At 29.3% G+C, this 119,178-nt stretch overlaps 5 protein-coding genes and 1 pseudogene across 17 annotated transcripts; 4 read left to right on the top strand and 2 right to left on the bottom strand.

Moving 5' to 3' along the window:
• Window positions 1-29,651: 29,651 nt before the first annotated feature.
• LOC132949864 (uncharacterized) lies at window positions 29,652-32,251 on the top strand. The gene is made up of 2 exons (XM_061020952.1): window positions 29,652-30,014; window positions 31,469-32,251. Exons 1-2 carry the CDS (start codon window positions 29,652-29,654, stop codon window positions 31,832-31,834), a joined length of 729 nt encoding a protein of 242 aa, XP_060876935.1. The 3' UTR covers window positions 31,835-32,251.
• A 19,419-nt stretch (window positions 32,252-51,670) lies between these two features.
• LOC132951048 (ribosomal L1 domain-containing protein 1-like) lies at window positions 51,671-55,960 on the bottom strand. Its single transcript, XM_061022740.1, has 11 exons — window positions 55,440-55,960; window positions 55,229-55,374; window positions 54,609-54,756; window positions 53,577-53,725; window positions 53,385-53,496; window positions 53,063-53,219; window positions 52,877-53,004; window positions 52,700-52,816; window positions 52,081-52,218; window positions 51,882-52,016; window positions 51,671-51,799 (listed from the first exon to the last, which is right to left on the bottom strand). Exons 1-11 carry the CDS (start codon window positions 55,854-55,856, stop codon window positions 51,755-51,757), a joined length of 1,692 nt encoding a protein of 563 aa, XP_060878723.1. The 5' UTR covers window positions 55,857-55,960; the 3' UTR covers window positions 51,671-51,754.
• A 1,708-nt stretch (window positions 55,961-57,668) lies between these two features.
• On the top strand, window positions 57,669-58,392 carry LOC132951411 (uncharacterized; annotated as a pseudogene).
• Window positions 58,393-61,553: 3,161 nt separating this feature from the next.
• On the bottom strand, window positions 61,554-80,645 carry LOC132951421 (uncharacterized). Of its 3 annotated transcripts, XM_061023227.1 has the most exons (4): window positions 80,059-80,645; window positions 79,858-79,941; window positions 67,561-67,805; window positions 61,554-65,583 (listed from the first exon to the last, which is right to left on the bottom strand). In XM_061023227.1, exons 2-4 carry the CDS (start codon window positions 79,934-79,936, stop codon window positions 65,335-65,337), a joined length of 573 nt encoding a protein of 190 aa, XP_060879210.1. In that variant the 5' UTR covers window positions 79,937-79,941; window positions 80,059-80,645; the 3' UTR covers window positions 61,554-65,334. The 3 variants fall into 3 exon arrangements, with proteins under 3 accessions (XP_060879210.1, XP_060879209.1, XP_060879208.1); XM_061023226.1 differs by lacking the exons at window positions 61,554-65,583; window positions 67,561-67,805 and adding an exon at window positions 67,827-72,367; XM_061023225.1 differs by lacking the exons at window positions 61,554-65,583; window positions 67,561-67,805; window positions 79,858-79,941; window positions 80,059-80,645 and adding exons at window positions 69,844-72,367; window positions 72,460-74,034.
• Window positions 80,646-80,872: 227 nt separating this feature from the next.
• On the top strand, window positions 80,873-89,794 carry LOC132951420 (cytohesin-1). Its single transcript, XM_061023224.1, has 11 exons — window positions 80,873-81,234; window positions 83,358-83,431; window positions 84,576-84,640; window positions 84,710-84,976; window positions 85,769-85,881; window positions 85,937-86,085; window positions 86,160-86,271; window positions 86,335-86,568; window positions 87,700-87,769; window positions 88,201-88,321; window positions 89,338-89,794. The coding sequence occupies exons 1-10, from the start codon at window positions 81,195-81,197 to the stop codon at window positions 88,286-88,288; spliced, it is 1,212 nt and encodes a 403-aa protein (XP_060879207.1). The 5' UTR covers window positions 80,873-81,194; the 3' UTR covers window positions 88,289-88,321; window positions 89,338-89,794.
• A 13,106-nt stretch (window positions 89,795-102,900) lies between these two features.
• On the top strand, window positions 102,901-117,546 carry LOC132951172 (zinc finger protein OZF-like). Of its 11 annotated transcripts, none has more exons than XM_061022921.1 (6): window positions 102,901-103,685; window positions 107,458-107,659; window positions 107,763-108,176; window positions 110,158-110,217; window positions 110,891-111,142; window positions 114,052-117,546. In XM_061022921.1, exons 2-6 carry the CDS (start codon window positions 107,464-107,466, stop codon window positions 114,978-114,980), a joined length of 1,851 nt encoding a protein of 616 aa, XP_060878904.1. In that variant the 5' UTR covers window positions 102,901-103,685; window positions 107,458-107,463; the 3' UTR covers window positions 114,981-117,546. The 11 variants fall into 11 exon arrangements, with proteins under 11 accessions (XP_060878904.1, XP_060878902.1, XP_060878905.1 ...); XM_061022919.1 differs by having other exon boundaries at window positions 102,902-103,685; window positions 107,428-107,659; XM_061022922.1 differs by lacking the exon at window positions 102,901-103,685 and having other exon boundaries at window positions 107,409-107,659; window positions 114,052-114,303; window positions 114,388-117,546.
• Window positions 117,547-119,178: the final 1,632 nt, after the last annotated feature.

The raw sequence follows: 119,178 nt of genomic DNA, 5'->3' as shown, positions 1-119,178 counted from the left end.
AATTCCGAAGCATTCGTGTTATGATAATAATATTATGTATTGTACGTATGCGTAATTCGCGTCTTATCAGATTGTATGACCATCCGATTATGTACACATGTACAGGTGTGTGTAATGTGCACTACACGCGTGTCACATTGTTCCATAGTATATAATATTATGGGATTATCGCTGCACAACTATAAAAGTTAGGTTTCCGTTTTCAAGCGACGGTCATCGTTTCATCAGACGTTCTTATGACTTATAATAATATATTATACATTATGAGTACGCATTGCATCATCACTTTGTCAACAACCGTTGACGCGCAACCATCCAATCTTAGACCGTGCGTACCTCTATGGTCCTATATATTTATATTATAGTCCTGTATATTTTATATACGAGTTAGTTTTTTAAGCATGCTCGCCCCCTCATTTTCTCGTTTGTTAGTAAATGTATTCGAATTATGACTTAGAACTTCTAAGTTTACCTAAAGACTATAATTTCAAAGGCCTATTATTTTTTATGCTACTTAAGGGGTGTCCTGTGTTGATATACCTAAACTTCCATTTTTAAAATGATAAGCCCATTTTCTACTGCAAATTATTTAATGGATAATTTTCATGAAATTTTTTATGTATCTGAATCACATGTACAGGTGTGTGTAATGTGCACTACACGCGGGTCACATTGTTCCATAGTATATAATATTATGGGATTATCGCTGCACAACTATAAAAGTTAGGTTTCCGTTTTAAAGCGACGGTCATCGTTTCATCAGACGTTCTTATGACTTATAATAATATATACATTATGAGTACGCATTGCATCATCACTTTGTCAACAACCGTTGACGCGCAACCATCCAATCTTAGACCGTGCGTACCTCTATGGTCCTATATATTTATATTATAGTCCTGTATGTTTTATATACGAGTTAGTTTTTTAAGCATGCTCGCCCCTCATTTTTCCGTTTGTTAGTAAATGTATTCGAATTCTGACTTAGAACTTTTAAGTTTACCTAAAGACTATAATTTCAAAGTCCTATTATTTTTTATACTACTTAAGGGGTGTCCTGTGTTGATATACCTAAACTTCCATTTTTCAAATGATAAGCCCATTTTTTACTGCAAATTATTTAATGGATAATTTTCATGAAATTTTTTATGTATCTGAATCGAAATTCTGATGAGTAGTTTCTGAGTTATTCAAATATTTATATACTGAGGATAATAATCCTTAAAAATATAAACTTCATGTATAGGTACTATTGGATCATTTTTACAAATTATCTATATTGATAGATCAATTATAATTACTTACATTTTAAAATCATCTAAGTCCCATATATACTTAACCCTTTTTCATATTATAATACATTATCCTTACCGAGTATACAAAGTTATATAACTCAAAACTACTAGTTCGAATTTTGATTAAGATACATTCTCAAAAAAAAAACATCTGCTGAATCAAAAATAAAAAAGGGTGTCCTTATTTGAAAATCAAAGTTTGTGTTGTCACAAAATCATCCTTAAGCGTGGTACGAAAAATCTTAAGTATTTGAAAATATGGTTTTCAAGTGTATTTAAAAATTCCAAAAATCAGAATTTGAATGTATGCATTATTTAAGCATAAAAATAAGACGAGCATGCTTGAAAATCACCCTGTATATATTATATTGTGTTTTGGCTCTGTCTGTTTTATATTTTATTCGGTTAAGAATTTTTATCTCAAACTCTACAATGAGTGTATGTAATTAATAAGAAACGCAGCCATGATAATTATATTTTTCTATTGATTTTCGGTATTATTAATGTAATGATGTTATAGTTCGTGAACTGTGCGACTGTATTCCAAGTTCTAACACACTAAGAAACTGAAACGAATACAACGTCATGTATAATATTATTTAATTTAATAAGTACTCGGACCGATGCTATTCTATTAATCAAGTACGGTTCTAAGTAGTTTTCGATAAAATAATATTATTTGGAATAAGTACACACAAATTATATATTATGTGTGCATATAATATGACGTTTTTATGTTCAAAGAAAACGATAAATATAATAATTAATAAATGTAAAAAATACAAATTAAATGCATAATTATTAACGACATTCAATTAGAGATATTATAATATAGTGTTACAGTAAAAATAATGTGAAACCACGACGATAACATTTGACCACATTTGATAATAGTATGAACTGGTTACAACTAACAACCATAATTATTATTGCAACAAATACTTTGCCTATGATGCTATTTTTCATTAACTATTATTTATGGCCATGTGCTATACTCACCAGAGCAATTGTGTGAATTTAGATTTCGTTGTTTCGACGAAAACATTGTAAACTGAAATTGTTATTAGAATATTATGATAAAACAATAAATTAATACAAAAGGTATCGGGGGGGCACATTATATTAATATATTATATACAAGGTAAGTATATGTAAATAATGATAATATAAATTAATGCATACAATGATACATAATATATAAAATAAGGCTTGGCGAGAAAACAAAATATGTGAACAATCCCATGTCGCACGTCTCACAATAAGAACACGAAATAATGTTTTGTTGCGCCCAAAATGGATGGTCTCAATTTTTTTTTTCTTATGCGATGCTTTTTGTTTTATTTATTACCATTATTATTATACGTTACAGAATTAGCACTTTCATTAATTTTTAATGCCGTTTTCGCCTGACAACGGCTTATTAAATCCAAAACTATAGTCGTTGAGGAAGGAAACGTGTGTAGGTTGCGATAAAACAATATTTTTCTAACGGCCATATCCGTTAATTAGAACAAATAGCGCTTTACACACACACACACACACACACACACACAAACACACACACACAAATACTCAGGCGTGCACCGATGTTGAGCGAGTTTTGTCGTAAAACTACGATAATCGGTTGCTATGTCGCACAATAGATGTCGTATACTCGTATGACGTATATATAATATTATATTATTATTACATGTATAGTACGCGAGTTTTTTTTCTCGCGTCTATCGATTTTCGTGTATCTTTGTCTTAGCTCTTGCAGGCCACACATTCTCTGAGGCCCAAATCATTTAGAGACTATATAATATACTTGAAGCTAAATGACGTAGGAGAATATGATGTTTGAAACGTCTGAGTGAATATTATATACATGCAACTGTCAAATATCAAGATTGGAAAAAATTGCATAATGATAAAAAGCGTGAGCAATGAGTATGTCTGGTGAACCACTCTGTATACACTATAACATGTCATATGTACCCATTTCCCGAGTGGCGTTCAAATTCGACTATATTGTCCTCCCTTGCAGCCAGTAGGTATACCTATATATAATATATATATGTGTGTGTGTATACATAATATTATAATAAATGTATGTACATAAACCTGATGTATCCATGTACATACCTAGCTATAAGTCATAACGTGCAGGAGTGTAGCGGTTACGTATTAATATTATTTTTTTTTTTTAAACATGAGCTTTTTTTGTTTATCATTTTGCACAGAAATGTAATTTCGACGATTTCACTAAAACGTTTCCGTTCGAAAACGCACTTTAATATTCCTAATGTACGAACGTTTCATGTATTATGACGTGTATACATACACCTACATCGAGTACGGCGGTTCAACCTCTGCGATTTGTGTGTGTGCAGTATTATAATAATATATAGGTACACCGATACTACCATACTTGCGTATATTATCATAGTAACTTTGTGTACAGCCAGTGTATATAGGTAGAGTTGGAGAACGATAAAAAAAATAATATACACACGCTTAAATGCGTAATATATTCATCTAATTATTAAGTCGAAAATTATACAGCGTGTTATTACTTTTTATGACACACTTGGGTATTTCTTTTTTAAATGTTCAATAATTTTTTTTCATAATTGTGTGCGTTTAATACTTAATAATAATAATAATGATAATAATATGCAGTGCATATTATTATTTATATCATGCAGGCACGGTTTTTACGAATACAATATTAATTTAATATATTTCTTTAAATGTATATACAGTAACGACTGTGTACAATGATTATACGTTTGTATGTAGGTACCTACATATGAATATATGATTCGTAACGGTGATATTTATTATTTAGATGTTAATAATAAAAAAAAATGGATATCATTTCTTATTAACATTTATTCTTGTCTTAAACGTCGACCACTATATATTTCGATTTCACCCTATTCTCTGTGGAATAGAATATTTTTTGAAAAATATCGATGTGTACGTATAATATATTAATATCTTACGATAAAAGTACGGGTACCGTTAAAACCAAGGTATTACCTAATATACTGTCGGTATAAATGTCTTACTTATTTTTTCTATTTTCTTTTATTTGTTGATCGGGTTGTGTTACATTTATTTTCTACACACAAGCTTGGATTATTCTTTATTTTGAAAAAGTTATTGTTTGTTTCTTTAGTATAAACTATTTATGATTTAGTTTTTTTTTTTTTTATGTAAATTTATGAATAATATTTTTAAAATACGTCATTTAACTTGGTGTGCCTACCTATTAAGGATATAACAACGATAATACGTTAATAATAATATAATATTTTGAAGATAATATATATTGGGTCCATCGTCTATCAGCTATCAGCTACCTATGATGACTTGAAAATTTAAGCGATTAATATTAATCCATCAACATTATACATTTTTTTTAAATTATACAAGTATAATAAGTACCTACTAGATTAAATAGAAAAATCTACATCTTTCTGTAGTTTTCTAAAAAGATTTTTAAGGGATATTATCCTTATATTAGTATATTATACATTTTATTAATTCAGAAACCACTTGCTAGAATTTTGATTTAGATACGTCAACGTTTTCCAAAATTCATCTGCACAATAATGTTGAGTTAGAAAGGTTGGTACCCATTCGAATAGAGAAGTTTGTATCACCACGGAAAACTCTTTATAATTAATGGTGTAGAAATAATAAGCGTTCTGAAGTATATGTCTGTTAGGTGTAAACTTAAAAATTTCAAAAATCAAAATTTGATTAAATGGGTTACCAAGGGGAAAATTGAGATGGATATGCTTATTGGTGGTGAATCACTCTGTATACAGTATTTTCAGATTCCGTTTCGGTTGTTTCAAACGCAATGCGCAAAGCGCAATCGCCTACCCCCCCCCCCCCCCCCCCCCCCCCCCGGTTATAATAAGTGATAACTATATTATAATACGCGTGTGTAATGTGTAATATTACACTATGTATAAATTAAGTTTGGATTTCGCGGCGGCAGACCTAAAAACAATGGTTCTAAAGCGTCACACTCACTTCGGTGCACGATGATGATAATTCGTCCGTTAATGCGTCGTTGAGGTATATATATATATATATACAGTTTTTACACGTAGTACGCAATTATCGTACAGAAACGTTAACGGTAAACGCTGTGCAGTACCTACCTATATACATCATATTATATATATATATATATATATATATATTATGTATATACTTTGCCGCAGCGATCATGTAATATTATCGTCCATTATAAATAATATGCGGAAAACCGTCGCCGCTCGGCTCTTTTCCCGTTTGGCGTGTAATGATTCATCATTCATATTTGAACGAGGGGAACTCGACGTATTATAATGTAATGTAAAAAGTGTCGAAAAAATGCATTTATATGAAGTTTCCGATAACGCCCTACAGAAATGTATTTATATTACGTTACGGTTTCTTCGCGCGGTTTTCGTCTACAAAAATATTTGTATACATTTCAATTTCGAAGCTTGTACCCATATAGTAAGTTGTATGATAAATGTACCTCTATGTATTATTATTATCACGATAAATTAACCAATGTAAAAACCATATCATCACATCTCAATAATGAAATGTATATATCTATTAGGTTAGGTTATACCTATACTGAACACTGAAAAACAAATAATAATTATAGAACAATACAGTTTTCGCCTTTTTATTCAATTGTCGTTGTTATATGCACAATCGGGCATTATATACCACGGTTAAATTATTTTTATAATACCTATACATAATGTCCCGCTCGAATCACGGCGGACCGATTGTTCGAAATTACGTGTGAAAAAAAAAATCCCTGTTATCAGAATAAATGCAATATAAATGCGATGAAGTCTGAATCGGACGTCGTCGTATATAACATTGGAAAGCTATAATATACGCCCCGGAGGATGTGGAAAAACAAATCCTATACAATCCTAGCCCCCTAATATTATTATATATGTTACGGTTTTCGAACAGCACGGGCGTGCGCACGCATAACCTATTTTATGGATTTCGATAAACGTTTATTACCTTACGTGTATACGTTATTCCGGCTACACTTATATTATATACGAGTATAGAGTATACGGTTAAAGTCACACACTCACACACACACACACACAATACATAAACAAAATCTGCGGACATTTTTTTTTTTTGGGGGGGGGCTTGATAGGACTTAGTTTACCACTCGCCTCCTCCCCAAAAGTTAGTGAGTTAAAGAGTGGGCTTAGGTGCTTAGCAGTTGGCTCTCTATAAATGTTATGGATATAGTAAGTTATCATTCTATATAATTTTACTTATCGTTGCATAAATAATAATCACAACGTTTTGGACAATATTGTTCTGAAAATATCCTTCAAATGATATGCAAAAAAAATTTCGTATTCTGAACTGTACCTACTTTAAAACGTATATTCGAATATACTATTATATGCTCTACGTTTTACCAAATTTCCGACTACGACACAATGACACATAAAAACAAGGTGATCTTTGTTATCACAGTACGGTCATTAGTTTTGTAAGTGTATGTGCTTATGAAAATATTTTTCTTCGTTCAATTTAAGTCATTAGATAGGTATACAACATTTAAATGCTTATAACTTATAAGTATTGTAACTAATTAACTACTACAGATTCGATGTTCGGTTTTTGTACATCGAATTTCTTAGAAAAATATTCCTAACCGGAATATTAAATAAAAAATGTATGTTCAACGTTGTAATTTAAAAAGGGTACACATCTTATAATTTGAAACTATAAGAAAAAAATAGCAAAAATATTGTGTTCAATTTTTTTTTTTTTTAACCCATAAATTAACCGTGAAAATGACTATTAGGTAATAAAAAAAAAAAACACACTGTAAGTGTATTATAATATACGCATATTATTAGATATTAAGTATATTATCCTGCACGAAGGAGTTTTCTCGACATAAAACATGATTTCGTCCACGCGGAATAATAAATAAAACCTTGTGCGTTTGGATACAGCTGCAGCAGACGAGTAATACAAAATGACGGCAGTTTTCTGCGTACGCAAAACAATATTACGACGTATACCGGCAATAATTTAATAATAGTAAAAGAGGTCCGTTTTTTATCCCGCGTAAATCGCCCATCGGTAATATTTTCTTTTCGTCCTATCTATTATAGGAGGTAGCCGGTATAATAATAATAATAATAGGTACCATCACCCTCTCATATTTTATGTGTTTGTGTTCGGCATGGTTAGTACCTATAGGTGCCTACGTGATTTGAGTTTCTATTATCTATTCGGTGTTTTGCACCTTTCGTCGCGTTCGGTAACGAACATTATTAAAAACCATTATTATATTATTATCATCACCGTCGAACGTTTTTGGGTTGACCTTCCGAAAAGACAACGCGAAACTCTATTGAATATTAATATATAGAAATTATAGGTATACGATGTATTTCGTAGGTACTACTTAATACTTATGTGTGTATGACCGTTCGGACAAGCTATATTATATTACTGTGTTATCCTTGTAATTATTATTCATAATTCGCACATCAAACATTTTCTGACTGATGGCTTTATTATTAAATAAATAATACACCTTATATTTATACATTATTATATTGCTTATATTGTATAAATGTATAATACATATATAATCATATTGCTAATACACTATTGTAGAGGATTTATTCAAATATATCCTCTACGCAGGCATTTGACAGTTATCACAGTTTTAAATAAATTAAATTAAAATAAATAATTAACTAAAAAATCGAAAATTATAATCAGATTATTATTTTATTTTTCATCGATGACTTTAATTTTTCATTTTGTGTCTGAAAATAACTTTTTCTAGTGGGAAAAATGCTCTGATCATTTTACTTAGAGAGAGCTTTCTAGTAACAAATTGGATCTATAGTTGCTACTTTTGGGAGGTCAACATTTAAAATTCCCAGTATATATTTAAAATAATCAGGAAAAACAAAAACAATATGAACATTTGTTAAAATTGTAATATTATTATTAAATAAACTATATAAATCCATCAAGTAGGTAACCTCTCTGCTGTATACATTAGATGTCAAGTGTATCTCCTCATAACCTTAGTTACCAAAAAGTTACACCGTCTTCGCTCATAACCATTTTTCATGGTAATCAATGATTTATTGAGTTTAAATTTAATAGTTAATACATTCATTACAGTGTACTCAATGACCAGGTACAGCAGAGCGGTTACCTATTTGACGGCGTTTTTTTTTGTACAACAGTCAACAGTTGTAATCGTCCAGTCTGTATTTAGTGTTTAGCGTCGTATCGTACCTACACATTTATCTCACTCACACGTTCACGTTATCGTAACAGTCGTGGCGTCAAGTGATATTTCAGACGAAATAATAATGCTATACAGGTGGGTAATGTAGTATTTAAAATCGGATCATGTCTCGTAATAGAATATCAGAACGAAATTTATCGATATCTTCGTCACCTAAGTCATCTCCTCAACCGGGCAAAAAGTTAAGTAAATTGTTTGTTTCTCCAAATATATATTATTTTTCCTCTGAGGTCATAGCGGTAGTCTCTTTAGTCTTTACCGGAAGTGTTCATCCGTCACAGAACCACGCGTTTAAAACTCAATGCGCGGTCACTGGTCACGAACGACACGAACATGCCACCAATTGAGAACAGTTATCTGGTTAGTAAGTCACCAAGACTATCTTATTGAAGAGTGAAGACTGTTATATGTTGTATACTCGCGTACTCACCAATATTAATACTCAATGTTTTGATGCTTATTTTGCTAACTATAAAGGCTACCCGTCATATAAAAAGCTGAAATGTTCTCGCGACAATAAATGCTCTATTCCATCAAGTTTGACGCAAAATATAATGTCTACAAATGTTCAGCTTACCAATAAGGTTCCAAATGTTCATACTCAAGCTAAAAAGAAATCATATGCAGAAGCAACTATCCAAAATCCACCATCAAAAACCACCCATAGTATTTTATCAAATTTCATTTAAAGTTTAAACTCAAAAATCCACTAATTATAGTAATTAGTAATTACCCTTCTATCATCAGTCTTAAACACAACTGTCGCTAAAGCCAATATATTTTCTTAATATCTTTTCTAATTTAATATTTCCACAATATTAATATCTTCATTGTCAGCTCTTAAAATTCCTTCATATACAATTATATACCTAATACGATATTAATTCACTTGTACATTTTAATTGTTCTCCGGCTTATTTTATTCTGTTGTATAACTATAACTATGGACATCATTATTATACTATGATTTATTACTATTATTACGTATATTATATTACCTTTACGCTGTAAGCTTTAATTGTTGAGCTATAATAACTATTTGTAAAAAGCTAATAAATAATAATAAAAAAAAAACATTAATCCTCATTTTAAGCAGAATATAATATTAATGCATTCCTTTCCTGCTTTTTATAGGTGGGCAATATTAATGGGGTGCAGACAAAAACTGCACTTAAAATTAACTGTACCATTAAGAAATATTTTAATATGTGGATCGCTAGATAACACGTGGAGAAAAAAAGGACAACAGCAGTAAAAAAAAATATATTAGTAGATAATGTTTATTAAATATATCTTATAGAGGTATAAATGTATACTATAATTGTGTTGCGTCAGGGCTATGAATATATAAAAATGTATACAACTTTGGACCATAATACAAGGTAGATACTTAAATAGAGTTTTGTGTTTTCACAAGATGATGCTTATAGACTATAATATAGGTAGGTACCACAAAGACCTACATAAACTGTTTATACATCGTGAATTAATTTTGAATGGATGTGGTATTGTGGTATTTAACATAATAAAAGTAAGTATATAATATGGGCTTATACTCATGGGAGGGGGGTCATGGGATTTAAATCCCTCCCCCCACATTGACGGTCTTTATACGCGCCTGTTGTTTTATGCACCGAGGGATCTCCTACATATGTTCCTAGAAATTATCCACGACCCCCCTCCCACCTATTGAAAATTCCTGAGAACTCCACTGACTTATTATATTGTAATATACGTAAAACAGTAGGTAAAATTTACCATCAAATTTCTCATCAGTTTCTAATCATAATTTCATTACCAATGAGCAATGATTTTGACTGCAATAAATAAGGTAGGTAGTTTTTATTAATTTCAGAATATCTAATACTTTACTTTAGTCATATAGCTTACATGTTTACATGTTCGTAAAGAACGATCATTTTGTATTAGATCGTAATAAATATCTGCGTTGTTCTATGAAAAAAAATTACCTAAATTATTTCGAATTTGTTGATTTTAAATTTTTATGTAATTTTTAGTATTTTTTAAACGTAAGCCTGCCATAAAAATCCTCCCCTTAAAATGTCATCTTTATGAAAGAAGCCCAAAAAAACAATTATTTGTAGGTACCTATATTTTTTATATTTATTTAAATTTATTTTATACATTACATTCAATATTTAAATGGAATAATCATAAAATCAATTAATCCCTTGACCCTTAAAGTTAAGCCTGTGGTGGGATACATAAGTTATTCAAATTTCTTAAAATTAAAATTTACAGTTGCAATTCTTAAACTTTTACAAACATAAATTTTACAAATTATAATAAGGCATTAATTGGGCGTATTAAGGCGTATCCATAATTGTACATTATTTCTTTTTTAAATTAAGAAGAAGGAAATTTCATTCACATACACACTACGGGATGATATGCGTGAGTTTTTTACTATTTCCAGTGTCTATTTAATAAAAACAATTATTTATTATATTTTAATAGATTATTTAAAAATGCTCTTATACCAAATTAGATATCAAATATCGATTATTTTTAGATATTATATCGTTGAACTAGGTATAAACAATAGTATTGAATTAATATATATTAAATTATTATTATTATTATAGCTACTGTATTGTATTAGTATATAAATTGTATGCATGTTACCTATACATTAATTCAGATTTTTTATAAAATAATGTGTAATTAAAATGTCTTAACAAAATTTTTGTATCGATGAAACTTTGCAGCATGTTCGTGTTTTTAAAAAAAATTATCCATTTAATATTATTCCAAGTATGTAAATAATTTAACTTGAGTGCTACGAGTATTTAGATGATTTTTATATTCTTATTTTATTATACAAACGACTTTTTTATTGCTTACATTATATTCAAAACGACGAAACATGATATAATATTAGCATATTGGGTTAACAAATGTAAAATGTAAAAGAGAAATACTTAGATTTGTTCGTCACAGTTTTCACGAGTTACAAACTCAATATTGAAATTATTGTCTTTTTTAAATCTGAGCAGCTATTATAGTAGTTATTATAATGGTATTTTATGCAATATAATATTGGCATATTATTGTCAATATAGCCCATCCTTAACTGTATCATTACAAATCAACTAAACCATTGGAGTAGGTACTAGATAATTGTTTACTATACTCAGTACATAATATGCGTCTTATACACAATGTCTATTAATAATCATTTATAATCTATTATAATCATAATATACCTCTATATTATGTAAGTCAGTCGTCATAATAACTAATAATTATTGTCTGATAATATTGCAAGCGAACAGTTAAAATATTTATAGGTACGTAATAATATATAGCTGCGCATTATATAGGTACAGCTCGCGTTAGTACTGTCTATAAACTGTAGTAAAGATTATGAACACGGCTTGTTGTGTCACTTTTTTTTTTGTGAATAATTAATTCGTTGCAATGGAATAATTATTATAACCATCTACGTGACAATTACTATAAATTATAGACAAATGGTCAACGAACGTGCTTGTATTATAGTATGTTAATACAATTGTAATATTATTTTTGGTCGAATAATAATGTTGGTAGTGTACACAAAGAGTGGCGTAGACCTATAACCATGGATCGTGGTGACGCAGTGTTACTAAACAATCATAGCAAGACTATAACGTTATTGAATAGGTACCATAATATTAAATCTAATAAACAGTATTATATAAAGACTAAAATATAAACTTACTGAAAGAATGCTATTAAAGTATTTATTTTTTAAGCACATGCTATTATTTTTATTGCTGAAATGTTTGAATGCATACCTAATTTAATACAATTAAAAATGACACTACTCATAGCGCTCTTGTGTTGTTAATTGCACCGTGCATTTTTAATTCCAATATAAATAATCGCTCGTGATTCATTAATATTCAACGACTGTAATTCGATAAATATAAATACAATAGAGTTCTAGTAACTAATAAAAAAAAAGTTAATGTACAGTGACCAGTTCTTAATAATTAATATTAATGATTTTTATGAATTTATTCTTCTCAATGATTTTTTTTTTTTTAACTTAAATATAAGTAGGCACAAACAAATTTGACGTCTTATACGACGTGTCCGTCAATATTAACGTAAACATATTTTAAAGTATACGTGTGAAAATGGAAGAAAATAAATATGATAAGAAAATATCTCCATTGACCATTATACATAATTAATATGTACGGCAATTATTTATTCATAGTTAAAATGTTGGATTATTATTTAGATACTTTGATCAAAATGTCTTATATTATAATATATTAATTATTATGACGTTGGATCCAAACATGTATTATATATTTACATTCATGTCTTCCTAAAATAATATGTAGGTACAACGCTTATGAGATACGATTACAATTATTTTAGATTCGGACTTAATTAATTAATAAATCTACTCTACAACAGACCATTTTGTTAGTGACCATTATTATTATTAATATCTCTCTCGTGCTATTGTGAATAAATCAAAGTTATATAATAGATCAATATAGATGGCTTCTTTTGATTGGCCGGGACTATATGTGTGTATTCCTATTAGTTAATTAAATTAAATCATTAATGTAGGTACTCTTTTTGGTAAGTATTAAATTGCAAATTTTGCGAATTTTGCAATTTGAGGTATTAACAGAAATAGTAATGAATATTATGAGCAGTACTATACACTTAAGGTGAATCATGCATTTGAATTAGAATTATTTTTAATTATAAATGCACACAATTCTGGGAATATACTAAAAGTTAACGATTGGCATTAGCACAACTGGCTTTCGAAAACTTTTGGCTAGAATATATTTGTCTTCAGTGCTATATACACAGAACGTCAGTGCACATAAATATATATTTATATACGTAAGTAGGTCGTTAATTAATTTAAACTCGTCTAAATGTAGTGTAGAATTTATTACACAACTTTATACCTTGGGTTTATCACATATTATACAAAATACTAACGAGCAACAACATGTATTTATTCGAAATAAATTATCTTGTACAAAATCTTTGAAAAAATTAAAATTAAAAACGCACATACGCTCAATAATGAGTTTAGTATTTTTTCGTGTCAAGAGTATTGCGAAATGTTAAACGTCAAAAAAAGATACAACTCGATAATAATCGCGTACGGCCAAAATGTGAATACATTTAAATTTCAAATAGGTTTTTTACTGTTTCATTTATTTATTACTTTAGGGATTTTATTTTTTGCTTTTGCAAAGGGTTGTAAGCGGTTGTAAAATGAATTGCCGTTGTTTTTACTTGTCCATATAATATTATTATATACACTTCGTCGATGGATTTATTAATATTTTTGACAAATAGTTAATATTTTTTTTTTTTTCAACTCGTGGGGGAAACGTTGTAATGCAGCATACAGTTATAATGTTATACCTATTACACGAAAAACTATACGCCGGGGCAGGAGTGTAATGTTTACATAGCTATAATAAAGTAGGCCGCAGATTTGTATCATCAAACAAGCCTCGCGAACTAAAAAATATCCAATCCACCGCAATAAATATAATGTGAGCTATAAATAATAAATTGTGGTTCACACTTGCGGGCGTTACAACGCGTGTATAATATTATCATTTTATTCATATAATTTAGGTATGTATTATATTATAATAGTCCATCATGAATTGCCGTTTTCTCGTAAAACTAACACTGAAACCGGGAAACGTGATGGACCTGCACTCTGTATACGGTATAGTAAGTAGCATGCACCGTAGGAACGGTTACATTATCAGCCAACTAACTTACTATATTGTTATTAATTGATTAATATTACTATAGACAAAACTGTATAGGTACAACTCCTTATAATATGTTAATTTCCTATGATGCCTATGATGTCCTATGATGAGTTACTATAAAAAATAAATACACACACCAGGGGTTTTACATAGATGATAGATCGACGGAGAATAAAGTTATCCTTAGAGATCGACTATTCTTTATATACATCAGTGAAAAATGTAATATTAGTATATCTTTAGTAATAACTAAAAATAAAATTGTACTAAAGTACCTATAATAACATTTGAATTCATACATGCAACGCCTTAGAAATGATTGATTATAAATAAATGTCTAAATAATTTTAGAAGAAATTGACATGACGCATCACATGTCATGATGGTAAGTTTAAGTTGAAACGTGATATTGCAATATTGCAAATCATAATATATGTGAGTAGATTGAAATTTGGAGAGTTAAGTTGCTCACTACTAATCAAATAACTGACGTACATCATCCCGGCCCCACTCATTTGGAATTTTTGAACATTTTCTTTACCAATATTTAGTACCATTTTCAAAATTTGTACAGTCTGGATTATTTTAATTTTTGTAAACTGTTCTAAATGTTTATCAATTATCTGTATGACGGTCCATAAGTGCGAATAACTCTGTATAACATTGTAAATTGTGATGTTATAAAAAAATATACAACTCCTATAGTATTTGCAGTGGTATATTTCAGTGGGGCATGCGCATAGTGCCGCTCTAACCACCAATAACGCCCTAGGGCCTAGGGCAACAATATTTGACGCCCCTCTCCCTCCCACAAAAAAAATATTGACTTCACATTTTTAGCTTATAATTAACCACGTACCTTAACATGTTTAATACTTATTAACTAAAGGTTCCTACTTATTTTTTTATTATTATTATTGGAATCATACCTATTTATTTAATTAATATATTTATTTTGTATCTATGATTTTTTCGAAGTTTACACCGATTTCATTATTCTGGGTACATTACAGAAAGAAATATACAACTATTTTCACAAGTTAGTAGTTTTTATCATAAATCATACGTTCTGCGTGTGGCGTGTACAACAGTCAACATTCTAAAATGGTTTAATTGTACAAGTGAATATAAGTGAATATAATTTACAGAATTCGGTAAAACTACTCTAATTCGATTTATTTTAAGAAGTGGGTAAAATTGATAGTGAATTGGTTAAAAGTTATAGACCTTATACTTATGGTTTATGGTTATAACATAATATACATATATCTTTGGGTATAATAATTACAGTAGCACAACTCCCCGGGGGTGGGGGTTGTTGATCACTGAGGCCCACAGACTGAAGGGTTCCCAGGCCCCAGCCCAACTAATAATAATTTCCTATTTTCGTATTTGATAACAAATATCAAAATCACATCATTTTAATGTAGGTATTTATGCATGAATCAAATTTCACTGTCAGTATAGATATTTGATGTGTTGAAATATTATTCTATAAATATAACATAATGATGACATTTCTCCATATTTTACCAGGCAAAAATAAAGATTATTAAACACAACAATTAAGATTGTTTATAGTTAAAAATAGTTTCTATAATCCATACTGCGATGTTATAACTGCATGTATAATTTATATTCCATGGGACAGTAGCGACGGTCATTCTCAAAATTGAAATTAGTCAATCACTATTTGAGGAATAGTATGGGTCAGGAATCAGAATCGCCTTTCTAATATTGCTATTTCAAAAAGGAATAGAAAAAGATGTACCTAGCTAATAAACTAGACTTGGAAAATAAGAGTCCTTTATTAAATTTTCTGATTCCAAAACTAGAAAAAAAAACTTTCTCAAGTGAAGAAAATATTTAATACTACCAAAGATATGAACTAGTTTAGTTTATGAGTATATTACTTAATTATTTTAATAGTATGTAGGTATACATATTTAAAATATATTGCATGTAAATAAATATAAATGACTATTGTAGTCTTATAACTCATAAGTATTAGGTAATATTTTTATTTGTTTTTATGAATATTGAATTTATTATGAATTTATATATTTATATATTATTGAAGATATGTCGCATTAAGATTTAACACATTATTTACATAATTTTATATTTAATAGTATAGAATTTGATAGCATTGATTAAATTTACTTAATATTTAATAACTGTATTGATAACTGTGATAACTGTAATCAATGTTGATATTGTACTCATCTTTGATATTGCAGTATAAAAAGCAAAATAATACCTGAAATAAAACACCAAATTTTTCTTTTTATCATTCATTTTTATGACGTCCCCTAAATTCATAATACTTTAGACGCCCTAGGGCACTTTCCCCATTTACCCCCCCCCTCTCCCTCCTTGGGATGGCTATGGGTGGCATGCGGGTGGATTGCCCAGGGAGTTGGACCTTTGTTTTTGTACAAGTTTATTAATTTTAATTATGGCAATAATAATACAACTGTCAAATTAAAAAAATAAGAAATGAATATTTCAAGGAGTTGATTAATGTGGATCGTGTACATGGAGGGAGTGCCCATTAACGAGAACTAATAGAGTTGTATCAAACAAATTTAATCGCTGTCCACTGGTTGAGCTTCAGATATGCGCCAGGCTGCCAGGGTCCGGTATACAACAATACATCGTACCTATACTACCTAATATAGTGGTAGCAGGCACATTATTTTGATGACTACATCTCGCATCGGCAATATTATTGTGCAATAATCATTTGTGATGGCCCGCCACTCCCGCTGTATTCGCCAACTGTGCATAATATGTATTGTGTACGATTTCTGCACGTGCTCCGGTCACGGGTCGCGCTCGTTTTGTATTTGGATATTATCGAACAAATAACACGTGCATACCCTATTAGAACACTGCAGCAGCAGCTACAATATTGCGGTTAAGTCCGTCGCCGGATAGGTGATTAACCTACAGCAACATGGCAACAATAACATAATAATATAATGATATAATTTTAGTAGAGACATTGAGACGAGCGAGAGAGATAGACTGAGATAGATTATGGTGAATGTGAGGGGCGGGAAAGAGGAGGGCCGCCTGGTTTGTATCCGCTACCCATCTACCTATATAATATACTAGCTACGTATTATTGTGTGTGTACAAGCCACACGGAGATGATGGCGCGTGAGTTGATTAAATGGATGAAGGGGAAAGCGGGGTATCCCGTATGATAAGGTTTTATCAACATTGAGTCGATATTAAAAAAAAAAAAATTGACGAATTTTTTCTATGATCATAACAATATTATGTTGATTGTTATCGATAACCGTTGACCTTGTTCAAGTTTATCGTAATAAATTTCCGCTCAAATACCCACTAGGTAGCACAGGAATGCATACAGCAGCTGCAATAACTCATTTTATTTGTTAATACTTTGAAGTTAAATAATATAAGCATATTTTAATTCTTTTGATATGAAAATATGAAATCTGAATGTAAACTGTTTTAATTACCAAAAATAAAGTACTTATAGATTTTTGGACTTAATCATTTGAAGAAATATTCTATTTTTCTCTTTTAAATTACTGTTAATCTAAAACCAAAAACTGTGGGGTACAATTGTTGAGGCAACATAACATATTACATTGTTTAATAAATTATAATATTTATTTTAAAAAGTATTTATATTATATTATTATTATATTTGTATGTAATTAATTTTTTTTAAGCATATTATAACATATAATAATGTCACTAACAATATTTCAAATACAGTTTTACATTTAAATAATAAAGTTATTTTTATTTTTCTTATTTTACTTGAAAGCTAGTAGTATGGTTGTGCCCCACCTTCCCCCTCGTACAGATGTATTTTTCGGCGTAAAAATTGCATTTTGCCGTCGGAGGTGCTGTAACGATTTTCGAGAGTAACATTATTTTTACCACCTATTCTGTGGGCGTAAAATATGAGTGAAACTAGAAAATAACTTTTAAAACAAAAGTTACAATAGGTCTATACATATACGTAGTTGAACATTATATTACATTTTTATTGTGTGTGCGTTAGTGTGCAATAGCGTAGTATTGTTTGGTTGGTTACTTTTTGAGATTATAGGGATGTATCATTGTGGTATATTATTTGTATTATTATTGAACGAATGTTATCCAGGAAAATAACGATCGTCGATCGGGTGGGCTTTTGGTGAAATAGTATTACCTACACTATTACTGTTACGTGTATATACACAAATGCTTCGACCACCGTTTCGTGTTTATATTATAATATATACAATATGTAATATATATAGTTCACGTATATATAGGTAAGTATATATATTATATAAATACTCCGCGAAGGACATTTTACCGCGTAGAACGCGCGCTTGCAGTAGGTACACATATTATATATATATTATTTACAATATATACTTACTTTATACACACATGTATAGGTAGTGCCTATGCATCTGAAGAGCTTGAGGGAGCCCAAGTGAGATTTGGTGGACGTGATACTACATGAAGATAAATAAGTTTTAGTTCGTTATATAGGTACGTTTTATACGTGTATGTTGTCGAGAATAAACCACTCGAAACGTATCCGATCACTATATTTACCATGTATGGGTTAACACCTAAAGATTATTAAACAATATAATATGTATATATCATAAAAGACGTTTCCTCCGATATATAAGTATAAACTGAAACACGCGCGTGTTCAATCAATGGTTTTATGGTCTAATGATCGGCGTGAAGTTGCCCCCAGATCCGACTTTGACCGATCGATTCGAAAAATGAATCGATACTTTGCAAGTCAATTGCAAATAATTGAAAATTGGTACCTAAATTATTTTCAATTGATTTGCAAATGTATTATTGGCACAGGTTTTTAATCGGTCGGACATAGTCCATGACTGCGTGAAGTTGGCCCGCCAAATGTTTTTCGGTTTACAGTAATTTTAATAACATATTATTTGGAAAAATTCTAAAAACGTATTTGAAAATGAACATATTATCATCAATCATCGAGGATCGATTAAAAATAATATAAGTATGTACTATATTATATTCTGTATAAGCACATATATTATGTATTATTATTATATAAATGTTTTTATTATTAGTGTAAATAAAATAAACTGTCATATCGACAAATCTGTTAAGTCCGGCTTTGATTTGAAATCCGAAATCGGATATCCATATGATATTTTATATACTTGCGTCACCCATATTATATACAGGTACTCGCGGCTTCCATAATGCCATCCCTAATTCGCCCTACGTGTTTTTAATACTTAAACGAATATAGTTATAAGGGAGAAAATAACATGATTATTTAATATTGATCAGGTATACTTAACGTACTTCATGTTTACCTGCAGCAGCGCTGTTGCAGGGTAGATTGTGTAGGTACTCATTACTCAACGACCCCGGGCCCCGACTTTGACATTACGACGTGTTGTACAACCACCCCCCCCCCTAGGAAATATAATTTTTATCAATCCTCGACGAAACAAATCATATTATTATAATCTGCGATGACAGAAACGAATCACAACAAATTGTCGACCAAGTGTAGGCAAAAAGTTTGGGTACCTATACGCACAGGCCTGCGCACGCGAGTTGAATTAGATATCTATGGAATGCCAACGATTGTACAGGTTCAGAATACGAGAATATCGTATCATTATGTTATGTAACATAGCATGTCGCGATTGTTTATTACTGGAAAAATCGTTTCGTTATATTATTGACAGATCAAGAATTATAACTTTCGAGATTAAAATCTAAATAACACGGATATTAGCTAAAGCCAGCCATATTTCATATTATCGTACTATAATATGTAAAATATACGTGCGGTGTAGTATTATAGTAGTATATTATACACGTTATAATATGTATTTATGTTATTATAATATATATTACAAATTCATACTTAACCATACTGAGAATACAATCTATACGTATAATCGCGTGTTGTGTAATTTATGATGAATTTAAAGAAACGTAAATATGAAAAATATAATATTATACGCCATTATAATATTATTATATCATAGAGTATTAAATAATAACAATTATCGTATCGTGATAATTTACAGTGAATAAAGAAACAACATTGAATAGAATAATATTATAGCGATTGTATTGCCTGTAGGTTAGGTTAGGGTTAGGTAGCGTATATCTGCGTGCATAGGTACCTACGTAAACAGTTACAATCTCAGATTGGTCTGATTGAAATTAGGCAATGTTTGCATTAAAGTGGGTACTGTTGACCGTATTTGAGTCTCCAATACGCGTTTTTCAATAGATTGATCAAATATAGTTACACGCGTATATTATAATATACACATTGCATCATAACGCAACGCATTATGTACAATTTCGTTAAAACTATAATTATGTTTTTAATTATTTCCGTTGAAGTAATTTAATGCACAGGCGCCGTCATTATCCTCTCAGCGGGGTCGTGTATATTCAGAGAAAATAGTAAAAACGATGATGAGTTAGTCCAAAGCGTTGTGCGTGTATTGTTGCGTCAAAATCGCTTCTAAACACGTTGAAAAAAATTCGTATATAGACTCATAAATCGTCGGAGACGTAGGTAAATATTTGTATTATATTAGTGTAATTGTACTCGTCCATCATAACGTGTGCATCGAGGGGAGTGTGTTTGGGACAGTTATAGAAGAGGGGGAAAACATTACACAAAGTGCACTTAACCCTCGTCATTTTCTGTCATAATCCGCGTGCCGTCAGGAAACGTGCTTAATAAACAGATTTCAAACACACCGAAAGAAAGTCCATCGCCGACTTCGTCATAAACAATAATAATCACGAACGGAATACAATATAATAATAATAATATTATGTAGATAATGACAATGGAGTGTATTGTACTACATAACAGATGTGTCTTATCTATATATTTTTGCGTGCTGCGGGTGTTGTACTTTAATTATTTATTCAGATTTTAGATTATTTCGAAAACTTCCCAAATATTAGGCGAGGTCTCTACAATATTATTATTATAATTATCATTATTACCTATTGCTATTACATTATTGTTTAACAATAATAAGCGGTATTCGTGTTTCCGGTAACTGTGTCTGCTGCAGGCGACAGTTGACAAACGACTACAATCGTTTCTAAAAAAAATGAACGGTACACGCCGTTTCTACAGGGCATTCATGTCGATTATTATAGCTATAATATACATTGCACAAAATGTTGACTATTTTTGATTAGTTTATCTGACCATCTCTGACGATATCTGATTTACGGTTGTTAAAGTTGGTATGTATACATAGATAGGTACGACTTTGAACAGTAAACGTTAAAATCTCTGTGACATGATGTTTGTCATGTTCAATAACACAATAATTATTAAAGCATAACTGGGATAACGAAATGTTACAATTAATGTATACAATAACGATTTATGTTTAGAAAAAAAATGTATGCAGTGTTTTAAAAGGAATTTGCTTATTAACCGTTGCACAGGTATTTACTGAATCGTATAAAAAAAAAAAAACTTTTAATGACAGAAAATCATTGAAGTTTAATTATTTTCTCGATTTTTGCATTTTAATTGCAACCAGTAAAATTAATGCAATTAACAAAGAATAAACGATAATAATAATAATAAAAAAAAAACAATAAATAAAATAAAAGTAGCGAAAATAATAGCGAATAACTACATAATTGTATATAAATCTTCTGCTAGAATATGTATATATATATATATATATTATTCAAACGACAATTAGGTTTACACAAGGATTTTAAACATTCAAAGTTAATTATGCTGGCTTGATATACATTTTAAATACGTTTTGCGTGCGGCCAAAAAAAATTACCAGTCGCATTTAATTACATATAATAAAGTACAGGCAGTACAGCTATATCGATTGGCGTATTGAGACCTAACCTCTGCGCGGATTATCATAAGCCGGCGAATTGAAACTGTATTATAATATATTGCACGCGAGATCGTACATTTTCGCCTCGACGCATGCTTCTGCCTCGTTAAATTCACTCTAAATATTCATGACAATGCATAAAAACACCGAAACTTACTCAGTGTTTGTTGAAAAAATAATGGTTCTTATATTATACCTACTCCAAAAATCCTCTCAAACTCTGTGCGTGCGTGCGTGTGTGTGTGTGTGTGTACTTTAAAGTCACTCCCTGAAAAACTCTATAAAATATACTCTTAAAAAGTGTGTGATTTGGTTATTATACATCTTACTATATTCAGACATCAACAACACCCGACTTGAATTCTGATTTTCTTTTAATTTAATACGCACAGCCTTTATTCCAGATTTTTTTCAAAAAAAAGTCAATACACCTTCTCTTTTTGAAACCACTTTAAGATTCTTATTACTTTTTTCTCAATCGACTCCATATATTTTTATTATCTTGATGAGTAATCTCGTCTCGGTGTAGGGCGCATTATGTAAACATTATTTGATTTCGTATTTGTGAATAATAATATAATATGAAATGTTTTATATGTTCCGCACGTTAGCGAAAAAACCTCGGTGCAAAAAGACTTTATCTCGTTGATTTGATTATAAAAATATCTATTCGAACCAAATGGTACGGAGATTATGTCTGAAACAAACTTATACTAAGCAACTGTACTTATAAATCAAATTGCTTTTGAGATAAGATGTATTTGAAAAATTATAAATTCTTCAACAATTATAAGCTATAAGTTATAACGATTTATGTTCGTCGTTAAAGGGTTTAATGCAAAATAATATACAATAATTAAATTGTACAACGTTTCCGTGATAAATGTTTATCACGCTCTTCTATTAATAATTCCTATAATATATTTTCCTTTCTAATTGGGTACCTACATTATATACTTTGTTTTTATTATTTTATGTCCAATACATTTTCTCAAGATGAGGACAATTTATTTTGTTTAACTTTTTTTTTTTTAAATTAAAAGCTATATACGCATTTAATAACTTCTTTAAAATTCTCGAGTAGAGAGACAAGGAACTTATTGCTTTTACAATAATGTATTTTATTCCGGAAAAACCCCTTTTAAAACAGTGAAGTACTCCGAAAGTTTCATAAAACATGTCTATCGATTGGAAATTGAACGCAGATGGTACTTCGGGTTAATTAAGATTAAAACGTTCGAGAAAATTAAAAAAAAAAATAAGAAGAAAAACGATGAAAGACAAAATTGTATCATCATTTCGTGGAAGAGTATGGTGAAAAATAAATCCAGATTTACTTAGAATTTTTAACAAATTCGTAATTTACATTGTTTTTATTGTAATTGGATTATCGTAACGGATCATTCAAATCTTTAGGTAGGCAGTTAATAAAATATCATCATTAAAAAATATGTTTACCAAAAACAACTGAACTTTATTGAAAATAGTATATATTTTATAATACTCATTACTCAATGTGACTGTATTATCTCTATATAGGTACGTAGTTGGGTGGTGTATTGGTTGAGCCATTGATAAATTACAAATCGTTTTTAATCAACGGTTGAGTTATATCCACACAAGTCACAACCTATACGGACTATATACATAACATAAATTATGATATATTATTATATCGAACACTTGTCGCATTAAAACGCAGTAAAACACAAAACCACGTTCAAAAAAAAAATCTACTCGTTAATAATAATATTATTCAATCTTTGATCATAAAATAACGGTGCACTATAAATTATGCGCTATAAAGGTATATTATTATTATTATTATTATTATTATTGTGTTACATCGAAGTTCTGAGCATTTATTATATACACGATGATATACCGTTTTTTAATTACAATTTTTATGTTTTTATTTTTTTTTTTACCAAAGATAATAATACTATGTATATACTTAGTACATAGTAGTATAAATCATACGCGATTAAACCCAAATAGTTTATTACCGAAACTGGCTACCATTACTTTCATAACTCATTTGGGAACAATGAAATTCGTATTTTTTTTCCACCTAATTTCCACATTTGGCAAAGATTCAGCGAAATTCACTCCGTTTTAATGGACGAACACACTCCCCTTGTTCTATATATTATTATTATTATTATTATTGTTAAATGTATTGTAAGAAAAAAAAACTAAGTGTAAAAAAATTGTTATTATATCTATCAGTTATATATTATTATGCATCTACCTACGCTGGGCTCTTATTTATTATGTGCGATTGCAGTTCACAAACCGTTTATACTCGCCGTTTTAAGAAATTAGGTACCAACTCGGACAAAAAATATGTATATTAAAATAAAAAAATTAAACGAACGTGTATATGGCTAGCTGTAGACGGGATTTTAGAACGGTCCGTCCGAGACCGGTTTTCTGTTCAAAGCTCTGCAGCTAGGCCACTTATTATTACTACTATTATAATATTCTTTGTCTGATAACCACGAACGTCGTGATCATTAATGGATCGTATTATTATTGTTATTATCACGTGGTATTGTGTTAAGTATAGGTATGCCGTGTCGGCGATAACGAAGTGGTCGAGTTGTATGTGAATACAATTTCTGGGAAACGGTAAATTACAAATCGCCAGTCATCAAAAGGCTTACAGCTCAGCGGCCCAACTTCATGTGCAAATGTGAAATGTACTTGTTAATATAACTACAGCGAGAACACGACTGATTGCCTACCCGCGGCCTTCCAAAATAAAATCAAAAAATATATATTATAATATGACATTATAGTTGAACCAAAGAAAACCATAATGTTAATTTTTGTTGATATAGTATTTTGAAATTGTAGTGTAGGTACTCGTGTGTCGTATCACGATAAATATAAAAACATTGAATATACAGTAATATAATTTAGAACATGGCCTGCACATAGGTAATTCAAAATTATTTGTAAAATGTTTAATAATTGCTTTTGACCCGATTAAGTATCCATGGTAAAATATATTATGGAATAATATGAAGAGTGCAGTACGTAAAAAAATATTCAGCTACTATAACTTTAGCCTCATTGATCAATATTAGATATTATATAGTGTATCAGAACAACGAACGTCAAAGGCATGGTAACCATAATTTAAGTTAATCAATTATTAATTTCATAAACGGATTTTGATAAAATGTAATCAATAAAAACAACTATTTCCTATAGTATGTGGTTTTATAATATTTCATCGTCCACTGTCTAGGTTTTACGTTTTATACTTACGTACTAACTCTTTACAAACGTCTATATAAACGCAAAATTTACTTTAACCTTTCATATTTTTTTGCAAAGGGCAAAATGTAAAATACTTTGTGGAATGTATTTTAATCCAAATTAAAAACTAAAAAAACCATTTTCGAGAAGTTTTTATTTTTATAACACCTAATCCTTTCTGTATAATCTCATTTTAGAAAATACAATGAGGTAAATTTCTAATAAAGGTAAAGTTAAAATACGATTATGACATTTACTTAAGCTTTTTATGAAAGCAGACAAGTTCGTTTAAATGCATAAATTTAAATTATAAAAACAACACCCATATAATATTTGTATACCGATATCGCTTCTTTTTTTTAAAAAAAAAACGATATATGATTACCGTGCCATATGGAACATGGTATAATATATACTTATTTAATGTGACTACCCTAAAAATTAAATTACGTTTTTTGTCAACAATATTTGTTATTGCTTTTCTAGTTTAGGTACCTACAATATAGTATACATAGGTATTCCGGCCACATTATAGTTAGGTACACCTTTTTATAATGCGCATCATATTACTTAAACATTTTTTATGATGGATACAAATAATTAGTTAATGTTTTTACTTTAAACAGTTTGATAGTGAAATTCGACCCTTTGTACGATAAAAAAAAAATAATGTACCTACCTGTGCATATAATATAATATATCGCATATAATTATAATATTTTAAGTACATATCGCATCTGTAGAAGCATCAATATTGAATGGTTTAAATTTTTGACCAGGTGAAATTGCAGGTCTTCGGTGGGGGAATTCCTATGTAGTTGTTACGAAATGAATGTCTTGGGGATTGGAAACCAACTAAATATGTAACGACTCCGCGGGCCGGTGTTCAAGACGACCGTTGAACACAGTTTCGATCCCCTAGGTAAAATTTGTATACGTCGTTATAATATGTTGACCCGAAAGAGCCACATAGTTATTTATTTGATGCTTATACGGTCCACTTTTATAGACTATGTAGTATGTACGTTTAGGTTTAGTCGAGGGTGATCACTGATCACAGATCGGGTACCTCTGACGGTCTGATCTGTATTCCCTCGCTCGTATTTGGTGCAGCCGAATCGCATGCCAAAAATAAAAAGGAAAAAGTGTCCGATTCACATGGCATCTCTAAAAAGGGTCGTCCAAAATGCATGGCGTGGGCCCATTGCCATCATTTGAATTATATAGTACGTTGAATTTGTACCATCATCATTTTATTTACTTCGTGCACCCTGCTATTAAACTCAAAACAAAATATTGAGTTACTATACAGCATACTTTCGGTCTTGAGTCTGCAAATGATAGGAAAGGACATATTACTTTAACTCTATTCTTATATAATTATTTGAAATGCAATAACAGATTTTACATTAAATTCAGTAATTATTATATGGTGTGTTTTAAGTATACTCGTAATTGCCTCTTTTATGCGTAGGTGTATTTTTCTTAATAAACAAATTCTTGTAATAGTTGTTTTGTGGTTCAAACATAAACGAGATAGGTACAAATCGATAAAAAAAATATTAAAAGATATTATAAGAATTTTAAAATTATACAAAATAAATAAAATTATATTAAGAAAAAATGTAGTATATAATATTATGCATATTGTATACTCGGACAGATTCCTTTAAGAGATGACATGCAATATGCAATTCGGACGGTTTTTCTTTATTTGCATATAATTTGGATCTATTCTTCATATTTGGTATTAGAAAATTGTTAATATTTATTATTATTCAATGAGATAATGCTTAAAAAATCGTTTTACTCCGTAACGAAAAAAGAGATAATTTTCATTGGATTTGGTCTTAACTCCAAATTCTGAAATTATATTTCAAAATGAGTATGGGCATTCACGTTTCAAAATTTAAGATATAAGATATAATTTTCATTTATTTCTATCACGATGTGGCAACATTTTAAAACTGTTTTACAGCTATAGTAGCTATACTATTTAGTATTTGATTTATCGGAGGTGCACGTGCCCAGTCCATACCATGCGCGTTTCCTGCATTTTGATTATTATTAAAATTGATACGCTCATTATTTCCATCAAAAACAAGAGATATCATTTGTAGAGACTTTTCTGTAATACATAATTATATAAAGTTTAATGCTTCCATGTTATTATTATTTATAGGCTGAAATATGTACAAATGTGTGTGTCTGTGTAGTTTGTTCACGTCAATTTTGAAGTAATGATTGCGTTAAAATTTTTTTTATTATTATTAATATTATTTCCATTGTTATTATTGGTCGACACAATATTTTCTATCAAACTAATTTTTTTTTTTTCATTAACCTATATTGCTAAAATATATTATTGTTTGATTTTTTAGCATCTGCACCATTATTATTTCCGAATTGATAATCATTTGTGATATTATTATTAGCTACGTTTACCACTTTTATTTGTGCCGTAACATTCCTGTACATCATCTATTGGTATTTATAATAATGCAGGCATATTCAAAATGATTCCTCCGATTTAAAATGTTTATATATTTTTAGTTTTTAGATTTAGAGATTATGGTACATTAAATAAATCAATAATATTTCAAATTAATTTAATGGTACCTTTAAATGTTCTGTGTGGCTTCCCTTGGACACACAAACTACAACGTCTAGTTGGAAATCAAATTCTTTCTAAGTATATCCTGTTGTAATTGATTCCGCTAATTTTTTAGCTCCTATGTGGTTGATGATGGGTGGTAAACACAGTGTCTTTTTAACATCTCCCCAAAAAATGTAGTCACGTGGCATAAGATAAGGTGACCTAGGGGCCTATAGAGGACCTAGGGAGTCAGGTGCAAAGCATCAGATGATTCATTTTTAAGAACCCTGTATTTCTTTATTATATTCTCTTGTTTGGCCAATTTCATTACCATTTACAATCTCTCATGTTATTGAATTTATTGATTTAAATTTTTTTTTAAATAATATAATATATAATTATTAATTATTTAATTAGATAGAAAATAATTTAATATTTCGAGAAAAAGAAAAAGAGTGGTCCAAATTAGCTAGTAAAATGTAATGACGGATGGTTTTTGTTATAATAAGAATGAAACATTGATGACATGGGCCATGTGGAATAGTACAGGACGACGTGTGAAGCGGTGCAGAGAAGGTGATTTAAAATTTTTTTTAGATAATAAAGTAGGCGAATCGATTTTTTCATTAAGTATATTTTTAATAAAAGTCGTATTAGCTTTGTGCCTAAGATATAAGGTAGTTTTCTTTAATAGATAAAGTTCGCATAACCTATTTTCCACACGCACCCTTAAATTGACGTGTAGATGATCGACTCTCTACTGTACTTAAAATCCACATAGGCGGTGTCCTAATTTTATTGCTTTTTAAAAATAAATAATAATACTTAGTACTTACAGTGCTTACCCGAACCCAGCCTGCCGAGTATAATTACTGGGTACACCGTAAACCTCAGCAGCAGTGGATCGGGGTCGTTGCGGTTACTTCTGTTATACCTACAACGAAGGCGCACAGTATTTCGACTTTCGAGTCTTGAAGAAGACCGATAGAGTTATGCATCAGACATACGCTTGACTGCGGTCGTCACCATGGAGCTTTTAGAAAATGAACCTGTTTGGCACAATTATTCTACAAAGTCAGCTGCGTTAAACCAACCCAAACTGCAACAGCGACATAATATCTTAGTGACCATGCTACTTAGGTGGTGCCGTTTGCAGTGTATAGTACGAAATAAACATGTACAACATTAAGATTATTTTCAAATGAACATAATATTTCAAACCACATTTTCCATTGATTATACTATTTAATAAATAAAATATTGTGTTTATTTAGTTGAAATGCAAAATAAAAAAAAAACTTTTAAATTATTAAACTATAATGATTTTTCGTGTACATTTTTACTACTTGGTACCTACTTATAGCAACGGATGTTATTTATTTAATTAATTATTTGAACACAACAACTCATTCAGTTATTAAATAAATAATTGTAATAATTCTTAAAACGAATCTATTGAGCATTTCAATCAACATAAAAATGCATACAGAACACAGTTTTAAAAAATCATACTTTTCCCTTTTGAATAGATGCATGCATTGCAACAAAATAAATGTGCTAAACCCGGTCTTAAAGTGCACCGGTTGTTCCATGGTAAGTCACCAAAGGTGCTTGGAAAGAAATCAGTACACCACTAACGAGCGTCTGATGTTAGAAAAACGTATTGTCAAAAACCAAAAAACACCAGTGAAAATCAAGTACAACGAACTTGGGGAGCTTCTAGAACCCGATTACCTGTATAATATGTTGGTAATAGAAAAACGACACCCAATATCGTTGATGTCAGGGGAATACCTGAAAGCAAGGCATGCAGAACACGAATCCTTGTTTTCTGCCATTCGGGTAGGTTACCTAGATTACCTAGGTTAGAGCTCCAACGATCTTTCTATGAGTAAAATGAATGTATTAATTATTATAATAAGCTAATTGTATAGGACAATTAATAATAAAACCAATAAATAGTATTTTTGAACCCTGTTTTCAAATCGTAAAATATGATAAATTAAATTTCCATTAGTTTCAGAAAACAAAATCAGACGCTAGAGAGCCTTTTACTCTTCAGATAAAACTAATATCACATCTTACATATCATATTTTAAAGTTCCTTAGAAAGATATTTTTCTGAGTGTTTGCCGTCGTATAAAAAAAAATTAATAAGCGTACAATTATAGACAAACAACACGCAGGTTTAGGCCAAATAAATCAATCATAACTATAGAGGTTTTTTTTATTTACAATCCATGTATCTGGTGGTCATGTTGATATTATTTATACCTACTGATTTCAAAAAAGTTTCCTAACTGTCGATCATATATTATTTTTTTCCACAAGCTTCGACCATCACTCTAATATTACAAGGCAAGACTCTCAATGTGTAATTCTAAATGTTTGGTTCTATCAATTGCTTTCGTGTGCTTTATTTGTCTTGGTTCACTCTATCTTAGAATAAGTAGTTGCTGTTTGACACTCTTACCTGTTCAAATTTTCGAAATCCATCAATGAATATTGAACTCACCCAAAACATATTTATCGACTATACGTTTGCCGGTCTTAATACTAAAATTGACCATACTCGTCACGACTATAGGTACTCCTTTTTACGCATAGTGCACTAAAAAGTCTCACTCTTTCCTTTAACCGTTCGGTTAATGACCTCAATTTTTTGTATCTCTACTAAATGGCTCATTATTAGAGACTCCCAACCCTTTCTCCCGTATAAATTAATAATTTCTATGTTTCTTCATTTCTATTTTTCTAAAAACCATTTCCTCTTTAACGCATCTTCCCATACTACCAAGTACCAGATCCTATGCCAACAATCGTTAAGCTTAATACTAATACTAATACTAATAATAATAATATGATATATTTTGTAAACACACGAATACATTTTTTAAATAAAATGTACCTACCATGATAAGTTTGATCACCTCCTATAAGCAAAATCTTGTGTTGCAGATGAGAAGTTCTTAAATTATCCGGATTAGAATAAAATAGTTATATATTATTAATAATAAAATTATTTAGATTAGGTACTTATAATTAATTTACCACTATTTTATATATTTTATTGTATTGCATATTATATTATCTATCTACGTTCATAGTATAGTTCTATATACTATATTCGCGTATTTAATATGAAACAAATTGCTTATTTTGGCTTCAATACACAAATAATAATTATTATTACCGACTGAGTAAAAGCAAAAACCATTTATTATTCATATCATCGTCATAATATTATAGCAAAGTTGTATAATAATTGATCAGTAAATACTAACAATATTGTTTAGGCACGTGATGTTTTGGAATCGTATACCACGGAGCCGATGTCGAGAAGATCCGGTCGGGAACCTAATGCTACAGTTACAGTAACAGTTACAGAACCAGAACAAATTACATTAATGTCTACACAGGAAATGAGTGCAGAAGCGCTAGAACCATTAGTCCCTGCAGCGCCGGACACTAATTTAGAGGAACATGGACGACGTTCTGTGTCACTAGAAGTCTGTGAAGGTGCACCAGAACTAGGTGCAAGTACACCAGAACCTGGGAGTGCTAGATCTCCGGAACCAAATTCGGTGGCATCAGAACCTGGTGCAGTTAAACCGGAACTCAGTGAACCAGTTTCAGAACTGAGTGTAACAAACCGGGTATAGAGGATAGATGATCAGAAATGAATACAGCCTGCACATTTAACTAGGTGCCTAGTCGCCATAATAGTTTGTATTACCTACTGTATTAACAAATTAAAAGTCGTATAACCACTGAACATTTTCGGAAGTTAACGTTTTTAGAATAATTATAAAATTGTTTATACACTACTACGGATTTAGCAAAGCCGCTTTACTTAACGTGAATACTGACAAGTGTGAAGCAATAACACGTGACTACGTGAGAAATTTAATAAAACCTCCGAATAAGATAGGTATTTAAAATGTATTTTATGATTGTCCTTTTAGATATAGGTACGCACATCAATAGATATTGCACAATATGCACTCTGCAGTGTATAATAATTAATAGCTTAATTTGTCTTACGGTATAGTCGCACATTATTTTACCGATCGTTTTCCCTACACATATCAAGAAAATAGTACATTATTTTAGATTTCTAAACATGAGTTTAACACCTTATATTGTGCCCGTCCGTCCGTTATAGTTACCAGTACATTACAGTTACGATTGTTGATATACTAAGATATTTATTTACTATTGTTCGTAGTTACTTCACATAGTTGCGACTTACGATCGTTTGTATTAAGATATTTAATTCCGATTGTCGGATGTTGATATTAAGATAATAACTACTTATTGTATAAGTATTAATATACATAATATTATAATATAATATGTAAATTAATATTTAATACTATTTGTTTCCTACTCATGTCGTAGTACCTCCGCTGGGAGGCCTCTACATACGGGATAATCTGTCATTTATTTTTATTTTATTTTATTTTATTTATTTTCATCAATTGTTCTTATTGTTCATGTATTGAAACAGATTGAATAAAAATACTTTAATAACAAAAAATAAAATAAAAATACTATTTGTATTATAAATTCATACCATCCAAAAAATACTTCCAAAATATTATGGTCATTTATGGATACCAAATTCTTTTAAAATTATAGTTTATTGCTTTGTATTAAAATACGTTTGGAAACCGGGAATTTAGCGCAATCGCGGAGTAAGCTTTTCTAACTTGTTCTATACTATAGTGGCATTTTATAGTCGAGGAAATATCATTATTATTTATTACAAAAGACTTTATTTATTTTATTCAAAATTAAATCGTTATCATATAAGAAAATACATAAATGGAATATAAATCACCAGGATAGTAAAAGCTTATTTACAGTTGGAACACTTGGAACCTATTTTACTTTAGGTAGGTACCTATACATATAAAGTTATAAAGTCTTGTTTTCATACAACAGAATAATAATTTCTGTAGTGAAATGTTTACATTATGTACATAGGTAGGTAGGTACATCGTTTATAATAATGTTGTTATATTGTTTTATATATTTTAGTTATGTGTGTTTGTGTGAACTATACGAGTTTACACGTCATCCCGGTAAATAAAAAATAAAAATAAAAATTAATAATCCATTACGACAATCTAATGCGCGAGGGCGCCAGCGTTGTTGTTTTTCGTATAATAATTAAACGATCGGCGACGGTGATAAATGCGTTTCTATTATGTTTTTGACCTTTTTGAAATTTAATTGCTTCGAATTATAATTATCGCGGAGGAGTAGCCTGGAAGGTTTACCTAACATTAACAGCAGCACCACCTATAATACGCCTGCACCTGTATATATTATGTCTATATGCACATAATAATAATATAGTGTCATTAAAAACTCGACGTTTTCCGTCGCGAACATTTCTCAATCCGATGATTAAATGATTTATACGACGTGCATTTATCATCTCAGAATATCTCATCCGTACGTATATATTATAATATTATACTATGCGCATTACATAGTGTATACCTATAGCATAATATATACGAGTATTTATATTACAAATATCTGTATTTTGTGGTTCGGTGCAAGAAGGGCTGCTGTCAAACTAGATTACTTATGTATTTTTGAACCAAAATACCAAATAAAATATCTCGTAAATGTTTGTAGACTACAATTTAAACGGCGAATGTTATAGGTATCTACACATAGTACAACCTATGACTGGAAAAATATTTTTAAAATGATAAAACTTCGAATAACTTTGTACGAACAACATTGACTATGCAGAATTGTTTCGAGAAACACAGTGTTCGTAAATATATTTATTATTTTGTAATAATATTAAATTGTAATATTCTATTTGGTATTTTTCATATTTTTTCTTTGTTATCTGTTCAACTATATTTTTTATTTGAAGATCAAAATATGTTTTAATAATGATTTAACTCACTACAGAATATTATAAACAACGATTTTCAAGAAAAAAATAATGAACTGCCATTGGAGTTTTGGACGTCGCGTGATGTGTAAATAATTACACGATGATGGTTCAGTAACTAAATGTGTGGTGCTGGTGCACTATGTAATATAATATAATATTAAGTTCATATACAACTATATAGGTACAAGTCACAAGTATTCCGGGCATTTACCGAAACGCTCGAAACCGACAAAATCTATAATATAGATAAATTTTTTCTGATAATAACGATTTCGTTGTGTAAATAATAATATTTACGTTGTTAGGAATTGTGGATATGATGAGCACTTTTTTTCCACACCGATTCTCGGCCCGTCAAACCGCGCGTGCCAGTCCCGGAACTCTTCTGCTCTGCGACCAACCCGCGGGTTAGATTTAGTTGCGTTTTTTCCATGTCAAATAGATATGAAATACCCATAAATCATCAATGCAGATGATTCGGTATGATCACAGCGTGCACGTATCCCCATCGCCTGACCTATGCGGTAGTTGTATACTTTTGATCGGTCGATGTTTTCCCTTTGTCATTTAATAATAATAATATGTTTTATAATAACAATATACAATACAGTAATGTAAGCTGGTAAGAAGTGGAGAACTATGGTATAGGCAAAAACCGTTATGACACATTATTAGATTAATCTATCGATTATTGTTCTATTCGTATATTATTATTATGTTATTAGTAGTAGTAGTAGTACAGTGAAACCTCGATAACAACTCGTACGTCTATAAGTAGTCGAATTTTCGATAACTCGAAGGAATATTTTAGCCCCCCCCCCCCCCCCCCCCCCCGACCGATTCGAGTTATTGAGGTTTCGCTACATTATTATTATTATTATTATTATACTCTACGTCCGAACGTTTTGCATGTATAATATATACATATATATCGGGTAAACGTTTTACGGATTAACGAGCAATGAATAATTTAGCGCGCGTTATTATGACGTGTGGTGAATACAGTATGTTATGTATATTTTATATTACACAGGCTGCATCACATGGCACACATATGTGTCCCCCCCATGCCGAGGGTCTATATACCTATACACCTGCCGGCTGCGAGACCCATCTGTGGCGGTGGTGCTAAAAGCGCTTCGGCGGCGTTTGCGGTGTTTACACTGCACATCGTGCGCGGTTTGCAATCCACTTCGCTCGCCTCAGTGGCCCACGACGTCATCATACAGAGTGATACAGGGTTTTACGTGCACATTTTATTTAAGACAACGGTCTCGCGTTAAGCGAGTGAAATCTGTAATATGAGGTGCGTGTGCTAATGCAGAAATGTGCCGAGGGACACAGTTATTTTTTATGATCCGGCCATCGCTACTACCTATTTGTTTTCCCAAGTCGAGCACTAAATATAAAGACATATACCTACTTACGGGATAGGTATCTATCTCGTCTGTTCATCATTTAATTATCGTCTCCGTATTATGCAATCCTGATAGTGTATCATAGTTATTATAAAGACAATTATTCAAGAGATTTAATCTATCTTCTGTTAAAATAAAATTACTTATAAAATAACTTATATACATGTATTAATTGTGTAAGTCATATAATAATTATATTCTTGCCCTCAAATCGTTTCGCGGGTAATCCACGAAACGATTTTATTTAGCCTGTGCATCATATATTTTTTGTATGAGTGATATGTGTGCAGTCTTAGTAATGTTGCAAAAATAAAATGTTGATTTATAGAGTAGTTCTAGCTATCAATTTGCATTTGCAAAATTGATTTTATTAAAACAGCGAATCAACATAATTATTTATATTATTATTTATACGTTTATACGTTATAACGAACTCAGTTATGTACATTTTTGTATTTTACCTAAATGTGCAGGTGAACCTAAAAAACCTGTAAAATATTACATAATATAATAAGTAGATGTATATTTCAATGATGGTGGAAATATGATGTGTGGAGACTGGAGAGGGTGAACAGTTGCAAAGAACAAATAACAACCCTTCCCCACTCTTTTCCAAAAATTCTCGTAATGAAGACCATTACATTTTTAGGGGGATTTTGATACATATACCTACATTATAGTACCTATGCGTTTAAAACGAAAAGGGATAAGACTACATACACGGAAAAAATAATGGTGACGATTATATTATATGCCTATATAACCTACCTAAAGTAATATAGTATCCCATATAATTTAATTGTCATCGCCTTACTGGAAAAAAATAACGCCGACCCCCAATGGCGAAATATACACGCCGCTGCGGGCGATCGCACACTTCCTATATATTATACTTTTGAAAGACGCTTTCCCGCCACCGACAGTGCAGCAGACGTGCTTTCTTGTCAATTGACAAACTCACTTAAGGCTGAACGGAGATTTTTACGGATAGTAAGAGGGGTCGATGCCAAGCCACCCGGTTGAAAGAAAAGCGACTTTTACTCAGTTTAGGTGAGGAGAGCTGCTCGTTTTCGATTGGCATAACACGTATATCATAAATTATAAACACGAGCGCAACATATACAAGCGGTCGCGGTCGTTTTTTTATTCCCATTGAATTGTCTTGGACCTAAGCCATCGGCAACAATCTTCTGAACAAAAAAAAAATAGATAAATAAACCACTTGCCACCCTCCTGTGTTAAACATAAAACGGTGCAACAGGATAAAGATGATAATATAATATATACTGACTGAAATCCAATGACGTGAAAAATTCGTCGTGACTTTCCCTCTGACTTGAGGTAGTGTGTGGGAGGAGACCGCGGACGGATTTCATTGCGGTATAGAGGGTATAGTACGGTCGTATACGGAAGGTAAAACCGGAACCAAGGTCACGGCTGAAGTCTAATGCGGTACACAAATATATGTTTTACATAGATTCTATATACATCCAGCAGTGTACATAATATTATATATTATTAGAGAGAAAGTAAGAGAGAGGGTGAGGGAGAGAAAGAGAGTGGTGCGAGTGAGACTGTTCATAAATGTACCTTGTCATGTCCGCGGTGCGTCAAATCCCGTTGCAAGTTACGATATTTATTACACTTCGACGACATTGAATATTATAAATTAATGACCTAAAAACCAATACGAATGACATCCATTCGACGACACGCAACGTGAGATGGTGAAACGTTCACAAAAAATATCTAAAATTATAAACTTAACATTCATTACTGAGAAATTAATATTATATATACCTACATAGGTACCTACTAATGTTCTATAACAGTATAGGAACCTATATATTACTATAAAATATAAAGACAATAAATTGTATTAACAACCACCTTTAATATTCAGAAAACAGATAGGTAGAACATAATTTATTATATTATATTCAAAAAACATACCTGCAGTTGCAAAATGATCAGTACAACTGATTATACTTACTACTAATTTAGGTATAGGTTCCTCTATAAATAATATAGTACAGAGTTGTGTCTCAATATATCTCGCACTGTTTTTCATCGTCAATATGACTCTTTTCCAATTAAAATTATTTTTTATTATTACTGTATGATGTATAAAATAAGCCCTTTTATTTTTTATTATAAAGTATGTTTTGGTTTACCTAAATTTAATAATAATTTAATTTGTTTTTGGATTACTTTAATATTATTGGAATACAAGCTAAAACTAATTTATTCGTAATCATGTCAATATTTGCATCCTTGACTTCAGACTTACAAGGGGTATTGAAATCGCCGGTATAAATGTCAAGCTTAAAAAGTCGTTATTATTCGTGAAAATAATTTATACATTTCGTCCACATACATATAAATTAAAAAATATAAGTAGGTATACTAGCCATCAACAAATTTATAGAAGATTTAAAATGTATTTTAAACCCTCTTTTATTGGCTCTTACTTCCCTAATTAACAAAATTTCACTTCCCATTTGTCCACTCCATGACATCCTTTCACCCCAAGTTAAAGGGTATCCACACTGGTGGGCCTCCCTCCTCACGTTATTCATATTTTATTTATCATAGCCCATACTCTTATTGTGCCTTCTTGTGTACAGATTGTGTATTTTATTAAAAAAATAAAAAAAAAAAAATAGCAATTATGATTTTTATAATTTATATTATACACATATATAAATATAGTTTTATAGAAGTTAGATTAATGTACACGATAATGACTAAAGAGCTACCTAGTGTACATTTGAATTTATTTAAGTACCAAAATTCTTATTAAACTTTAAAATTCTATATTCAGCCTACAATAGTTTCTGCCTTAGGACTGGAACGCGGATAACATCAAACATGGATTAAACATATCGGGGTAATGATGATTTGAAAACTATACTATATTTATTAATGATAATATTGTATTAGCATTTTATAATTTATAAAAAAAATTGAGGTACTAATACCATAAGTAGGTACATAAAGCTTAACTTATAAAGTACTCGTTCGGATTACATTTTTTAAAATCGACTGTTTAATAATTTGTAGTAAGTTGAGGTTTTTATTTGGAAAAAAGTCTATATCGCTACAGAAACCCCTTAATTTATGGTATAGAAATCTAAGTACCTATCTGAAAATATGGTCTTTACTCTTTAAGAATACTAGAAAAATTCAAAAATCTAAATTTGAAGAACTACATTATTAAAAGATAAAAGAGTGTGAGTATGCATGGTAAATCACCATTTTATAACTACTACGGAATAAAATTATTACCTATTGCATGTCTTGGGGACATTTAGCCAACTGTCAGGTATATATTTTTTTAGGGATGACACGCAAAAAACAATAATATCTATCATTATAAGTATCGATGCAGTTAAAAAAAACTATGGGATTTTAATCGGTGCACATGTAAAGGAAATAGCTAGGACACCTGTATTTATTATTATTTATCATAATATATTAATTTATGTTGTTTAATTTTACTTCTTATAATCTATCTTGTGAGTGTGGATTCCCCGTGCAAATTCCTATATTATTAGATAACACACGCATGTTTCATTATCACCTGGATGAGTATGGACATAAGTTTTTACATATTATACATTATACTGTACATCTAGATACATTTGAATTTTTGATCATATTTTACTTAATATTATTACTCACCGGGTATACCAATTAGTAATTACCAACGAAAGTTCGCTTTGGAAAAAGTTAGGTATGCGGTATATATATAGTGTAGGCTGTATACCCAGTACAATTCGTATCATGCAATTGTTTCGACTTAAAAACTCGACAGTGATTTATTAAACGATTGGCCGCTTCAACGATGTCCAGTAAAATGGACTTGTAACTCCATAAATCATAATAGTTAATAAATATTCACGTTTTTAAAGCAAACGCATCATTTTTCGAGTTTAGACGGTTGCTAATTGTTTGTATTCACATTTGATACGATCAAATTTAACGAAAAAATACTACGTAATTTAATTGCGTGACATCGTATTTGACATAATAATAATATTGTTATAGTCATGAATCATGATCCACCTCAATACCTCATTGCGTACAGTACAGCGGTACAAAACCAACGGGTCTATAAAATATAGCTCGATGAAAATAAAAATCCATGGGGTATAATAGGTGGGTATAGGTATTATGCTCTGTTTAAAATACATCAATCGGAATTAAATCCCGAATTGTAATATTATTACTATGTGTGTGCAGGCTGCAAAGTAAATTATACATTTATATGTTCAATGCTACCAAACCCATATTATACAATATACGTAATATATTACCTTTCCAACATGACACATAATAATATGTAGTATTCTGTATTTACCGTGGTTGATGACAATATTATTATGATTAACCCAATCTGCAAACAATGAAATAACCACCTTCCAATGAATATATTATTATATAATTTATTTGTTTTAATTCGTAAATTAAATTTAAAAAATATAGGTTACATATCCATAGTAACTTAATAATTAAGGTAAATAGTGATTATTTTTCAAAATATTTTTTTAAACTTATCTTTAAATATCTATGTTGTCCATTAGACTGTCACTTCGTGTCATCGTGTGCAACTAGTCAACTAAGTTCCCCTATCATCGATTTTGAATAAGTATACTGCAGATAGTACCTATACTACAACAATAATTATTGTACCTATATCAAAGTAGGTATCATTAACTTTTTTCTACTTCATATTATTCAATGCACACAATACACCGAACAACCAAATTACCTATAAATGCGAAAAGATCGAACAAACATAAAAGTTATAACATAATAAATTGTTCGTCTTTTAAGACAACCTCCCTAAAACAACAATTTTTCCTTTTTTAACGTCAAAGACACATATTGGTATTAAATTATTTGTTTGAATTCCATATACTCACTTTTATGATAACCGAAAATAACTTTTCAATATCATTGTTAAAATCATTTCTCAAGTTATCACTTATAGTATATAAGTAATAGGTAGTGATTATAGTACCTATGTGTAGTCGCAGACGACTATATAGTATATTGTAAACATGGTGGTGTCCGATACTCATCGACATGAAGGTCAAACAAAACATCATATAATATTATTGAGTGGGTTTGTTGAATATTGGTACTTAAAAATGTTCATGTCTCAAACAAATATATGGCAATACACATAGTATACATAACAATCGTAAATAGTCATGTGAATATTACACCGGATTCAGCTGTTTACTTTTATATTGTTTCTGCACACCGCAATAACAAAAAAACTTAAGGAATATTGGGAAAGAAAAATCTTCAATAATATTAACAAAGTCTTAAAAACTCTTTAAAATTAAAAATAAAATCATAAAAAGTCGGTTTAACAGCAAATAAAATGTATAAACAACTGAGGTAACTCAATTTCAAAGTTCATTATATAATAAAGTTAACCTCCAGACCTTCTTAAACATACATTTTAATATTTTTTAAAAAACCGAACAGAATCTTCAGATGCCAAATAATCTTGTTACCATAAGGTATTAGAAGTGGAATAATTATTATAATATTATACTCATTTGTTGTTATAAACTATATAAGTCATTAATAAATCATATAGCATTCGAAAAACAATTAACAGCTGAGCTCGTTTTACTATAGTAGTATGTTAACAATTATAGGTATTTACAGAAATGTAGTAATAGTCATAAAAAATAACTAATGATTAACAACTTCTAATAAAATAGCGAGTACCTATATATATGTTACGATCACCATTGCTGCGTTGTATTAAAATGTCAAGTCTTAATACCTATATGTTCCTACACAGTATATTAGTATTTATGTATGGCTATGCTGCTGTAGAGAGTATAAACTAATAATAGATTCCTACGAATTCAGTTTTAAAAAAAAATGCTGAAAAAACATCGGTATAAAATTTTTGAAAAATAACCGTTATTCAAACTTTAAATCACTACATTGTATTAAATATTTTTAATACCTGTCATAGATATCAATGGCATATGACTATGATTAATTTTGTATTGAAAATGCAGATCTTAGAATTTGGAAGGAAAATCTACATTATATTGTATACACACGCATCACAATAGATACGAAACAATACTAAGGGAAACCAAAATATTTCAAAAACTGATGATTTATGTTTCGTTTAGGAACTATGATGATGATATATCGAATCGCCAATATCATATTAATATACCTCGTGGATTTGGAATGCCTACCTTGCCACCGCAATCGACGCCTTTACAATATACATGTCCAGATCGCTTTTTACACAGGCTGGTTAGTGGGCGGGCGGGGCGGGCTCCGTCGGGACGTTTTGACCGCCGAAAGGTTTTGACGCGATTACATCGATAGAGGTAAAACGCGAAAACTCGCACGCGCAGTATTATTATTGGGCCCAGACCGGCGGCAGCGGACCCTCGCCAATTTCGAAACGGCGCACACCTCAGGCTGGAAATATATATGTGCCCAGGACACGCGCGACTGCCCCGCCGCACTGACGGTCGTCTCCGCGGGAAAAGCGAATTTATATAAAAAAAATAAATAACGATATAGAAACGAGTAGGAAACTTTCGCGCAAGACATTTTAACAACCACCTGCGTGGCATATAATATAACGGATTAAAGTATAATATTATTGTATAAAAGTATACGAGAACACACGCGTTTGGCTTATTTGCAATGCGACTTCCGCATCAATGAGTTCGACGACCCCGACCGTTTTTCCTCTTTTGGTCCGTCAAAAACATTTTTTAAACCAAAGGCATCGTCCGATTTTAAAAATGCGTATAGGTATGTATAATTTACTGACGGTCGTCTCCGCGGGAAAAGCGAATTTATATAAAAAAAATAAATAACGATATTGAGACGATAGTGGGAAACTCGAGCAAGACATTTTAACAACCACCTGCGTGGCATATAATATAACGGATTAAAGTATAATATTATTGTATAAAAGTATACGAGAACACACGCGTTTGGCTTATTCGCGGCGCGACTTCCGCATCAATGAGTTCGACGACCCCTACCGTTTTTCCTCATTTGGTCCGTCAAAAACATTTTTTAAACCAAAGGCATCGTCCGATTTAAAAATGCGTATAGGTATATATAATTTACTATGTTATTAGTATACAAGTCCTATACAATATAATCCTTCGCCAAAATAATCCTTAGACATTCGCCAATTTCGAAACGGCGCACACCTCAGGCTGGAAATATATATGTGGCCAGGGCCCAGGACACGCGCGACTGCCACGCCGCACTGACGGTCGTCTCCGCGGGAAAAGCGGAAATTTATATAAAAATAAATAACGATATTGAGAAACTCGAGCAAGACATTTTAACAACCACCTGCGTGGCATATAATATAACGGATTAAAGTATAATATTATTGTATAAAAGTATACAAGAACACACGCGTTTGGCTTATTCGCGGCGCGACTTCCGCATCAATGAGTTCGACGACCCCGACCGTTTTTCCTCCTTTGGTCCGTCAAAAACATTTTTTAAACCAAAGGCGTCGTCCGATTATAAAAATGCGTATAGATATATATAATTTACTATGTTATTAGTATAATATATACGTCCTATATAATAATATAATTCTCGCCCCAATCGAGCCTATAGAGTAGGTATATAGGGTTATGGCCATTCGCGCCGCCCAAGTTATACAATGTATAATGTATATAACTACCGAAATGTTGTTGAAATTTATTACCGTCTATTTAAGTTTAAATTTAAATTTTAAATTTATTATACCCTCTACACCTACAATAAACACAGCGCTGTGCTATATGCTATAAGCTATTCACGTATAATAAGTGTTATCAGATTCTCTTTTAATCACACTTTTAACATTTTTCTTTTTAATCGATAGTTATATAGGTACTATATAATATTATGTATAGTACACGTTCGCGTTCATTTCGTAATTATAACCACATCAATGCCGTCCACATCGACAATATTATAATACCTAGACGGCTATACACAACGACAATGCACTAATGGAAAACATACAATATAATTAGGCATTCAAATTTAAAGCATAAAGGTAAGCACTAAAGTACTACCTACCGCGGGGTTACTTAATGTACCTATATTTTACTCTTTTGTTTTATTGTGCGGAGAGGGTTCTTTTGAACTTCGATGATATATATTTTTTATGCTACGGTAAAGATAAACAAAAAAAAATCACAACCCACTGTTATTATAGCGGAACGCGTTTTAAAAGTTAATTACTGTTTTTAAAAAATATAAGTTTAAATTGATATTTATGTAGGTACCTATAACGATAGTAACTGTATGTTCCGCCATTCATTATCTGCAGGTACGCAAAAGAAAAAAAAAATCAAAACAAAACGAATAAATAAATTAAATTAAATCACCGGCGTTTCTTTTCACTTCTAATTACAATATATTATATCCATGTAGGTAGCCCAGGTAGGCGTATACTTGCCTTCTACAATAATTAAGATGTTACGAGTTATACTATAAACGGTGCGGCCGGTCGACTACTACAATAATATATCAGCTACGTAAGCGCTGACGAGAATGAAAAGATAAAAAAAAAATACCCATATAGAATATGCAGTGACGAATTCACGCAATTTTTCCAAAACCGAGATATTAAACCCTGGGGGTTCAGTCAAAATGTTTCGGTGCAATAATATTATACTATGGTTTGCGGTTGATGTTTCTGAACCGGGTGACTTGACAACTCGATACGAAGTTCCTCGTAAGTTGTTCTTCTTACAGTTATCTAAAAATATATGTACACGTTTTATGTGCACACGCGTATAAAAAATTCAAATTTTGACATAATTCTATACCCGCCTACTTTAACAATAAATAAATAGTATAGTTATTTTATTGGAGCTTAAAAAATATTATTCGTAGGCAATATTTCCCTAATACCTATAGCAGTTATTGCGGGCTTATAGTCCAGCTCCCATAATTATTGTATAGTCTATGATTATTTTTTATTTTTTTCATATAGGTAATATTATACTCGTGTCGATTAATTTTTATACTATTTTCGGGTTAACCCGGCCGAGTCGCATTCGAATAATCATTCATCGTTTAAACTTCATTGTCATTAGTCTTTTTGTGATAAAAATGCACATAGATTGGAGTCTCCAATCAGCATTACAATATAATTTAATATACTGCGGGACAGAGGTACATGTTCGCTGCAGTTAAGGCGAATTTCTGAGAGCCACAATATTCCGCCTATTCGTGAACATTATTGGCAGCCGAATAAACATATCGATAAAATGCGGCGAGTATATATATAGTGGAACTGCGCAATATATTATATGGTATACACGATATATATATATATATAAACAGAACTATTATAAAGTACAACACACACACACACACACACACACACACATATATATAAATTAATACACATACCTGCGCGTATTTATGTCCACTCAAAAGCCACTCGGTACACGTTTTATTCGCCGAACAATAGCCCCGACGTATCTGGACGGATTCCAAGCCCGAGTGGGCATTTTCCCGTGACCGTGTAATACAACTCTACGGAATGGGAAGAAATCAAAAACACGACAATGTGATGGGGCCGCGAAATCCTAATGCGATCGACAAAGGCCGTGCCGGAACTAAGTCTCGCGTGGCTGGTGTACGATTGTATAATAATATTATACTAGCCACATGGCTGCTAATATAATGAACAAAATATAATATTCACTTATGTGGACTGTTGTTTTTATTCTATCCGTATAATATTATAACTATTTATATTATGATATTATGTAGGTACACCTGTCTACTGAGAACCCATTGGGTAGATATAAAAAAAACATTAAATTGCGTAAAAAATATTCACTCGTGTGGACTGTGGTTTTATAGGTTTTATTCCATCCCGACAAAAACACTCCACCGTGTAAGAAAACGGTTCTAAAAGTTGGATATCATTTAATAGCTACAGCTAGCCAAGTCTTTAAACTATAGATCAAATTTATGTTCAAATAATCCGTTAAACAATTGATAGTGAAATCAAGCCAAGTTTAATTTTTCAGCAGTTTATTTTAATATAAATGATATCTATAGTTCAAAGACTTAGCTACCTATACAATGATATCAAAACTTTTAGAGCAAGTTTGGCGGGCGGAGTGTTTTTGTTAGGATATCGCTCATTATTTGTCGATTCCTTATTATTTCAGGAACATATTGGTTTTACAGTGATACTTTACTTTCTTGATTTTTAATCAAGTAATTGTGGTAGTTGAAATGAAAAAAGTCTGAATTTTGAAAACTTCCAGAATTTGTGTTAAATAGGAAAATAATAAAAATGTAATTCACTAATGATGAGTAGGTGGGTAATTTAGCTAGCTTTAATATAAAATATTAATGAGAGTGATTTGATATCACACCCAAGCGGTATAACCACTTGAATCCATAAAAACATCGGCGTGAACAGTCCCAAAATTTCTATTTTTTAACTTTTCTCCTAAACTATAATAGCTAAAAAGTTGGTTGATAATTAAATTAAAAAGGGGTAATCAATTAGATACTAAATGCTGAATTAAAATTTTTTTTAAATAATTATTTAATTTTTTATAGATAAAAAAAAAGCGTTATTTTTCGCTATATTTTCATTTAGCGAGGTAGATTTCCAAAACTGGAGAACGGATTTTGTTGTTTGAGGTCTTGTTAGATTCACATTAGCTAGGAGAAGTGCAGTGAAGATTTCAGAACTTTATCTCCAATCGTTGATTCACTACAAAGCTGTAAAGCTGAAAAACATCAAAAAACGCCCAATAAAATTTGTTTTAATTTTTTTTTAATGTTTTGCATTGAATTGACTATTAAATAAAAAGTTCTGAAAATCTTCACTGTACTTCTTCAAACCAATGTGAATCTCCAACAAGACCCCAAACAACAAAATCCGCTCTCCGGTTTCAGAGATCTATGAAAATAAATATTATATTTTTTTTGTGGGGCTGTTCACACCGACATTTTTTTTGATTGTTTTACCGTTTGGGTGTGATATCAGTTAATAAATTTCTAAAAATTAAAAATCAAGAAAGTTTACATGCCGCGATCCCTGACTTGGCAAGCGTTTTTTTTTATTATGGTTGTCGCAAAATGTGTCGGATAGTGCATTACTAGCTGCGTTCTAATGTTGGCCACGGGGACTATTATCAAATAAAATGTTGAAAATACACTACAATAATTTCTAGTTAAATTGGCTATAGCTTATGACTCTGTTGATATTGTTCTAAATGATTTGAAAACTGCACCATGCACTTCTACGTACAATTTCCAATTTAGATTATTGTATTTTCAGACTTTATTATTTAACTACAAATTTGATATGCTTTCTCAAGGCATTTTTTTCGTAAATCGCATAGCTTCTTGTAATTGTGGTCCAGCAGGTTTCGCGTGTATTTTGCCTATATGTGTATTTTAAGGCGTACTTTTCTTTTTATACAGCCGGGTCTTAGTTGGATCAATATAATATTATAACTATATATATATACAGTGTACACCTACCTACCAACTAAGAACCTATTAGGTATATTTCTTCGATAAACGTTGGAGACTTTCATTTTTATTAAACGTTTGTTTCATAATATTATAATAATATATGGATTTGTTTATTTTGTATCATTTTCAACAAGACTTTTGTTACTCACACAAGACAGTTGAAACAAATGTCCATTCGCATATGATAATCTTGGACTAAGCAACAGATGATAAATGTGAGAAATAAAATATTAAATAGGTAGGGGAAAAATCAAACCGTGTGTGGTATGTGGTAGTGAGGTTGACCGGTGGCGGGAGAGAGGGTAATCCGGTTATCCACATTATATAATTCAAACCCCCCCTCCCCAAAAAAAAATTGTAATAGCTTAGGTTACTGAGTCAAATTGTCGCTATTTTTTTTTCGTCTAATTACATAATTTGAATTGGATTAAGTGATTAACTGAACTTTATAGGCCTATCTTGCAAAAAAAAGTCCAAATATGTTTAATGCTTAAAAAATGGACGGACAAAAAATTTGTACCTGCACTCCAAAGTCAATTTATAACATGGAATGTCATACTTAACGCTACGGACAATTTTATAAATTGGCCAAATTCAACTACTGAAAAACGTGGTTTGGATTACAAAGTTTCTCCAACATTTTAAAATTGCAGAGTACCTAAAAAAAAAACTTCAGGGATGGAGATTGGAGATGGATGGATAAATTAGCAATTAGCAGGTCAACCAACCGTAATTACTAATAGATAAATAAATTAATAAAAGCTAGGGTCTAAATTGAGGGAAAGTATTTATCAAAATATTTAACGGCACGTAATTTTCAGGCACAATTTTTCTCTTAGGGTCCAAGCCCGTTAATTATGAGACCCCTTAAAAAAACTGATTCATGGGCCTTTGGTGTGCCAGGCAATATTAGATAACATAAATACTTTTTTTATATCAAGTTTAGGATCGCTATCGTTAGTATTCACTTCCGTTGTTAGTTTGGATTCCAGTAGCTTCGATTATATTGAAAGTTTCGATGCACCTTCAGTTGTACCTTTCTTAGGTTTCATCTGTTTATTTTCCACAACAGTCTTCTTGCATCCTTTTTTCCCAACGTCTACAGTATTTTTAAGTATTTTGACGTCAGCTTTTACTTTATCGATGGCTGCACTTTTTTTTAACTCGTTTGGGTTCTTTTTAACAAGATATCCCTGTAAGATTATTGCCAGACTTTATCTCTTCAAACGCATCAGAGATTTTTACTACGCAGTTGCTCTTTTCACGTCCAACGCGGAAGTCCGTCTATTCCGGAACTCGGCGGGCGAAGCGAAACGAATAGAAAGACCGCTCGGTACTCACTAATCAATAATCACTATTCTATAACCTACCTAACTTGATATTTTGACACTTTGACAGCATTTATAGCATTTCGCATGTATACTATGGAACGCGATAGGCTGAAAAAAAACTCATGGAAATAAAGCCCACGGAAAAAAGCCCAGAAAAAAACCTAACAGAAAAAAAGCCCAGAAATATAAATGTGAACACATGTATACTCTACTCCTAATTATTAATTACCATGTGCATATGACAGAATATATAATAATATATTATAATGAAAATAATAATTAACCGTTAATTGTATAAAATATAGATTGTAAATAAAATAAAAATATAAACATGAACACAATATTATGAATACGTCATGATACATTGTGTTATAAGCAGTGGAAGGACTTTATTTGAGGCACGTGCCTCAGCTTAAAGGGTGGTGGGTGTCAATTAAAAAATGTGGGAAAGTAGACTTGGTGAAAACTTCAAATCTATTTTTAGAATTCTTCACGTTGACAAGAAAAACATCCTGAAAAAAACTTATTTTTAAATTAAATATGATTCCTTTAAACTAAAAAATACTAAAATATTGTTCGTGAAATTGACTTTATTTTTTTAAAATAACATCAAAATGTTTTTAACTAAAAAATTGTTAGGTACTTAAGATTTTAAGGTTTTAAATTTGTTATCAACTGTTTCGTATTCAAATATAATATAGGCCCTATGTGACTGTCATAGAATATTATTAAATAATATCTATAAAATCATCCCTGAAAGAGGGAGATTATGTATTTTGTAATTAATTTATCAAAAAATAAAATAAGTAACACATAATTATTTTTTGAATCCAGTGGTTTTCTTAATTTGTCAATTTTGCACATGATTTATACCCCACAATGAAGAACTTTAAAACATTTAATATGAAGGACAGATAAAATAAACCAAACATAATGTTATATAGTTGTTTTTTTTGAATTTGAATTATAAATTACTAAAAATGTGGATAGAGAGAAATGTTATTTATAGTTGAAAAATAATATTTTGTAGATTATTAATTATGTACATTTTTAATCAGCCTAGGGGTCGACAGTCAAATTTTTACAGCACCTCAGAAGCTAAAAATGTCAGTCCTCTCCTGATATAAATATATTATATTAAGATAAATAAATGTATTACATATATAATATTATATTCTAAACAACGTACTTACCAATTATTATGGTTTTTATTTCAAAATAAAGAATTTTTGGGTAAGTTTTTTAAGGTAAGTTGTTAAATTCTGTATTAAAATATTTTTGTTAGGGTTACAACTTACAGACTACAGTCAATAACAGTCCTTATGTAAATATTGTGAATAATGAAAGTGGTCATTTTATTTTTGTTTAGAGTGTTACTGGGCACCCTTGATATTTTGTAATTGTGTAAGTCCCGGAGCATAGGGTGCCTGTATTTCAACTGATGCTTCTAGAATAGAATGTAAATTTTTCTAAAATATCTGGTAAAAAATAAATCATGTTTTGTAATATAAAAAATAATAAAACGTAAAATATATTGCACTAATTATCTTAGAAATAGATATTATATCCAAGGGAATAGGTATATATAACTTGGTTCTAGTAATTATTTACCACTGGTTAATATGTACATGTCTTGTTAAGAGAGGACCCAAAAATATTGCAGGACCCCACCCCCCGAAATTGAGATCTGCGCATGCCTATGTATATGAACCATAATATTATATACATGTTTTACAAAAAAAAAAAATCAGATACAAATTATTTGAACATTTCTTCTGGATATCTACGTAATGTAACTACATTTGATGATAATTTTGATGTCTGACATGGTGAAGTTTTAAAAATAGAAGGAACTGCTACAAAATTCAGTTCTAGTCTTGAACATAGAGCCCAACGCCCAAGACTATGTATAAATATTAAAAAACTGTGTTAAGCAATGACATACATGTAATCTGTTAATCAGGCCTGGCTCAAGGGGTAGGCGACATAGACCCACACCTAGGGCAGCATTTCCAAAATACTGATAATATTATAGTTAGGGGCGGCAAAATTTGATTTTGCCTAGTTCACTATTTTTGCTTGAGCCGGCCCTGCTGTTAATCAATAACCTATTGGTATGGGTTCAATTAAATTTTTTTTTTTATTTAATTTATTGAACAGTAATACTGAAAGTATCAACCTTTTATGCAACTCGACATCTGCATACGTAATATGTTTATTGTAAATGTCCCTATTTTATTGTATTTTAAAATTAATAAACTTCTTTTTTGTATTATTTATTTTTGGTATCTTAGTTTCTGTAGCTACATTTTTTAAATTAGATCAACTATTAATACATTATTTACTACCATAGACCTATAATGATTCTTTATGTTTGCTACACTGAGCAGTATTGCCCGATAATTTTAAATGGGTGAGAAATTTTAGTACAAGACTAACTTCAGCTGAATATGATATTTAATAAGCATAATAACATAAAAAATAAATATTATAATAAGTAGGCAAGGGGTGGTAGGTAATTCAAAAAATGAATTGCCCGAAAATATATTTTACTTCGACACTAACACTGAATCTATTAACTTTGATTTTAATCATAGACATTTTAATACTAACTAGGTACATTTTTTTTATTTGGCTAGATTTTATTAATTTATTGTGACAAATCATAATAACTGATATGGGAATGTCTAATTTACTGAACTGTCAAAATAGAATAAATTAATTTTTATATTAACTTTCATTGTTTATACGATTATGAGATGACTATTATTATCGTTAAAACATTTAGTATGAATTAGAAATAAAATAAACTTAACATAATAATATAGATGTTTACATTGAATTTGCATTATTAGTAACCAAAAGTTTGGGAAAAGACCAGTGTTTATCATCTATAGGTGAAAAATAAGATTTTTCAATTTATGTAAATATTAAATAGGCCTCCCCTGATATAACAAGATGGATAAATATATAAGTATTACGCATAATAAAATATTATGTACTATGTACTTACTAATAATTATTGTATATTTTATTTCAAAATCAAGATTTTTAAGAGTAGTTGTAAAGTTAAATTCTATATTTTAAGATGTTATAATATTTTTTTTAAGGGTTACAACAATCAGTTACTGTCCCTCAGGTAAATTATTAAAAATGAAAGAGGTAATTTTATTTTGTACCTACGAGTCAAGAGTTTTCGTGATAATTCAACAGATACAATATAATTGATCTTACTAAATATTCAAGGATAACTAATAAGTTAAAAAATGTAAACATCTATTTCATATTTGCAATGCAGAAGATAAAAATGTTTTAATACAGCAAAATAAAAATGTAATTGTACAAAATGAATCTTTATATTAACTATTTCATTAATTTCTTCTTTTTTATTGTTGTAGTCATTTTATTCTGTAATTAACATAAAAAAATAAAAATTATACAAACATACTATGCGGAAAAATATTAAATATTTATGCAAATTCATACTTACATTTTTAGCTTTTGGGGATTTATTTTTATTTTTATTGACTGGAATATTTTTTTCTACATTTGCTTTTTCGTTTTTTTGCTTCTTTTTCTTTTCTACATTTGCTTCTTCGTTTTCTTGCTTCCTTTTCTTTTTTGACTAATAAATTAAATACAATTAATATATGAATAAATTACAAGATATTTTTTATACACAGAGATACCTGCAATTTTTTTGTTTCTACAAATTCCATCAAATATTCTTCTTCAGCGTCATCACCTTTTTCACCTTCAGAATCAGCTTCATCAGATTCTGAACAATTACTTTTAATTTCATCCTTCTCAATTGAAACGTCTGATTTCTAACATTTAAAATAGTTTAGAATTAATGCATAATTTTAAGTATACAATATGATACAAAGAATTATAAAAAATATTATAGTTAATTAATAAAGCAGATATATATTCATATGCATATTTTTTTCGGATTGATACTATTATATACAAAGTACAAAATATGCAACACTTGTTCGTTAATTCAAAGTTTAAAAAAATTAATTAATTTTTTAGATATTTTAAGAAGTAAATCAAAACAAAAAAAACTGCAGCAGTCTATGGGACCAGACCAGACCACTTACGGGTTAAACAATACTGCAACATAAATGGCTATAGAATTTTCTTTAAAAATGCTTCAAAATTCAAATTATGACAAAAGTAACTTGAATTTTATTTACTTTTTAGTGCATATTTTATATTTTTAATGCATATATTTTGCATATTAAAGTTGATTTAGTGCATACAAATCCCTATTCTCATTATTAAAGTATGATTACAACAACTAACTTCATCTTCTTCATTATCTTCCTCAATAGCAGATTCGTCACTGTCATTTTGTTTATTTTTTTTATTATATACATTATCATCATTGTCATCATCAAAATCTGATTCTTCTTCAGATCCCTAAAAAAATAACCAAAATTAACCCTGCACAAATATTTTAACTTAGGTTCATGAGCTCACCGACAATACTGTGACATCTCCATTTGGTTTTACTAATACACGTTTTCCAAACAATTCACCTTCAACTTCTTTATCCTTTGAATACAATTTAGATTTTGTATATGGTCCTTGAACTTCATTCCTGGATACTAAATTAAAATTTTTTAATGAAAATACATTTTTTTTGTCCCTCAAATAGACACTTACCCAATGAATAATATATTGGCAATGATTCAGATGTTGGACTCTTAATCAATAGACACCTGATATTTTTTAGGCCACCTGGATAACTATGTGCTAAATTATTAAAGGTAGCTATGATGTTTTCAGCAACTTGCTGAGCTGTTTGTTGCATATGACCTACCTAGAATAATATTACAACTTCTCATTAATATTTATTATACTTATTAACATCAAATGTTTGTGAGAACCAACATTCATTCAATATTATAAAATATTTTATAAAGTACTGAGGTTACAATTATAATAACAAAAATATAAACAAGGTAAACTTGATTAAACAACATACTTGAACAGCTTTTGTAGTTCCTTTGTAATCAATGAAAAAAGATGTCTTGTGTAACTTTGATTCTATTTCAGCTTTTAAGTGTTTTTTTGCTAATTTAACAGTAATTGGGAGCCTGAAAAAATTTTACCTCTTAATATTATTAGGCTTTGCTTAATTTTAAAGGCCATGTCACAAAATCTATTATCAACTTACTTTCGTTTAATATAAAATTCTTTTCCCAATTTCTTAACCAAAAATCCGCTTATCTTCTGATCAATTAAAAATATGTCATGTGAATGACACAAATTTCTTCTAGCCTCATATTCATTAAACTCCACTCGAATTTGTCTTGCTGGCAAAATCTTAAAATTTTTTTAATTATTAATGATTTTACGTTTTAAATTTTTATTGTATTATCTATACCTAACATCTTAATTATAAGATTAAATAAATGTATATTATACAGTGTCAGCCTGGCCATGGCCGCTGAGCTTTTCGGTTTTTTTTTTATGGTCTCGTAAATATTTTATTTCCATGGCAGGTTCTTATATAGGGAGTAGGCAAAGTATTTATCAAAATATTTAAAGGTACGTAATTTTTAAGTACAATTCTTCTTTACAGGGTCCAAGGCTATTAATTATGGGGTTTAGGGAAAAAAAGCACTTTTTTACTAGTGTGTACATTTTATAATTTTAAATGTATATATAATGTACAATATATCTAATAATAATTATGTAAAACTTTTTTTGACATAGGTATCTATAGAACCATATATAATATTCGTTTAATATAATAATACACCAAATATTTTAATCTATATGTCTTGTATAATATTTTATAATAAGAGTAATACATGTTAAGGAATGTTATTGAACTATTTGTTATATATATTTTGATTTATGGTTTGTTTTATGAATTTTTAACTGTGATATAATTAGTTATTGTTTAATGTAATATACTAAATGTAATTTTGTTTATAGCTACCTTTTAATAAAATAAATGTATTACGTAGTATAATAAATTAGATGAATAATAATATAATAAAATAATTTGATAATTAATGAAAAACAATTGTGGCTGGTACGGGACTTTTTTTCCTAGATTCTAATTATAGGATTCCTTCAAAAAACTGATCCACAGGCCTTTGGTGTGCCAGGCCGATACCAATATTAGATATCAAAATGAATTCAATTTAACTTCATATAGGTTACATATTAACTGATAACAGACATTAAATCAACTTACAGTTTTTATATTTTTAATGCCATTTTTAGCCAATAAATCTTTATAATGATGAGACGTTTTCTCATGGTCCACATTCCGACCACGTACAAGATCTGGTACTATGAGGCATATATCTGTTGTATCAGTAACCAGTGAATTTGGTAATGCTCTACAAAATACAATATTTATTAGTCATAAGAAATACATTTTGGGACACAAAAAAAAATCATTTTAAACATGACTAAATAGATAGGTATGATCACATTTTTACTGATACGCAGATTCTCCTGCAGACCTTATCCATTACTTAGTTCTCGACTTCTCGTTGGTAATTCATATTATCAACAATAGATTATATTTTAAAAATTAATTAAAATAAATTTAAAATTATTATTTTTGAATTATATTTTCTTATAATCTTATGACTTATTATAGTTTTGAGTATATGATTTAACTACTTAGGTGATGGTATCAAGTATCAACACAGTATCATGTAATATCTCCATATTATAAAATGTTGGCGGTAAAATTATTAGACCAATGAAATAATGAGAACTACAGTAGGCATAGTGCGCTAAAATGGATGAGAACACGTATCAATGTGATCATACCTATCTATTTAGTCATGCTTTATAACATACATTCGAACTACTCGTTTTGGACCGACTCCCATTTTAACTGCAGTAACTACCAAGTGTATTGGGGTAGCCTCGTCCCATAATTCATTTTTCGGTAAAGTTGAACCATTTTTTATCAATGTAAAAAGTCCATTGACAGCGGCTTCAACCTATAAATTAGATATTATATTACACAATTTAATATTATTAAAAATTAAAAATTATATTAATATACTTTTTTTATATCAAGTTTAGGATCACTCTCGTTAGTATTCACTTCAGTCGTCAGTTTGGATTCCAGTAGCTTCGATTTCATTGAAAGTTTTGATGCACCTTCCTTAGATTTTTTCTGTTTATTTTCCACAACAGTCTTCTTGTCTCCTTTTTTCTTAATGTGCACAGTATTTTTAGGTTCTTTAACGTCAGCTTTTACTTTATCCTTGGCTGCACTTTTTTTAACTTGTTTAGGCTCTTTTGAACAAGATATCCCTGTAAGATCGTTGCCAGACTTCAGATCTTCAAACGCATCAGAGATTTTTACTATATTTTTCAAAACACCGCCAGTAGGTTTCGAAAACTTTTTCTTTTGTATAGCACCCACCAAGGGTTTTTTTGAAGGCATTTTTTTTGATGGAACAGTTTTCACTTTCATTATAAATTTGAAATTTTGATGATTTTAAACAAATGAAAAAAGAAAGAACATGTGCTATTCACTATCTAGATTCTAGACATTCAGTATTCACGTCATATTCACAAACAAAAGCAAACTGTTGAAAACTCCTTATCAATAAAGCACAACAGTGTGTCCTTTTAACAGAAGCTAAATTACTTTTACGTGGAACACGATTACGTGAGTTAACTTTTTTCTCAGATTCACGATTTATCATAGATAAGGTGAGGTCTAGTGACAGATTGCTGCTGCAGGCTGCCCCCCTCGGAGCAGCTTCTCTTATCACATAACCGATCATTATCACGGTCACAGTTTAATACCATTTATATGGTTAATACGCTATCAGTGAGCGCCAAATTAAATTCAAATCGTTTGAAAAATATACATAATAAATAATTTATTATTGTAAATGTAAAGTATATTGTATTTACACAATAATTTGATTATTAATAATTATGTTAATTCTTTCAATAATATTATTAACACTTGTTTTATATATCAGATTTTATTCCACCAAAAAACAAAGAGTAAAAGCACCAGAAGAACAAAGATTAAATAAACCTACATTAACAATTAGAAATCAAATAATCGCCGATTTAAAAGGAAATGACAAAACTCCCTACATTCATATTGATTCTGACCACAATTATACAAAATAAGACCTAGTTGATACCATGGTTGAAATAATCGTATATTTTTAATTAATTTTCTACTAGTTTTTCTACTATAATAATTTTAATTATAACTTTTTAACTTTTTATTTTAGTTTTTTGAATGACTTAACAATCTTAACAACGTATTACAAATTTATACTGAGTGTAGTACTGTAGTGAAACAATACAATATTATTGAAATTATATAATCTTATAATTATATATTAATTAACTATTTTATATTAACATATTTATTTATTTATTTTATATTAATATAATAACGTAGTAAACGTATTAAACTTTGTGACCGTGATAATGATCGGTTATGTGATAATGGTTTTGTGATAAGAGAAACTGCTCGTTTGTACCACAGAACCACGATTTACGCTACAACCACAGACCACAGTATATCGTACATATATGTTACGGTAAAAGTACGAATAGCGGTAAAACCTAGAATTTACCGGTGAAACCTAGGGTACATAAAAAAATTTGGCCTTTGATTTTGAACGTTGAGTTAAATTCAAAATTGTTGATAATTTGAAGAATTATTTTTAACTATTTCTGTTGCTCCAAACGGTGTCATTTGGAAATATGAATTGAATGTTCGAGTTGACCTCAGGAACAGGTTAGAATCTGGATCCGTACCGATAAGTGAACCGTTCAATGGTTCAGGTGGTATTCACGCAATTGCGCCATACTCACACGAACATACGTATAATAGAATTGGCATTGTTCGTCTGTTCTTGGCGCTCTTCTATTTCTCATGCTTGTAGCTGCATTTGTTCTACGACAAAAATTGGCACTCTGGCGTCTTGCTGGCATTTTTAATGACACAAACTAATATAAAATATTCAAATTATTAATAATAATAAAATAATAAAAATCATAATAATAATCAAATCCTTTGACCCATAGCAACCATTAATAAACAAAAATTTCTATCGTAAATCTCAAAATTCCCGTTTAAGCACCTTCCGGGGGTGATCAATTCCCTTTTTAAATAAGCCTAAAACGCATTCTCAGACCTACCAAATATACACAGAAAATCTGATCAAAATCGGTCGAGCCGTTTTGGAGGAGTTCAAGCAATAACACTGTGACACGAGAATTTTATATACTTTTAAGTTCTACAAAAAAAAAAATGTTCACATACGTCACCGAGCCAACCGTCCTGGATGGTCAAGCATTCGAGGGCGTCGCATCTGGTGACGTCCCGTCGACTGTCCGAGGTGGTTTTGAGTGCACGGAAAACCAGCAGATGTACGTCGACTACAACGGGATAAGGTACTACGGTAAATGTTCGCTGCGCAACAACAACAATTCGCCGATGGACTGTTGGCCTCCGAAGCTCGACGATCCCGGTCAGACGACGAGTCTTTCGCTCGGGTTTCGTGTGGATTTGGCTGGTAAAGCCGTGGACTTGCCTCAACAGACGCCGTACTTGCTGTACCCTGACCCGGTTCACTCTGACTTTGAAGTGTTCGAAGGCACCGTCGTCCGTATAGATGGCATTTTTCCGGAACCGTTGCAGCGTCGCCGATCTAACGGCAGCTACATCCTCGAAGTCACATTCCATGGCGATGAGGCGGACGACGACGAGAGGTTCACCATGATCAACGTAACCGAGAATTACATCGAGTGCCGGTCACCTTTTGACATGTCGGTTGCTTATATTCTAGAGATCACGATCACAATCGACCTAACAAGTCAAACGGACTGTAGTGCAAAGACACAGACTGTATTATGCGATCGTTCGTTTACTGAGTCAGCCATACGTCTTCGGTGGTATTTTGGCCATGTTGATATTATGCGTATTTACACTGATCTCCTGCGTAAAGAGAACAATGAACAGTTCTAAGTAACATATGGATGAACGATATATAGGAGAACTTCGAAACATCATCGACGGAATAGACGACACTACCGCATGTCTGCATAGGCGTAGTGTTTGAATTTTGGGGATTGTAGCTCAAGTCTATACTTGATACTCTTATGATGCTTTTAAGTTATAGTAGTGAAATCATTATCTTTTGGGAGGCTATAGAAACTCTAGGGGGATAAGTCCCCCCAGCCCCCCCCCCCCTTATTTACGCCTATGCCTCTGCGCCTATTTTTTTAATTCAAACACTGGTAAGAGGCATTGAATTACGTCGGAATTAAAAATACATTATTGGGACTAATGTAAAATATCTAATTGTTTACTTGTATAAAATAATGTGCACATTATAGATATTTTAGAGTTGGCCAATATTATTATTTATTATTCACTTTTCAGTAAGACAGTATTTCAGTATAATATCTATTCACTATATATTTATAAATAGTATACAATATATTAAAGCCCTATATACAATTCATAATAATATTTAATGCTGCGGTATGTGCGTCGTTTCTTGTTTAAACACATATAAATACTCGACGGTGTATTATAGGTATTTACTATGTTTTGATATTTTGTATGTATCAGTAATTATAATTTGTTCGCACTGTGACAGTACCTATCTTCTAACTATCATGATATTATAGCCATTAAACTTACAATTATATTAAATTTACCTATATCATTGTGTGGACCTGGCCTAACAATTTATGGTGAGACCAACGATTAGATCTATTGTCTTGTCTATATCTTGTATTCTAAAGGGTAGGTATACTATATCAAATTGGTACATTAGGTTTATTGACACTACGCCGCTACCTATATAGTATTTGGTCATAATTTAGCTTAAGGGTCTATGATTAATAAATGATTAGAACAAACGTTATTTCATTTGTTAGGTGTTTCTGTTACAGTTTGTATAGGTGTTAAGTCCATAAGCACAATTATTGTTAGAGGACAAAAATTGGCCTAAAAATTCCTTTAAAGGCCGCTAATAAACTTGGAATAGTAGGCCGGACCTTACAAGTCCGCCCCTGACATTAACAATCGTAATTCCTAACAAAAAAACCTACGTAATTACAATCAAAATAATAAATAAGAATTAATAACTTGAGACTTACCTACCACTCTCTGTCTTATCGATTTTTCGTTGTGTTCAGATATTCTCGTGTTTGACTGTGTACACAATATCGGATACAATATATTGTATCATACATTCATACCTATACTGCATTCGCGTTTTGGTTTGTGCAATATTGTGCACAACCACATTTTACTTGGCAAAGAGATCAAATGTAATTATTATGGACAATATTGAAAAGTCATTATAAAACACTTCAGCAATGTACCTATTTTGCCTATACTATACGCCGGGCAACACTTTATGTTTGCATTAAGTATTAAAATATATATTAAATGCTATTTTATATAATTATACACACCAAATTGCTATCAGCATTTACACAGATTTTTAGCTAAGTCTATTATACTATAGATTGGGGGGCATCGCCCGATTGCAGCCCAAAGTAACCTTTTAACCTATTCATCTGTCCCGATTTCGGCCAGTACATAGTAGGTAGGAAATACTATTTTCAGTTATAAAAACTAAATAAATACCCCGATTGTGTCCGATACGTATTTTGATATAAATTTAACTTCGTATTCGCGATTCAAACGACCATGTGAAGTCGCGAAAGTTATGATTCAAAATTTAATTTGCTATTTTATACTTCACATCCAAGTATAATTTTTGGAAATTTTTACGAAAGACGTCAAGTAGATAACCGCTCTGCTGAACAGTAGGTGTCAAGATGTACCTCGATTTTGAGGTCATTGAATTCAATGAAAACCGAATCTTAGTAGAAATGGTTCAGAATAATACTTAATACCTATTACTCTGCAGTTATTCTGAGCGGAGCAAAGAATGTATTGATTTTACAATGATATATGATTATTTTTTTGTATGTGTGCGGCGGTTTTATGATCACCTTTTGAAACACTAAAAATTCTTAGATTTTCAACTTCAATTCTTTTTTTGGTAGGAAATTACATATCGATTTTATATTTTATTGTTATTTGACTTTGTATTCTACTTTCAAAATAAACAAAAAAATGTTGTAAATTTAAATTGTTTAAATTGTTTTAAGACAATATTTAGACAAATCGATATGTTATTCCCTCAAAAATATTATTATCTAACTTTTTTGTAATGGGTGATTTTACTTTGAGATTACTTAAAAATATAGAAAAAATGATTCTGCGTAAATGCGTTTTGTCTATGTGGCGCGTGGGCCAGAGAGAGAAAACAAATGGTGTGCCGAGATCTTAACAACAAAATAGTTTGCAAAACAACGAGATTTTAATTTGATGAATTACATAAAATTTTGAACTTTTATCTAGTAATCTTTTAAATTTACAATTTTAAAACCTAATGACTCGTTTTAAAATATCAAAACCAAATGTAAGTTGGGTACTTGGATAGATTATATTATACCCACTTACCCACTTTTAAATTCAATAATATTATATCAATTTACTTCAATATTAAAAATATTAAATAACAGAGTTAAATTGATGGTTCTTGATAATTGATAATTCTGAACATAAAATTTGATGTTATGGACTGTACTACTGTAGGTACCGTCTGGGTCACCTCACATGTGGGTATAAGCTTATGACCTTCTATATTTTAAAGGAATCAGTCTTTATAGAAAATAAATACATATATAAGTTACTGATAATTTCATGACAATTTAAATATTGTAACATTTAAATAATAATAATTTATTATAATTATAGAGTCAACCAAGAGTATAATTTACAAAATGACCAACCCTTGTTTCTTCAAACAATAAACTAATAACAGTTAAAAACGTATATCTGAATAAAATTATTGATGTAACAATCAAACCAAGTCATCAAGGATAGGAAAATGTCAACACCAAATTAAGTTCATTTTTATTTATTAAACACATTTAAGTAAACATTTCATTAATACTTAAGAAAAATTTATCATGAATTTCATCAATAATATAGGTACACGCTAAATATTTTGGATGTAAATATATATATATATATATATATATATATATATATATAGATATATATACATATATATATGACATATATATATATATATATATAGATATATATACATATATTATCACTGAAGTCTCAAATGTTACTTTAAACAAAATTATGTTGCATAATAACAAAAAAACAATAATATCTTTATGCAAGTCTTAAAAATTTAAACGTAATATAATATTATAAATTATTCAAATGTGCATGGCAGGTTGTATAGTACAATAGAAAATACACAAATACAATAATAACAATAATTATAATAACAAAAATACCAATAATGTATTAGGTAATTAATAATATATTTTACCATGCTATTATGTAAACTGAATACTTCTTGTTATTAATGCAGAATCATAGGTAAATAACGAAAAGAATAATTTTTTTATTACAAAAATAGCTTAATATATGAAAATAAGATATAAATAATTTATTTAGATGGTATTTTTTCTGATAAGCATTGCAAAGCATTGATTGATGTATAACTATTATTTATATATTGCTTGCGGTAGCTTTAAAATAACTATATTACCTATAAGATGCTATTGATAATAGGCTATTGATAGTAGGTACTGGGTACTTATTTATTTATTTTTTTTGATTTATTATTAATTATTATTATACACATATTATATATAAATGCACCTTATAAATGGCACATTATTAACAATTTGAATAAACAATGGAACAAAATATACAAAATTAAACGATTAAGAGATTAGATTGGGCGGATTATAAGTGCAATCGCAATAAATACTACTTACATTCATATCAAACATACATTTTAAATTTTGTATTCAAATATGTTTTACTACTAAAAATTACTAACATTATCACAATTTTTCTTCGTAAAAAATTCCTGGAAGGTAACTTATATATATTTTCCTTAATTTGTAATAACGTTAAAAATAAAATATCATAAGAATTAACAGATCAACAGAACAAAAATGTTCAACGTATTTGATTTTAAAAAATGTCAATAAACATAAGTGATTGATCATATAGTTATTACTATTATATTCATGTGTAAAAAATAAGAAAAATATTTTTTAAATATTAGACAAATTATTATAAGAGAACATAATTGATGATACTATTTTTTATAATTATATCTATTATAAAATAAAATAATTCATTGAAATAAAATTAATTTTTAAACAATGAGTGATTATCAAAAAGGTCCAAGGATAAGTTATTTTTTTTTATCCATACAATAAATTAAAAGCTTAAACAAAATAATTATTATTTTTGTGACATTCTTAAGATTTTGTAGAAAATGTAAGATTACAATATAAAAAGTGAAATTTTTTTTTGGCACAAAAACACTTAACAGTCTTATATAAATAAAAAATGGTCACTTTCAAGGTCACAAATTCAGACAAGCCTTATGAGCATTCCATGCACTGTAGTCTGTAATTATAACGGTTCTGTAAATTGTATGTCAAATAAAATAATAACAACATTTACATTTATTATTTTTTTCTATAACATAATAATATAACTAATTTATTTACATTACACATGTTTTGTGCTTATGTAAACCTCATTTGTGAAATTCCCAATTTTGTGAGGTGGAAAAACTCTAGATCTTAGTAAATTTTAAATATATTAAATAATATTAATATTAATAAAATATAAATAATGATGTAATTTTTTATTTTTTATTATTGTAGTTAATTATCATTCATTTTTTTTAATTACAATAATACAATATAAAAATATATATATATTATTTTTAAACTTTTAATATTATGTATGGCAAATGACAAAAATTATATGATGAAAAGGAAATAAATAAAAATTATAAGGTTAAAATGTTAAATACTATTAATTATTAATGTACATGGTCTGGTATAAAAAGAAAAATAACATGTAAAACCATTTATAGAATATTTATATCAATTATCTTTGCAACCTAAAATTAACTTATAAAATTGAAATATAAATAATAATATTATAGTTCTTTAAACTCAACTATGTAAAATCTTAATGTGGGATCTATTAAAATGATTGTTTGTTTCTCAGTTCATGAAATGTGGGGTATTTATCATTGTTCATTACATGGATTGGGCTATTCCACAAATGGGGTAAAACATTTGTATTAAACAATTATTATATAAATTAATGCCCCACTTTTAAATAGTGTATGTGTATACTTACACCCTTTTAATAATCACTCTGTTTGCATTACTCAAAAAATTAGAGATTGCTAATGATTCCATAAGTATATATTATATATATATATATATATAAAAAACGACTTGAACAGTAATAAAATACTAATACATTTTTATAAAATTAAGTATCTAACATTTAAATCCTTTCAATATATTTTTTTGTATTCATATAAAATACCTTTGATATAAGATTCAAGATTATTTTAACTTTGTTTCAAAAGTCAGATTGTGAGAATAGATCATAATTTATGTCAAAATTGTACTAACAAAATTACTGAACATGTTGTTAACTTTAATAATAGTTCAATCTTAAGTTTATTATATGAATTAAGTTGGCCAATAACAAAGAATATATTATTTAATTTAAATTTGAGCGAATCATAAAAGTGCTATATTTCGATTTAGGACATTACGACATTTTGATTGAACGGTTAAATTATACTTTGGTCAGTTTTGTTAAAGGTCAGTCAATTAAAATAATATATGCATAATACATAGGATAACAAATAATAATGGAAGACTTCAAAAGTTACGGCATAAATCCAAAAACTAGCAAAGTCACAATTATTGTTGACATTAACATGGACCAATGAATTGAAATTTGTATATTTTTAACATAAAACTTAAACTGTAGGTATTATAATTATAAATTTAAATTAAATAAAAACCCAGATTTGGAATATTAAAAAAATTAAAACTATAGTGAATACATTGCTTATTTGTGGTAAAAACTATTTAGAGATATGTAGCATGTGAATCGAACTAAAATGATCCAGAAATGTTGGTTTCATGTTTCATATTGTTGGTCCCAAAAATATTTTAAAAATATACATTGTATAATGTATTTGTATAATAGGTATAAACTATATAATATGTCATATGTGCAAAATGTAAAACGTACCTATTAAGCAATTTAAGATCGAGTTACAATCACTGTTTAGGAGATATTAAAATATAAGATAAAAAATCATAAACAGCAGAACAAAAATTAAAAAAGAAATTTCATTTTACAATTTTAAAACACAAGAACAAAACGATTTCTATTTGAATGTCCCTACTAGGTAAATCATCTTAATAAACTCACTACTCAGACCGGTCATCGAGCGATGTCGGTGAGAGTTAAAATCACAGACCCGTGTATTTGTGTGTGTGTGTGTGTGTGTGTGTGTGTGTGTGTGTGTGTGTATGTGTGTGTGTGTGTGTGTGTGTGTGTATGTCGTATGTGTGTGTGTGTATGTCGTATGTGTGCTTTATATTGTATAAATATGTATTAAGTATTATATAATAAAATACAATTATATTATATAATATATTGTGCATAGAGACACCGAAGATTCAACTCGTCTACCACACGTTAGAACCAACCGCAGTTTCACCGATTTACACTATCGATCACACCGTGAAACCTGTATAAACTTTCGGTGTCTCTTTTATTAAATCGGCCATTACATGTTTATGCCTAGTATTTACACCGAATATATAGATCATTTTTGGATAACTTTGTGCCTGCGGCAAAGAGTAAAAATTAAATAACATATTTTTGTCTGTACATAATATTGTATGACTCACGTCACTGACAAACGCGCGCATGTGTGTGTGTGAGTGAAGTGGATAAGCAGAAATCTTGATCATATTGCGGTGGTGGCGCTGCGTCCTCACCATTATTACGCGGTCAACAGCATGCCCGGCGTTGACGGGGTGGACCTTCTCTGCCGACGTTTGGTGACCCAGGGCAGCAGGCAGCACCGGACGATGGCCGCGAGGATGCCGACCAACGTGGTGATGAGACCGGAGAAGATCAACACGAACTTGTACTGAGACGCGTCCGCGCCCGGCTTCAGCTGAACAAGCCCGACGATCAGCAGTATGGCCCCGATCAGTATGGTCACCACGGCTATGTGCAGCACGGACACCTGTGGCAAACATATCCGTACGGCATTTGAGACACACGTTTACGGGTCGGCCACATGAATAAACAATTTCTCATGTGGAATTTGCAAGTATCATGTTAACGAGTACCTTTGTTGTCCCGCTCGGATCGACCGAAATGGCTCTATTTCATGCAGTTTTTTTTAATATACCCTGGTGAACATAAATAGAATATAAAACAAAATAAAAAATGCAAAACCAAATAAATAAAGCAAAAATAATAATAATAATGATAATAATAATAATAATAATAATGACTAATAATATTAAAATATATATATAAAAAAATGATAAAACGAAGACCGAATAATTTTTTTTTTTTAAATTATTCGATTCACGTAATTTGTTTGGAGCAAAATAGCAATAAAAGATAAAAAAAAAATAAAATAAAATGAGAAGATAAAAAATAATATATTTTATTATCTTATATACGTTCATTCGCATGCGTATACGATACATCATAATATATGAATTCATAATATACTTACGTACGTCTAATGATATTTTAAATATTATTTAAATTACAATAATATTTTATAAAAATCTTATAGATGATATTATATCGGAATTTTCGGATTTTGAATTGTGCACAATTAATTCCAATTTTTAGATGTCTGCTGCGATGGTGCAGTTATATAGGTGTAACAGAATGAACTGACAAATGTAATAACTTTTCTTCTAACAAATATTATGAATATTTTTTTTATACAAAATGTTATTATAAACAATTTGTTTTTATTTATATTGAAAAGTTATTACATATTTAGCTAATTACATTTGTATTTGTTTTTTTTTCTATTACATGCTGTATATTATATTTTGGTTTTTACTAAAATAGGGATAGAAGAGATTTCAAAATGTTTCGAAACAAGTAACATCATACCTAATAAAATTATTTTTATAATATAAACTATAAATATATATAATATGTAGTCTTCGCGGATTAGGAAACTTTTGGAATGTTAAGACAACACTGTGTCTGTGTACACGATTTAAAACTATAATACTCGACACGTTGTCTCGAAAGGTACAAAGGCATACGGTGAAATTATTTCAAAGAGAAGGAGTATACGAGTATTATGAAATACAGCGTTAGTTTTCACTCTACGAGTTCAACACGACATTGTTTATTTGTTTATAGAAAGATATTAATACATAAATATAATAAGTATTATAATTCGATTAAACGGATGAATAATATTAATATAATAATCGAGGGGCATATTAATATCACGCGGGGTTTTCAATTGGCCTTTCACCATCTGAAAATGCCCTCGCGTGGTCGTGGTATATATTTATATACTGCACAAACTGGACACCATAGTCCGTATACGTATTTTACAGTAAATAATTATACACATAGTGCAAAGAGAGGATTTTGTTGCGATCAGTTATTGCGGCCTCAGTTGATTTTTGTTTGTCAAAAAAATAAATGTTTTCTACACACACATAAACATAATTTTAAGTAATTATTATATAATGTAACACGAAATTTTTATAATAAACATTTAAGCTTTAAACTTCAAAGACTAGACGAATGGAGTAGTGGATCACATATTTTGCCGGGTACATTAATATTGAGAATATAAATTATAATGCAGATTGCAGGGTCCAAACATTTTACCATCTTATAAGAACTTTATATGGTTATTACTTATTAGAAAAGTTCAGAGTCACTCCAGATTAAGAAATTAAAAACATAGTATGCTATTAAGACGAAAATAGAGTTATAATTACTTGAAAATTTGAAATACAGTGGTGTAGAAACAATTTTTTTTTACCAACTGAAATCGACAGATATTGAGATATATAAATGCCGATTTGCGTTAAAATAATCGCAGACGTGAGCTGGCTGATACACAATATTGACCAAGGGATTGGCTTAATAATAACCAAATACACTACACATATAGTTGGCCCTTTGGGTGGGTGAGGGTATGTGCGAGAGGTGGTCGGCTTACTTTTGAGCAGACATAGATATCTGGCAGCGTGTTTTGGATGTACGGCGGAGAAGTGATCGGTGTGCCGGTCTGAGAATGTGGTGACTGCAGTGTTAAAAGACTCGGTCTCCGGTTTCCAGTGGTGTTTGATGTGCCTTCCCGGTCAGCGGTGTTCAGATTATTCACGCATACCACTTTTTTCTCCTGCCTCCGCCGCTCGTGGCGGACGGCCACAGCAGGCATCGCCCCAATCATGGTTATTTCGTCTGTATTTTGTATAAACCGAGTAAATAAAATTAAAACGAAAAAAAAATACATAATAATGTTGAAAAAAAACCCGCTAGTTCAATAGGTATTCTATGTTATCATTTATTTATTAATATCATATTATATCAATGATCCATATCCTCCTAACGACGTGCAAGCACAGGGCATATAATAATGACTGCGCCCGAAACAAGTTTATACCAGTGTAGTGAAGCAAGGGGGTTCTGATATACGACGGTTAGGTATCGAGTTTAATCCTAATCTTAAAATCAAGAATGGCGAATAAAACGAAATACAGACGGCATTCAGCAATTCCATTTATAATCATTAGAATATAATATAGTTTAATTTTTACTGTAGTACTGTAGTATAGTATAATTATATAGTAATAAGCTTTGTGAATTTAAAACATTATTATTTTTAGTTATTAATGAATAATGATTTTTTTTTTTTTTATTAAGAGTAAGGTTTCAACAGCTGAGGTTATTAGCCTGGTTGGGTTTTTGTACTTTAGTGTTGTCGGTAGGGGGAGGAACACGTGTGTGTTGGGTTTGGCAGATTTTTTGATTGGGCACCCGTAGGTATCTGCCATGCCCGGGTGGGGGACGGCGGCACTTGATTCTCCGGACACCGTGACTTGCCCGAAGAAAAATGCCGTTCGAATAATGATTATGTAAGCTCAGAAGTTGACTCAATAGTAGGTACATGATTTTAAAACTTATTAAAATAATTTACATGTTGCTGTTAAAATAAACAATATAAATAGCCAACCGGCTATAAATTATAATGGCTATACATATATTATTAACAACTACATAGGTACGCATTAAAATATTAATTTTCAATCCTTAATAATAATATGGGTATACAGTATTGCCGTATTATTATATATATATTTTTTAAAGTATTTATCAAGTTTCAACTGTATGGTAAACTAGTAAATAAGAATGTAAATTCATATACGTATTAACGGATTAGCTAAGTCTATATATATAAAAATGGGACAGCGAGAACCTCTCTGTTCTACAGTAGGTGTCGAGTGGATCACTGTAAAGGATGTGTTAAATTTGAATTTAATGATACCTAATGGTTTTTGAAACAGTAAAAACTTTTTTCATATAAATGATTTCAAAAAAAATCTTAAATGTTCAAAAATTAAACATTTTATAATTTTTTAACTACAAATTAATTGTGGTTACGTCAAAATTTGTACTTTAAATGCTAATAAAAATAAATGTTCCTATATGACGTTAATATTTTTAATTAGCTATAATAAAAACGTGTTAGGAACATAGTTTAAAGTTTTTGAGCTTTCTGACTGAACAAATAATTTTTATTGACGTTTTTAGAAAAAAAATATCTGAGACAATCTAAGCAAAAACGGTCCAACCGAGATTACCAAACAATTTTTTTAATAATAATATTAATTTTTTTCTTCTTGATTATTTTAAAAAGTACCTACTGTGAATTTTCATTTCCGACTTCCCAAAAATACCAACTATATTCAATTTTCTACCAAAAACCTTCATTGAAGTTGATGATCAGAACATTTTTTCTACTAGGTAAGTTGAAAAGTTTAAGTTGTACAAACGCTTTGAAATACCTCACCTAAACATCTGAAATGATATACTAGAAAAATTAAAATGTTATTATTAATTTTCAAGCCCCCCTCCCCTCATTTAAAAATCCTGTGTAGGCCACTGTAGGTACCTATACATTAATTAACAGATAGTTGAACATTTGTAAAATACTTTTATCACTAGATTTAAGACCAGATTATTTATAAATTTAAAAAAAAAATCTTATTGCAGAGAAAAGTATAAATTATTACTTCTATTATATGACTGTCATGAGTAATGATATCAATTGATGACATAGCTGACGTAACAATAAGTTATATTGTTTTTTAGTCAAATAAGTGTGTAAAAAAAAATAAAATTTTACAAACTGTCAAAAGTAGTTTTTATATAATATGTATTATAATGTTTTTCGAATTGTGTGAAACAATATTACATTTCAATTTGAGAAAATTTTACAGTAAAATTAACGTTACTTTTGTCTATTTCATATAAATCATGGTTTTTATTATTTCTAAAATAATAAGTATTAGATTTACATAAAAATATATGGATTTCATACCAGTTAGTGTTTTAAAAAGGAGCATAGAAAAAATGTTTACAGCTTTCAATAAATAAAAACAAGTACCAAAAAGGGTAATTTTTTTAATACTTCATAAAATATTATGTATAACTGAAACAGAAAATAATTAATAGGTGAATACAAACATAATAATAGTAAGTACTATAACCGCATTAACACACACATGGGTTTAATCAACCACCAATTAAGACTCTATTTCTCTTTTGCCTCAAGTCATAAGATATAACATAATAATATCTAAGCATATTCAGCCAAGGGCGTCTGCCGAAATATACTCGTAAACCACTAATTTTTGTTACTAAAAGTGATAAGACAATTAATATTAACTAAAATAGCCACCTCCAGCACCCCTCCGCAGACACCCACGTATTCAAAATAAGTAGTCTAAAATAATTGGTTATATAATACTTATCAACAAAAATAAATAAGAAAAATAATACATGTATGATTAAAAAACTTTATTTTATTATTCTGAATATTAAAATGTCAGTAATAGTTGTTTTTATTTAAATATGTTAAGCAATCATAATATATATATTTATATAATAATTATAAATTAATTAATTCTACTGAATAATTAGCTGTGATAGAATGATACAATAAGTTAATTATAAAAATTCAATATTCAATGCATTATTATAATATATGCTTTATAATTATCATTAGTTAGATATATAAACACAAAAATCACAGTGCAAGTTATTTCATTCAAGTCAAGAACATGGTTCAAACCAAATAATAGTTATGAACACAGAGGTAAATTCTCTAAGTATTAACCAAATAAATTTACATGTAAATTAAAAACATAGAAACAATAAGTTTTAATCTTTAAAGTGGTGTTAATTATAATTATATAATAAATAGCAAAACTTAAACCAATAAATACTTCTTTGATCCCGGTGTTATTTTTAATTATTCAAAATCAAGAAAAGTGTTGAGCAAGAATTAAAAGTACAATGATTGCAAAAAATATTTGTTTAAACTAAAGATGGAACGTAAATTAATATTTTCAGTCTTCCAAAAGAAATTCTTCATGAAATATTTAATATACATACTCAAATATAATTATTATACAATTATCTCCATAGTAGTATTATGATACGATTATTGATTCAATGATTTAAATTACATAACAAATTTGTCTAACAACATAACATAAACAAAAACAATAACTAATTATAATATATTAATTGCTTATCATTTTTTCCTAACAAAAATTTAAATCATATAACTTTATAGTTAGTGATTTCACAGTTTAGGGTATTTTTAAGTTGGCAATTCAAATTTAAAACCAAAAATATTATAATACAAGCAAAACAATACGTACAATATTTTTTTTTAATTAATAAAAATTGGATAGTTCACTAAATGTATTGTGCATTTATAGTTTAATTAACAATATTTAAACACAAAGCTACAAAAGTCAACTAAATAGTATAAAAATATCAAATTACAAGTATAAAATATAGGTATAATTAAATATTTAAATATTAGGTAATTAAGGAAGTCAATATTCATTCATAAACAGGCAAATAAAATAAATGTAAATAATTTTTAAATATAAATTAAATTTCTTAAAAGTAATTTATTTTAATAACGGCATTTTTTTTTTTTAAACTTCTTATTGAGTTAATTTGTTAAAACTTACTATGTTTCAGTTGTATCATAACACCGTGTTACCAATAATTCCCTATTGTATGCATTATGTGTCCTGCCTGGATTCTGCCTCTCTGTTTCAAGATTATTATATTGATCAACAGGTCTATACTCTGAACCACATGCTTCTTCTTCAGCTATTTGATCAAGATCTGAACCGGGAGAATTTTGCTGTTGACTCTGACTTTGTTGTCGTGCTTTATGCTGTTGTTTTGTATGCATAGCACCAGTTTCTGCATCTGATACCAGTCTTCTACCTGATCTTGTTCTAGTCAATTGGCGTTCCACGTATGCAGCTAAATCTGATTCAGCTTTGCGATTAATGAAATGATTCAACACAAGCAAAAAGAGACCAATTAAACTTGAAGTTAAACCAGTTATTACAAGTTCATTAACCCAATTTTTTGAAGCCCACGAAACATAATCATCAGGTATAATGCCAGATCCAATTAAAAAAAGGCCCAAAACTAAAAACACCACACCAACGTGAAGCATGCCTATGCTAGAAGCAACTTTAGTATCAAGCATTTTAGGTGGTCTCTTTCTTCTCCTTGGCCCTTGTGATAGGCTACCAACAGATCCATGGTATTCTGTTGGGCTTGTCACTGTAGATTTAGACCCATGAATTCCACTTTCTATCGATTGAGAACTTAAGCGACGTCTTTCCACATGCCGTTTAAGTTCAGCTCGTCTCTTACGTTGACGGCGAATCGCCAAAGCTGACTGCAAACCAAAACTATGCATTCTAAAAAAAAATACATAGAACAAAAATGGATTAATTGATTATTCAAAATTGTTGAGCATTAAATTTAATTTTGGAATTACAAATTTTCTTACCTGATCTATGGATGCGACTTTCGAGCTTAATTAAATTAAAAAAAACTATGTTTTTAAGTTTGTAAATATTACGCGTAACACGATATGTACTAACATCTATTCTTTGATGTTACGATTTATAAATTACGTAACTATATTTAACGCTAATCACACAACTCGCGAAAAAAAAAACAAAACAAAAGGCAATAATACAGTATCGAACTAATATTGTGTTCAACAGACGACGAGATAATGCGTAAATAAAGTAAACATAAGACCTGCATGGAATAATCAAGGGTAGTGGTAGAGTGGAGAATATAGTATTGATCTACAGTAGTGACGGTAAAAACCGTACGTTACCATAGAAACTGTGAGCGTAGGGCTCGCGATTTATTCCATATTATACCAATAGCACATTGTATGTATTTTGCCGTATTCAAATTTCAAATACATTATTGTCTTACGAATTTGGACAAAATAATATATTTATGTCCCTTAACAATTAAGACAACAGTATAATTAATGCATTAGTTACCTTATTCATTTTACAGACAGTAATAAATAATATTGATAGTTAACGTATTGAATATAAGCCCTATACTCTATACTCTCTATAAACCCTAGGGATAGCCCTTATTGGAATTAAAATAACGTATGAAATATTGAAATATGGAAATATAGATTCATTAATTCTTTATTACGCAACAATGGCGTAATACGAATAATTTGGCTGATACGAGAAAGAGAGAGAGAGACAATTTATACACCTAACCTAGCTCGTCGCTTCACTAAAAAAAAGAAGTCCCCACTCCCCAGGCTCCACCAATCGATCAAGTTGTTAATCTGTATATCGAATCACTGATATATACTATCCGTTTACGATCCATTTATAAATATACTTTACTATATAAATAGAAGACCTGGCAAGGTGGCACCTGCCAGGGGCGTAACATATCGAATGAGTGGAGCGCAAAATCAACAAATTTTTTAGGATAAGGGGGCGCAAAATTGTCATTTTGCCAGGAGTAGCGCTCGATATTGCTCGACCCGGCTCTGTATCAACATACATTTATACATTTGTTACATAATATTAAGATTTATATTTTAATTTATTTATTGACTCTTAGTAGTTAATACGTCAATGTTGGAGTTCAACTAATAATAAACGCCACCGAACCCAAAGCGCAAACATTGGATCCCCGAAATGTAACGTTAAAGTTAAAAGTATAAAAGTCGATATTTATTAATGCGTATAGATACAATATTTTCAAAAATGTGCTCGAAAATGCAATTTATTAACACTTGTACGTAAATTAACTTTAAAAAAGTTGATGTCGCTCTGCTGTACAGTAGGTTATAAGTGGGTCACTGTAATGGATGGTGTTAAATTTGAATTCAATGATATAATATCATTGTATAAGAAAAACGATTCTGAGCGAAAACGGTCAGTCAGCCTATAATATTACCAAGTATATTTGATGATATTATTGTAAATAAAGTAATTTATACATAACCTATTTACGTGGAGCCTTGTTTTCAATTTTCAATCCTTAGCTATAAAAGTTGAACATTTTATAAATTTTTAACTAAAAAATAATTATTAAATTATAAATTTTTAATATTTTTCAACTGCTATTAGAACGATATATCAGGAGCCTTATATTAAATTTTCACGCTTTTTTACCCAACAAATAAAATTTTATTGATATTTATAGAAAAAAAAACTAAAAAAATTGAAAACTGACAATGTCCGTAAACAGCTCAAAAAGAGTCAAATTATTTTCAAAATTTTATCGTATATAGAAAATGCTAATACAAACATTCATTGAAATTTTCAAGTATTTACAGTCATAAGTTTTTTAATTACAACAAAATAAGAAAAACGTTACATGAGATATCGAGTGAATATCAAATGTTGTAAAAATATGAATTTAAAACGCTCATAAAAATTTAATTTGACTTTCTTGTAGACAAACTTATGGATAATCTTGTATTACATTTTCAAATCTTATATTTAAAAAGAAAAATTTTTATGAACTCTCAACTCAAAATAATTTGCTAATTTTCGTGATTTTTGTCAATATTTGAACTTTAAATGCTTATAAATAAAAACTGTGACTAAGGAATTTAAATTTTTTTCATCTGCCTTTGAAACAATAACCTAGGAGCCTTCTATAAAATGTTCAAGTTTTTTTACCCAACAGATAAAATTTTATTGATATTTATAGAAAAAAAAACAAAAAAAAATGGAAACTGAAAATATTCGTAAACAGTTCAAAATAAGTCAAAATATTTGGGAAATGTTATGGTGTATAGAAAATTCTAATATAAACATTCAGTCAAAATTGCATGTACAGTCGTTTGTTTTAAAGTTGCACCAAAACAGATTTTGCGTAAAAATTCCCGTTTTTTCTTAATTTTTCTTATGTTTTTCACGTCGCTTTAGAAAACTACTTTTAACCCCCCCCCCCCCTCTTTTTACTGCCCTAAAATATGATGACAGGCACAAAAAAAAACAAACATACATCATTCTAAAATCAATATACATTCATCGCTTCGCTCAGAATCTAAAATGTAACATTATGCAAGTTTATAAATAAATATATTATGTAAGTATAATATAAGATAAACACACTACAATTGATCGAAGTACACGAATCCCGTGGAATTTGTTTGTCATTAACTAGATTGTTAATTATAATTCGTCTTGGAGATGTAATGTTTAATTGAAATAATAAAAATTAAAAACCTTGTGAAAATATAGTCTACAAATAAATCGTCCCGGATACTATTTATTTCAGTAATTAAAAATGTAATTGTAGGTACATATACTTTCAAAATAAGTCACAGTACAGTACTAAATAATCAAATAGACTTACCTATTAAAAAATACTACAACAAATATTTGCTTAGATCTTAGAGGGCTTGATAATCACCAAATCACAGAAGAGTACCTTTTCTATTTTAAAAATATTTTAACATAGGTACCCATTCTAATTATATCCTAATCAATAAGAAACTTAAGTATTCGGGTACAAAACATTTATTTCCCAATTCAAGCGCTGTATATTACCCACATACTGTGTCTGTCTGTTAGTTACCAGTAAATATTTATGAATTACGATTATTAATACTTAATATTTATTTTCTGTCCGTAGCTACCGTATGAATTACAGATATGTGTACGATATTATAATTTATTGCGTTAATTTACATATTATGTTTAGAAACCTGGAATTTAGCACGCTCGCAAGTCGCAAAGTGAACATTCCAAACTTGTTTAAAATTATTTCTATACTTTTTTGTTTTTTTTAATGATTATGTTTTATGCAACATAGTTTTTCATAAATTAATATTTAATACATTTGTATGAATCAAGTGTAAGTGTTTTTTGGAGTATTCATTGGCGTACATGAAGTATCATCACTTAACACTTTACATGTAGATTGCGAAAATTATGGAAGATTGGTTACGACACCGTTACTAATATTTCCATAAACACCCCCTTCCCCGAAAATGTATTCTGAGTACGGCCTTGCCTACTATTACTTCTTATTAGAATATAATAGGTTTATAAATAAAAATATATTTTTATAAAGACGTGTTTACTGTTTATTGAAAAGGATTATAAAATTATACCCTATATACGCACAACCTTAAAACACATTTTTTACATAAGGGGATCGACTTTCAAATTAGCACGTGATCGCAGATCGACTGTTTAGCTGCCCCTACTACAGGGCTGGCCAAGGCTACTAAAAAGTACCTATACAAAAAGATAACTGTATATCATAAACAACCTTAATATTATCCTGGAAAAATGTGTAGATTCAGTTACTATAACTGATGTACACATCCAAAACCACATGAACTTCTAAACTTACTTTTAGATTGGTTCAAGAATTGGAAAATAAAAGTTTATGAGTCAGTCATCTCACATCAATATTGCACATTTTTCTTGAACCTGTCATTCAGTTATTCTAAATGTGTTCGCAAGGTGTAAGCCGAGTCTGTACGTTTATAAATGAAAGGTAAAACTCAACATTTGCCACTTCTTCATTTAAATGTATCATTAAATATTAAACTTCCCATATACAAAACTCTAATAAAACTCGTATGGAACTATGTGGCTATATCCAATGCGATTGTCATATGATAATCAGCAAAGCTTTCTAACATAAAAATCATACAATCATTCCAATCCATATGCTTGGCGCTGTTAAAAGGTAAGGCAGAAATGTATGTAAAAAGAAAACTATTTATTAAGCCATCTTTTATGTACAGATTGTACTTACTAAATAACAATAATAATTAAAAAAAGACTATCACAAAAAAATATGTATTTGCTTATATATTCAATTTAAATTCTAATAATAACAGAAAAAAAAAATTGTATAAAGGTAATTTTTGGCTTTTATCATAATTAGTAATTATCATAGGTTTTACTGTAACACCTTTGACCGTTAGTAATACATTTATGTTTTGTATTATTATATTATAAGATCATAAAATAGATAACATTGATCATGAAAAATGTTAACTATAAATTAACTAATGTTGTATGTTCCATACCTAAATTATATGAATTTTGTAAGTTAAGTAATTAATTCTAGATAAGAACAAAAAAAATACATATTTATAATGTTCGAAACTAATTACTATAACTTTTATATACTTACAGTCAAAACACAGAAAATAATAGAACTGAAAAACTAAGTATGTTTAAATTCTTTCTAGTGGATTCCAAATTATATAATTTATTTCCTATAGAAATTATGAATAGAACTATTTTTAGTAAAAATGATATTGTTACTGTTATTGATACTGTTACTCAAAATGTACCCACATAAAATGTGAAAACTTAGTGTAAAATATTATGTTTAATGCAAACATTCAAAATTTCAATTTCTAATTATAAGTGTATATATATATAAGCTATTTAAACTTGAATGCCGAATAATTATAATGGGTAATATAACATACATAAATTTTAAAAATTAATTATTAGTTTCTGAATATTTTCAATTAATCGTCTAGTTATTTATTTTTTATATCTAAAATAAATTAAAACATTGTGTTCATTTTTTTTCATTAAATATGGTATTTTTGTAATAGATTTAAATTTAATATATTTTTTTATCATGACAAATTTTACATTTGAACAAAATAGTGCACTTTTTAATTTTTCACCAGTTTTTAAAAATTATTTTATTCAAATTCAAAGTACACAGTTTCTAGTTAGTTTAATAACAACTACAATTTATAATAGAAGTTATTCAATTATATTATAAAACACACTTATATATTTGAATGTTTAAGAAAAGAAATAGAAAAATGTAATTAAAACAAATAGTGATGTGGTGAAGATAATTGTTGAGGTCTGTGCCTCAACACAAATGGGTGGGTGGTGGGGTGTACTGATGTGAGGTCATTTGAATAATATGAGATTGACTTGTCATAATAGAGAATTAAATGTTAACAAATAACAAACCGTTGGGAAGATTACCTGTAAATTGTACAGTTTTTACTTATTAAAAGTAGTTATGGTGGTAGTAAAAATAAAAATGCATTGGGCCACACATACAAAAAATGTTCTACATGCCACTACAATTCATATAGTGTAAAAAATAAAGTCACTATATGAAATATAGTAGGTCTCAAAGAGTGGGTATACAATAAACAAGTAAGTATTAAAGTATGTAAATAAATCAATAACATTTACTAACTGAAATCTGAGAGCATGGTCCAAAAATAATAATAGGAAATATTTTTTTATAAAATCAATAATAATATTGTCAATTGTTGAAATAAAAGTAGTAACTGTCTACTTAAATGAATATTAAAACCTAAAACATTGTATAAAAATTAAATAATTTTATGTTATTATAATAATTATGGGTGGTTTTTATGAAGAAAAAGTTATCTCATCCAACAAAAACATTTAATAAATATATTAAGTTACATAAAAATGATAAAAATTAACAGATCAGTTGCATAAACTTTCATCTTGGAGCAATCTATGAGTTAGGTCAAGATTTCTAAAACATAAGGTAATTTAAGCTGTATTTACAACCTGGTACTATAGTAATAGCAACAAGATCCTTATTCCTAGGTAAAACAATTATTCTTAGGGAATGACCCGAATGAGGTGAACATTTTGTTTTCTATGTTATGTAGGATTTAACAATATATTTTGTTCAATCATTTAAGTGATTCCCACCTTGTTACACCAATAATTGTCCTGTACTTAAAATTTAAGTACAAGAATTATTTATAAAGAATTAAAAAAAGCTTTTATTAGTACAATTTGTCAGTATTTAATACTTACATTTTAGTTTGGTATTTTTCTAATTTACCATTTACAAAAATATATAACTAATTTATATTTAAATTTATAACAACTAATACATTATTCAGATGATTCAAGATACAAACAAAAAACATTAATAGATATGGTTTATATTTTTATTTTAAAAGGTACTATTTACAACAGTGGCCCCGAGTCATATTCATAGAAGTGCCGGTCATGCTCTGTACACTTTTAATTTCTATTAGTTAATTAGTATTGGGACAACTAGGGCGGCCAAACTTAACAATCCCAAACATAAGTTTAGTCCCCCTAGTTAACAGAATATTTTTATTTTACAACTTGTTGCTTTTCTTTAAATATAATAATAACTAGGGCTATAATATTAATTATTGTACTAATAACTAAAAATAAAATTATTATAATTTATAAACTAAATCTGGTACTTATATTTTTTAAATTAATTTATAATATGAATAAATATAACTAATAACTGCTATAAATATAAATCATATATATGTTATAGGTACATATACACAGAATACACTATAGTCATTAAAATAATTATTATGAAAAATATTTAGTACAATGTTGCCCTTAACAATAATTAGGTATGCTATTACATTAATCTAGCCATATTGTATGAAAAATTATTAATAATTGGATATCATGGACTGTATACTTATTTAAACACTGTACAACTCTGTTTCATTACTATGTTCATAAAATACCTAGTGCATTTTCTTTAAACTATTATTGATAAATTGACTAGAGCGTACACTACTCACTACCTAGTTAATTTGAACTGTTTCCAAAAGATAAATACTATACTATATACTATACACAGCTGCAAATTGCAATATTGAAATTTAAAATACAAAAACGAAAATTATCTAGGTACCTAATCGAAAATCTAATGTTTGGACTATGGGCCTTATATGAACCCAAAAAATAGTAAATACACTACCTAGTGCAGACGTACCAACGTCATAATATATGGAACTACGTTTCAAAATCTAGACTTCAAAATAAATGCTATTAACAGGATGACAGGAGAATGTCTTAAATTTATTACAGAAGGCAAAGTGGCATTAGATAAATATTTCACTTACGTAGTTTGGTGTTTCGGTATGAGCCTCCTTGCAACAGGTACTGAAGTTGCAATCCCGGCTTGTGTTTAACAGTATTCATACACCCTACACCAGAGAAAGGAATATTATAAGTCAATAGGTATAATTTGTAAGATTATTATTATTATAATTTGACGAGAACGTTTCCTGATGTGGAAAACTGGGCTCGAGAGGAATGCTGACCGTTTCCTTTGATCTGGCGTGGAAGCGATAACGTAACGGCAATGTCCTCCTATTAGCTGGAACGCGATTTGCTGGATACCATAAACCATTTAAATGTTGTCATGCTACTCAAGCAATAATCTCAAGAAACCCCAGACGTGATCGATAATAACAACAATAACAACAATAACAACAATAACAATTACGCTAGGTACCTATAGGGCATAGGCTATAACCTAAGCAAATCCTTGAGAGTCAAAACGGATGCATCGTCGACTCACACTAGCAGTTTACTTACAAGTTACAACTACTCCTCTCTGCTTGTAAGCTTGTTTATATACCTATGCTCTCAAGTCTCAGTTATGAATTAGATAATTTAAGTATTATACTATTATTACAATATTATCCATATATTATTATTTATCACTATCACTACGATAATAATATTGTCTAGTGTGCGGTAATCAAAATAATTAGACCTATATAGTATTCCGATCACGGTAACTACCGTACACAAAAACTACCGTGTAGTTTCCCCGTCGGGTGTGACGTCACACGGAAGTGACTGCTCCTCGCGCTCGCATGTGGGTCGTGGGTGTGCGTGCTCGGGTTTTGGTGACGGGGATTATCTATAATATTCTATTCTGCAGCAGCAGCTGTGGTCGGGTTCCGGAGATACGTCGAGCAGTTCCGTACCTCCCGTACGCCCGTGGCCCATCATCCACGGCCAATGCGCCGTTATCACAGACCAAGGAAATCTTTTGTTTTTAAAATCTCACAAAAGACGCGTTATCATGTTTTGATATTATTATAATAACATTATGTCAATATCTAATGTACATTGAAGTATTGTACGTGAAGTCAAGGAATATTTTTTTTCGTCCGCGAATAGGATCTTTTTCTGAAGCAACTGAGGATCAAGGCTCAATAACGACCATCGGTTTTTCAAACGTCTCTTGCACGAATAACCCAAGTACGGGAATTACTTCGGAAATTCTGGTTCCATCGTGTCATCGCGATCGGTGTCGTACGCAACTGAACGAGACTTGTCAACCAAAAATTTCGTTTTTTCCGTAACAGTGGTGAGGTACAAAACGGCCATGATCGAATTCATGTTACCAATGCTGCGATTATGAAGTACACTGAGAAGATCTAAAATGAACGTTCCATACATCAATGACACTTTTAACATTAATGGTAGGTGCACTTTCTAAGCTTGCAAAAATGCAAAACATAATGGGCAACAACTTTATACCCGTGTGAATGGGTTGGAAAAATATTTACTGATAGTTATTGATCATTATATATTAATATTTATCAGCTCATACCTTATAATCTTAAAATATAACTTGTATTCATGTTGTTTCATACTTATCCAACATTTAACCAGAATTTGCCACTTATAGTCTCTTAGGTCCAGTATATTCATTAGTTATAATCTTCCCTTTAAATATTGTATAATTCCATTTATTACAAATTTATTTTTCCATACATATTTATTAGGGTATTAATTAATGCAGGTATAATGGTTAATATTTAATAAAAAATAATTTATAAGATTATGACAAATCAAACAATTTTGCATAGTAAATTTCCACTTCCAAATTGAATATTTGAATAATTGATACTAAAGGTCAGTTGTACAGTTAAACTTCGACTACGCTTAATCAGCTGATAACAGGTATTTAACCGGGCAAATTCGGCCAATTAAACTCCGGTTAACTTTAATCGGAAACGGTATAACTGGCCCTAAGTCTAAGCTTGAAAGCATTTCAACAGATACATACTCTTTGGCATTTTTAATAACTCATATTCTACACTGATATGACTGATCATACCTATGCCTATTAATTAAATAGTTAATACCTAATTCTATGGTAATATTTTTCTTATATTTTAAAGAACATTTAAATTATATTAAAAACTGTACTAATTAAAATATTTCAATTTAGTATGTATAAAAACATTATAGAAATATTTGTATGCTTATAACTATTTTTGGAATTTAATATAAATTCTTGTAATATTTGTGAAAATATTTGTCGTCAATATTGTGGATAAGCAATTTTCAAAAGTAATTAACCTTACAATACTTGGCAGAAAATTAAATACATCATGAAATACCTAAAAGTAAAAATATTCATATCTTATATGTTTTACTCATAAGTGGAGCTTGATTAACTTATTTGGAGGAGGGCCTAAGTCCCAGCTCTATTTTTTCATAATATGTCTATTGTATAGCATCAAAAATCGGACTAGACATAGTTAGCGCGTGGAGTAACACCATTTTGCTGTTCCACTGTCTGATGCACAATAGAAAATAGAAATAAATGTAACTGAATAAATACATTAATAAAATACAACTTATTCGTAATCAAAAAAAAAATAGAACTAACTGTTTTGAATATATTTCCATGTATATCTAGGTTAGGATAGTTAATATAATATTTTATGAAAAATGATAAATATATTTTAAGCACCTGTAAACATAATAAGTACGGTATGAGTCTTGGAGGGCTAGATTCGCCAATGTGATTTACTATGTTAATACTAATATATTTATTACATATATAAATATATTTTACACAAATTATCTAACAAAATATAAAAATTATAGATACAATCAAATTTTAAATCTACCAAAAATAATGTTTATAGGTAGGTCATATCCCATAGCTTTCTATAATTATACATTTTAATATATTTGAAAACCATGACACTATAATTAAGTCATTGGTAATTAAATCAATGAAACAATAGACATTTGGAATGCAAGTATTTTCTACATCTTCACATACATACAGATATGGTCTAGGATATGGTGCTACTCTATTTTAAATGCGATACCATACCTCCGCACAGTTAAAATTATTCATATCATAACTGAACTTTTAGCATAGTGCTAAATATAAGTTAATTTAAATTTCTCACAAATCATTTTTTCTATAGCTTTAAATACAATTTTTTTTTATTGTTATTCAAAAGTTGTTTTATATTTATTTATACTCAATGGTGTTTTATTATTATATTTTAATACAAAACATCAGGTATAAGATTTATTTTTTACAATTTGTCTAAAAATGGAATATTATATCTGTAACTATTATCTAATTAATATGGATTTAAATAAAACCCAACATACCTATAAGTTTTAAAGGGAAATATTCCAATAATTATTATAAATTAAGAAAGAAAAGTTTAAAAAAAAATGTTTTTTATACATGCATTATTTTAACAATTATAAATTAATATTTTTTTAATACTTGAATAAAAAATAATTATGATTGATTACCTATAATAGTTTATTATTTTTATTTTAGAACTTTCGACGGATCAACAAAAATTGTTAATCGAAATTAGACGTCGTAAGGCAGAATTATTACTTGAAATACAGGTTAGTATAAAATTGTATATTACCTACATGTTTCCCATATGTCGTTTTGATGCATTAATTTAACCTTGAAAAAGATCCATTAAATAAAATTGTATCTGAAAACAGTATTATGTTGGTGTAATTTAGTTGACTTTGAAAATGATACTGAAGAAATTAATTAATATGTTTAAATTATTTAGAATAAAACAAATGCTTAATTGATACGATTAATATTTAATTAGTTTAATACTATTATTGCATTAACTTTCAATAGTTCCTATGGAATTTAATGTTTGTATATTGATCACGTATATTATACACGTTATTTTGTTCCTTACCATAACTAATACAAAAACAATATTTTTACTACTTTCATTTTTTTATTTGACAATTAGGTTTCGAGTATTTTGTTATTGTTTTGTGTTTAATTCTGTTATCTTTGTGTCAAATTCAATAATGAATACCTAGTTAAAAAATATAAAATTTAGTTTTGTATTTTGTATGTATACTATATTTACTTAATATACAGAATAAAAAACCATTTTAGAGTTATTTCAAAATGAAAATATTTTACTTAAGAACACTTTTAAGGGAAAACTCTAACAACTAATAACTACTTAATTTACAAAATTGAAATTAAAATCTAAATACATATGCCTACCTTTATCTTAGATAAATTTAAGGATTTTTAAAATTAAACAAAAATTTTAATTTCAAATAATTATAATTTAGTTAGGTATAAGTACCTAGTAATATTTAATACATACTCGCACTTTAAATTAATGCATGACACATTTTATCACATGTATTTATCTAATTTAATATTAGTACTTGAAACAAACAGATAAACTTGCAAAACATTTTAATTTAGACTGTATTATAAATTTCGTATGTTATCTATACCATATTGATGTATTATTTCTAACTACAATATTGATTGTTAATTTATTAAAAATTCCTAAAAAAATTAATATTTGTATACTTAATTTTGACAGTTTTTAGATGTATCATATGCTATACCTACATTAAAAAGAAACAAGCTCTTTTATTTTATTAATATTGCATTTTATATGTTATTCATTTTTAGCACAAATTTATTAGTGCAGTTATTAATGTTCAGTATAAATTGTTTAACGTATCTTAATATTTTATTTTATTTTTTTAGCAATTGAAAGATGAGTTATCCGAAGTTGTTAGTGAAATGGAAAATATGGATTCCAATGACGATAGGTAATTATTGTTATTTATTTCAATTTTGTTTCATGTAGTAGATTAATATTATTTTTATTTTTATTTTAGTAAAAATCAAACCAAAGCTAAACAAATATCAATTGGTCGTAAAAAATTCAATATGGACCCAAAGAAAGGAATTGAATTTCTTGTTGAACATGGTCTACTAAATCACAATGAAGCTGATGTTGCTGCTTTCCTCTATAAAGGAGAAGGATTAAATAAAACGGCAATTGGCGATTATTTGGGAGAACGAAATGATTTTAACGAAAGAGTTTTAAGAGAGTTTGTTTCCCTGCATGATTTTACTGATCTCATACTGGTTCAAGCTCTTAGGTAATTACAAAATTATATACCTAGGAACCAACTGTAATTAAAGGCCTTATGTTAAGTTTTTATGTGATATTAAAATGTGTTGTACAAACCAATATATTGTACACATCTGTAAGGTTAGGTTAGGTAATTATATGATTAAAAAAGTAGTTAAATTTGTTTATAATAGGATAGTCCTATTTAATGATTTTTGTATTAACCTATGTAATTGTAAATGGTTTTAATAAATATGTGAGATGTAGAGAAAATATACTTAATAAAGGGTAATACCTATTAAATAATATTAAATATATTATAGTAGTGGTTCTTTATTTTATTAGGTTCTGAAACAACAATGTTACTTTTTTCATACTTTTTCTCTATATTTTAATAATATAATTATATCTAAGATAGGTGATTTAATTACTCATCAAAGTATATAAATAATTAACTTAATATCAAATTAATTTTTAGACAAAAACTTCATTAAGGGCCGTTCTTACAATGTCAGGTTAAAGTTAACCAACACTTAACCGGCCAAATTCTGCCGGTAATAAAATCTGTTATCAGTCGGTTAGCGTTAACCGACACTTTACTGGACATTGTAAGAACGGCCCTAAACAATATTTAATTGTTACTAATTATTGTTTAAAATAAAATACATTTGTAATAAATTTTAAATTATAATACTGTAGAGTACAACCAATAATCATTAGTAAATCGTAAATTCCATTGTTAATTTAACTTAATCATAAAAAAATATTAATTTTAATAGACTCAACTGACTAATTTATGAACAATGTGATATATTTTTAGACAATTTTTATGGAGTTTTCGACTTCCTGGCGAAGCACAAAAAATTGATAGAATGATGGAGTGTTTTGCAGAAAGATATTGTCAATTAAACCCAAATATTTTTACCAATACAGGTAATATGATTATAGACTATTCTTGATAATATTATTTAATTGATTATTTTTATAGATACTTGTTATGTTCTGTCATTTGCTATTATAATGTTAAACACAAGTCTTCATAACCCTAGTGTCAAAGATAAACCATCAGTTGAACAATTTATACAAATGAATCGTGGTATCAACAATGGTGGAGATTTACCTAGAGAACTTTTAATTGTGGGTTAAAGAATTTAATGCACATTTTTTCAAAAATATATATTTTTTAATTTTTTAATTTTTTGTTCATAAAGAGTTTATATGATAGCATAAAAACAGAGCCTTTTAAAATTCCTGAAGATGATGGTAATGACTTAATGCATACATTCTTCAACCCAGACAAAGAAGGATGGTTATGGAAACAAGGTATTATACTTAAATTAGATTAATATAATATCTTACACTTTTGTTAAAATGTATAATTTATAGGTGGCCGATATAAAAGTTGGAAGCGTCGTTGGTTCATTTTAAATGATAATTGTCTGTATTATTTTGAATATACAACTGACAAGGAACCTCGAGGAATAATTCCACTAGAAAATATTGAAGTGCGAGAAGTATCTGATCGCCATAAACCGCATTGTTTTGAGTTGTATGCAGCTCCTGGAACTACGGACTTTATTAAAGCTTGTAAAACAGATAGTGAAGGAAAAGTAGTAGAAGGTGAGAATAGAGATAAAATAATAATTTAATGATTATAATTATTGCACTGTTGGTAATTGTTCAGTTTCTAACTAAATATAATCATACTTTGGGTGTTAAAATAGTAGAACAATAAATAAGTATACAGTATAAAAAAAAAATAGAATCCGCTTAAAGCGATCTTCTGGGATCTAGAGCACTAGATTGTTATATCCAAACTTTGTTATATCTGTATGACAAAAACTATATGCACATGAGATATAAAACCGACCAAATAAATGGCTTGGAATCGTTTTAACCGGAATATCGTTATTCATGGCATCATAATAAGCAGATTCTACTGTATAATGAACTAGAATTGAAATGCAATTACTTATTATTGCGAACGACAATTGAAGGAAATGTTTGATATCAACGACATCTAATGAATGATATTTTTGTTAAAAATATTTATCGTTCTAATGTATTCTAATGTATACATAAATGTATTATTTTACAAATTAAATATTTATATAATTTTTTAAATTATTGTTAAGACTGTTAATAATGGGTCGTTTTTTCGTAAAAAAAAAATATACTTCTAGAAGTCCAATTTTAATTTTGAAAATATGTTTGAATTCCTTATTCTCTTTTCTACATTATGTAGGAGATGGATTTTCTTTTCTTTTATATTTATTAATAGTTACAATAAAGTAAATATGAATGATTTAAAAAAAAAAAAGAATATTAATATGGTACTATACTAATTAAACAATACAACAAATCAAAAATCCATTTTCTGCATATCCTAGAAAAGATAATAAGGAATTAAAATATGTTTAAAAATTAGAATCGGGCTTTTGATACTGAGTGCATTTTTCTTCTGCTTTTTGATACTTTCACGTTGAAACTTTATGATCATAAAATATAGTGACGTGTGACTGCGCGTATGATTTTGAAGAATCTTAACTATAGTTTTTGTTTAATTAATAATTACATAAAGCGTTTGGGAACTTACACATACTAATAATCAGTCACTACACACACAGTTACACATCACTCATGATGGATATAGAATATTATCTAAATCCAATCCCCTTAAAAATAGTTTGCTTTCACCAGCCTTAAATATATTAATTTATTACATGTTTTAATTGATTGGTTGTATTGCAGGTAAGCATACTGTATATAGAATGTCAGCAGCTACAGCAGAAGAAAAAGATGAATGGACAAAATGCCTTAAGTAAGTTGTAAGAAAATAATTTACAGTTACAGTTAGGGTAAATCAAGTTAGACTTCCGTCATCTTAAATGTGAAGGCACTTAGTTTTTATTTAAATTGAAATAGTTACTCATTAATTGTTATAGAAATGTATTTAGAAATATATCTGTAAATTATCAATTTATTTTGTCGTACAACTCTTCAACATTTGAATTAATTCTGATGAGTCTACTGCTTCTATTGGTATTTTAATACATCCAACAGATAATATACTAAATACGGTGAATTTATTTAATTGCTTGTTGCATAAAAATTAATTATGGTTTTTATCACCTAACCTACCCAGTAATGATAAAATCATATTTCATCTCAATCAAAATTGATTGCCAAAAAAGTCAATATGTCAACATATGTATGTGATTATTTTTAATAATTCATTATTACAATTTTCAGACAAAGTATTAGTCATAATCCTTTTTATGACATGTTAGCAGCACGTAAAAAGAAAGCACAAAAAAACAGTGTTCATGGTCGAAGCTAGCGTCATTTACTCTACTGTTTAAAACAGTATTTGGTAATTTATAATTATTTAACTATTGAATTTATTCTTTTTTTAAACTATACAATTGTTATTATTAAGAGCATGTAAGTGCACTATTTGTTTTCCCTCTTTGACCAATGCTTAACACGGCAAATTTGTGTTCAGCAGAACCAATCTTGTTTTGTTTGCTTAACAAAAATAAAGTTAGGAACTGTGTCTATATGTTTGCTCAATTTCAAGCTAGTTAAAATTATGTATAATATTAAAATTTAAAAATGCTTATATATTGTAGGTACATTTTAAATCTTATAACAGCCAATGTAAAAAAAAAACAGACATTAACGTGGCAGGACTTTAACTCTAATCAACGGTGGTATCCATTAGTCAATACAATAAAAACACCCGAAATGGTGACAAAAATATTATAATTCCAATAATTAATTTTATTTATAATCTCTACGAGATAAATATGAAAAAATTGACTTAAGTCGATTTAACACTTTCATTATAACCTAAATTTCAATTTTTAACGCCACAAATCTCTATTAGGGTATCAACATTCAAACTAATGTTAAGAATCCAAAAATGGATTAATGGAATGGGTATTTCGAAAGTTGTGTATTTGATCGCTCTTCGCATCATAAACATACTAGTAATGAGGACTGTGCCAACCAGTACTTATTTCATGGTTATTCTTTGTAAATATAAAACTTTTATCTAGCCTAATAAAATTAAAAATAAAGGACCAAAATAAACAAATTACATTTAATTTCATTAAAAGTAGTAGATATTAATCATAAAATAGTAATTTACTATTTATAATAATATGTTATCAACTATCATGGACTATAAATAAATAAAGAACGTAATAAATAATAAACAATTTATATATATTTTTATTATAATTTTTTCTTTAATGTTGAAACTGTTTTTAAAGTAATTTACTGTTAATTATAACTTTAAAAGTAGTTTTTGTATGCTTAATTATTTTAATTAAATATTAAACATAAAACAATTATTTGAGTTTTAAAATGTATTTTTATTTTTAGTGTACACTGATGTATTCATATGGACACTCTAGATACTGGAAATCTAACAAAGAAGATCAATTAAACAAAACTTTCAAGTAAAATAATGATACCCTACCAATTTGTTTTTGTATCATTTGGATCAAAATGAAATTAGTCTGATTGAACAATAATCAATAATTTTTATTGATTTGCACATTATTTTATTATGAATATAATTTTTTAATATACCTCCTGGCGTCACCAAAAAACTTTAATAGCTATCATTTTCATAAATTAGTTCAAATATATTTTATTATTATATATTCTGTTTATTATCACAATTTTATAGTTATTTTTATAATATATAATCTAGTCCCAACATTTTACATAATTATTGTTTTAAAACTTACTTTATGCATTGTTTTGGTGGAATTTTTGTAAATAATTTAAAAATAAGTATATTTGTTCATAAAATTAATTAAAAATAATAATTACATTTTTGTTTATTTTATCTGAAAATGATTTTGATAAAAAAAAAGTGGAAAGTTATAACTATAACAGAGTAACAGAAATATTTTATTTGAACAACAAAGGTATTTTTTATAATTGCATCATGTTGTTGTATCAAGTATACCTTGTCTTTAAATACGTCACTACTCTGGTAGCCTTTATATTTTAAAATTATCATTAGTACTAAGTAACTAGGTACCTAGTTATTAATAATATAAGTATGTAATAGCATTGATTATAAATACTATACTACTAGTATTTATAATCAATTGTAATAGTGAAAAGTATCAAGTAAGGATTCAAGTCCCAAATAATATTTTTTAACTATAAAATACCATATATATACAACAAAACTACTAAAATTGTATGTGTGTAAGCAGGGGTGGATTGGAATTTTGGGCATTTGTGTATTTTTAATTTGTTGGGGGCTTGCAGGAGGCAAGTACTGAAGGTGGTAATTTTTTTTAGTCCTTTAAAGGGTCGGTAAATATTTATTGATATTTTATGGTGATTTCATTGTTCCTATAAAAATGATTAAAAAATTAAAAATGATAATATAAAAGTGAGGTTTGCATAAATAGATATAAGATACATAGTTGTTAATAATAATAATAATAATAATTTATGCAAATGAAAAACACAAGTATACCTTCCTAGTAGAAATAGAAAATATAGATATTACAATGATAAATACTACTATATTAGTATAAAATCAACTTTTAAAATAATCATTTATTATTAGTTATTATTTTTAGTAAATACTTACATAATGTACCATGTATGCTACATATAGTGCTTTTTTTAAAAAAAAATTTGCAAATCATACTTTTTGCATATACTATACGCCGAGTATCACCTTAGGTTTACTCGAAATATTTAAAACAATATAATGTTATCAATCTTTTAATTTTATATACATTAATACATTATACACCTCATGTATTTTATTAGCATACTTACATCTTTTTTTGATATAGTTTATACCCTAGATGGCAAGATATAGGTATTAAATGTTTTGCAAATATTTAGCTTTTGCAGTTGTGACTTGCAAAAGAGGTCTGGATAATATGATGGTATAGTAATTGGTTTTTCAATCCAATCTATATAATTGTACCTCCTAATTCATATTATTAGTTCTTAATGCCTAATGGCAATATTATAATGTATTGGGTTAAGTGTCTAATATATAGTTCAAGTAAGCAGGAGTGACATTTTGATGGATAAATTGGGGATGCTGATACGCCAATTTTTTGGTCAAAAAGTCTGTTTTGATTTTATTTTTTATTTTTTTTTCTGTCATCACCTTTTAGGACAGTAAAAATGATTAGATTTTCTTCAACAGATAGGAAAGTGAATCTAGTTGGTACTTTGGGGGGTAAAAAGTAAACATTTTCCAGTAGTTTTCAAATACGACATGAAAAACAAAAGTAAAAAGGTGAATAAGTGAATGTCGCTCTGCTGTACAGTATAACCTACCCAAGTGGGTCACTGTTATGGATGGTTTTTTAATTTGAATTCAATGATATAATATCATTGTATAAGAAAAACGATTCTGAGCGAAAACGGTCAGTCAGCCTATGATAGGAGACTATGAAATAAGTATATTTGATGATATTATTGTGAATAAATAAATTTATATATAACCTATTTACGTGGAGCCTTGTATTAAATTTTCAATCCTTAGCTATAAAAGTTAAACATTTTGTACATTTACTACAAAATAATTAATAAATTATAAATTTGATAAATGTTGTCAAAATTTGAACTTTAAATGCTTATAAAAAAAAATTGTGCCTATGTATTTTTAATATTTTTCAACTGCTATTAGAACGATATATCAGGAGCCTTATATTAAATGTTCACGCTTTTTTACCCAACAAATAAAAATGTATTAATATTTATAGAAAAAAAAACTAAAAAAATTGAAAACTGATGTCCGTAACCACCTCAAAGAGAGTCAAAATATTTTCAACATTTTATGGTGTATAGAAAATGCTAATATAAACATTCAGTGAAATTTTCAAGTATCTACAGTCATTTGTTTTTTAATTACAATAAAATAAGAAAATTGTTACATGAGAAATCGAGTAAATATCAAATGTTGTAAAAATATAAATTTCAGACGCTCATAAAAATTTAATTTAAGTTTCTTCTAGACATTTTTTTTTTGATAAAGGTAGACAAACTTATGAGTAATCTTATATTACATTTTCAAATCTTAGATTTAAAAAGAAAAATTTTTATGAATTCTCATCAAAATAATTTGCTATTTTTCGTGATTTTTATGTATTTTGTCAAAATTTGAACTTTAAATGCTTATAATTAAAAACTGTGACTAAGGATTTTTAATTTTTTTCATCTGCCTTTGAAACAATAACCTAGGAGCCTTCTATTAAATTTTCAAGCTTTTTTACTCAACAGATAAAATTTTATTGATATTTATAGAAAAAAAAACTAAAAAAATTGAAAACTGACAATGGCCGTAAACAGCTAAAAAAGAGTCAAAATATTTTGTAAATTTTATGGTGTATAGAAAATGCTAATATAAACATTCAGTCAAAATTTCATGTCCCTGCGGTCATTTGTTTTAGAGTTACACCAAAAACCAAAATCGATTTTCTCGAAAACAGATTTTGCGTAAAAATTCCCGTTTTTCCTTAATTTTTCTTTTGTTTTTCACGTCGCTTGCGAAAACTACTGGGAAATTTTTACTTTTGACCCCCCAAAGTACCAACTAGATTCACTTTCCTATTAGAAAAGTTACTATTGAAGAAAATCCAAGCACTTTTACTGTCCTAAAAGGTGATGACAGACACAAAAATAAAAAAAAAAAATTAAAAAATTAAAAAAAAAACACACATCATTGTAGAATCAATACATTCATCGCTTCGCTCAGAATCTAAAAAAAACACACATCATTGTAAAATCAACATTCATCGCTTCGCTCAGAATCTAAAAATTAAGGAAAAACGGGAATTTTTACGCTAAATCTGTTTTTGAGAAAATCGATTTTGGTTTTTGGTGCAACTCTAAACGATCGACAGTAGGTACATGACATTTCGACTGAATGTTGATATTAGCATTTTCTATAACATTTTCCAAATATTTTGACTTATTTTGAGCTGTTTATACGAACATTTTCAGTTTCCAATTTTATTAGTATTTTTTTATATGGATGTCGATAAAACTTTTTTGTTGAGTAAAAAAGCTTGAAAAAATAATACAAGGCTCCTACTATATTGTTACAATGATATTTGAAAAATAATCATTAAAATCCTTAGTCACAGTTTTTATTTATAAGCATTTAAATTCAAATCTTGACAAAATACGGAAAAATCACGAAAATTATCAAATTATTTTGAGTTGAGAATTCATAAAAAATTTTGTTTTTAAATCTAAGATTTGAAAATGTAATACAAGATTATCCGTAAGTTTGTCTACCTTTATCAAAAAAAAATGTCTACAAGAAGTAAATTTTTATGAGCGTTTTAAATTCATATTTTTACAACATTTGATATTCACTCGATATCTCATGTAATGATTTTCTTATTTTGTTGTAATTAAAAAACTTATGACTGTAAATACTTGAAAATTTCACTGAATGTTTATATTAGTATTTTCTATACATAATAAAATTTGTAAAATAATTTGACTCTTTATGAGCTGTTTACGGACATTGTGAGTTTTCAATTTTTTTAGTTTTTTTTTCTATAAATATCAATAAAATTTTATTTGCTGGGTAAAAAAGCGTGAAAATTTAATATAAGGCTCCTGATATATCGTTCTAATAGCAGTTGAAAAATATTAAAAATACATAGGCACAATTTTTTTTTATAAGCATTTAAAGTTCAAATTTTATCAAATTTATAATTTAATAATTATTTTTTAGTTAAAAATTTATAAAATGTTCAACTTTTATAGCTAAGGATTGACAATTGAAAACAAGTCTCCACGTAAATAGGTTATGTATAAATTACTTTATTTACAATAATATCATCAAATATACTTGGTAATATCATAGGCGCCTGACTGACCGTTTTCGCTCAGAATCGTTTTTCTTATACAATGATAAAATATCATTGAATTCAAATTTAACACCATCCATTACAGTAACCCACTTGTAACCTACTGTACAGCAGAGCGACATCCACTTATCCACCTTTTTTTGTTTTGTTTTTCACGTCGCTTTTGAAAACTACTGGAAAATGTTTACTTTTGACCCCCCAAAGTACCAACTAGATTCACTTTCCTATCAGAAAAGATACTGTTGAAGAAAATCTAAGCATTTTTACTGTCCTAAAAGGTGATGACAGACACAAGAAAAAGAAATAAATAAAAAAAAAACTCACATTATTGTAAAATCAATACATTCATTGCTTCGGTCATAATCTAAAATAGATACGCGGTGCCGTCGGGACCCTCTGAGCTAACGATTAGCGGCCCTCTGCAGGGGCATTTCCCCGGCTGCCCCTGCGGTTGTTGCGGCACTGGACTCACACCCGCATGTGTTGTCTCTGTCTTACAAATGTATACAACATAGCAAAAACTGTTTTGCGCGGGACAACTTTTATCTTTCCGTGTTTGTAGTAGTGGCTCCAAAATTTCTGAATATATAGGGTAGAAAATTATCTATGCAACAGCGTGTTTATATTTTAGATAACATAAATATAATAAAAATTATTATAGCCGAAAATTATTTATAGTTGCTCCCCGAACCGAACCCCCTGCAAACATACCTTAATCTGGCCATCTGGGCTGGCCTGTACCTAAATCGGGCTAAACTCCCTACACCTACATGGGTAATATATTATATATATACCAATATACCATCATCTGCATTAAATGATAATATTATGGTTTTTTTTTTGGACGTAGCATGTTATTGTGAGCATGACCTTTTTTACAGGCCGTTTACTATATTTATTGTAATAAAAAAATTGAGGTCCGTTTCGCCAGCACTGCCACTTTCGAATCATAATACCAAACCTTAATATAATTATGTACTTTTTTTTGTACAATTTTGTACAACTCCCCCTAACCCGAGAAAACCCGGTTTTGTTATGCGCGTGCTGGAGAAACGTTTCCCTAGCACTGCCAATGTCGAAAATCTAAAAAGTTAAATTTTAAACTGTACAGTATTATGTACTATTAAGGTTTGGTATTATGATTCGAAAGTGGCAGTGCTGGCGAAACGGACCTAAAAAATTGTGATTATCTAAGTTTGGTAATATAGATTCATTAATCGTCCAATGTTTACATTTACAAAAAAATTACAAAATTATAAATTGTTGTATAAGCAATTATAAAAATAATATACAATCGTCAATTACGTATGAAAATATCTTATTTCGACTATTCACAAAAAAATCAACTTTTTTTGTTTTTTAAATATAAATAATTTTATACCTGAGATAATATAGGTAATACTGTAACATGTATACTATAATTATTAATTATGTTAGTGAATGGTGATAGTCGTGTATCAGTATGGTATCATCTGGGTCTTATGTCACAGTTCAACGATTCTAAATCTAATACTGATGCTATAGACAGGCTTAAATTGTTAAAACACGTGATGGGCCAACGACTGACCAAATTTTTTACCAGAAGAATTATTGATTTCTAAACGTCAAACCCTTTTTTTTGTTACTAATTTAATACTAATTTGAAGGTACCTACTAAGTATGGGTGTATTACTGTATTGTGTATTTACATCTATACAAACGCAAAAGCTAAAAGGACAAGTTAACTTATTTGTTTAACTCGTTAAGTTAAGTTCATATAGGTAGAACACTGAACAATTTAAGTTAAATTTTAAGTTAAAAGTAACATACTTTTTATTTAACTTGTACAAATAATAGGCAAGTAAGTTGATTAGAAAAAAAATAATTTACCTATAAATTATTAATCCGATAATTGCAATGTTCTGTTTAATATCCATTATCTATATAAAATTGGGTATATTCTGTGAATACAAAATATTATTTGTTAGGTACATTTATACCTTAATTATCACTTGTTTCACATATTATATTGTATAGGTACAATGGTACATATTACATTTGTATTTATATAGTCATATAGATTATAATTTATAGGTACGTTAAATATATAGGTACCATTAATACCAATAATACCACGGTATTTACGCCTATGCTGTATTACAAATAGTAAAATATATTACTTTAATAGTTTAATACCTATAGGTACCTACTACCTAATATCATAAAATATACTTTGTAAATATAGGTAACCCAGTTGAGATTAAATGTTTAAATCCTCCCCCCAACAAACATGACCAAATTACGCCACTACTTCTATTATTATATTTATATATGTCTTATAAGTTATAATTAAGCTGCAGGCTGCCAGATGCACTTCGCAGTAGCTGCTATTGGCGCAGTTCGACGATGAGTCGATTGCGTGGCGGTGACAACGTTGTATTTATCATCTTTCGTGTTTTTCAATTTTATGTTTGCCCACTAACACTGCACACACACACACACACACACACACACATTACCCCGACGTGCATCATTATAGGTATTATATTGATGTGTGTGTGTGTGTGTGTGTGTGTGTGGGTGTGTGCGCGCGCGTGTAAGTACGGCCGAATCGACACCGCACGCCCTTTTTGAAATAGAAAAATCAATATAGTCGTCCCCCTCCCGCCGCCCCATAACTATTGGCAGTGATGATAATATTATTATGTCAACATCCTCCCATCTGCGCGTGACGAGTTCCGACTGACGATACGGTTTGTCACCTACCCGATCGGTCTCATATTGATATGTAATAAAATATAATACATATGTATGTTATATTATAAATTATAATAACACTCTTTGTCTCTATAGCTTTATGTACCTATATACAAGGTACGTACTATAGGTATTAAGTATTGACAATACATTATATGTACAATATACACGCTATTGTTAAATGTTATAATAAGAGTGGCGCAGTTGCTTATTACGAATAAACTATAGATAATTTTATAATGTGTTAGGTTAATAATTATTATTCATGTTTTTATTTTTTCGTATATTAATTGGTTATCCTTATCAGTTACCAGTTAGGTACGGGCACACCTACGTCCTATACGTGGACGCGTCAAAGTGTCAAACAATATATAATATTTCTGTTTCTATATAGTTACCAAATACCGAATAGATAAACTACAAATATATTAATATAATAATTATATAAATATGCAAAATACATACACGATACGTATATCAGGGGTAGCCTGTAGGCTGTAATATATGAAAGTAAGTAGCCAGCCGCACAACCATACTCGTCGTAGACATTATAATTTTATAAATTATAATATAATTATTTTATGTCTATGCGCATTGTACCTAATACTTATTCTATAATCTATATGGTATAATGTATATTATAACTGCAAACTACGACCTACCTAATACCATGGTTATCTTATACTATATAGAGTGATGAGTGATGACAGTGAACTGAAGATTGGATATAGAGTAGATAATACATGCAGCGTCCGGCAATTACTGAAGCGACTAAAGCCGTTAAATATAGGCGAGTATTTCGAAAAGGACAATTAATTACAAACCTATATTACTATTTCACAACAAACTAATTATCACGTATATACTATTGCACACAATGTATTAAACATAATTAAAAAATGCATAAATTAAATCAAAATGTCTACCACGTTAATTAATAATTAGATACATATTATGTTACACATAGCTAGTTGGTATAACTTACCAACTTTTATTTATAAATTACAAAGTTAATTTTATCGAAACTATAGTTCTTGTAATGTATTCAGTTATAAATTATAATTGATAATGGTATTCAGTACCTATAATGTAAAATCTTCGACCTTCGTTGCTCGGCGTACATAAATTAATACATTATTGTTAAATTGGTTTTCAATTTTTCATATTATATTTATTCTGCATATAATATAGTTATCCGAATAACAATGGTTTTTACCATATAGGAACCCGAAGAAATTCGTCTAGGGAAGCAGGGTCGGTTTGCTTGGGTAGGTAATCATAACATAATCATACATAAAATATAATATATTATTATGTTAACTTCAAACTTGGCTTAACAGGATTTTTATAATAGAAACCTTTCTTTCCGAAAAGCGAGGTGGGGAAAATGCCCCAGATTTCCCTCTCCGACCTATATAGTATATATACCTAGGTACGCTTCTCTCGTTTTTTCTAGTTATATGCAGGGTGCTAATTCAATTTAACAATTTAATATTGCCAATATTAATTTAATAAGACCACATTTTTGTGATGCGTCATCTTAAGGTATCCACCAACTTTTCTCTTCCATGGACCACTTCAAACTTCAATAATGTTTCACAATAAATAATATCATACTATGATATCCATATCACGCATTAGTGCAAGACGTGTTGAAAAAAGTCCTAAAATATTTCGGTTACCTGACGAAAACGTTATTGCTTTGTGAATTTACTGTATATAACATAATACATTATATATCAGATATCTAATAATGACATTATAATATTGTGTCTAGATTTTATAATTTATTAATATATTATATATTGGTTATTGGTACAATGGTACCTATATAATTATAATCTATATAATCATTTTATTATTAACAAATTAGGTAGGTACCGCTGTGGATTTTGTATAAAAATGTTCCCAATAGTGCAAAGAACACATTTAATATTTTATCCTTGCAGCATTGAGGTTAAATCATCGCTCAGATGAAAATATTTACAAAAATAACATAGAATTAATAAAAAATAAAGAATATAAAATCTATATTAGGTATATGTTTACCTAAGTACCTAAGTTAATTAATTGGACTTAATTAATTGGACTTAATTAATTGGACCTAATTAATTTTTAAACAGATTTTTTTCATGAAAGAATGATTGATAACGGATACGGCATCCTTGTTTTGTTAAGAATAATGCCTGCATAGTTATTGACTATTGTTTGTACCTATACCTATAAATTATAATATTGTGAACTTGTCACTTGTGCGTTATTATATAATATTGTAATAGCCAAAAGGTATGTATAGTTGCGTCTTTGCGTAGCGTATACATAAATTTATATTATACATTATATTAGATGCGTGTAAATTGTTAAGAGTAAAATACGAGTAGTGTAACTGTGTATATATAGGTAGGTATACACACACCCTGCCACACCCTACTATATAAAACCACTGATTCTGACATCTGTATCGTACCTATATTATATTCATATAACTATATACATGGCATGTTTGATGAAAAAAAATCACATGTAACATAATCATTGGTAATATATATATTATATATTGATATACCTAATGATATTTTAGATTCTGAACGGAGCGATGAATGTATTAATTGTACAATGATGTGTGTTTTTTTATTTTTTTTTGTGTCTGTCATCACCTTTTAGGACAGTAAAAATGCTTAGATTTCATCAACAATATCTTTTCTGATAAGAAAATGAATCTAGTTGGTACTTTGGGGGATCAACAGTAAAAATTTTCTGTAGGTTTCACTTTTCAAAAGCGCCGTGGAAAACAAAAGAAAAATTAAGGAAAAAGTGGAATTTTTACACAAAATCGATTTTGGTTTTTGGTGTAACATTAAAATAAATGACCGTAGATACATGACATTTCAACAGAATGTATATATTAGTATTTTCTATACACCATAAGTCTATAACATTTTAAAAATATTTTGGTTTAAGAGGACGCTACAGCCGCATGTGTTGTCTCCGTCTTGCATATGCACAAAATAGCAAAAAACTGTTTTGCGCGAAAAAGAACCGAGAAGGCTTCAGTCATAACTAAGAAACGAGATTTTCACCACATAAAAAAGAGAACTTTGGCTGTGCGGCATTGTTTTTATTTTTCTGATATCACTTATATTAAAAAAGTTCTTGCTGTTTCAAAAACCATTATTGTTTGTGTTTTTCAAACTTTAAAAACTTTTTTTATATAAATTATATCAAAAAAATAAAAACAAAGTTCTCTTTTTTATGTGGTGAAAATCTTGTTTCTTAGTTATGATTGTAGCCTTCTCGGTTCTTTTGGGTAAAAAAGCTTGAAAATTCAATAGAAGGCTGCTAATATATTGTTTCAAAGACAGATGAAAAATATTAAAAATCCATAGTCACAATTTTTTTTTGTAAGCATTTAAAGTTCAAATCTTGACAAAATACGGAAAAATCACAACAATTATTTTGAGTTGGAAATTCATAAAAATATTTCTTTTTAAATCTAAGATTTGAAAATGTAATGCAAGATTCCTCATAAGTCAAATATTGTACTTAATATACTTCATAAACAATTAAACAATTTTATAATAAATATCTGCGGTCTAAGTTCTACATTCTACCTGCGTTCTGCTGTAGATAATTTATAATAAAATATAAACAGATAGAAAATAATATTATAAGAGACTTAGAGACGAGTATTTTAATATATGATTAGTGTATAATATAATAGTGTTATAGAAATATGGTCCATAATATGATATAATGTTAACCTTGTGGCTTGTAAATCTCAGTTAAATAATAAATATATAGGTAGCTACTACCTACCTAGGTACTGTAGTATGATCTTCTAGTTATGATATTATATGACATGCAAATTACATTTTTTTTTAGGCAAATATACATAATATATCACCTGTATTTGTTAATTTAAGGAATCAATTAAGTTTTTATTGTAGACATTATATTAATACATGCCTATTGAAATTACCTAGGTTTTATATTTTTTTAAATAATAAGTAATTATTGTTGCGATCAGTACTTTATTGATTTCTTACTACAAGAAGCAGAATATAAAATATAAAATTATTATTTTAATTAATGCCCCTCATAGACTATGGGTAATGTAACAATTTTCAAAAAAATATGTTATTTAGTCACGTATTTTATTATTCGAATATAACTATCGTTATAACTCACCACAACGGTGATATAGGTAATATCATAAAATATAGTGAATTAGAGTAAATAGTTACTCTATGTAGATAATCTACTGAATTCATGACGGAAAAAAAATGTATTTGTATACCAAGTTACTAAGTTAAAAATGATTATTCATATTATATATATTATTGTTTTTACCCTCGTTTTATTTTTTTCAAAATTCATTCAAACGAAAAATATTAGTATTAGTAAGAAGTAGGTAATAAAAATAGTAGTAAGTTACTGTAAAACAATTGAATTGGCTAATAAATATTTTTTTTATTTTTATTTTTTTTTTTATTTATTTAAGTAATTTACAATCTATACAACATTATGTACAATGAGCAAATAGGATATTTAATTATTTAAAGTAACAGAATTTAACATTTGTGGGCAGGCACTCAGCAGCAGCACCCGACCGAGAACATTTTAGATGTCGTAGTTTTTTTTTTTTTTTTATTTTAGTAGGTCTCTAGGCCACTGTCTTTTGAGTCTTCTAATTACATTGCCAGGAAGTGAGGTGGAAGAAAGTTGCCTTATTAATGGATTACTGTGAGAGTTTAAGTTGGAGTGAAATTTAGAGTAATGGGCTTTTGCTAATTGATTGAGTGTAGGAATTTTTAGGTCTTTGTGAAGATTATTGTTTGTGAAATACCAAGGAGAAGATGTTAATAAATATTTAAATAAAAAAAATTAAGATATTTTTATTTCCATAGAAGGGAAAAAAAGGTTATTGAATATGCTGTCCTGCGTTCGAAAACTCAACTCTAGTTAACTCTATAAAAAAATAGCTACCCAACTTCGTTCGGGAACGCAGAGTTAACTCCGTACTACCGCTCGGTAACGCCGAGTTGTTATACTCCGGGTTAATTCTTTGACCCCGAAAAAATAGGTAGGTTGTTTTAACTCCACTGATAATCTTACGAAGATAACAAAATCAACTCTACTCTACTCAACTCTAACTAAACGTACTCTACTCTAATTATTCATATTCGAACGCACCCAAGGTTAGGTTAGGTTAGGTTTGGTAATTTCAAAATCTGGCAATCCTAAACATAACCCATTGGTGATAGCCAATGTATAAATATATACTAATCACCTGTAGGTACCAGGCACCAGCATTCAATGTAAATAATTGATACTTATTAGTTATTACCTAATACCTACGTACATCAATATCTTATATTCTAATTATAGTTGAATAACTATATAAGTAACCCTATAGGCTATAGGCAAATTATAAATAATACTCTAGATTTTTAGAGGTATAATTGCAGGTTTTAATGTAAATTGAATAACAATAATTAATGTGGTTTGGTGGTATAAAAATCACCTTGGGTCACCCACCATACATACAAGATAAAACCAGTGTACTTAATAGTAATTATGTACCTAGAAAATCAAAAATTAGCGTCACGAAGAACGTAATAATAATAATAATAATAATACAATATTACATTATAATATATATTTATATTATACGCCGCATAAACACCAAAAACTGGAAAACCGAAAGTCGTTTACAATAGACAATAGTCAACAGACGTAACGGCGACGGCCACCCTCGCCCGCCTACTATGGCTACATAATAATATACAAATATACAATATATATGTATTATAATATTATATTATTGACAGACGGGCTGAGGGGGACGCGTCTGTGGCGGAGGACGCGGCCGCAGCGGAGTGTAGAGTGCGCTAGTGCTTATGCAAGGACGTTGCGCGTCGGCCGTCGGTTATCTAACCTCCTCGGCACGCACGGTGCGGTGGCGTTGCGGGCGGACAAAGACGATGGTACCTCCGCGGTAGTGCAAGAGAGACGGACAATCGAACCGACGCCGTGCCCGCAGTGACGTCATTCCCCCTCGCCCGTCAAAATGGCCGCACAATCGATCGTGCCACCACCGACGAACGCGTTTCTCCGTCTCAAACCTCCGCAAATAATGTCCAAAAGCAGTGTCCGCGCCGGCAAAACGGGCGTTTAGAACGCGCTGGACGTCTCCGCACCGGTCACCGGCGTTTCCGAAGGCATACGGTAAGCAAAACCGGCGGTTTCCCGCCGCACACCGATGGGCAGGGTTGTGAAGGGCTTTTTTCCCATCTACCCGCCGTCCGCCTTTTGTCGTGTGGCGGCGGCGTAACGTTTTTCCCGTCTACACACACCCCTGCTCGCACTCTCCGGCGTCGCCGTGCTCTCCGCGTTCCCTGCGCGCCCGTCTCCCGACGGCTCACCCGTTCCACGGCCGATAGCCGTGTCCGTAGACGGCCGTCTCGCCGCCGCCGCGCGACTTTACAAAATGTCGGACGCGCGCGACGACCGGCCCGGGCCTCAACGCCATTTTGGCGGGTCACGGCGTATTCGTGGGCCCGTAGCTGGCCACGGCATTGTATTATTACGTTGTACATTTGGTTGCGGTGGCTCGCCAGGTCTGTCGACGATGTAACAAAAACGGCACACTCGGGGGGGCCTTTTGTGACTCGTTACGCGCGTCAACGCCTGGGCCAAGCCCAAGCATTGTGTCGCGGGTATTGATTTTTTTTAAGTCTCACTTACGGTGCGCCCAATTTTTTCAGTTTAACGCTTTTCCTATTTTGTTGTGCCTGCGCCCTATCCTTTGTCTGTGCGTTTTTCACCATGTATATTATAATACAAGGTAAACCTAATATTGTACATTTGATGTGTTTGTTGTTTTACACTAACACAATATACACATAATAATATATCCATGTTCATGTAAGTGCGATGCGTGTGTGTGTGTGTGTGTGTGTGTGCGCAAGACGCTTATTCACTTGTGGTTGTACCGTCCAGTCGAGCCATTCTGGTAGCTGTCCAGTCGTAGCATTTGCTAACATCGACTGCTGTACTTCGCCTATGCGCTCGATGACGTCGACGTTCATTAGGCATACCGTTTAAACATTATAGGTAATTATTTCTGTGGGATGTGATTTGTAGATTGTTGGTCATATCTTCCAGTGGTACTTATCGGTTATCGTGACTACCTACCGTAAAAATTAAAAAAAAAACTATTATAAAAACTAGGAATAATTTATAATCCATTTAAATTGTATAAAATAACTATTGTAAAAACTAGAAATAATTAATAATTCACTCTAGGAAGAAAATGCTCAGACATGCAATTTAAAATTCCTATAAATGGTTTTTCATGCTTTTACGCCACATGAATTCAACCAAATAACTATCCAAATGTTGACGAGCAGTGCCTCTATGTGTTTTATTGCACCATTTAGAGGATCCTCATAACCTTTCGATATTCTGTGTGTGAGCACCAGTTTGAGGATCGACAAAATTATAAGTGTGGTTAACGGTTAAATCTCGGGTTAAATGCTGAAACCCAGCGTTCTGTAGTTCATCTGTTTTATAACCACGCCAACAATCAGAATAAATAGTTTTACCTTGGTTTATATTATCTTTTATTGCTTGTATAAGTGTAGACGCAGACCGATCTTTGACTTCTATTCCAGATTTGCATTGTATAAATTTAACACGATACACGACAATATGTTATAACACTAACTAAGTTAGAAAATGGCAAGTAAAACGTCATATTACTTATCTAAAAGAAATCCCCACACCAATGCTAATAATAACCACCATTCAATATGTCTCGCTAGGTAGTCGCGATAACTGATAAGTACCCTTCCAGTATTATATACAGTAGGTACCTGTTGTTACTAGAACTTCATAGAATACCTTTGGTCCACGACAGTAAATCGTAATGGCCTTGTACTAGATGATTTACATTTTATTTATTCATATTCGCGTAAAATACTTATATATTATGTTGTGCATTGTTGGTAAAAATGTATGTGTGTATTAATAATTTAATATCAGATATTAAGTCTACTAATGGCTCATTTTTATTTTCTCTACCTTAGTGAGAATAATTATAATAAATAATTTAACTACCAAGTTATAATTTATAACGCCATTTGAATATTTTTATGAATCTAACCATTCATACTATTATACAGCATTATTTTTTAATATTTTCATGGTTATAACTGTTTATTTTAAATTTATTTATATAAGGCTTCAACAACTGAGGTCATTAGCTTGTTACTGTGGGGTAGGGTATGATTGGTTTTGGCACGCGTGTATGTGTGGCAAGGATTTGTCACTTAGAACCCGGGTGGTCACCCATCTGGGAACTATGTGGTACCGGCCAGTGCTTACTCTCAGATTACTTTTCGTGACTAATTGCAATCACCAAGCCACATATAACTGTTTTGTACTAAGCATTTTCTTTACCTTACATTAATCTTACATTTTTTATAGATTTAATTACCTGTAACTAACTAATATAAACCAAAAGATGGTTATTAAAAAAAAAATACCTAACCAATTGTCATTTAGTTGTATGTATATATTGTATATACCCCTCGGTATTCTCTTTTTAATTACCTTAATGTAACTAAAAAGTATTGGTATCTTTTTTTTTCACTTACATTCTATTAGAATTTTTTCCCCAACTTATGAACAATATCTTTTAAAATAGTCGCTTAATTACAACCTATGTTAGTTACTGAAAACCTATTTTCATTTGATCATTTTAATTATAAAAATAATAATTTCCTTTTTTTTTGTGTTAACCTCTTACTATTAATATACACTTATTGTTATTTTTATTTAGGTAACTAAAAACTTGATGAATACATATTAAATTTGCATAACATGTTGCGATTACTAAATAAATAACAATAATTGATATTATAATATTGTGTTCATGCTATGTTATTGTAGAGACTATCCATGTGTAGGAATATTCATATTAAACCCATATATCACAGGTATAAACTAAAATATACAATTCCTAATTACTAGAGTGCGGATCTTTAGGTTTTTACATATTTTTATTGGCTTTATGCAGCTTTTCAATGATGAAAAATGTGGACGATTTATCCATCATAGTTCGCAGGAAAAAATTTATTTTGCATATTTTAGCATATTTTGGACATTATAGATCATTTAGCCTTTAATTTCTCGAGTTGTGATTTTTCTAGGAATAAAAATAATTTGATTTAAGAATGTTAAAAATAAAAACTATCTACTTGGTTGTAATTAAATTGGTAATGTTGGTCATACTGTTACTCTCAGTCCGCGATTGTACCATAGATTATCATATTTGACAACTGATAACGTCGTGAGAATGATTTTATAATAAATAAATATAATAATGTATCTTTTACCAAAAAATGGTGCACACCAGTAGTTTTGGATCCAGGGCTTAATTTTTTTTTTTTGAGGGGGGGGGGGCAAAAGTACAAAAATTGGCTAAACATAGTGCAAAACAAAGAGAAACACGTTGATTAGATAAGGGAGGAAATGCCCCCTTTTTTCCCCTTTGGATCTGATACTGATGCATACAAGTTGTTCATTGTTTTTATTTAACTATTATGTTTTTTATATATAATTTTATTATATTTATATTCCTATGTACCTATAAAAGGTTTTAAATTTTTATATTAAAATAATTAACCTGATACCAAAGGGATGGGTAAGTTATATTTATTATTTTTATTAAACTATTTAAGAAAAAAAAATCTTATTATCTGCACATTTACAAGTTAAAGGAATATTTAGAGTATATTTTGAAGTTTTTTTAGAGCGTATATCTGCATATTTACAAGTTTAAGGAATATTTAGAGATTATTTTAGGGTCTTTTTTAGAGCATATTTTATGCTTTTAAGAACCTAAAAATCCGCGGTCTACTAATTACTATAATTTGTTTAATTATTTATTTTATAGGTACCTATTATTATATGCACATGGTACCATCTTTTACTAAATTATTTAAAATTGATTTTTTTCATATATTTAAGTATTCTGTTTCTATTAAAATTCATGTGTGGGCGAATAGAAACATTCATATACAACTATTTGTTATTCATTTGGTTTGATTGTGAATAAAAATAATTTTTGAAGTTTTAAAACATAAAACCATATTTTTTCATATATTATATTCTATTTTTTTTCGACATAGTTTAACACAAAAAATGTTTTCCTATTTGTTAGGGTAGCCTTTAGTTGTAACTTTATCACAATAACTTAAAATTAAACTTGAATCCTTAATTTTTTTTTTGTCTTACATGAAATAAACACATAATTAGCCAATTAAATTTTGATTAGAATTTTATATATACGGCTCCGAGGTTCTGGAATGTAGTTATTCAGCATGTTTCTATCCACCCTAAAATTAATAAATTTAAGTGCAACATTTAGTTTTAAATCATACAATAATTACAACAACCTTATACTTACATAAAATTCATTTTTACTTACATGTTAATCGTTTTAAAATAGTTTGAGTGACTTTTGAACGTGTTTTAATATTATTTACTCATAATAATTTGCATTAAATTTTTGGAGAGAAAAAATTCAGATTTTCATTTAAATATATAATATATTTTACCTACTTGTTAGAAGGTAAAAAGTAAAACAAATTATACACAAATGAAAATCATTATATTTACCTATAATAAATTATTAAATTATTAGAATTGGAGCATTTGGTTATTTTGATATTTCATATGCTTGAGAATAATATGAACCCCAATATTTTGATTATTAATTTATCAACTCTGTCTACATTCAGAAAGAATATTTTAGTTTATCATAGAATTTTGTTTTTTGTTTGTATTAAAGGGTTTTCAACTTATGATCTGTTTTGCTCAGATTAACATGACTGAAGTGCTGAAAGCTAGTGAATTAAGGGTCCCAATGCCACCAGAAAATATGAGCATAAATAGAGATCGAAGCGGAGAACATCATCAAAATATGGATGGTCCACCACAGCCTGCACATGCTCATTTCACACCTCCAACTTCAGTGTCTGATTTAGAATTGCTTCAGCATAGAGTCAATTGGGGTACATTCAGTAAGTTATTAATTATTATATAAAAAAAGTTTATAATATTATTATCAAATAAGTAACACTTACAAATTAAAGAATCGTTTTCAACAAAGTTAAATTTTTTAAGGTGATCCCACAAAAGTATGCTCTAGTCTTATGCTTCAACTTGGAGGAGCTGCAGCTGCTGTTGGTTCAGGTCAAGGAGGTTCATCTGGTAATAATCAGACAAATGGTAATAATGAACGCCGTACACACATCACAGGCTCTAGTCTCATGTTACAACTGGGAGGAGCAGCGGTAGCGACCGCACCTAGTAGTGCATCAGGTGGTACCCAAATATCGGGTTCAAGTGGTGAACGCAGAACCCATATCACTGATTCGCCATTTCATTGTGACATATGTGGAAAATATTTCTCCAGAAAAGATCATTTCAAAAATCATGTAATGTGGCATACAGGTGAAACACCACATAGATGTGACTATTGCGCCAAAACATTTACACGCAAAGAACATTTGGTTAATCATGTGAGACAACATACTGGTATGTATAATTTAGAAATTCCCATTTTAATTTATTTTGCTTAAACATAAATTTAGACACTAAGACGTCCATTATCTAAATATATATATTTAATTATTTTATTTTTTATACAATTTTATGTAAAGAGTGTAAGAAATATGTAAGAAATATGTTCACTTCAATGTTTTTCTATTTTTGAATTCATTTAATTGGTCAAAAAAAAAAATTATTATACCTACCTACCATCTTATTACTCTTCTATGTTTGTATTAAATCATTGGTTTTAATTATTAATCGGTAATTTGAATAGTTATATTCTTCTAATCAGTTTGTTTTGTTTTTGTTTATAATTTTGTGTGCGTGTGTGTATATACGTGTACATTTACAGAAGTACTAACGTGTATATGTATATGAATTCAGGATAAATTATATTGAAATGTTATTTCATTAATTGTTGGTTCTAATTGAAAATATTTTATTCTATGATGAGTTAGGTAGGTGTATATAGATGTGTTGAATTATTGTGTTCATCTTCAATATTTGATTATGTTATATGGATGTTACTGCTAGGATAATATTTTACTATTCATACTTGCTGCATTTTTATTTAAATCTTTTAACTTTTGTCTTAAAGTGGTCATCGTCGTCTATTCATATTTGGGAAATTCTAGTGTAACGATTTGGAATTGCACAACCCTTGGTACTTATTATAAGGTGTTTTTCTAAATTTTAATTTTTAGGTCCATTTGTTTTAGTTCCCAATATTTATACTTACATTTTTAATATGTTTTGATCAAAGTAATTAATGCTAACAATGTTTATATATTGTGCAAAAGAGCTACATAATGTATTGTAAAGATGCTACATGTTGATCCTGCTCTATTCATTCTATCAAAATAATATTTCCAAAAGTGGTTTATAGTTGGAAAAATATTGCTTAAATAGTTATTATTTACAATACCTATTTATTAATTGATTTATTTTATAGTTAAACTATACTTGTAGTTAATGTATGGTAATTTAATACTTCAAGTTACTATACAATTTATCTTATATTTTCTGTTAACTATATAATATATATCTTTGATACATTTTATGCAATCATTGAAATAATTATAGTTAAACTGATGCATTACATTTTCCTATCTGTTGCTTAAGTGTTCTACATTAACTGAGTTAAACCCAGTTTTGCATTATTAAACAATTTATTCAATTTAATATTAAGTATCATCAGTTATTGTTTTGAATTTTCATTGTTCTGAATAATAATAAATAAGGTATTTTTCTCATCAATAATGAATCTCAATTTTTTTTATATAATTTTGGCAGTCATACTATATTTTTTATTATAAGAAATGGAAGACAAAAAAGAACTTGATGTGTGTTATTTTCATTATTCTTACACTTGATCTGAACAGTAATTGATTAAATATATATAATTAGTTTGTAGTTTTCAATTGCACTAGAGCGCTATATTTTGTTTGTTTTGTTAGTTCTTTAAGGAAATTATGTTTGAATTTATTTCCTATGGTAATTTTAAACATTATTCTGGCCTTTCAGTTCAATCAAATGATTGCACGTTATAAACAACATTAATCATTTATGTGATTTAGGATGATTACTTAAATTCTATGACATAAAACATATTTTTAGGATGAGAAATATGTTTTTTTTGCATGATTTTGTGTTAGTAAATTAGTCTATGTTTATTTTTATTAATTTAATTAAATTATAAATATTAGTCGATGAGATTAAAATCTCATGGCTATAAAACGAATCATATCAGATTTTTAACTTAGTAAAATTGCGGAGTAACTAAATATTTTCAAATTTCTATTTATTTGGTTCGTAGGTTAAAATACCATGTATAAAATAATTAAATTTGCCCATAATAGTTCCAAGGGTTGTGTGTCACCGAGATACAAAATTTGTTTACAATTTTGATGTTTTGATGTACTTACTTCAGTAGTCTAGTTCTTTGAAAAATATGAACGGTTTATAGGTGGTATACAAAACGCTGCCGAATATTCTATGAACATGGAGCCTGGTCCTTCTACTTATCGTAAGTTGTATTGCTCTTTAAGATTACATTCTTCCCGTTTTTTTTTTATTATTGTTTTTTTTTGTTTTTTTTCGTTCCATTGAGTTTTCTTTTCCGTTTTTTTTTTTTTTAAATTTTTATATATATAATATATATATTTTTATTGGTTGATAGTTTTAAATTGTTTCATTTTCGTTCAGGTGCCTGTTTGTTTTAATTTTGTTTATTTTAAGCGTATCCGACAAAAATAATGAACCGAAACATATGATGGTATTTAATTTGAGTTCATTTATTTTGTTTCACAAATGCCTTATTTTATTAGGAAGATATTGGTTAGTAACCTAATCAATAATGTTGTGTGCGTGTCAATAATATTTGTCTATGTCCTGACTTCTGAATTAGAATAAAACAAGCAAAATAGGTTTACACAACACTTTTGGTATTGTATTTAAAAAAAATATATATATAGGAAGTATTATGAAATAAGTATTGATATTATTAGCGCTCTAGTGTAATTGGTATATAGTGGACCAATAAAAATTCATTAGTCTAAGTCTTCTGTTTTTTAATATTACTCTGAAGACTTCTTAAATTTACATGAAAAATAAACATTTTTTTATGAGGTAACTTAAAATAAAAAAGAGTTTTTTGTCTTTTGACATTTAGCTAATATGTTTATTGGTCCACTGTATAGGTGAAACTCCTCACCACTGCAATTACTGCCCAAAATCGTTCACGCGTAAAGATCACATGGTTTACCACGAGCGTCAACACACAGGGGAAACGCCGTTCCCGTGCCAGTACTGTCCAAAGGCTTTCACTCGCAAGGACCATTTGGTGAACCACGTCAGACGTCATACAGGCGAGTCACCACACAAATGCACTTATTGTTTAAAAGTGTTTACGAGAAAGGAGCATCTGACCAATCACATCCGCCAACACACGGGTGAGTCACCACACCGATGTCACTTTTGTCCTAAAACCTTCACGCGTAAAGAACACCTTACTTGTCATATTCGTATTCATACAGGCGAGTCTCCACATGCCTGTGAATTCTGTAATCGTACTTTTACACGTAAAGAACATTTAAAGCGCCACATGCGCCAGCATATTCCCGGTTCTGAGTATAATTGTCTTATATGTGATGAAACTATGCCCACCAAGGAGCAATTGCTTGAACATATGGCATCCCACCCACAAGACTACCCTTATGTATGTACAGATTGTGGGAAATCATTCAGGCTTAAAGGAAATCTTTTGTTTCATTTACGTTCCCACCAAAAAGGTATGCCCATGGATAGACCATTTCAGTGTGATCTATGTCCTAAAGATTTCATGTTTAAAGGCCATCTAGTTTCGCATCGCCGTAGCCATACAAACCCAAAAGTTCAAACTTCATTCCCAGCCACAATTCAAATAATTGGAAATAATTCATTTGTCATTAAGAATGGTAAAGAAGAAGGAGAATTAGTTAATATACATCAGTTAACTAATCAAGCAGAACGACCCATTCAATATGATATGTCTCATAGGCGTAATACAGAAAAAAATTCTCATTTCCCTGCTACTATTCAGATAAGTAATGGTTCATTTGTACTCAAAGGTTTAGTAAAACAAGAAGGTGATGGACCTGAATTAATAACTTTACATCAACAACAGCAAGATGGAACTAGCATTCAGGCTGCTCAGTTAGTTAGTGTGGGAACGCAGGTTACTTTACCATCACCTCAGAATAATGAGCACATGACTCCACATTCTAGAGCTAGTTTATTAGCAGCTGTAACATAGATAAATTATTGAACAATTAGAAGATTTGAATAAGAATAAAATAAATTTCATAATTTTCAATAGGTCAAGTTAGGTGTTCTTGTTCGCTAAGATAACGCGTTTTAAAAAAGAATAGACAGTTTCATATCTTAAACATAAGAATATTAAATAAAAAGTTACGAAATAGATTTATAAATCTAATATAATTATTTGATATAAAAGTTATCAATATATATTATATAAATATATATTTTGTATCTATTTAATGAATATATTATTATCTATTTAATAAAAATATATTATCATAGAATAAGCTAACATTAATATGAAATCTAATGCATTGAGTTAATGTTAGAATTTTTTCTTTATGTATAAGTTACAGAAAATTGTGTATAATTTTTTTTAATAATTTCATGATTATTAACAGTTAAATATCTTATTAGTCTTTAATTTTAATCTGTAAGTCCTTAATGTGTATGTTTATTTATAATATTTTATCTTAGACTATTATTAATTGGTAAAGGTAACAATATTTAACATTGATTTATTTTTATAATTATATTACCTTAATCATTTTCCAGTCTTATGTAAATATTAATAAATTATTAATTTTACTATGTAGAAATCATTATTTCTTTGGTTTTTATTTTTTAATTTTTATATTTTAGGTTTTTATTTAACTAATTATTCCATTTTACACGTTATTATATATAATTAAGCATCAAGATTTATTTATTAGTTTATAAGTTTCTCATTTATTTTGTGATCGCACACAACATATAAACTGATTTTTTTCCCCAATCTTTATGCCAGGCAAAATTTTTATAGCACTTGCACACAAAATGTGTTTTATTTGTGTGTGTATATATATATATATTTTGTGTGTATTTATGTATATGTATATACACGTATATAAACATAATTATAGAAGATAAATTATTTAATAACATGCTATTTATAGTCTAAGTTACAATATATGACTTATTCAACATCTCTTTAAAAAAAAAATGTTCTTATTTTATGTGCCCATTTATGACACGAAACTTTTGTCAGGATTAGACTCTGAACTCAATGGTTAATACCTATCATTTATCCATTTTAACAGGGGGTTTCCAAATTGTCGGTTACGCCTATATGCAACAAATGGTACGCCTAACCAAATAAAAGATTCATACAGTATTTCAGGGTAAAAATAGCATATTATATCATTTTAGAGGGGCCAAAAAGCTGAGATATCTAGAACATCAAAATTCTTATAACTGTCACTATTATTATCGTAACTTGAATGATGGTTTACTTTTTAATCTTGTAAATAACATAATGTTTCTATAAAGCGACTCAATTTGAAGTTTTAATTGTTTTGAATAATATAATAAATAAAATTAATATTATGTGTGTAGTATATTCATTGTATTAATTCTCGTCAACAAGGGGAAATAATTATTTTATGTAAATTTTGTTGTTCTGTGTCTCCAAAACTTAAAGCTTTTGTGTTTGCTACAAATAAAATTTAACAGCCCGATTTGTGAAAAAGTGATTTGCAGGTGTACCATTGTTGTCTAAATAAACTTATTTTTTAAACAATTTCAATTGTTTTGCAAAATTATTATGGCCCTTAAATAGAATTCCTTGCATATTAACTGGTAGATTTCTGCACAATATTGTGCTAAATGTTAGTGTGGACCAAATCAAAACCCATTTAACTTAACAATATTAAAAATATTTATACATATATATATAAATTTATGTATGTATGTATCCATGTATGCAGGTATATATAATATTACACATACATAAGTGTATATGTGTATATATAATTATAATATTAATTATATTTATTACAAGTTTGGTGATAAAAAAAATTTTAAAAAAAATAGAAGAGGATTGAGAGAGCAAGCCTATTAATGTGACCTTTTGCAATTGGGTTTGTGGTGTTAGTACTTAAGTGGGCACTAAAATAAGTTACCTTTTTTTTTATACAAATATATATATATACATATATACTTACTTAAATGTTCAGTGTGTGTTTGCGTGTGTGTGCGTGTGTTCGATTGATTGACATGGGTTTTTGTTTGGTCCACTGTGTAGGTGAAACACCTCACCACTGCAATTACTGCTCGAAATCATTCACGCGTAAAGACCACATGGTTTACCACGAGCGTCAACACACAGGAGAAACGCCGTTCCCGTGCCAGTACTGTCCGAAGGCGTTCACGCGTAAAGATCATCTGGTTAACCACATCAGGCGGCACACCGGCGAATCGCCACACAAGTGCACATTCTGCATGAAGTCGTTCACCAGAAAAGAGAACCTGACCAACCACATCCGTCAGCACACTGGTGAGTCACCACACCGATGTCATTTTTGTCCTAAAACGTTTACGCGCAAAGAACATCTTACTTGTCATATTCGTATTCACACAGGCGAGTCGCCACACGCTTGCGAATTCTGTAATCGAACCTTTGCACGCAAAGAACATCTGAAACGTCACGTGCGCCAGCACGCGCCGGGGGCAGAGTACAATTGTATCATCTGCTCCGAGGTGTTCTCTGCCAAGGACCCGTTGCTCGAACACATGTTGACCCATCCCCGCGATTGTCCGTACGTGTGCACCGACTGCGGCAAGGCGTTCCGCCTCAAGGGCAACCTCCTGTTCCATCAGAGGTCCCATCAGAAGGGCATGCCGGCCGATCGTCCGTTCCGGTGTGATCTGTGCCCCAAGGATTTCATGTGCAAAGGACACTTAGTGTCGCACCGGCGCAGTCACACCAATACTAAACAACAATTTCAGTCTGGACAATTTACAAAAGACCACGGCACCAATGCTTCGTTCATGTTGAAACACTTGATGAAGCAAGAAAACGTGTCGGAAATGATCGGCCTGCATCAGCCCCATCCAATGCCTCAGCACTCTGTCAGTGTGGGCACACAAGTTGGACTGCCTGTTCTTCCTCCGCCTCCAAACCTCCATCTTCCCCCGCCAACCGCCGCTAGCCTATTAGCCGCAGTCACGTAAACTTCTTGCAGTTCGGACATGACGACTTTTTTTTTATTTCCAGTTTCGTTCTGTTTTTTTTCGCTGAAAATTTTTATTTATTATTTTTCTCATTGAAATCGTCATTCATTTTTATTTATTTTGTTTTTTTTATTTCATAGATTAATGATGTTTGGATTTTTTTGTCGGGAAAATATGATTTTCGTTGGCTTTGTTTTATTTAAACATTTTATTTATTACTACATTTACAATTTCGTTTATGTTTGATTTTATTAAAAATATGAACACCTCTGAGCAACGAACCCATCTCGTTTGTGATCATAGATACGTATCTTTAAAGTTATAATGGCTTAACTTGTATTGCGCGCAAAACTATTGATATCACTATCAGCATATTGATGATATGTATGAGAACCGATGATGATCTCATTAAATTTTCAGACTTGTGTTTTGAAATTATTGAATTAATATTATTTGGTGTATTATTACCATGATTTTTTACTTGGGCAGTGATACTATTGTACTTCGGCTTCTTGGACTGTGCCTTTGAAGCATAATGACACAATATATAATTAATTAAAAAAAAAAAAAAAATGATTACACATTCTATTTTGTATTTTTGGTAGTACAATTAAATTAATAATAATTTTAGACTTTATAAGTATAAATTAACAATTATAATAAACTGTTAAGTATTCAATTTTTTTTTTTACTGAAAAATACATAATATTATATCTTATAAGTTAAATAATATTAATAAGTTATTTTAAATTGAAAATCCTTAAACAAAATTTCAATACTTCAAATTTTAATTTGAAGATAAATTTGTCTCGTAAATAATATGCAAGTATTAGACATTTTTTAAACAGTATCAAGTATACAACATAAAATTGAATATATTTCTAGCTTCATCAAATTAAATATTATTATTAATTGATTTCTTCAATTTCATATGTATTTCATAAAAATTGATTTACATTTAATAAAACTATAGATAATAATATACCATTATATTAACCTATATCCACAATTTTTTATTCAGTTCAGTAAACTAAAGAAGAATATTGAGATACTGTTTAAATATAATAACCGTTAAATATGATTTATATATAGCTAAATGTATGCTGAAATTTTAAGTAATCTACTAAAAGTACTAAGTACATAAGGAAATAAAAATGAATGTGTCTTTAAAATAATATGCTTCTTAGGCTCAGGTAAGTATGAATGATGGGAGTATGTCTGGTATTCGTTGTAATTAATATTCTTGTGTAATTAAGGTCAACTCAATTTTTAAATCTTGAAACACTAAAAATTAAATGAATATCCATTGAAGGTTGATTGATTTTACATTAAATATTTATTTAATTTTACACTTTTGTTGTAAATGTAGTAATGCTCTGACGACATTTAAGAATTTTTTTTTTGTTTGTTTTGAATATATGATTTGTCATGATTTTTCGCGTGTATTGGAAATTATACTTATTAATTTATTATCTTTTACTAAATGTTGTCATAATTTTTTTAGCCATTTGAAATATAAAATTATATAAAACTACAATGTTTATAAATGCTTAAGTGTGTGAGCGTGCCCTATGTATAGAGAATACTATTATTTTAAATCAACTCTAGAATTAGATTTAGGTTATTAATTTAAACGTGTATTAAACAAGTAATTTTAGTATATTTTTTTATGCTGAAACATTGTTACCAGCGTAGTTGTATTTCATTACCTACGCTGGAAAAATATGTTATAATAATGTAAATAACATAAAGCGTAAAAATATTGCCATTATATTATATTGTATATATTTACATTACCTAATAAAATATTAACTTAAGTTAGCTATATTATATTATATATTTTAGATTTTTAAATAATCACATCATAAAATGGTGCAATATTAACCAACAATTCTTTAGTAGTTTTAATTTTAATATTAATTTTCATATTTATTTTGCTTTGTAAAATAATTGCTTAAATCATCTTTTTCCTTACTTTTTTTTTATTTCAATGAATTCAGTAATTTTGAGAACCAACTTGCCATATAAAAATGTTGTGGTCTTCCTCATTGTCAAAACAGCCCAAATATAACTTTTAGAATTAATTCAAAATAGAAGATAGACTGATTACATTTTTCTTAGTTTGAATAGAATATTTACCCATGAAAAAAAATAATGAACTGTGTGCGTTTGTAAGTATTTTAAATTATTTTATCATGTTCATAAATTAAATTATAGCATAAACTTATAGTACATATTATGTACTATGTCATATGTACATAATATATAACTATTTTAATGTTATTGTTAATCATAATGAAGAATTAGTTTTTAAGTACATAATTCATGTAGTTTTAGGGCATGTGGCTATCGAGTAATCTAGGCTATGATTTATAATTTTAATGCAAAAATTAAAGTAACTACCAGCTAATTTAGAAAGATAACTTGGTTTACCAAATTTTTACCCCAAGTTTTGTGGCCACTTGCACTATAAGTAGGTTTTAGTTATGAATTAATTATTTTTACAATTTATATTCCGTTTTTGTAATGAATATTGTATTGACGAAATATAGAACTTGTGTGAAGATTTACTATATAACATTAATATTTATGTTCTATTCCTTGTATATTCATTGTTCAAATACATATTATGATGTATATGTCTGCATCTATCTAATCATACTATTCATATTTGGATAAATTATGATTATTGGAATAAACAAATTATTTTTATAGGTGCCCTGAAAGTCATTTTCATAAACATAATTTTCTTAGTAATCATTATTATTATGAAACTGCTGGTGAAACAAGTACAATCGCTCAAGAATAAATATACATTTCCATATAATTCTATGTACAATTTTTTTCAGATTTAAAGACATTTATGTCAATTTCAATTACAATTTTACCTTGTACATTCTCAATCTTGTTAACTGACACTAAACAAATACTAATAAAATAAAATCTTTAAGTTATTGAGTTAACATAATTCATGAAAGGTAAAATATAATTAGAAAAAGCAAAAAGAAACTAACAATTATGTGGTATGTGGTTTGTATTTACCTAATATTATAATACTATTTTACTTATAAGTTAGGTATAGTATGAAAAATAAAAAACATACTAATGTATAAGTAGAAGATGTACAATATTTCTGAATTAAATATTTTATGGGAAAGACATCTTTACACTTGTCTGTACAGAGAGTTTTAAGTGGTAAATTTTCCTTTTGAAATCATTTATTATTTAAGTTTGTTGATATGCCTATATGCCTAAGTGTAAAATACTTTTGCTTATGAAGCAGTTAGCAGATATAATTGAACAATAAACAAATACCTATATATTACCAACATCAGTTATAAATTACAGGTATTTAATATTAGTGAAAAAAAATACTCATACCAATAATGATGTGGAACTTTAAATTTTTACTTTCTTGATTTTTAATCAATTAAGTATGGTAGGAAATGAAAAAAGTATGAATTTTGAAAACTTCAAGAATTTGTGTTAAGCAGGAAAATAATAAAAATGTAACTCAGTAATGATGAGTAGGTGGGTAATTTAGTTAGCTTGAATATAACATATGAATGAGAGATTTGATATCACACTCAAGCGGTTAGGTATAACCATTTGAATCCATAAAAACGTTAGCGTGAACAGTCCCAAAATTTCTATTTTTTAGCTTTTCTCCTAAACTATGATAGCTAGAAAATTGGTTGATGAATCATTAAAAAGGGATTATTAAGTAGATGCTAAATATGAAATAAAATTTTTTTTAAAAAGTTATTTTATTTTTCACAGTAAAAAAAGTTATTGTTCGCTAGATTTTCATTTAGCGAGGTAGATTTCCGAAACTGGAGAACGGATTTTGTTGTTTGGGGTGTTGTTAGATTCACATTGGCTAGGAGAAATGATGTGAAGATTTCAAGAACTTAAAGCGTAGGTATCAATAAGAATAGTATGGCTCAAATCATGGTAAGTAATTTATAATTACAGGTTTTTAGTATGCCCTTGGACAGACTCTTTAAGGGGCCTCGCTAATGCCGTAAATTTTAGCTGAAAAGACCAAAAGTATTGACAAAATTAAAGTTAGTTAACGTCCGATTTTATTTTGAAAAAAAATTTGAACTCACCAGTAAATTGTCTATAGATCCTACGAAGCACTTTGTAAAAACTAAATTGTATACTATTGTGAGCTGTCATTGAAAACTTGAAAATA

The sequence above is a fragment of the Metopolophium dirhodum genome, chromosome 8 (genome assembly GCF_019925205.1).
Source record: "Metopolophium dirhodum isolate CAU chromosome 8, ASM1992520v1, whole genome shotgun sequence".
In the NCBI taxonomy this organism is placed as follows: Eukaryota; Metazoa; Arthropoda; class Insecta; order Hemiptera; family Aphididae; genus Metopolophium; species Metopolophium dirhodum.
The sequence above is the reverse complement of the archived record's forward strand: the minus strand, read 5'-3'. Positions and strand labels throughout refer to the sequence as shown.

Excerpts from the sequence above, each read along its gene's own strand:
- LOC132951048 (XM_061022740.1), bottom strand. The coding sequence starts at position 55,856 with ATGAAAGTGAAAACTGTTCCATCAAAAAAAATGCCTTCAAAAAAACCC. Across the intron at positions 54,757-55,228 it reads CCAAAACGAGTAGTTCGAAT|AGCATTACCAAATTCACTGG; the intron begins GTATGTTATAAA and ends TGTATTTTGTAG. Across the intron at positions 53,220-53,384 it reads GAACTACAAAAGCTGTTCAA|GTAGGTCATATGCAACAAAC; the intron begins GTATGTTGTTTA and ends ATATTATTCTAG.
- LOC132949864 (XM_061020952.1), top strand. The coding sequence starts at position 29,652 with ATGCATACAGAACACAGTTTTAAAAAATCATACTTTTCCCTTTTGAAT. Across the intron at positions 30,015-31,468 it reads CCTTGTTTTCTGCCATTCGG|GCACGTGATGTTTTGGAATC; the intron begins GTAGGTTACCTA and ends AATATTGTTTAG.
- LOC132951421 (XM_061023226.1), bottom strand. The coding sequence starts at position 72,366 with ATGCATAGTTTTGGTTTGCAGTCAGCTTTGGCGATTCGCCGTCAACGT.
- LOC132951172 (XM_061022919.1), top strand. The coding sequence starts at position 107,440 with ATGATCTGTTTTGCTCAGATTAACATGACTGAAGTGCTGAAAGCTAGT. Across the intron at positions 107,660-107,762 it reads AGTCAATTGGGGTACATTCA|GTGATCCCACAAAAGTATGC; the intron begins GTAAGTTATTAA and ends AAATTTTTTAAG. Across the intron at positions 110,218-110,890 it reads GCCTGGTCCTTCTACTTATC|GTGAAACTCCTCACCACTGC; the intron begins GTAAGTTGTATT and ends TCCACTGTATAG.
- LOC132951420 (XM_061023224.1), top strand. The coding sequence starts at position 81,195 with ATGAACGTTCCATACATCAATGACACTTTTAACATTAATG. Across the intron at positions 83,432-84,575 it reads AATTATTACTTGAAATACAG|CAATTGAAAGATGAGTTATC; the intron begins GTTAGTATAAAA and ends TTATTTTTTTAG. Across the intron at positions 87,770-88,200 it reads GAATGGACAAAATGCCTTAA|ACAAAGTATTAGTCATAATC; the intron begins GTAAGTTGTAAG and ends TACAATTTTCAG.